Source organism: Pongo pygmaeus, chromosome 21 (assembly GCF_028885625.2).
Source record: "Pongo pygmaeus isolate AG05252 chromosome 21, NHGRI_mPonPyg2-v2.0_pri, whole genome shotgun sequence".
Classification (NCBI taxonomy): Eukaryota; Metazoa; Chordata; class Mammalia; order Primates; family Hominidae; genus Pongo; species Pongo pygmaeus.
Genome location: NC_072394.2, coordinates 61,831,430 through 61,975,608, shown reverse-complemented (window position 1 = coordinate 61,975,608; position 144,179 = coordinate 61,831,430). Strand labels below are relative to the sequence as shown.

General features: G+C 44.2%; 1 protein-coding gene across 1 annotated transcript; it reads right to left on the bottom strand.

The window, feature by feature from the left end:
• Positions 1-30,981: 30,981 nt before the first annotated feature.
• ZNF831 (zinc finger protein 831) lies at positions 30,982-125,616 on the bottom strand. The gene is made up of 6 exons (XM_054468243.1): positions 125,230-125,616; positions 95,051-98,821; positions 93,804-93,940; positions 82,757-82,908; positions 36,964-37,124; positions 30,982-36,197 (listed from the first exon to the last, which is right to left on the bottom strand). Exons 2-6 carry the CDS (start codon positions 98,783-98,785, stop codon positions 35,352-35,354), a joined length of 5,031 nt encoding a protein of 1,676 aa, XP_054324218.1. The 5' UTR covers positions 98,786-98,821; positions 125,230-125,616; the 3' UTR covers positions 30,982-35,351.
• Between the last annotated feature and the right edge of the window lie 18,563 nt (positions 125,617-144,179).

Here is a 144,179-nt window from a genome sequence, read left to right as displayed (position 1 = left end):
TCCAAAGGGCTGCCTGAGTGCTGCCTGTCTGCTGCCACAGTGAAGTGGCGAAGTGCTGCCACCACCCCTCTGTTCCCATCGCCCAAAGAAGCTTCCTTCCCCCAGCAAGAGCTCCTTGCTCACTACAGAGCAACAGAAGCTGTCAGGCACTACTGGAGGTTGACTCTAAAGCAACCCTAGTTTGCAAAAAATCACTCCTTTTGCAAAGTAGAGGAATTATTTGTAAAGTGAAAAACTTTGTATCATGTCTGCTGCAAGGAGACAGAGAGACAGTCTGGAGGCAGCTCTAGCAACAGTCCGTCTCCCAGCCGAGAATTCTACTTTGGCTCTTGAAGGACGTATTAGGAGGAGCTTTCCACTGCAGTGATTCCTGAGTGTGACGCAAACACAGGCAGGATGCAGTTTACCTTCCACATGGCCAGATAGAAAACACAGGAGGTGGGTTTCTGCAAATCTGTAGATGAACCATAACCCATTATTGTGTTTAAAAGCCACAGTTTCTTGAGTCTCCACTATGTGCCAGGCACCACACTAAGCTCTTCCATATCTGATCTCCTTTTATCTTCACGTCAACCATTGGATAGGTACTCTTACAATCCCTTGTCACCATCTGGGGAACTGAGGTCTGGACAAATTAAGTACCCGGACTCGGGTCATAAAGCTACTTAAATGGGGGTGTGAGGGCCAGAATTGAGGTCTATCTGATGCTAATTCCAGGCATTTCATTGCTGTCTTGCACTCCCTCCTCTGTGGTAGCCTGTCCTTGCCCTGGCACATCCCCCTGATGACAGGGGAGCCCCTCGATTTCAAGGTACATGCCATCAACACCCTCATGTCCTCAGCTTCTTGCAGTACCTAGCAGGTGTTGGCACCCAACTGAAGCTCATCGAATGAGTTTGCTGAACTGAGCAAACATCTGCAAGCACGTGAACAAGGAGTGGTTGGCGTCAAGATGTCCTCTAACAGATGGGGTTTCTTTCAAATAGAAGTGAACCCAGCCCCTTCTCTAGAGGAGAAAGCAGAATCCCCTGCCTTGGGGATCTGTGTGCCTGTCACCACCTGAAGCCAACTTAACTAGGGCACCACCTTGGGAGCAGAGGCTGGGAGCATGCGGATGGGATCAAAGGACCTTGTGGCAATGCTGCCTCATGTTATGAGGCTTTCTCCGGCCACCACTCCCCTCCATTGCCTCTGGGTCTTTGTTCAGAAGCAAGGCACATCACCTGTAAGGCAGCTACAAGCCCGTGGAGCTACTGGGGCCAGCCAAAATGTCTCTGGTTTCTGTAGAGGCCTGAGGGCTCCCCAACCTCCTGGCTAGACTGGGGATTCCCCAGGAGATGGAAGGTCAATGGGTCATGATTTTACGTGACTTCCAAGCATCACACATGCTTTGTAAATAGCTGTGCTATTTGCAGGTTTGGTCCTGTTGACTCATTCACTCATTTACCTGTGGGTCCCACACAGGGGCCTGGCAATGGCCCACCCAACACAGAGCTACACAGACCTGGAGAGAACACAGGCCCTTGATACCATGACTTTGTGAAGCTGACAAAGATGATCTGGACCCTGAGGGAGCCTGCCTCTGGAGAGGAGGAAAGAAGGAAGAACAAGACTGAGGCCAGAACTGGGGGAGGGGCAAATAACACCTGCAGGACCTCATTGGACCCTACAGTCAAGAGTCTAGGGCAGTGGTGGGTGACAGGGGCACAGGAGAGCCAGGGACCAAGCAAGATGGGACCCTGGGTCCCTAGAAAAAAGTCCACAGCCAGAAAAGGAAAGAATAGAGCCCAGTGATGGAGCAGGGGCCCTACAAGAACCCAGGGGCCCCCAGGGTGGTGGGGGGGAGAGTGTGAGCTTTGTCCCAGTCTTGCTGATGGTTTTCAGCCCACTTCTTCTTCTGTACACAAAATTAAGGCAAGATGCGCTCGGCAAAGAAGGTCTTCCCTGCTTTCATTCCATCAGCAAATTTACTAAAGACCATCTGTGAGTCAGGTACTGTTTTTGGCACCAGGGAACAAGATCCCAGCCCTTGAGATGCTTATAGTTCTGGTTGGGGAATAGAGGTAATAAACAGGTAAATAACATGGTAGAACAAAATGACAGACTCTGAAAGTTTCCATAAAGGGATTGGACAGGGTGGGGCCACATCGAGTAACTAGGGGAGGCAGTTTACAATGGGTGGTCTGTGAAGGCCTCAAAGGTGGTTGAGGTTTGAGTAGGTCCCAAGAATGGGAGGGAGCCAGGCATTTACATCCCTGAGGGAAAGGTATTCCAGGCAAAGGAGACGGCAAGTGCGAAGCCCCAGGCAGGGCTGGAATCAAGCTTGACATTTGACAGCCCTTTCTAGGCTGACGGGGAGTGTGTTAGCATGGCTGCTATAACATACTGTCACAAAATTGCTGCATTCAAACAGAAAAGTATTCTCTCACAGTTAATATGAAATCAGGGTGTCGGCAGGGCTGCACCTGCTCTAGAGACTCCAGGGGAGAAGGCTTCCTGGCCTCTTTCAGGTTCTAGTGGTTCCAGGTTGAGGGCAGCAGAACTCCAATCTCTGCCCCCATCCTCACGTGGCCTGCTCCTCCCCATCCTTTCTCTTTCTCTTTTCTTCTAAGAACATTTTTCATTGGATTTAGGTCCCACTCCTACCCAGAATGATCTCATTGCTTAGTGTAATTACATCCACAAAGATCCTTTCTTTCAAATATGCTCACATTCACAGATTCCAGGTGGAACCTGTGGATATCTTGTGGGAGACCACACTGCAGTCCACTAGAGTCTGCTCTCTGGCTCCCAAAAATGCATGTTTGTCCCACGTGCAAAACATCCCATCCCCACCAGCTCAACCTATTACAGCATCAACTCTATGTCCAAAATCTCATCTAAATATCATCAGGTCAAAAGTGCCAAATCTCTTCATCTAAATCAGTATGGGTGAGACATTGGGTACAATCCATCCTCAGACAAAATTCCTCTTCATCTGTGCCTCTGTGAACCTAGAAAACAAGCTACCTGCTTCCAAAATACTGTGGTAGGACAGGCAAAATACAATGATAGGATAGGGTAGACATTTCCAATCCACAAGGGAGAAATTGTACTGAGTAAAGGGGTCACTTACCCCAACCAAATTAGAGATGCAGCGGGACAAATTTCAAGAAGTTGCAGGGACTTGGGAACAGCACTCTGTGGTTTTCCACTCCCTTGTCTAGGCCAGGTTCTGCCTCTTCGGTTCTTAGCTCCATCCTCCAGGCCCAGGCCCCACCCACTGTGACTCTCAGCTCTGCCCTCTGGGCCCTCTAGCTGCATACAGAGAATGGGCTGTACTGATCTAGGATAAAAGCCAGGAAACCAGGTGGGATGCTTGTGTAGGCCAATAGGAGATGGCTTAACCTGGGGTTAACAGTGATAGGGAATAAAGCATTGTGGTCAGCTGAGATTCAGAAAATATTTTGGGGGCAGAACCAACTGGATTTTGCAACAAATTGAAGTTTGGAGGCAGGAGAATAGTGATGAAAAGGAATCAAAATGCCTTCTAGGATTTTGGTGGGCAACTTGGTAAGAGGGAAAGATGTGGAAGTGCTTTAAAACGTAAGAAGTTCTGTGTGAGTGAAGAGAATTCTTCATACCCCATAGTCCTTGCAGCTAGAGAGTAGGCAGCCCCTACATGCAAGATAAGGTCATATCTCAAAAGACTTTCCTTTAGTGCTCAACTAGTTTCTATTCCAACCTTCATCTCTACTTCAAACTCAAAGTGCATTTCCCATAGAAGAGTTCTGGGGATAAAAAGAGGAAAAGAGTTATTCTTGGAGGCCTTCCCCACAACCCAGCATGCTGAGAGGGCCTTCCCCCAGCTGCTGGGCCCTCTGCCCCATCCCACCTTCATTCTTTAGACACACTTTTCTTGGCTGGACCACCCCAACACACTACCACCAGCCCAGCAAATGGACTCTGGGCATTGGTTACATAACCCACTCATTTTCACTGAGGTAGGAGATGGGACTCGACTGTGGAGGTGGGGCTTGGACACCAGACCAAATTGAGAACTAACTAAAACAGGGACAGGGTAGAAGCTGCTTTCCGTAAGACATGCCCAGCAATGTGCCATGTCAGTTTACCATTGCCTTGGCAACACCTGAAAGTTATCGCCCTTTCTGTGACAGCAACCCAATGATCTAGAAGTTGCCACCCTTTCCTAGAAATTTCTACATAATCTACCCCTTAATTTGCATATAATTAAAAGTGAGTATAACAATGACCACAGAACTCTGAGCTGTTGCTCTAAGCTCACTGCCTATGGGGGAGCCCTGCTCTGCAAGGTGTGGTCCCTCTGCCACTGCTGTGCACGGCCCCTTCAATCAAAGCTGCTGTTGAACACCACTGGCTCACCCTTAAAGTCTTTCCCGTGCTAAGCCAAGAACCCTCCAGGACTAAGCCCCAATTTTGGGGCTCTCCTGCCCTGCAGCATCACCAGGCCTAGATCTCAACACCACAGTCATTTTCAGTTTGAAATCACCCTGGCCTCTGTTGATATTGCTGCTCTCAACTGCTTGAAGACAAAAGGAATTGACAAACAAAAACCCTTTGGGAGGACCAGGCGCAGTGGCTGACACCTGTAATCCCAGCACTTTGGGAGGCTGAGGCAGGCGGATCACCTGAGGTCAGGAGTTCAAGACCAGCCTGACCCACATGGAGAAACCCCATCTCTACTAAAAATACAAAAATTAGCCATGCATGGTGGTGCATGCCTGTAATCCCAGGTACTCGGGAAGCTGAGGCAGGAGAATCGCTTGAACCCAGGAGGTGGAGGTTGTGGTGAGCCAAGATCGTGCCATTGCACTCCAGCCTGGGCAACAAGAGTGAAACTCTGCCTCAAAACAAAACAAAACAAACCCTTTGGGAAAACAGATTAACATGGAAAAGTACAAACAGTATACACCCTCCACACTTTGAGGAGTCTAGGGTGGCTTTCAGCTGCCTGCCATGCATGCAGATTTCCACATTTTAACTCTTGTTTTAATTTTTTCCAAATGTTCTTTAATGTGGAATATCTGATAATATAAGTAGTCTTTAGGGGCTTCCTACAGCTGACTCTTAATAAGATAAACTGAAATAATGCTGACCACTTCCTAGGTGCCCAGCATTGGCACACAGTATCTATAATACACAGCAGCAAGGAAGATCATAGTATCCCTTGTTTACCGATGAGGAAACTCTGGCTCAGAAGGGCTCAGTGGCTTCACTAGTCTTACGAGAGAGGGTGGGTCTGGAGATTTGGACTCAGCAGTTGTCAGCAAATGGATTGCATTTAAAGCTTCAGGATAAGCTTAGCCTGGAAATAAATGTGGATGGAGAAGAGATCTGAGGCTGAGACCTGAGGTGATCCAAAATTTAGATCCAGAAAGAGAAAGAAGATCCAGAAAAGGGGACTGAAAAGGAGAATCCACCTGTGATTCAACCCCTCTGGGCCACGCTCCCCCGATGAGCGTAGCAGACTCCAGTGGCTACTCCATATTCTCAACAGCTATTTATCCGTGGGCTTATCTGTTTGCTCAAAACACTTATTAAGAAGTGAGCAATGGGCCAGGCACTGCCAAGATGCTCACTGGCTAGAGAAGGAGGCTGGTAGAGCAAAATCATTAGAATACTCATAATCGTCCTACAACGTGCTCAGGATGGGCAAGCTTCAAATGGGGATCAATGCAAACCCACTTGCCAGGTCATTTATGCCAATATAGCCGGCCTGACTACATTGATCAGATTAGCCCCAGTAAATAAATAAAGCCACTAGGCAATGGCAACACACAAACTAGTGAAAACAATCTAGAAACCATTCTCAAGAAGTCTGTAATCTGGTGGAACAGTGAGATAGGCACAGAGAACATGGATAACATAAAAATATGGCAAATTCAAGGAAAGAATGCATGAATACAGTAAAAGTTCCTGATGGCATGCCCAAGAATAAACCATCAAATATATGTGAAAATGATTTTCAACAAGGATGCCAACCCATTCAATAGAGGAGAAGACAATCTTTTCAACAAATGGTCCTGGAAAAACAGGATATCCACATGCAAAAGAATAAAAGTGGACCCTTAGCTAACACCACATACAAACATTAGCTCAAAATTGACCAAAGACCTAAATGTAGGAGCTACAATTCTGAAACTCTTAGAAGACAATATATGGAGAAAGCTTTTTCCATGCTAAATCCATGACAAAGGATTTAGCAATGATTTATTGACACCAAAGGCACAGACAACAAAAGAAAAAATAGACAAATTGGACTTCATCAAAATTAAAAACCTGTGCATCAAAGGACCCATCAACAGAGTAATAAGGCAGCCCACAGAATGGAAGAAAGTATTTGCAAATTGCTTATCTCTTAAGGGATTAACATCCAGAATATGTGAAAAAAAAACAAAATGCAACAACAAAAAAGCAAACTCAATTAAAATATGGCAAAGGATTTGAAGACTTTTCTCCAAAGAATATGTACTAATAGCCAATAAGCACAGGACAAGATGTTCAACATCACTCCTCATTAGGGAAAAACAGATCAAAACCACAATGAAATACCACTTCACACCCATTAGGATGGCTATTATAAAAGTAACAGAAAGTAACCAGTGTTGGTGAGGATATGGAGAAATCGGAACACTTGAGCACCACTGGTGAAAATGCAAATGGTACAGCTGCTGTGAAAAACAGTATGGCAGCTCCTTAGAAGACTGAAAATAGAATAATGACAGCCGGGCGTGGTGGCTCATGCCTGTAATCCCAGCACTTTGGGAGGCCAAGACGGGCAGATCACGAGGTCAGGAGTTCAAGACCAGTCTGGCCAACATAGTGAAACCCTGTATTTACTAAAAATATAAAAAAATAGCTGGGTGTGGTGGTGCATCCCTGTAATCCCAGCTACCCAGGAGGCTGGCTTCCCGCCCGGCTTCCACAATTTAAAAAATACTTTTCTTTAAAAAAAGGGTAGAGGGGAAGCTTCCTGTCTTCCCCAAGAAAAGTTACTAAGGGCAATATAGCCAAGCAAGTTGATTTTTCAGAGCACTTTAGTTCAAAGCCAGAAAGGCATCCAGGGAAATCCTGAGTCTTTGAAAAAGTCATTAAGGAAAAGCATTTCTTCCTTCTCTTTGCTCCCCTACAGAGCATAACCGTCTTCGGTGACCCTGCTCAAAATCTTTCTCCCACCAGCTCTTGAAAGGGGAAGTGCGGCCAAGCCTGTGACCCTGGATAGGGCCTCCTGACGTTCGATCTTTGCTCATTTTGCCACTTGATGCCCAAGACACAGCGAGGCACTTGGAAGGTGACCAGTAGATGCTGTGTGAGTCATGTGCTGGGATCAGCTGCAGCTTTTCTGAAGGCAGTCTTAGGGAGAATGGAGGCAGGAGTTTTACAGGTCATAAAAATTTCAAGCGAAAGAGATGCTCCAAATCTCTTAGAAAAAATTGTCAGCAGAAAAGAAAGGAAATAAAGGTCACATGATTATGAAATGGAAGGGCACAAACCCCAATGTGGCATTCATTTTGCATTTAAGTCCTGTATCAGATTGCCAGCATCCTCTCTGCGCAAATGGGAAGCCAAGGTGCCGCAGTGGGGCTATGACCCCAAGGATCAAACTACGCCATTTTGTTACAGACTAAACCCTTTCTTTCTCTGGGAGGAACACTGCAAACTTGGGTCATGTTAGTTCAATACATGCATAGAGGCTGATGTCCTGGGGGGAATGGTCTCTGCACAAAAGTAAGCGGATACTACCATTCCATTTCACACCTGCAGCAGAAGAAAAAACATCTGTGCCAATTTCTGACTGCGAGTCCTCTAGCAGGTCCTCTCCTTTCCTTTGGGGTCACCTGAATTATAATGTTTAAACTTATCTTGTCTTTGGACAGAACCAACCTCTTTTGACCAGTTCTTTTCTCTTGAGGGAATCCTAACCTTAATTAACCAATAGGTATATGTGTGAGGGTTTCCATTCCAGCTTGGGTTTTGTTTGGAAGAAATATGTTATTTAATGACTTTTTGGAAAATATTTCAAGTTAAGGGATTCTTTTGATGTTCAGATACATTAAATAGTAAACTGTTCCAGAGAGCTGTGAGCGACAGGAAACAAAATTATTTACTATTTACACAGTTTTGGGTTTAACTTAAATATTTATTGTGTAACAGCCCCTTAGATTTCCTTGAAAAATCTGTTTTGTAATGTATGTTTACATGGGTTCATCTAAGCAGGACCTCAGATCAACCACTGATTTGACCAAATCAGTTTAAAAACATGGCATATTGAGCAATTGATCTTGCTGGGGATTTTGTTGTTGTTGTTTTCCTGCATTGGCTAATTAATTTAAAATCAATCTTTGTATGTGGCACTGAGGGATAGATGATCACCTCCTCTTGTTGCCTGACATTTTCTCTTGATACAGCCCTCCTTCCCTTATCCCCAAAGTTTGTGTGTTCGGGGTAGGAAGGAGGGAGGAGAGATTGGAAACTTACCTCAAGAGATTAAAAAAATTCTGGGCAAAGCAGGGTTAATAAAATTTAAGACAAAACAGAACAAGCGCAGTCAGTTATGCGATTTTTAGATTTGTTTTTTGCCATAGGTACATTTCCCCAATGGAGTCAAGAATGCCGACACTTCTGGCAAACAGAAAAGCCTTGTGGGAAAGGTTGGGTAAGGATAGAGTTGCTTTTTACCTCTGGTGAGGTTATGTAGACTGGGTGCCTTTGTTCTGTCTCACAATAGAGGTATGAATAAGATTTCATGGTTAGCAGTAGCCTTAGACACGTGGGGAAGCAAGTTATGGGCTGCATGAGAAAATAATTACATAACCCAGAAAGGAGGCCAGAGGTTGTCTAAGTAAGCTTGGAGAAACAATAATTCCAAAATAAGCTGAGACCAATTCTGTGGCGTAATGAACGTTCGAAGCTTGCAGATTCAACAGAGAAGATGGTTGTGTCATTAAGAAACTATGTCCAACGTCAAAAGCCAATTAAAAAACTAAGGTGATGAAGGTCTGGTCCCCTCTGGCTAATGTGGCTAGAAGCTACAACCTTGCAAGGCCATTTCTGAGATTTTCACACCTGCAAAGCAAAGGAGAAAAAGCATGCATTCTAGTAACAAAATCCAATTAATTACAGGATCTGTTATAAACAGTCAGCTGCATAACTTTGGCAGAAAGCAAATTCGTCATCTCGAGAGGATTTTGCTGTTCTAAATAAATAAGTGCGATTAGGGTGATGAGCAAACTTCTACCTACTTCAACCTCCTTCATTTTGAAGAGAGAGAAGGACAGAGACAGGGTGCAAATTTGAGCAAGATGGGAAGCATTCAAGAAGAAATTAAATAACTCCAAACAGAAAAGTGGGTGAATGGTGACTGGTGGCTTTGGATGAATGAAACCAATTTATCTCCCAGAAGCCCCTGGAATGCACATGGCTTGGCTCCACTTCAGCATTTGAGGATGGAAAATCTCGTCTAAATCATAAGTAGCTCAGGGAGCAAAATCTTGACTTTCATTTCATCTTATTTTATGTTTTGGTGTTCTCATCCAATCCAATCTTTTTTATAGAAGATGGTCAATAAATTATTCAAAATTAGATATTGTAGATTTATGTACATCAGTGGTACTCAGCTGGGGGTGATTTGACCCCCAGGGAACACTTTCCAATGTCTGCAAACATTTTTGATGGTCACAACTAATATGGAGGGAGTGTTGCTGGCTGCTGCAATCTAAGGGGTAGAGCCCAGGGACCCTGCTCACCATCCTGCAACACACAGGACAGCCCCTATAAAGAAAGATCTGGCCCTGATGTCAATGTGCCAAGGTTGGAAAACCCTTGTCCAGTGGACTGTGCATTTTAGAGCATTCAGCGGATCAGACAACAAACCTTCCTGAGCAACCCTTTGTACGCCAAGCACTATGTATAATAGAGGAGACCGTGGCTTACAAAGGACAAAACCCAACTCATAAGCTCAGACAGAACAGGGAATCCATTGGCCCTAGTAACTAATACGCATGGCAGGAACCTTTAATGAGTTAAGTATACCTGGTTCCACACATGGATTCTGTTCAGATGCACCAACATGTCTACAAATGAAAGCTCAGGTTTGCACCTTTTTATGTGTGTTATCCTTTTGAGGCCATCTGCCTTCTCCAAGCAGAACTTGTGTTTCTCATCAATGGAGGAGGAGGAAAAAAGAGTGTAGAGCCCTCTGATTTTCTATTGTCTTGTAGATTTGCTCTAGGACTGTTTAATATTCCTCTGGGGTTTGAACTTTTATATGGAAAACAGTGGCTAACATAAACGCAATTTATAAACAGCATAAATTTAAAACTTCTGGAGCTTGAGCACAGGCACTGTGCAATATGGTGCCACTTGGAGATGTTGCATACAGCCCTGCTGGGCAGCACAGTGCTGAGAGGCTCTTTGGTAAGATTTGGAGCATCTATAAGTCCTAAGAGATCAGGCCAAGCATAGTACTAAGCTAGCATCTTCCACTTTTCCTCAAAAGTAAAAAAAACAAAATTGGTTTTCCCTAGTCTCCATGGTTCACCTACAGCCCTAAATGTGCTGTAGGCTCTTTACTGATTAGAAGGGTGTGACTAAATATGTTCCAATAATTGAAAAGAGCAAAAGGCAATGTGCACACATACACATCACTGCTTCTTCCTCAGCCACAAAAACCATTTGACTTCAACCAGACATTCATTGGAGCAAAAGAACCCAATAAAACAAGTATCAGGAATTTTTTAGATGCCTTCTTTGAAACCATAAAGTTTGCAGAATTGAAGCAAATTGCTGAGTTGTTTCCTAAGAGATTTCAATGGAAAAGCATGAGGACATGATTCATAGGAGTTCTGAGGAGGCACGCTGACCATGTTGTTGGCTTGGTTGGAGGCTTGTCCTTTAAAAAGCAACTATTTCTTGTAAAAAATGAAGGAGGTTTTTCCTCGTTCTGCACGGCCAGCCACTCAGTGGCAGTGGGAATTCCATGGCCATACACTGGGCCTTTGGAGCCTTACAATATTCTGAGACTGTGAGCTTCTTGAGGGCTGGGGCTTTGGCTTTGCACCTGTGTGTACCCATAGGTCTTGGACATCAACTTAGGTTGAGTAGAACTTTCTGAGAAAAGCCAGTCAAATGTCACTGTCCTCATTGTCCATACAAGAAAACCAAGAATTAGCGTTTGGAGGGATCCTGCCACATTACATAGGAAGGTCTTAAAAGATCCACAGCAGATGTCTGTTTGGGCCACATTGCTCCCCTGAGAATCTCCTCCCTTCTTGTGGTTCACTTTCCCCGCCACATGCTGAGCCATCACTCTCTGAAAGACTCTGTCCCTTTGTTTACTGGGCTTTTCATCCCCAGCCAGAAATTGCCACGGTTCTTCACTATCTGGTTTTCTACACACCCCAGTTGCCAACAGCTATAGCCCTAACTCCAAGCAGGAAGTGACCGCTGGAAAGCAGCTGAACAAAGCAAAGCGGATCAAGGTCACTGGATGGGAGATGAAGGATGCATCGACACCTCAGGCCGAAGGGTCCTTGAGGACAGGAATCAGGTCTGATTCTTCTTTGTCTGAAATCGACACATTACCTGACAAAGTCAAAATCCTCAATAACCACTTACTCAATTAACCCATTTGTCTAACCGTGGGTTTGCTATGTGCCCTAAGCACCTTACATGGGTGATGTCACTGAATTCTCAATATAGTCCTATACGATCAAGGCCAACATTACCATTGACAGCCTGGACCTCTGACAGGCTAATGAGAAGCACGCTTCCCTTCTGACATCTTCCTCCCCAAAATCAATAAGCTCAGTCTAATACGAGGAAAACATCTGGCAAAAACCCAAATTGAGGGACATTCCACAAAACACCTGACTATACCTTTTAAAACTGTCAATGTCGGCCAGGCACAGTGGCTAACGTCTGTAATCCCGGCACTTTGGGAGGCCAAAGCAGGTAGATCACACTTGAGGTCAGGAGTTCGAGACCAGCCTGGCCAACATGGAGAAACCCTGTCTCTACTAAAAATACAAAAATTAGCCAGGCGTGGTGGCAGGTGCCTGTAATGCCAGTTACTAGGGAGGCTGAGCCAGGAGAATAGCTTGAGCCCGGGAGGCAGAAGTTGCAGTGAGCCAAGATCATACCACTGCACTCCAGCCCAAGCAACAGAGCAACACTCCACCTCAAAAAAAAAAAAAACAAAAAAACAACTGTCAATGTCGTCAAGACCAAGACAAGTCTGAGAAAATTGTCACAGATCAAAGAGGCCTAAGGAGACAACTAAATGTAAGGTGGTGTCCTGGATGGGACCCTGGACCAGAGAGGGACATTAGGAAAAAATGAGTGCAGTTTGAATCAGCCATGGAGTTCAGTTAATTGCAATGTGCCAGTGTTAGCTCTGCAGCTGTGGCAGACGCACTACAGAAATGTAAGATGACATATATACAACAAGAGAAGAACCTGTGTGAGAGGCTTACAGGAACTCCCTGTACTTTCTTTGCAACTTTTCTATAACTCTAAAGTGACTTTAAAAATGTATTTAAGTAAAAACATTTGTTAAAAAAAAGAAAAATAACCTTCTAAGGCAGCTACTATTGTTTTTCCCAATTGACAGGTAAGGAAACGGTCCAGGTGAGTTCAGAATCATTGTCTCCTAAGCTGATGATCATTCTAGTAACTTCTGGGACCCTGCTGTAAGGCTCCTGTTTACACCAGGGCCCCTGAGAATTAGATCATGAAAGATCTCCAAGGGATAGTTTCTCTGCTCAGAATCATGAGTGACCCACATCGCTGGGAGGGGAGAGAGGGAAGGAGCTTGTGAGGTCTGGCTATGAAAGTTTCACACCATAATTGAATCGTTTGAACACTCCCAGGGAGAAAACGTCTGGAGATTGATTTAGAGGGGCATTCGGGGACCTCTTTAGAACCCCTGTAAGTCTTGGATGTCTGAGTGGGATGAAAAATGGTTCCAATTCAGTGGGGCCCAGAAGGCAGGAAATCTTCGGGCATAACCTCTAACACCATAAAGACACCAAACTTTCTGTCCCTCTCAAAAGTCAAAGGCCCACAGCTGCTTCCAATCAAGGAAAGCAAACTATCCAGGGCACCACATGCTCACACATTCCCACTGCTGGCCCTTCAAGCACAGTTCCTTCGCACACCCAGTGCAGGGAAAAAACCACATCCTTTCAAGATCCCTGGCCCATCTTCCTCCCTTTCTTCTCCTCTCTTCAATAATGCTGTTGCATTTCTCATAGTGGGCAGGGGGAAGGTTCCCCAAGTCCTCAGATGCCTCTGGCATCCCACACAGGGACTTCACGAAAGGTCCCCTTTGTCCCAGTGCTCACCTCTGCCAGCTGGATTTCCCCATAACATTCAGCCTTATAAATTCGCGTGCTATCCAGATATGCAGTGGACTGCAAGGCAGACGTCTCTGTGTTTGACCTTCCCAGCATCTGTTCTCCCTGCCTCCCACAGCAACTTGGTCAACACTGCATCCCCCATGAGCTGGCTCTCATCTCTGAGGTTCTCATAGAAAAGGTCCCACCTCCCCTGTCCAGTCCCAGCTTATTCACAGTCCCAGTGAATGCTGGACTCAGGGAAAGGGAATATGAACCAAGCATATTTGACTTGGATTTGCCACTAACAAACAAGAGTCCTGAGTGCTCTGCGACCAAAGGGTAAGTCCCCTATGATGTCTCCCAGATTGCCTGAGTGGCTGCAGGTCAGTACCCATCGCACAGCTTTAGCAAAGTGCCTGCCTCTTTCATTTCCCAAAGTACCCCATATGGACCAATTACATGACCATGTTACTTAGGATACCACCTTCTTCCCAGAAAATCACCACCAGCTGTTTGATAAACATTCTTCTCACTATGTTCTTCTATACTCAACTTAAACACAGTATTGTTTCTTCCTTATTTCTACAAAAATGCAAATATCTGGGCTGGGCACAGTGGCTCACACCTGTAATCCCAACAATTTGGGAGGATGAGGTGGAAGGATCACTTGAGCCTAGGAGTTTGAGACCAGCCTGGGTAACATTGCAAGACTCCATCCCTACAAAAAAAATTTTTTTAATTAGCTGGGCATGGTGGTGCACACCTGTGGTCCCAGCCACTCAGGAGGCTGAGGTGGGAGGATCACTTGAGCCTAGGAGGTGGAGGCTGCAGTGAGCTGTGATGGTGCCACTGCACTCCAGCCTCTGGGCAATAGAGCGAGACTTTGTCCCCCCCAAAAAATGCAGACATCTTATTAATACTTGTATACACTTTTCTTTTTGGACCCAGTCACCCTTCCGTGCCATACTTATAGGTTTACTTGTTCTTTTGGACGCTGCAGAGTATCCATTGAATGAACATACCATGGCTTATCTAACATTGACCTTTGGATGGACGTTTAGGTTATTCCCACTCAGTCACTGTTACAAACAGTGCTGCATCCTCCTACAAAAGTCTCCGCACACTTGTTTCTGTAGGATAAGTGTCTAGAAGTGGATGGGCATATTACCTGAAAGGGAAAATGTGCAGTACCTCCCTGGGGACAGACCTCAAGTGGCTCCAGCATCACTCACCTTGACCCAGGGTTTCCGTGGTCACTCCCCACTGGGACTTTGTAGCTTGTCCTGTGAACACAGAGCTCACATTCAGTGGGCAACTCAGCGTGTCAGGCTCTCTGATGCCTCTTTGCTTCTAGAACTTCCTGTGTGTTTAACTCTGTGAAGGATGTGCAATTATAACCCCATTTTACAGATGTGGAATTGAAGGTCTGGGAAGGTAGGTAATTTTCCCAAAATCACGTAGATGATACATGGAAAAATACAGACTCGGCTCCCTTCCTGCCTAACTCTGGAGCCTGGGCCCATCACCCCCACTGTCCCTCCTAGCAGCTGTGTGCCTTGGAGCTGGTTCCACTGTCACAGTCCCCTCCAACTCCATGAACTCTGTAAATGCCACCTCCACAAAAATTGATTAGAAATCAGAGGAATTGGCCAGGCATGGTGGCTCGCACCTGTAATCCCAAGCACTTTGGGAGGCTGACATGGGTGGATCACTTGAGGTCAGGAGCTAGAGACCAGCCTAGCCAACATGGCGAAACCCTGTCTCTACTAAACATACAAAAATTAGCTGGGCATGGTGGCAGGTGCCTGTAATCCCAGCTACTTGGGAGGCTGAAGCAGGAGAATTCTTGAACTCGGGAAGTGGAGGTTGCAGTGAGCCGAGACATGCCACTGCGCTCCAGCCTGGGAGACAGAGTAAGACTCTGTCTCGAGAAAACAAAAAAAAGAAAGAAATCAGAGGAATTGGTATGGGGTTTGGTGTGAAGTTTTTTTTTCATCTGGTTTGAGTTATGAAATCAGGGTCATGTTGATATTTTTCATGCTGTTCTCAGATGACAGTGATTATTTTCTTTCATTCATTTATTTTCTTTTTGTATAAGCTTCAGCTATGAAATCCTCCTCAGTACAGCCTTCCTGATCTTCCTAAAATTGCACAGGATGAGAAGGATTTTCTGTTTCCTAAGCAAGTCGGCTCCATCGGGGTGGGTCAGACACTTCCACGGTCTTTGTCTTTTGGTCTATTTTGTCCACAAACTTTTGGCTCCACAGAGAAAACACATTTCTGCAACACTCCTATAAACTTTCACAAACTGGATGCCTCTGAAACCAAATAAAAACAAGTTGTGCCCTCCTGGGCTGTGAGAACCATGTTCCCAGCCAGATGACACATAATGAGAAAACATGAAAGATTTTACAGGCAAACTTGGCTTTACTCTCCCTCACTTTTGTTTCCTCTCTGTGGCTTTCTTTAAAGACTTTTCTTAGGATTTCTAAGCTGCTTAGTGTCAGGAAGGATGAGCAGCCCCTCACAGGAAGGACCAGTGAACACACTTGACCTTCTTGTGGCTCACTAGTGTCATCCTGCAGCACGTCTAAGAGGAAGCGGCAGGCGCCATGCATCAGATTGAAGGCTGGGAGGAGCATTCTATATCCAGAACGTGGCCACACCACCCTTGTCTGGGAGGTACTGAAGATTCAGCAAAAACATCAAGGACATAATACAAAAAAAGGCTCACCCATTAATCTCCCTCCCCCACATCCCCCAGGTTTAAAACTTGACCTTCTGGAGTGTCCGCAAACTGAGAAATCCAGCAGACTCCCACGCATGAGGACTCCAGAGATGACCACAATGCCGTGACCGGCAGTGGAGGCAGATTGGGGGATGGACGAGGCTAAGCAGGTGAAGCCTGCCTGCTGAGTAGTACACATGAGTTAGAAGTCAGGAGTTGCCAAGGTGAAACCCTAGCAACACATTGGGTTTTAACAACATACGGCTTGAAAAATATGAAGAAACAGGCAAGATACATAACAAGACCATGTATGTACATTAAAAATACATGCCCAAAATTTAGCTATGGTGATAGACGTCAGAAAGTGGTTACTTCTGGATGGGGGAGATAGTAATGGACTGATGGGGCACGAGAGACCTTTCTGGGTGCTGGATGTCTTCTGTATCCTGATCGTGTTGGTGGCTGTGAGTATAGACATATGTGAGGTCCATCAAGAGATACACTTAATATTTGTATATCTATGTGTATATGCATACAAAGCAATAATACACATTTTGCAAAAATGAAAACAAATGGATTAACGCATCTGTACGGTGGTCAGTGGGGCAGAGGGGAAAGGGACTGGAGTAGGATACTAATGGGGATAGAAGGATGGATGACTGGATGGATGGATAGATGGGTGGATGGATAAATGGATAGATAAAACTAGTTGGTGGAGATGGATAATGTTACCATTCTTGACCCAGCATAGCTGGGTTCTAAGTTGCAGCCATCAGAACTGACTCCAGCTAGCTTAAGCATTGAAGGGATGGATCAGCAGGACATCAATGAGCTCACAGAACTGACAAAAATGTTGGTGCATCGGACTCAGAAAGCAAAAGCCGGTTCTAGGGAAGCCAAGTCGCCACAGAGACGATGAATCTGGACACCGCAGCTGGCTCTTCTGCTGCACACTCAGAACTCCACTGCCATGTCATGAGCAGGCTCCAGTGGTCACTCCTAAGATTCCAAGTCCTCACTGAGAGTATAAGATTGGCCAAGCAAAGACAGGTGGTTGAGCCATTGCCACAGGGAGGCAGAGAAGGAACAAGAGCCTCTACTGCCCCTTGGCTCTGGTAGGGACTGACACACTAAGGGGATATCCCCCAAAGAGGATGAGTGTGCCCCACTGCTCTGACAGAGCTGGGAAAGGAAGACTGGAGGTGCACGGGTCCTGGGTTAGGCTGTAAGGCCAGCCCTGGCCAGCAAAACCAAATGCACTTGTCAAATGTGAAGCTCCAAGCAACTCTGCCAGGAGAAAAACCATGGAGATGAAGAAAAGAGGGGTGTGGACTCGGAGTATGTGATGCTTTCAGGCATTTGTCACACGTAGGATGACCAATCATCCTGGTTTGCCTGGGACTTGGAAGTGGGGGATCCCAGGACACTGGACTTTCAGTGCTAAAAGTGGGGAAGTCCTAAGCAAATCAGAACAGATGGGTCACCTCACCATAGTGAATAGCTCCAACCAATTAAGGAAAAGAATGAAGCTCACAGAAGACCCTGCTTGGATCACTCCCCAGAGCTGGGCCTGCACCTCTTGATTCTTCAAGTGAATTCTCAAAAAGTTTGACATAGTTTGGGAATGCAATTTTAAAAATTGTTGAATATTAATGACTTCTTGTCCCAGGCACTTCTGATTAAATCTGGAGTGTTTCTCCATAATTTGGGGCGTGATGGTGAGGAAGTAAAATCTCTGTGCTGTCCTGCTGGCTCCAGCCAGAGCAAAAATTCCGTTCCACACAGTTAGCAGAGTTAAATCTGTGAAGTACAGAACGGGGCCTTGTAAATTGCAAAGCACTGTGCAAATATAAGTAAGTTATCATCATCCTGGCTTGTGACGGTCTCTTGCGGTATTGATGATTTTTTATATGACAAAGAGCTATGCTTTTTTGCACTGAATTAATAATTCACTGATGCTAATTAAACAAAGAAATCCAGCTGCCTGTGTCTTAAAAACAATCTCATTTCTTCCCATGAATTCTGAAGTGGCTTTCCCCCACTTCTCCTTTTTTATTTTGTTTCCCCTTTTTAACGGGCAAATGGGAAGAGGTAAGCTGCAAAGTCTGTGGAGTATTTTGAGCTGAAAAGAGTAAATGGTATATGGATTTTTTTTTTTAAGAGTGAGAAACACTCCTGTGTCTGCTCGGCCTCCTGGTGTAGTCCCAGATGCAAGTCATTTCAATCAACTCCCAACCTTTTTGGTCACATGAGATAAAGCAGGAGAGGTCTACGCTGAAGTTATATTTTCCACATTCTCCCTTCAATGTACCTGCTTTCTTTGTTGTCTGCAAACGTGCATGATGGTTCGGCCTCACCACAAGGTGAGGAGAGCTGCCCTGATAGCCGGGGGATTCTAATGGTTTCTAAGTGATCAGACATAGTCTTCCTCTGTGAGTGGCTTCAGGCCCTGTAGATGCTTTAGAATGAACACTCAGGCAATCGAAGAAATGTTCAGATTATAAGTGGCTATTTCCAAAGCCCTGTACATGGATTTCAAAGAGCTATGCCAGTGCCTTCAGTAGGAAGTGAACTGACCGTTGGAGAATGGGGTGATATCACCTTCATCACAGAAGGACGTCCAGCTGCTCACGTTTGCCCAGAGCCTCCTGCGGCCGGCACTGTTCTGGGTTCTCTGCGTGAACGATGGTGTGGTGGTGGGGACACAGACCCTGAGGACAACCAGCTGGGTCTCAATGCCAGCTCTGCTACTCTTAATTGCATAGCCTTGGGCAAGCTCCTTAAACGTTTGTGCCTTTATTTCCTCATCTATAAAATGGGAATGAAAATAGCACTTACCCTGGAGGGTTGTGTTGAGGAGCAAGTGACTTAATACAGGGGTGCTCAAGGTGTGACCTGAGGTCCCCCAGACCCTGTCAGGGAGTTTGGCTCATGATCGTCACAATAATGCTAAGATACTGGCCTTTTATACTCAGATTCTCTTAGAAGCTCACAGCAGAGTTTTTGAGAGACTACTTGAAATGTGATTTACAACAGACATGAAAGAAGATATGCAGAACATGGAAAACAATGCCCTGTTTTTACTAAATCCTTGTTCTGAAAAATGTTTTTTATTTTAAAACATGTAATGGGTTTATTATTGTTATATTTTAATGAATTAACAAGTGGTTTCAAATGCTTTCCGTTTTAATTTATAATACAATAAATATGGGTAGCTATTTTGTAATAGAGACTGTGTAACAGGAACTCTTTGGGGTTCTCAATCACTTTTAAGGTATCAAAGAACAGTACTGCCCCCAAATCATGAATAAACACTCCAGGTTCAATCAGAAGCAGCTGAGGAAATAAGTCATTAATATTTAACAGTAGATGCAAAGCACTCAGAACAGTACTAAACAGTAGGCATTAGTATTTCATTTAATGCAATAAACCTGGGAGATGGTTCTTCCTGTCCCCATTGTATAGAAGGAAAAACTGAGGCATGGAGAAATTGCAAAGCCAGACAGATTCATAGCAGAGCCAGACTCAAGTCCAGGTCTGTCTGAGTAAAAAGCCTGCGTGTTTAGTCAGAGATAGAATTGATTCTAATTCAATCCTTTTTTTAATCCGGTGATAGAATTGATTCTAATTCAATGCTTTTTTTTTTTTTTTAATCTGGTGGCTAGTTGACTATTAGTCTGCATATATGAGGCCTTAGAAAGGCTTGTTGAATGAATCAATGAACGTGCGAGAGTTCCAGCTTAGGCAATATAATTCAGCAGACCTTATTTTGTGCCGACACTGGGACTGAAATACACTTTCTGAGACCGGGACATGTCTTTATTGACCTCTAGAACTCCGATGTCCAGCACGGGCTGGACTCACAGTAGCTACTCAATATGCAAATAAGCAAGACAAAGTGTTTTTTTTTTAATTTTGGGGGGTGGGGGGGTCTCTTCTTCGTGACAGTAAAAGTATTTCTTGTTAAAGAGAAACCTCAATAATTCTTATATCAACCCCAACACAAAAATCTTGTCTTTTGTTTGAACACTAGAGGAAAAAACTCTGGAAGCTTAACAAAGGAGGATCTTGCAACACTGTATGCTAAAGAATTCCCATTAATTAGGAGAATTCCCTTCCTAGGCTATCCCTAATCTTATCTTGACATTTAGTGAACTCCTGAAATATCATTTAAGGCCACACACAATCCACCTTTTGTCCCTCTGACTTTCAGGGTAGAAAATGGTTGAATGCATCCAGAGGTATTTCATATTCAAGGCAGATCTGAAATCCATTCAGGCCAGGGCTATTGCAAGCACTTTGCAGGAAGAAAAAGAACATGTGCTTCAAAGAGAACAGACAAGGTGGGGCCCTCACAGATTACGGCTTTACCCCCCACCCATGGCACTCACCTCCCGTTCTCTAATTGCATTTTTTACAGGGTGGTGTGGTTCTGCTCAAGTGCATACACACATGGGGTACAGCTCCTAGTCTGCACGCTTTCTCCTCTCTGGTACACCAGGTAGTCATTTGAAATTCATATGTATGTAATTGAAAGCTACATTTCCTCTCACTGCACATGAAACCACCAGGCGTGACCACAGTGCTGATTAATAATATAGCTTCCCCTACCCCCTAGCTCCTAGGTTTAGGATAGAAGTCAATTAAATTTCCACCTTTATGTTCCCTGCTGCTCCAAAGCATATTATTTTATTCAATCTGTCAGTAATTTCCAACAATCTGGTTATAAAATCAGAGCACAATCTGTAGGGGTTTTTTTCCTGCTCCATCCTCCTTATAGGCTCTTTTTCCCCCAGATGAAATAGTAATGAAATCTGCACAATGACATTCTGATTCTTCAGCATTCCTTGCATGTCCCCATGTCTAGGGGTCTCTCTTGACAGAGGACTGCTTCTTCTCCAGCTCTGTTATTATGGCAGGTGTGTCCCATGGGAGGGGACAGCAGCTTGACTTTCTTTGCCACATGTGAAAATTGAGTTGTCACAGCCCAGGGAGTCCAAGATCACTTATAATCTCCCCTGCTGGGAAGCATTTAGCTGTAGGTCAGCTGTATAGGCCAATGCAGGTACCAGGACAGCTGGGACAACAAATGCATCTTTGTTACCCACGGGCTTCATGCTGCCTTTGAGCCACTGGTGGTTTAAGATGTTAAATGCCCTTCATTTGCAACAGTTTCCTTAATTAAAGACCAATAGGCACCTTCTGTTCCCAGGCTCCAAGCCTGAAGTGTTATCTTCTGAAGACACTTTCAGGACAGGATATTTTGAGGTGCTTTTCCCTGATGTGCTCCTTCTTGGATATGGACCTTTTTCATAAGAACCAAATAAAAGACAACTCGTAGACACCAACCCAGGAATTGGGTTTTTAACTGGATGATCTCTATGGAGGAGAGCTCAGCTACTAATTGAAAAGGTTAAGCTTTTCAAACTTTATGTTAAATAAGGACTGCAACTGATGAACAAAATAAAGCAGCCCAAGCAGGTGAGGAGTTCCGAGTGAAGCCCAAGCAAGATTGCAAAGTTGTTACAGCCTGTTCTTCCTCAAGACAGAAGAGGTGTATTTTTCAAATGCTCCTCCACCATTCTCTCGGAATGAAGAGCGAATGAGAGACAACAAGGTGGGGGTAGAGAGTGGTGGGGAGAAACACCAAATATGAATCAAAAGTTTCTAAAATTGTATCAGATCCCAAGCCCTTTAAATTCTCTTCCTCAAACAGTCTGGAAATTTCTCAAAGAACTTAAAACAAAACTACCACTTGACCCAGCAATCCCATTACTGGGTGTATACCCAAAGGAATATAAATCATTCCACCATAAAGACACATGCATGCATATGTTCATCACAGCATGAATCACAGTAGCAAAGACATGGAATCAACATAGATGCCCATCAACAGTAGACTGGATAAAAAATATGTGGTACATATACACCATGGAATACTACGCAGCTGTAGAAAAGAATGAAATAATGTCCTTTGTAGCAATACATATGGAGCTGGAGGCCATTACCCTAAGCAAATTAACACAGGAACAGAAAACCAAATACCACATGCTCTCACTTATAAGTGGGAGCTAAACACTGAGTCCGCATGGACACAAAAAAAAGAACAATAGACACCAGGGTTTACTTGAGAGTGGAGAGTGGAAGGAGTGTAAGAATCAAAAAACTACCTATCAAGTACTCTGCTCATTACCTGGGTGACAAAATAATCTGTACACCAAACCCCCATGACACACAATTTACTCATGTAACAAACCTGCACATGTATCCCCTGAATCTGAAGTAAAAGTTGGAAACAGAAATTTAAAAAGAAAAAAATAGAAAATAAGAAGGTAATTAAAACATTTTACTGCAAAAAACCAACACAGGTGGGGTGCAGTGGGTCCAGCCTGTAATCCCAGCACTTTGAGGCCAAGGCAAGAAGAGCTCGAGACCAGCCTGGGCAACACAGGGAGACACTTTCAGTACAAAAAAAAAATTAAATAAAAAGATAGGTGGGTGTGGTGGTACATGCCTGGGGTACCAGCTACTCAGGAGGCTGAGGTGAGAAGATAGCTTGAGCCCAGGAGATTGAGGCTGTAATGAGTTATGATTGCACCACTGCATTCTAGCCTGGGCAACAGAGGGAGACCCTCTCTATAAAATACATGTATATATATCAACACAAAAGAGATAGTAATGCAGGAAATCAGGGACAAAAAAAGCTATAAGGCATATAGAAAACAAATCACAAAATGGTAGATTTTACTGGTAATTACTTTAAATGTAAATGGATAAACACTTCAATCAAAGAGATTGACAAAGTGCATTAAAAACATGATCTATCTATATGTTGTCTACAAGAGACTCACTTTAGATCCAAAGATACAAATAGATTGAAAACCAAGGGATGTTTGTACATCCATGTTCACAGCATTACTCACAATCATGAAAATGAAGATCAACCCAATTGTCCATCAACAGATGAATGGTAAAATGCAGCATATACACACAATGGTATATTATTCAATTTTTAAAAGAAAGGAAGTTGTCACATATGCTATAACATGGATGAACCTTGAGAACATTATGCTAAGTGAAATAATCCAGTCATAAAAAGACAAATTCTATATGATGCCATTTACATGAGGGAAGTAGAGTTGTCAAATTCTTAGTGACAGAAAGTAGAATGGGGGTTTCCAGGGAAATAATTTAAACAACTCCCCAACCCCTCCTTCCTGAAAGGAGAGGGAGGTCAACCCTTCCTGAAAGGAGGGATTGGGGAGTTGTTTAAATGATTACAAAGCTTCAGTTTCACAGGATGAAAAGAGTTCTGGAGATGGATGGTTTTGCCATGATATGAATATACTTAATATCACTGAACTATATGCTTAAAAGTGGATAAAATGGTAATATATATATTATATATATGTTCATATATATTCACATATATTCATATAACATAAAATTTACCATCTTATCTATTAAAAAAAACAAGAAAAAATAAAATTCTGTTTCTAAAGTCAGAAGAGAAACTTCTTTCTCTGTAAATTCCATAGACACAACAGTTTCCAGCAGATATTTGGACTCATCTGGATGTGGTCTTGAGACTTTTTTATCTTTTCACCTACAGGAAGGCAAAAATTACAAGATGATTCAAGTAATCTACTCCTTTATCCAAGGGTTAATGGACTGCAGTTCTCAAATCTTGTGGTTGACTGGCCCTTTAAGTGTTTCATTTCACAGTTTGGATTATTCCATGGAGATGAGGTTTGAGAACTACAAAGCTCAGGAAAATGGGATGCTGAGACAAAAACCCAATGAGTCTGTGTGGAATATTGTGCAGCTCACACTGAATGAAGCTATTTTAATTTTAGTTAGCTCCCATTTTCAAGAATAATATAAACCTTGTAGGTAGGAGAGTACATTTAAATTTTAAACTAACTTCTAGCTTTGTGGTCCCAGCAGAACCTCATTCCTACATCTCCAGACACAGTACAGATTTTTTGGTCCCAGTGTTTAGGATAAAACTCCTGAGCTCTGCCTGTGCAATCCTCAGATCTTGTCTCATCTCTTCCTTCTCTCCCCTCCCCACTATCCCTGGGCCACCCCTATTGTGCTGCCAATTCCTCCAACTCAAAGCTCCCTCCACCTGGAAAACCCATTTCTCTTTCATCCTAATTCATTCCTCAGAGTTCAGCCTAAACATTCCCTGATTCTGTTGGTTCCTGGTTCCCCCAATTATCTTCTTTCATCTCACTTGGCGTGGTCTCTTTCTAGTATGTATCAAGTTGTAAATAAATAATGTATAATATTTTGTTTAATGACATCTTCTCCATCAGGTTGTGCCTGGCAGATGGCAGACACAAAATAAATACATGCTGGATGCATGGATGGAACAAAAGAAGGAAGGAAGGAAGAAAGAAGGAGGGAAGGGAGGAAGGAAGGAAGGAGAAGGGAAGGAAGGAAGATAGGAAGGAAGGAAAGAAGGAGAGAAGGAATGAAGGGAGGAAGGAAGGAAGAAAGGAAGAATGGAGGAAAGAAAGGAAGAAAATAAGGAAGAAAAGGAGGGAGGGAGAATGGAAGGAAGGAAAGAAGGAGGGAAGGAATGAAGGGAGGAAGGAAGAAAAGAAGGAAGGAAAAGAGGGAGGGAGGGAGGAAGAAAGGAAGGAGGAAAGGAAGGAAGGAAAAGACGGAGGGAGGGAGAAAGGAAGGAGGAAAGGAAGGAAGGAAGGAAGGAAGGAAAGAAGGAAGGGTCAGTCCTCAATGGAGCCTCACAGTAGTGAATGCTGTGATATGCCACCCAGAGCCCCTTTAGTGAAAGATTGTCAGCAAGCAGCCTTCAGCAATCTGTCCCTTCAGAGATTGCTTCAGTTGCAGAGAGCTGCCTCCCCCAAGGTCACAACTTTCTCAGATAGCCCCAGGCAGCACACATCCAGCGACTGATGAATGCAGGAGTCTGAAGTCCTGGTCTAGCCAACTTTAAAGGCCCATTCTAGCTGCAGAGCATCCCATGGGTTGGCCAAGGCTGCTGTTGCCTGTATCCATTTCCTCCTCCTCTACACAGATGTGGATGTCCATGGTAACTCCCTAATAAACCCCTGGCACACCGAGCTCCATTTCAGAGCCTACTTCCCAGATAACTCAACCTGAAATATTCATAATCTCTAGTAATCTAAGGCCTTCTCCTTGCAAAATGGGTGTCCCCCAAACCTTAGGATAAACTAATCGCAGAGAACTCAGGCTCCCAGGGGGAAAAACACCAAGTGATATTCCCAGCTGCACTTCTAAGTTGAGCCAAAACAGGTTTTGGAAAAACCTCAGAAAAAAAATGGCCTTTCTAGAGCCACTGTTGGAATCAGTAATGAGACATCTAGAAGTTTCTTTCACATGATTGAAAGTAATTTTAAGAGTAGAAAAAGTCACAGAAAATGTAGCCTGGTGCCTGGCAACATACTAAATATCCAATAAACGTTTGTTGCAACAATGAAAGCTTCTTTTTTCTTCTTCTCTGTTTCTCCCCTAAGAATTTAAAACTAGAAGAAGATTATAAGACTAACACATTCAGCCCCATGCAGTTATTTTCTCCAAATCACTTGTTTTTATCACAAAAGGGATAACTACTTGTGATGTATTTTTCCATTATTTTTTTTGTGCAGGAGGTTTTTAAATTAATTTATTCTCTTTCTGCATCAGGTTGTCTTATAATTGAAGATGTGAAGTGTTTGTCTTCCAAAGGCTTTCTGGTGATGTCTTTTTTGCTGTTAACATCTTCTTTGTCTATGCCTGTGATCCCTGCCAAATTGCCCACAGAACAGCAACTCAAGTGCATAAATTATGAGACCACATAGGCACCGGGCACATCTATTTGAGTCTAAATGTCTTAGGAGATAAGTTTTCTTTTTGCAAAACAAATACAATCAAACCTTGATTAACTAGAACATTTGGGGGATGAGCAGTCTAGATAATTTGATTTTCTGGGTAATTTTCTGTTAACCAAAAAGTCATCAAAATTTTCAAACCCTGATGCAGAAAATCTTGATAAAAATGTTCTTCTTTCCACTTCTAGCAAAGACGGTAGAGCATAATGGAAAATTTTGGAAGCAGAAGGTGGTAGTGTCATGGCAAAAATGTTGGAGTTTAGGGGTGAAGTCCTGGTGTCAGTCACCACTTTGCCTCTGACTCAAGCTTGGGCAAAACCCTCTGGTCCTTCATTTCCCCTAAAAGGAAGAAGGTGCAAACCAATGCTCTCAATTTTCTCAACTTGATGCCCAGCACTGATGTTCATTCTTTTTCATTCCAGTTGGCTATAGAAGTTTGTAGAGCATTTGGGTTGCATCTACTTTCACAGCAAAATCCTGTCCTTCCCTATGTAAATATTTCCTTAGTGTCTACTCAGTGTTCAAGTGTGCTTGGGGATGGTAAAGCAATAAACAGCATCTATTCCCATAGACGTGTCATCTTTTCTCCCAGCTTTCTCCTCGAGGTGGAATGGAGCAGGGCAGGGGGATGATTTTGGGGTTTAATTAAATTTTCACCAATTAATGTCCTGCTGTGTGTAGGCTCTAGAAACATGTCCTAATGCAGCTGTGAAGAAATACCGGACTGTGGGCCCTGGACTCTGCCTCTGGTCCTGCCAGGGTACGTCTTTCTCTTCACTCCAGTCTCATCATCAGCATGAGGGCTGAGCTGTTTCTGGGGCCGGCACTACACCGTCACCCTAATTCCCGAGACCAGAGCTTCTCAACCTCAGCACCACTGGCACTATAGACTGGATACATCTTTGTTATGGGAACTGCCTTGTGTTATGCACTGCAGGATGTTGAGCAGAATCCCTGCCCTCTGCATACAGATGCCTGGGAAATAAAATTGCCCCCTCTGAGAACCACTGCCTTAAAGCATGATATCTTAATCTTTCTTAAGAAAAAGAATTTGGGAATGACAACATCAGGCATCAAATATTTGATGGTTCCTCCCAAGGAAGTTAGGTCTGAAATAGTGTCGACATGGGTTTCTTTGCTATGTGGGATCGAAGATGCATTCATTTCCTTTATGCTGAGGTGCCTGGAAATTACCTTTTAGCAAAAGTAGTCTCACGTTACCATGCTCAGGTAGAGAAGACACTGACACGGATTGAAGCTACCAGGAGGATAATAAAAACCATAAGCACAAGACTAGTGGGAAGCATCTTTCAAGCTTCTGTGCTCTGTTTCAGGCTGCTGGCATGAAACAGAGGAGGAACCGCATCTTAAGGTACAGAATGATTTCTTCTTCTCTACTGAGGACAATTTTTAAACATTTTATTTGCATTGTTTTGAATTAGGGTCAAGATACACTTTCTAACATTCCCTTCACGTTCTTCACCCTTAGCACCATCTGATATTATGTAGTTTACATATGTGCCTGCGTGACTCCTGAAATGACACTTCCTCCTCCGCCCCCAAATAAAAGCTCCATGGATCCTGTATGTCTCTTTCACTCCTATATCCTCATGTGCCTGCCACAGACTTAAGCACTCAACAAATATTGGCTGAACTAACTAGATGGAATAAGTAATGGGAAATAGTTGCTAAATTCTGAAGTGGATGAATAATGCCATTGTTCATCTCTGATAATGAGATGGATCTTCACAAAGAAAGGGGTTGCGGCCAGGTGTGGTGGCTCACGCCTGTAATCCCAGCACCTTGGGAGGCCGAGGTGGATGCATCACTTCAGGTCAGGAGTTCAAGACCAGCCTGGCCAAAACATTATGTGATTATTCCTTTGAGACCAAAATCCTTTGATTTGAAATGTCAATTATTTGACTGTACAGTTTGACCAAAGAAACTTATCCAAGAAACCCACAATTCTATCTGTGGTCATCAGTTCTATTGTCTTGGAGAAAAAATGGAGACAGAGCTCTGCTTAACAGAAGCTAGAATAACTAGGGAACCTAACAGGAAATATACTGTTTAGGTTAGCTTGATGTTTCCCCAAGTGCACTGGGTACACCACTGGTAATATGAAGATGATATTTAACAGGCACATGAACAATTTTTAATAGTTTTACATTTTAATGCATATTTGAAAATAACTAGAAAATTCAACAAGTTTTCATAGACATTATTGGTTAGAGAAATAATTGCTTCTTTAACAGAGATAACTTAAATAAAAGTATTAAGTAAATAACATACCCACATGTGGCATCTTGATGCATAGGGCAAAAAGCATTAAGATGGTTCTCAAATGACTGAAGTTTGGAACAAATAGATTAATTATAACAATGGCGATTACAGTTTGATGAGTTTGGAAAAAAGCTATTAACAGCCATCAATTAGTATATCTGTTCCTTCCATATCCTCAATCCCACTTTTCCCTCCAATGAATTGTGCCCCACTGACTTCAAGTGTCTTCAAGAGGTATGTAAATAGACTAATAATATTGTGTTGGGCTGTAAGTCTACCTATTCCTGCAAGAAGTACATAAATCACCTTCATAAGAAGCTATGATTTTGGTTTAAGGACATGGTGAAACCCTGTCTCTACTGAAAATACAAAAATTAGCCTGGTGTGGTGGCGTGTACCTGTAATCTCAGCTACTCGGGAGGTTGAGGCAGAAGAATTGCTTGAACCGGGGAGGTGGAGGTTGCAGTGAGCCGAGATCACACCACTGCACTCCAGCCTGGGGCAACAGAGTGAGACTCCATCTAAAAAAAAAAAAAAAAAGGAAGGGGTTGGGCTATATTATTTATATTTATCTTAGACTCTTTCTTTCTTCCCTGTATACTCTCGGTGAGCCATTTTCATTTGTTACTCAGCAAAAGTGCACTAATGCCTGCTATGAGCCAGGCACTCTTCCAGCAGCTAAGAAAACCAAGATAAAGACACCATGGGCTCTGCCTCCAGGGAGCTCCCTTTTGGGCCATATACATAGTCATCTCATTTCCTAACTCATTGGCCCTAGTCCACCCAGTTATTTTAACAAGGGGAGGACTTTTGAGGAAGTTTTCAATATGTTCTCTGTGTGTGTGTGTGTGTGTGCGTGTGTGTGTGTGTAAGGAGGGTTCCTTCAGGCAAATATGTCCAACTAGAGTATTCGCATTTGTGGTTTACACATCACGTAGAAAAAGCAAGGCTAGATATCTGGCCTTTCATGTATGATGGAGCCAAGAAGCCTCAATCATGCTGCGTTAATACCCCATTGCACACAATATACACACAGAAAGCAACCAGATCTCTGTGGCCACAGACAGAACTGGGCCACTCTTTCCCAGGTGCTGCAGGTACAAAACCTCTCATTCCCAATAGGAATGAGATATCCATTCACTCATACCTTACACAGAAAAATAATTCACCTATTTCTGGGCTAAAATAACCATGGACTAATCCCAAGATGCTCAATGGTAGAGGCTGTTGAATTTGCCTCTGGCAGAAACTGAAGGAAACTGAAGGCAGACTGTGTCTGTCACCGCTGGAAGCAAAGGTCCCAGACGCCACTGAGCAATTCTTTCTGCGTACACAGCCCAAAGATCAACAAGCTGACACTAAGGAGACTTGAAAATTGCTCTCTGTGGTTCTTAGTACAGCCGAATCCATTTCCCTCACATTTAGAAGTATGGAAGCAGTTATTTCAGCAGAACTTATGTCAGTGCTTCTCGTTGGGCATGAATTCCTAACTATACATTCCTATACATTATTCTGCACTCACCAACTAATCAGCCAACACTCAAAACACCAAAACAAACAAACAAACAAAAAAACATATTTATGCAACAAAACATTATGTGATTATTCCTTTGAGACCAAAATCCTTTGATTTGAAATGTCAGTTATTTAACTCTACAGTTTGACCAGAGAAACTTGCCCAATAATCCCACAATTCTATTTGTGGTCACCAGTTCTATTGTCTTGGAGAAAAAATGGAGACAAAGGTCTGCTTAATAGAAGCTAGAATAACTAGAAAACCTAACAGCAAACATACTGTTTAGGTTAGCTCGACGTTTACCCAAGTGCACTGGGTAGACCACTGGTAATATGAAGATGATATTTAACTGGCACACGAACAATTTTTAATAGTTTTACTACATTTTAATGCATATTTGAAAATATACTTAACTAGAAAATTCAACAAGTTTTCATAGACATTATTGCTTAGGGCAATAATTGCTTCTTCAACACAGAGATAATTTAAATAAAAGTATTAAGTAAAAAATATACCCACATGTGGCATCTTGATACATATGGCAAAAAGCATTAAGATGGTTCTCAAATGACTGAAGTTTGGAACAAATAGATTAATTATAATAATGGCGACTACAGTTTGATGAGTTTGGAAAAAAGCTATTAAGAGCCATCAATTAGTATATCTGTTCCTTCCATGTCCTCAATCCCACTTTTCCCTCGAATGAACTGTGCCCCACTGACTTCAAGTGTCTTCAAGAGGTATGCAAATAGACTAATAATGTTGTGTTGGGCTGTGAAAGTAAGTCTACTTATTCTTGCAAGGAGTACATAAATCACCTTCATAAGAAGCTATGATTTTGATTTAAGGACGTTTTCTCTGTTAATGAATAATGCTAAACGTGCTAAATGTCCAGAAAGCATCAAATCCAAGGGAAAAAGATTCTGGATTGTTTCGCTGTGGCTCGTGCCCTCCTGTGGCTTCAAAGTTTCACTACATTTAAGAATCTACAACCAGATTCCTAAGTTACAGACCATAAAATATGGCAGATAATGACAAACAAGCTATGCGTGAAAAGGAAGCACCACAAGGAAGTGAGATCATTTGACATGACCTAATCCCTTTGTTGAGTGGAATGGGATACCAACGTGGCCAACGAGGCATTGGGTCAATGATTAGGAATAATCAGATGTCCAATTCGTAAAGGATATGATTTGCAGGGGTTTTGGTTAAAATGCTAACAAATCACTTGAGACATTTGCATTTTAAGTTTTATTTTTATCAAAACAAAATAATTTAACCATATAAAGAAAGTTCAACAAACAACCAAGAAGCCAATCATTTCCCTGATTGTGAACAACCAATTGAGTAGTAAATCCTGAACAGTTGACTGCATGTACAAGACATTCCGTAATCCTCTAGTGCTCCAAGTGGCAGAGGCTGATGTTTTTCCCTGGTTCCTATTCTTCCAATGGTGAAGTAATGTGCTCAACTGTTCCTATACTTCTTCAGACCAAATTATGTATATTCCTACATAAGTGCAAAGCATGGATGAAAAGAATCATACAGGGAAGAAATTCAGCACATAAGATTTTCTAGGTTCTGACCCTTATATTTAATGGGTTCTGAAAAATAAGGGCAATAAATTGTGCTTAAGTATTGAGAAATGTAGTGTTTCAAAAGCCAAAGTGCCTCCCTACATGAACTATGGGAATAACAACTGAAGTGAGGAAAAATACACAAGTCCAGCTTGCTGCAGTAGTAGAAATATGATCACCCATAGAGCCAGGCAGGTCATATTCTCCTCACCATATTAAATTATGTCTGGGGAGTTGAACAGCAGCACATTCCGATAATGATGACAGTTTCCATAACTATAAAGATCTGCTGCACCAGGCAAATTTTGTGCAAAATGCAAATTTCTGTGCTGGGGAAAAAAATGAATAATGTGATCATTCTAAGTAATGAATGTAAATGCAAGGAAATACTTTTTGGCATGCGACTGCAAATTGTTTACCTTTCATGCTAAGAACTGTGGTCACAGTGCACTTCTGCAAGGTTCCTCTTCCGGTCTCAGCTTTAGAAGAGTGATTTCAGGAAGAAAAAGTCTGACTTGCCCTAGGTTACCCACCATGCTATTGGCAGTGTTTTCATTAAAATTCAGAGACACCCTCCTCCATCTTTTTTTTTAATCACTTGGCAAACGAACCATAGGTTCTCCTGGTTACTGTGAGATGTGAACCAAAGGGGTTATTAGCTTTGTCTCAAATTTCAAGGGTTAAGCCTAACAGGAGAGATGAGCTGTTTTTCAATGTGTTTTACAAGAAGGAGGATTCCAGTTGTCCACAAAAAATCACATGACTTTGAGTCACTTAACGATGTAGGCTGCCAAGGAGGGAAGGATTGAAAGCTCTTCCCTCCATGCATCTTTAACGACAAGATCTAGCTGGGTGTAGGTACAGGTGGAGAGAGAAACCTGGTGAGTCTTTAAAATCATGGGGAAATGTCACTTTTGAGATTGGCAAAAAAAAGTTCAGTGCCCTTTTCCTTAGTTCATGACAGCATCCCTCTAACTATTCTCTGTGGAAGAAACTGAGGCATCAGTTGGTTAAGACCCTTACCTAAAGATAGAATAAAATTAACACTGGGAAAATTAGCACTGGGGAAAGAAGGAAATCCCTGATCTTTAAACTCTGGTTTGCTTTGTTCTAAAATAAATTTGGTTTTCCTTAACCATCATGCAGTACACACTTGCAGAGTAGAAACCTGTGGTAGTTATCAATTGATAATACTGACATTTTATTCTTAGTAACCCAAACTGGGTTCTAGGCTGTTGATGTTACCCTTAAAATGTATTCTTATAATTGTATTTCACTTTAAGAAGACCCATAGGAAAATTAAGATTTATAAACTCAGAGATTGTTCATTGCTTTATAAAAAGATTGTTCATTTTAAAAAAATCTTTACCTTAGGATGCTTTTTAAGAGCCAGATCCCTTAGGGTCATTCAAAACACATTTTTAATTTTTAAAAAATCCATTGACATACAGCTTTTTCACAAATTCATGTTGCTATAAAGTAAGGTACACTTGTAAACATTGCCAGCCACTAGGCAAAGCCCAGGGAAGCAAGGTGGTTTGGCTACCTGCTTTACGTTTGTAAGAGATACAGGGAGTTAGAGATGAAATCAATATTCTGCCATATTCGACCTAGGTTGGGATGTGACAGCTGGCAACAGTGGCTCCTAGAGGGACAGAGCTTCCACCATTATCCTGAAGTTGGTGCTGTTTGGAGCTATGACTTACTGATTTACAGCCGGTGACCCCGTTGATTCCACAGTAGCCACCCAGAAAGGAGGGGTCTGGAAGACAGTTTTTTTCCCCTGACCAGTGCCTCCTAAGACAAAGGAGCCAGTTCAGCCTACAGATAGGTTTTCTCCATTCCTACTGGAGAGTTCTGGTTTTGCTTTTAATTTTCTGAACTATGAGCCACATGTATAGGCTGGATGATTGCACCCTAAAATCTGGAACTCTGGGGAAAAAATTAGATGGAGCTTCTTCAGGCTCAGGTTCTTCACAGCAATAATTGGTGGAAGGTGTTTGTGTTTCAGTTCCTCACTGTCCCCACCCAAACTTCTTGCATGCAAGGCCTCTGTGGCAATGGTTCCCCATGGGGAATATCTTCAAGCCATTGAGTCCAAGCATTTTAAGGAGAGAGCAACTTCTCTATCAACCATTCTCAGAAAAATTGGAACCTGGAGATACATTCATCTTGTCCAACTCTCTTATTCTCACTTAGGGAAACTAAGGTACAGAAAGACTCTTAACCAAGATTTCCCAGCTACAGTCAGGACTTCAATCTCCATCCAAGGCTCAGACCATTTGCCTACACTGCCTCTCTCATTACAGTGGCATGAATCATTCGAAAAGGGAGATAATCACCACATCGCTTTTGTTGGGTTTAAAAAGTACACTAAGTGAATGTCCAACATCCTTTTTACCTCCCTTCTTATGTTTTTCTTGGCTGGGCCTGAAATCCTTGGATATTTATGAGTGCATATGAAATGGTCACAAATATATGCTAAGTAACCAGGGAAGCTGGTCTGGCATTGAAGTTTTCTATGAAAAACACCAAAATTGGAAAATTCACATGAAGATACTTGAAATTTGACCATACTTAGTCACAGGCACAGACTGACTAAAGTGTATTCATATGTGTGAGATGCTCTGCATTGCTGCTGTGTCTCTGAAGTACAAGATGTCATATGAACATCATTACATCAAAGTTAAACCAAAAGAGCTCAGCTACAAATTTCAAATTGTACAAAATCATACCAAAAGCAAGTATAAAATTTTATTGAAATGCAGCAATGTAAACCTCTTTAAGTTTCTCCTCTCCCATGCAAGGAGGGGGAGAGGAAGGCAGTGGAGCTGAGGCTTTGCCCCCTGGGCTGGCTGACGTAGATCTGCTGTTTTCTTCTGCACAGGGGTGCACCGGCTTGGAATATTGGGGAATTTTATCTGTGCAGTTCTGATGTGCACAATACAGAGGCTGATTTAATTTGACAGCAAAGTAACACTAAGCCCCGAAAATAAAATTACTGAGATGTAAAACAGCGTCAAAACTCCAATTAGTTTTGTACCTTGAAGCTTCTGAAGGAAATCTAAAAGGCTCCCGTCACGATGAGCAGGCATCAGTTTAAGCTGTACAGATTACTAAAATGTAACCCTCTAATTGAAATTGCTCAGAGCACAATATGACAAAAAGAATCAGAGGAAAATAAGTGAATTTTTCCCTCTCAAAAAATGACTCATTACAGAGAGACAGTTCTATTAACTTTTAACACAATGTTCCTTTGCAAGAACTAGAAAAACCAACAGTCTCAGAGATCTCCACAGCAAAGGCACCAGGCACAAGAGCATGTACTTGCATCATCTGACCATAAATAAGCATTGACCATTTGTGCAACATTTAAAAGTAATCAGCATATCACCGGATCATAGGCATTTTGAAGTGTATTTACAACTCCACTAAGGACATGAATTACTCTGAACAAGCTTCGGTTTTTTAATGTATCTGAATTTTGTCTCCAAAATGAACAGAAGTATCTTTGTGCCCAGTTCACACCCCCGTCTCTTTGTCAAGCTACTCCAATTATCCCAAGTATTCTCTCCACCTTGGAAGCAAACCCTCAGTTTACTAATGGAGAAAGCCAGTTGCCTTGACTGTGTGGGGCCCACTTGTACAGAAATGTGTTGATTGTGGCTTTCTTGGTTAGTGCCATTTGATTGCAGAGAGGCAGTGGGGGACAGGTGCAGAAGTCGAGGCTGGGAGTCAAGGCCCAGTCACTGTGCACGTTGACCATTTGCAGAGTTTGCTTCCTTGCCATGTCTGCCCTGCCTGGCACCATTTGAAGATGAGTAGAGCACTCCCAAGGGGAGCTGGGGAATGCTGCAGCTGAGTTGGGGGTCAGAAGTTGGTTGAAGTTGGCTTGTAAATAACTCAAAATGGCTTTCCTCATCTGTAGGTGTTTCACAGATAGAGTTTAGTTCTTCCGCCAGCCTAACAACATTTACTTGTGAAGCGTCAACAGTCTTTGACCAAAGACACCATGTTTCTCTGGAAGCTTCATATTTCTATAACTAATCGGTCTTCATCGTCGCTGCTGGTGTCACTGAACTCTACTCGAGTTTGCTTTCTCATTCCTTCCAGACTCCTCTTCTTGAGGGATTTAGAAGGGGCTTCAGGAATTTCTATGGGCTGCTCTGGCTTAGAAGGAACCACAGAATCTTTCTGAATGATTAATTCAGATACCTGATGTTTCCTACCGTCACTTCCTAAAGAGGGGCAGAGGACAGTCATTTCCCCACACCCATACTGGCCTCTGGAAGGACAAAACGTCTTGTGTCTCCCTTCCTTGTGGTGTGAACTAGCTGAACTTGGTCCTGAAGCTTGTATTTCAAGATGAGTTTTTTCAGTTGACCCCAGTGGAACCGAATCTGAAATTCTTTGTCCAGATGAAGGTCTCCCTGGCAAGAGGGTCTGTGCTCTGCCTTCTTCTGTGGCTTTGCTGTCTGGGGAGCTTGATGTCAGAGTCCTCCCTGCAGTCTGGCTGTGGTCTCGTGGTTCAGCACTGTGAATTTCCTGGGCTATGTGATCTGTTCTCACTGGCAGAGAAATACGAATGGCAGCCGCAGAGGTAGAAATGTCATGGCGGGGAAAAGTTCCTTTGGACCCAAAGGAAGATGGCCTTTGAGCATCTGAGAAAATGCATGGTTTGGGATCTGTTGAGACTGGATCCTGGGAGGCCAGCAGCTGAGTCTCCAGCAACCCAAGGTCAAGACCTTTGCCAGGGGGTAGAGGCGCGTCATTAACCACTGCCAGGCAGGTGTCAGATTGCAGAGATAATCCTGATGTGGCAGCAGTGCTGTGGGTAATACAGTCACCGTGCTCACCAGCAGATGGAGAAATATCCTGCAACAAAGTGCAAAGGAAAAAAATGGGGGGGGGGGAGGGTTAATTGGTACAAAGAAAAATGTGGTCAGAAATGTGGTCCTCAATGAAAACAGGTCTTGAGGTCTTAATGATTCTTTACCAAGCGTGAACTTCAATATGACGCCCTCAATAAGTTTCCATTAATAACTAATTGGTGCATTAACTCGAATAAAGCTCCTGATTCATACAAAATAGGTTGCTGAGATCCTGTGCTTTTATCTGGCTTTGTGAAAAACAAAACCGCTCAATTATCTGAACAGTTCTCAGCTTCCTTTTTTAAGTCACTACCGCTCATGAAGCGGATGTACTATTTTATAGGACTGTGTATTGAAGGGTTTTGTTTTAGTTTTTTTTTGTTTTTTTTTCCAGATGAGTGTTTTTCCAAGTGTGGTCTGGATACGTATTTTAGTGGTTTTCAACACGCAGCCCCACAATCTGTCTGGGGGGGCTTCATGTTGCAGTGGCATCTGTCAGCCATCTCTCTATTCAGGTGTGCAGTAATAACATACTTGGGTTTTTTTAAAGAAACCACCAGAAATCATCCCAATGTTTGCACTACCAAAGCTGCTCACTCAATACAGAATGTTTTGAGTTATTTGTTTGCCTTAATGGGCTTTCTGTGCCGTGAATCTTCATAAGGTGATCCGAGCAAGTTCTGCCACGCTGAACATGAGCAGCAAGAACAAGCAGGGCTATAAATCTAGACCAGGAATAGGTAGAGGCAGCTCAAAATCATCAGGCCCACCTTCACAGTGCGTTTGTCCATTTCCCTGACAGTTCTTGAACTTGTACCAAGAGAGAGGGTTCCTGAGGTTTGTCTGCAGTCACCTTCCTTCTTCTCTTCCTTCCCACAACAAGGAGGTGATTCTGAGTTGGCACAAGATGGCTCCTCTTGTAGATTCAGACCTGAAAGGGGAGAGGCACATTTACATATGACCGGAATTATAAAATTAGCAAAGCGTAATTTCCTGGGAGGTTGTCCATGACTTCTTGATCGCCTCTGAGCTCCTTAACCCTCATCTCACAGGGTGTGCGCAAGAACTCAATTTATCTCCAACCAATTCACATTTGGTCAAATAAAATATATCCACTCTATGAAGGAAGGAAATGGCAAAACCAATTCTCAAAGTAGAAAAATCCCTGAATGATACATATCATAAAATATATATATATTTCATGTTGCTTCTTCTCATCAGAGTTGTATTCCTGGTCACGTCTGTTTAGGTAAATTTTAGATCAGCTTGAATTCTCTGGCATACTACCAAGCAATCAGAATAGACGTTTCACTCAATGCATGGTGGAAACCTAGAAATATAAACCATGTCTTAATTCCCACTAGAGTGCTGGGCAGCAAGGGATGAGGTTGGCTTTTGTGATGCTGTTGTTTTGTTGTGGTGGTTATTGTTGTGATTGTGGAAGGAAAGAAGGGCCCTGACAATATCCACAAAACAGCACTTCTCGTACCTGTCTTTCCCTCATCCTTCACCCGCACTGATGACCTGGCATACCAGTCAAGAGGATCACCAAATTTCAGAGAGGGCAGGTTCCATCATGACACGAGATCAAAGAAATATCTTAAAACGACTGTGTCACTAGAGAGGAAGCACTAGACCCACTTTTAAATTTGCTTTTATTTTGATGAAAGGTACACATGTGCAGTCTGAAAAGTCAAGCCTAACTGTGTATTAAGAAAAACAGCAACCCCTGCCAACCCATCCATCTTTTCCCATTCAGGAGTCTTTTGACTTTTATCTCCTTCATGTCTAATAACATTGTTATAGAACTACATCTTGTGGAAGCAGTAGCTGTGACTTCTCATGGGGAGAGAGGAGGGTTTCCCTCTTCTTTCAGCTCTCCTTGTCTTCAAACTTCATGACCCCCCACATAAGCACACATTCCACCTCTCTATCTTCTCAACAGTTCTCTAACCCCTATGGCCTGTTTTCATTTAGGTGAATATCCCATGTTTATATTATTATGTTTAGGAGAATACCTGTCAGCACTGAATCTTGTAGTATACATGATTATTTTGCCTTTCTCGCAAAAACTGCTTTCCCTGGAATTAATGATGATTTTGCTTTTTAAAAATTTTGCTGAGTTTTCTATGGACTTATTTCTAAAATCATTTTCCATCCACCTCTCCAACTGTCTGAGATTTCATTTCATTCTGTGAGAAATGTTTCCTTGAAACTTTCTGATTTGCTCCAAGTGGACCATGTTTCTCTACAGCATGGCTGTGCCCCTGGGGTCTCCCTTCATCCCTCTGTGCTGATTCTTTTCACCTCTTTCCTGGTTCCTGAACCTCTACAACTTCTTTTTTCTTGGTTTACACTCCTGCTTTCCTAACACAAAACTTCTAGTAGTTTCATGAGAAAGGGTACATGAAGTATAACTCTTTAGATGTAATTGGTAGCTTGGCTGGGTATGACATTTGAAATCAGAAATCATTTCCCTTTGGGGTTGCAGACATGGCTCTATTGTGTTCTAGTTGTTGAAAAGTCTGGAGACAATATGATTTATGACTCATGATGCCTTGGATGAAATCTTTTTGTATGTCACTCTCTGGAATCCCAAGGCTCTTCTTTATTTCTGGTGTCACCACAGCCTGAGTCTATCTTCATTCATTGTCTGGGCACTCAATCAATTCTTTCAATCTGAATCATGTCCTCAGGTTTTAGAAAAATGTGGTTCTGTTTTTCTTTATTTCCTTTTCCTTCCTCATGTACAATGCATTGTTTTGAAATATATACACATTGTAGGTTAGCCAAATTAGCTTATTATTAATAACGTATGAATTAGCCCATAGGCTTATCTTTTTTTGGCAAGAACACTTATACTCTGAGCAATTTTTAAGAATACAAAACATTGTTATTAACTATAGTTACCACATTGTACAATATAACTCTTGAACTTACCTGTTATTTCTGATTGTTTTCCCGTCTATTTTGTCTTCTCTCTCTTTCTAGAACTGCCCTTATTGGGTTATTGGATCTCCTGGTATAATCTTCTATTTTTGTTATCTTTTCGCTCTGATGTTCTATTTCTTGGTCTTTTTGTTTCACTTTTGGGGGAATTTCCTCAACTTTATATTCCAATGAGTTTCTATTTCTGCTATTATGCTTTTAATTTCTAAGAGTTCTTTCCCATGTTCTTTTTTTATAGCATCCTGTTCTTACTTCATGGCTCTAACATCCTCTCTTTTACCCCCGGCAATGTTAATAATGGGTTGTTGTTGTTGTTGTCGTTGTTGAAGTTTGCCTCCCCCTACATAGTCCCTCTTCCAAGTTCCTTTGTTTCCATTGGTTTGTTTTTATTTCTGTCTTTAGGTTAGTGGCTTTCCTGAGAAATACAGCAATCTTAGCTGCTTATGTTTAGGAAATGGGCACAAAAAAGCTGACTTGGTGTTCTTTACAAGTGCAATCTGTCAACCATGGGCCCTACTGCTAGGTTATGTGGTTGCCCTGTTTAAGTGGGAACCCTCAAGTAGTTATCTGCAGGTCTCCACGTGTACTGGTCAGCTTCTACAAGAAGAGTCCTCGGGTCTCCTGACTGGAAAATAGAAGCCAGGCTGCCGGCATTCTGGAGTCAAAATTAGAAAAGAGATTCTGGGGGCTCATATGCAGTATTCACATTTGCTCAAACCCCATTTTCAGTCTAGTCCCCTCACTCCCCTGCTGAAATAATTATGCCAAGTGTCCCCCAGCATTTTGTATGCTGTCCAGAGACTAAGCCCCTAGTCTTCTCCAAGGGTGAGGGAAGTTACCAAGCTCTGAGAAGTAGAAACGGGGTGGGAATGAAGTCTGATTGCTTCTTAGTCTTTCAATCAATCTTGTTTTCAGCCACACCTGGTACCATGAATGTCTGAGTTGTGGGGAGTCTTCCCACTGTTAAATCAGGATTCCATTCCTTGGGGTCAGCTACATCAGTTCCCGTTCAGACTCTGCACTCCAGTTTTCAAACTGGTGGCATCATTTATTCTCCAAGTCGTTTCTCCTTGTGAGCTTATACATTACAAACACCTTTAATTACTAACCTCTTGTGGGTTGTTAGAGAAAAGTCGAGGTAAATAAATGTGTTCCATCCTCCATCTTAAACCAAAAGAACAGTTCCACTTCTTATATCTCAAGGGGTAAGTTACTAGATTACCAAGTGTGCTAATCCTGAGCAAATCAACTTTGAAAATCCGTAGAGAAGTGCACAGTTTGGGAAAGATAGCAATGCTTTTTTCTTCCACACAATCTTTCCTTGACCCTCCTGTGTACTCGGGTAATCTAATGGCACAGAACCAAGCTTTTGGTACTCCATTCACCTGTTCAACAACCACATCCTGGGCCCCTTCAATGACCCAGGCACCATGCTCCACCTTGAAGAGTCCGAGAAGAACAAAACAAAGGTGGCGCTGGCCCTCAAGAGCTTCTACTGTAATGGGGAGAGAGAAGCAAAGACAAGGAAGCAGATGCCTATTGTGATGGGGTCGCAAAGGAAATAAATCGAGGACAGGGATATTACCGAGAGTGAAAATGAGAGTATTACAGGCAGTAACGATTAACAGGAGGCTATTCCAGGCACTAATGAGAAATGGAGGGGAGCATACTATAGACTCACGATAAGCAGGGGGTAGTAAAGAGAGTATCGAGGGGGCTTAATCCAAACAGTAGCTGGGGATGACTGTTTTATATAGTCAAGGAAGACTTCTCAGAAAGGCGACATCAGAAATGAGACCTTCAGAGTGAGAAAGAACAAGTCCACGAAGGATGTTCTAGACGAAAGAAGGAACAATACAGAGACCTTAAAGGGGAAAGCAGCTTGCGGGAGCAAGAGACCCATGGGGGGCCAATGTGGAAGGACAGTCGTGGATGAAGGCGCAGGGGCAAGATGACAGCGGGGAAGTCAACAGGGACTCAGATCTTGTGGGATACAAGTGACTGTGGTAAGAAGTTTAAATTTTGAAGCCAAACTCAGGAGAGAGGTGAGGAGAGGTGGGAAAAACAGTTACAAGCTTACTAGGATAATCTAGGGGCCAGATGAGATGGCTTGACTAGGGCACCAGAATTAGAAAGGGAAAAAAGGGGTGGATTCAAGATACGTTTTCATTCTCACCCATGAAAAATTACCAAAAATTAATGGTGATGATATGCATTTCCTTAGCCTCATCGTTCACCAAGCACAAGTGCTCACTCTAAGTGAATTAAGCTCTGTCCCCACAGTGACAAAACAACCATGCAATTCATTCAATTCAATGAAGAAGTAAAACCAATTAGTGTAGAGAAAATAATCAGATTGGCCAAATGTCTTCCCAACAGGTTGTTTTGGTTTTTAAGCTTAAGCAGAAAGGTCATGTGCACATTTGACCAATAACTTCTGACTCATCTATGAAAGTAAAGGAAGAAAATCCACTGATCTAATTTGTTTTTGACCCTACAGTCTACAGAGAAAAGTGAATTATCTTTAATAATTGTGAAAAATGCTCAAATAATGTCACTGAAGTGTGTTAAACTGATTTGGATTATTGAGGAAGGACACTAACTTGCTTTTAAATGAATGACCCTTTTCAAAAAGTAAGTAGTTCCCTGGCCAAATTTTAAATCACAGAATGTGATTCCATTGAGGCTTCAGCATCACACTATATGAATCACTTCCTACATCTTCAGAAATTACAGACTCCACTGTCTTAATGCAATCTTCAGAAATTCAATCGCTCTTACACAGTTATATGACTCTTATTAGAGAGACCATCTCTCATCACAGCTCTCTGTGCCGTGCTGTTCTTTCTCTGATTAAAGGCTGTGTTTTTAATAATTTCCCTCAGGAATAATTGCCAGACCACATTTAGAGGAAGAGGCCACTTAAAGTGTTACAGCAATTTTAAGTGTGGCCATCTTGAAAACGCTACAGGAAACTATAAAATACTTAGAAAGAAAATTAAATAAATGAACAACATGATGAAACTTACAACATAACTGTAGACATCTTTAATGCCAAACCTTCTTCCAGCTGCCTAATGTCTAGGCCTTATTAAAATGCTATAAATGCATTGCTCAAATATCATTAACTAAAAATGTAAGTAATTTGATATATTTCTTTTGGTTTGTCCCAATACACCAAAACTCCATGAATGTGGATTCCAAAGACTGAATTATTATTTTTAAAAAGGGCTGAAAATGAGTCTACAAAATCAACCTCCTAAGCAAGCCGCAAATATAAACAAGAATACAGGAGTAATTTCCTAGACTATTAATTGATCCATGATTAAATTGTTTAGAAGCATCCCTGGAATGAAAAGATCCACAATGTGCTAGCAATTACTTAAAGAAAGCTGGGCAGATCTCTAAAAGTAACCACTTTGTGGACAGTTATTTATTCAAATATTTTTAAGCCTGTTTTCGAGCCTATGTTATTGAGCCTAAATATTTACTGAGCACCAAGCACAACCAACAACCGTGCCAAGAACTATGCTAAACACAGGGCATTTGTTCCCTGGAAAACGAGGCAGACACACCCACATGATAATTATAGTTCAGTGGGGGAGAAATTCAGTAAGCAAATAATTATATAAAAAATTCACCAAGCAAATGTAGTAAATAGCATGAAAGAAAAAGCACGAAGGTGCTAGGTGGCCATGAAATAGGACCCCAACCCCACCTGTATCTATGGAAAAGAGCAAAACTGCGCACAGTAAATTATCTGACATCGCCCCTGTCCTGGATGGCTTTCTAAGTCTGAATCATCTATTCATGTAATTATTCAACCAATTTTCCTTAAGTCTCTGTTGCATACCTGACGTTATGCTAAAGTTTCTTTGACAGTAAATTCATTTGTTTCTGCAATCCTATTACATTTTTTGTTTATGAAGCCTCTTTACCAAAAAAATGGCTAAAAATGATGGAAGAAAGAGGTTTTATTCCTCTCAGGCAGAGAGAATGGGAGACTTTGGATGTCAATGCCAATCAAAAAATAATCAGAAGTCAGTGGGCGGTGTGCAGTGAGAAGCAGCCCCGACTTCAGCTGCACAGGCAGGGAGGGTTGTGGGAGAGGACCAGAAAGATGGATTTATCAAGTACAGCCTCGGGTATTTCTGCACTATCCTAATGCAATCTTTTGAAAGTTTGCCTCTAAGTAATCATAAACAAATCTTTTATTTCAACAACCATTTTTCTTAGTAATTCTCATCTCTTTTCTATTTCTTTGATGAAAGGCAATCAAGATAACCACCCTCCCCTCGCAGAAATCCTGAATTCAGTGCAAAGCGGTGTTTAAAATTTTGCTTTAAAAATTCTGTCATGTCCAGACATCAAGAGTGTGCCCCTAAAATACAGAGTGAAAATAGGATTATGAAATTGGAGAAGGAAAAAAGACGATAAAAGAGAAAATGCCATTTGAAAGATTGAAAGCCAAAACAGAAACTGGCTGATCTGCTTTGTGTATCATTCTTTTAAAAGTTTCTTGTTGCTAAATGAAAATTGTCTATGCGGGTCTCTTCCCTGGGACATTATCGATATACCTGAAACAGCTTCTCATCTTTCCTCAAGATTTACACCCTAGAATGAAGGAGAAATTATTCTGTTTCAGCAATTTCAGAGCACTATGACTTAATAGCTTTGGGGAAAGAATGTTTCTCCATTAATTCTAAAGAGAAAATATGTCGGAAGTCCTGTCAGAGAAGGAGAGTGAAGGCACAGAGAAAGAGGGCTCTGGAAAGACCCCCAGACCCATCCCCAGCCTCTTGCTGGCTCCAAATACCTCAGAAATCCCTTCAGAGGAGGATTATGTGAGCCCAAGGAGAGAGACTGCAGAGGGAGAGGTGAGCTCGCTCAGGCCCGTGATGAACAAACAAAAGAAACCACTGAAGAAAACCAAAGTGAACAAAGCCAATGTCTACTTTGTGCCAGAGATGTATTCAACCCTCTTCATACAGTATTTAGAAATTGTATCTTTCATGTGTGTGTAATTAGGTAACGGTTTTACTTCAGAAACCATCTGTAATCGCCGTCGTCTCTCCATTTCTGTTCCTGAGATGAAAGGAACATGTTTTGATCACTTTTTCCTCTCAGATACTTTCTCCAAACTCAGTGAATGGGACTGATATGAAACATTTCAGTGACTTTAAATCTTGGTCGTGTACAGAATTCAACAGTGTTCCTTAATCAAATGAAATAATGAAAACTGCCCAGGAACAGTCTTTGAAAAGTTTATTTCAAAATTGACTGAGGAAAATGCATTTTGTGGGTTTGTTAAAAACCAGTGGTTCCGAAGCAAGGGTGATGTCTGGAGAAATTTTGGGTGGTCCTGACTTGGAGTGGAGGGGATGCTCCTGGCATGTTGTGGGTGGAGACCAGTGACCCTGCTACACATCCCACACTGCAACAAAGAATGGAGTGTCGCCAAATGTCAGCAGTGCCCAGGTTGAGAAACCCTAGTTTAAACCAAAGATCACAAACTCAAATGCTACAGGAGCCAGACAAATTGCTAATTCGGGTGCCTGCCTGGGGATGGCCAAACAGCAAGCCCAGGCCCCAGGGGCGGCTAACCCCTAACTCCAGCCAACTGAAACAATGAAGTCTGGAGGGTCCAGCTCACCAGATCTGTTTTTCAGGAGAAAAATCGAAATCTGTATTTCACATGCTTTCAAACATTCATAACTAATTAGTTTTCAAAATGACAGTAGCATTGTGCTACCCAATACATCTGTGGCCTGAATTTGCTAATGAGAGGCCGGTTGGTGGTGACCTCTTGTTATTTAAGAAACTCACATGCGCTGCCCACTCTGATAGCAAAGCTTCACCATGGCTTTGTTTGCTCTCTTGCTGAAGCAAAGTTTCTTTTTAAAAATACTGTTAAAAATATTGATGGGAGAGTAAATCTGTTTTTGAAAAGTAATTTGGTGGTATCTTATAAGGTGAAATAAATAAGTATAAAACCATTGATCCAGCAGTCGCTCTGTGGGAAATCAGGCAAGAATGTGTACTGCAGCAATAGCTGTGGTAGGAAAAACAATAGGCATCAACATAAACATCCATCAGTAAAGGAAGGGATGAATAGATAATAGTAGTACATCCAAACTAGGAGATTGTATGCCACTATTAAAACAATCTATATACATATCGGCCTAGAGTTATGTACAAAACATATTAAGAAGAAAAGAATTGCCGATTACTACATCTGGTATGAGCCTTTGTGTAAAAAACAACAACAAAAGGTGTCTGTATTTGTTTGTGAGTGGAGAAAGATGTAGAAGGATGTGTGCCAACCTACCTCTGGTGGCCTCAGGGGCAGTGTGGCTGGAAGTTGTCAGGCTTTCCTTGGATAAGTCAATGCTGCTTTCTTTTTTGCAACAAACATGATATTGCGTTATCAGTTGGAAAGAAAAATAAGAGACACATAATCATATTGGTTCTAAAATTCAGACTCAAAATAATGAGGAAAACCCCCAAAGTGTATTATACCTGAATATGCTCAGGCAAAACTAAAAGTCAAGTCAGTCCTCTTACCAGAAGATCAGAACAGGTTGCTGAAAGACAGAGATAAATCCTCACACACCAGTAACTAAAATTTAGTTTTTCAGGCACAGAAAAACTGAGAGATTCATGAAAGGAAGAGAAAAGTATATTTTTTCCACCTCTAGCCAAATCTAGAGTATTTCTGTACTATCCTATTTTTTTTGAAACTTTGCCTCTCTGAGTAATAATTTTAAATCTCTTTTTTTTTTTCCCAGAAACCACTTTTCTCTATGGTTCTCATTCGTCTTCTCTTTGATGAAAGGCAATCAGTTGAAGAACACTTCACTTACCATTTTCTCCAAAAAAACATTTTTAGTGGGAAAAGTATGCTTAAAATCTTTTGGTAAGTCAAAACTTTAATCATACCGAGACAAGAAGAGAATGCTCTAAAATAAAGAAAGGATAAATTGCGAGGAAGAAAGAAAACTAAATGAAGGGAAAAAATTGTTAATATTATTTGCATTCTTCAGTGCCAAAATTGAATCAGGAGAATCTACTTTATGGATCATTAATTTCAAACTTTCTTAACTCTAAATGAAAATTGTAGAGAGAAAAGTTCAGGCTTTGGGATATAATTTATGTGATTAAGCAATTGCCTCATCATTTCTTAAGATTTACACCCTGGGGAAGGAGATGTTATCCTGTTTCAGCAATTCTGTAAGCAATATTACTTAACTAATGGCTTTAGGAAAAGAATATCTCCCTATTAATTCTTACAGGAAAAATCATGGTACAGAGCCATTAGTTCTAGTCAGAGAAACAAGGAGGGAGTGAGTGGATGAGGGAGTCCTAAAGTTCAGGCTGCCATTTTGTTTCTCCTTGGGAAAACATTTTCAGGTGATTTGTGACAGAGAGATGGGGCACAAGAAACACCAAGGGCGCCTCTTCCCACCTCCCTCCGTCTACTCATGGCAGAGTAACACAAGTGCAAAGGGTAAAAAGAAGAAATAACTCTCATCTACTTGATTTCAGAGAATTACATCACCATCCTCACATAATACTTAGCTATTTGACCTCTTCAACGTGATTAGGTAAACCTTTTACCTCGAAAAGTACCTGTCTGAACAGTTTTCTTTGCTTTTCTATTTTTTCAATGAAAGGCAGCTGCGTTGATAACTTCAGCCTCAGAGGAATTTTCCTAAACTATGTTAGTGAGGGAAAAGATCCAGTTAAAATATTTCAATCACTTAAAACCTTAGTTATGTGCTGAATTCAAAAGAAGAGATTCCAGTAAGAGGGAAAGTAAATAAGACAAGGAGAAAGAATAGAGGTCTCCCTCATCCCCTGCCCTGCCTTGCCCTGGAGTTAAATACAGGTTTATTGCTAATAATTAAGAAGCTCTATTCTATGTACTTGTTGTAGTACACATGTAGCTGAAGATAAAAAAAAAAATAGGACAGAATTACACAATGATTGGTATTGTGGTAAATGCCACAGAGGAGATGGGTTATGAATCATCCCATCTCCACACCACCAGGGCGCTTCATCTGCTTTGAGAGTCTGAGGTGACCAGCCTGAGGAATCACTAAAATGCCACCTCACAAAACCGTCTAAGGAGGGTTGACTTGGTGATGAAGCCTCAGCCCTGGTTCCTCAGAGAGATGTGGCTGAAGGACTCATCCAAAGAGCAGAAAAATACATTTATCAAAATCTAGCAACCCATACCAGGGTATTTCTCTTTCCTAGTGCAATTTTTTGAAAGTTTGTCTCTTCTAAAGTAATCATACATTTTATTTCAGAAATTACTTTTCTTAGTGGTACTCATTTATCTTATTTCTTTGATAAAAGGTAATCAATTTAAGATTTCACATTTAGAGATTTGTTTTTCTTTTTCCACACAATATTTAGTAGAAAGTCATATTTAAAATCAATCGTTAATATTTGTGCCCAGACCACAAGTGTGTATCTAAACTTTAGACAGCAAAAGGGTATACGAGGAGAAAAAAATATAATTAGTGAAAATACCTTCTGAAATATATAATGCCAAAATTGAAATCAAGAGTATCTACTGTTTGAATGATTATTTTCAATGTTTCTCAATACTGGATGAGTTCATAAACAACAGCCCATTTCTTGAAATATAATTAAGGTATTCGAGAGAGCTCATTTTTCCTCAAGATTTGCATCCTTAAAAAGGAGAAATTGATCCATTTCAATGATAATAGCTGGGAAGAAAGATCTCCCCTTCTCTCCTTTATTAATCCTGGGGGGGGTGGGGGGGGAATGGGCTCTTGTCAAACTAGAAACAGAAACAAGAAAGAAAATATTAGAGTTGGCGTCATCAATTTTGGTTTTCTAATCACCTTAGGAAAGAAAACATTCTAAGTCCAGCCTTTGTGAAGCAACAAATATTGAAGGAGCATTTAGGGCTTCGCTCAAACCAAGACTTCAGACGAGTAAAACTTAATTCGACAAGAAAACCAGCAAAAGACGATGGGGGAATACTGTTCTGTTTTCATAACATGTTTAAATATTCTATCTCATGGAGTACTTAGGCGATTGTACTTTTCTTCTCTTTCAGTTCTCTTATTTTTTGTGGCGTAAAGGAAAGCGAAGCATTTGGAAAGTAGAAAACTTCCTATCACCCAGATATTTCTTCTAAACAATACTAGAGGAACAGTCAATTTGAATATTTCAGTAATATAAAATCCTATTCAGGTACCAAATTCAACAGCATTTCTTAAATATTGTTTAAGACAAGAGGATTGAGATAAAGAGGAAAGAAATAAACATTGCCCAAAATACTCTTTAAAAACTTTCACATACAGAAATTTACTCAAGAATCTATGCTTTCTGGCTTACTTTACAAGTGTCATTTTCTTAGAAACGTTTCTTACAAAAGTTTTCTTATATATGTTTCTTATAAATGTATAAAAGTTTCTAATAAAAGAAACTCAACTAGGTGGACTGTGAGGTCACTGAAATACTTTCAACTTGGCTTCTTTTCTCAAGATTTCCACCTCAAAAGAAAGAGTACTTCGGGAACTGCAATCCTTTGCAATGCAGCTCAAGTGGCATTTATTTTTTTTTTCAGCAAAAGCCTCTCAATGGTTTCTGTGGGTTCTGATAAAAAAAATAAATAAATAAAGGGGGCCGGTTATGAGTTCTTTTAGACCAAAGCAAGGAATAAAATATCACGAGTTAGATCTGCTCTGCTATGAAGAGGTCATGGAGACTTGAACCTCAAGGTCGCATATAACTTGGAAGCTGAGACGTGGGGTAACAAAGAGGAATGGAGGAACAATAGGAAGAGAGGGGCCAAATTCTTACAGAATTCTAAGAAGTCTCTCTTTTGTCCTCACACCAGCTGTAGAAATTATTTTATAATATAAAACTTAAATTATAGGACTTTTTTTCTTTTTTACCTCAGAAACTATCTCCTAGACGCACAGTAGCATCTCTATCTTCCTGTAAATTTCATCAGTGTGGTTAAAATGCATTAAAAATTTACAAGCTGAGTTACACACAAACCCAAAAGCTTACCTGAAAATACAGGTAGGACGACAAAAGCAACATTTAGGAAAGAGAGGGAATAAAAAAGGAAGAGTATTTCCCTAGAAATATTTTTATTATTTATTATTATTATTATTTTTTTTTTTTTTTTTTGAGACGGAGTCTCTCTCTGTCGACCAGGCTGGAGTGCAGTGGCGCGATCTGGGCTCACTGCAAGCTCTGCCTCCCGGGTTCACGTCATTCTCCTGCCTCAGCCTCCGGAGTAGCTGGGACTACAGGCGCCCGCCACCACGCCCAGCTAATTTTTTTGTATTTTTAGTAGAGACGGGGTTTCACTGTGTTAGCCAGGATGGTCTCCATCTCCTGACCTCGTGATCCGCCCGCCTCAGTCTCCCAAAGTGCTGGGATTACAGGCGTCAGCCACCGCGCCCGGCCCCTAGAAATAATTTTCAAACCAATCAAATCAATCAGTAAATCTGATTTCTAGATGTTTTTAAAAGAGCAGCAATTGATGTATTATTAGAACTGCCTAGAAAGTCCATTTTTGAGGTGTAGAAAAAGCCTTTACATCTTCCCTGAAGAACTCTATTCTACCACTCACGAAAGGAGTCTCTCCGGCAATTCTAAAGCAATATAGGAAAGGACGTCTATGATCCCACAGAAAATGGAAGGTAGCCTTTAACTCTTGTCCGGAGAAGAGTGTAAACAATGTCAAGCATCCAGAAAATTCCAACTGGAGAAGGGGTGGAGAATGCCGCAGGAGGGGAATCTTGTGGCAGGCACACAATTCCGCACAGAGGATAGACAGCGGCTGGGGGGCTGGGGGGGGTGGGTGGGGGTGGTGGTGAGAAGAACAGAATAAAAAATACACAAACCTTCCCCAAGGAGAGAGAAAGTAATCTTTAGAGTCTTCCACGCTTCCACTTCCCTGAATCCTCCCCTGGGGGTGGTCTTGGGCAGGGGTGGGGGCTGGAGGAACCGGTTCACCACAGCATAGGGCTGTCTACCTGGGTATTTTCTTGAGTGAGACAAAACTAGAGAAGTAAGACTGTGCTGCCCCAGAATCTTCTCTCAATAGAAGTCACAAGGTCTGCTTAAAATGCTTACAGATGCCCGGGCGCGATGGCTCACGCCTGTAATCCCAGCACTCTGGGAGGCCAAGGCAGGCAGATCGCCTGAGGTCAGGAGTTCAAGACCAGCCTGGCCAACGTGGTGAAACGCTGTCTCTACTAAAAATACAAAAACTAGCCAGGTGTGGTGGTGCATGCCTGTAATCCCAGCTACTCAGGAGGCTGAGGCAGGAGAATCGCTTGAACCCAGGAGGAAGAGGTTGCAGTGAGCCAAGGTCATGCCACTATACTCCAGCCTGGGCGACAGAGCAAGACTCCATCTCAAAAAAAAAAAAAAAAAAAAAAAATGCCTACAGAAAGAAAGAATAACTAAATCAAGGATGTAAAATGAAAGTCAAATAAGAAAAGATGAAAGGAGGGGGAAAATTTGAACCGTAAGCAGTTGTCATCAAAAATGTATTCGAGAAATCTTCTTGGCTTGTCTTTTAAAATATGTTATGACTAAATTCAAATCACAAAAGAATACAAAGCTTAAATGATCATGCAGTAAACTAACATAATGGTTTTGAAATCAAGTAGTTTACACTGTTTCTATGAACACTGACAGAAAAATAATGAGAAAATTGCATGAACATCCAACAAAACCTGAGGGCTGGAAGCGCTGGGAGTGGGTTTGGTTTGGTTTTCTCGCTCAGGCCATCATAAAAATTTATTAAAGAAAAAAAAAGTCAATGTGGAGAAAGGGGAAGAAAAATGGGAAGTGGGCCTGTACCCCAAAGATGCTGGGTGAGGGGAGCAAAAGAAAAATAATTGTCATATCCACATGCTTTCTATCACTTCATGGAGTCTTCAACCTCTCTATGCAAAAGCAACCTTCAAAACTTCTATTTGGGGAAATGTAGTCATCCATTTTACCTCCAATATTCCAATATTTCTCTCATAGAGAGGAAAACAAAGCTACCATTTTCCTTGCTGAATCTCTTCCGGCCCTGTGTCTGCTGTGTGTGACTATCAAGTATGCTTCATGATTATGAAACTTATCTCAGGGAAAGAAATCCATACCCAGGCTCTAATAGATACAAGGGAGAGAGGACGAGAGGAGATGAAATAGCATGAGGTGGATAATAAAATTTAAAATAGTTTTAGCGTAGAAATGTACCCTGTATATAAGATCTTGTCTCGGTGCTCATTATAGCTTCTGGGTGTATTTTCTAAGCCAGAAGGGCGCAGCTTTGATGCTGTCTCCCTCACAAATTTCAAAGAGAAAAGAAAGTTAACCCTTCTTCTTCCATGTATTAGCTTTGAAAACAAAGAAAGCAAATATGGCCTTTCCTTTGTGGCGAAGTCAAGGTTGGACAGTCTAGGCGACTGGCTGCTCCTCTTCTCTGGTCAGGGTGTTTGGCTAAAGTGCCCCAGGTCTTGAAAAGGCCAGGCCTTACCTAAGCCAAGCAGCCCCAGGTGGAGGGGTGGGCAGAGACCACATGAGAAGTAGAGAGGAAGAGAGAGAGAAATCGAGATGCACTGATTCCAGAGGAAACTGGGGGGTCAGGACACTTGGCGGATGGAAACCAGCTTCCCAGCTCTTCAGAGGTAACCAGTTTAGTGTTTGAAAAACAGAAGGCCCAGAAATCAACCCAGCTGTGAGAAGGGCCCCAGGCCGACTGAGCAGGGATGAACAGGAATGCCCAAACTGATCAGGATTAAGAAGAAAAAATCAGATTTGGGAAATTTTCAAGCAGATGAAGTCCCCCAGAAAGGAATATGCCAGAAAGGATGAGGGTCCAAGGTCTCTACCACTTTGCCTTAGGGACACGTTGGCAGATAAAATATGGATGCCTGGTTCCATATGAGTTTCAGGTGAACAACAAATCATTTTTAGCATAAATATGTCTTATGCAATGTTCAGGGCATACTTATGCTAAAAAAAATTATGTATTCTGGGAGTTCTGTATTTTTATTTGCAAAATCTGGCCATCCAACTTTAGGGAGGTGGAAGAGGAAGCAGGGCAGGGACTGGCCGAGCTTAGACAAATCAGTCTGAAGACGTCAGGCCTGGCAGTCATCACCTCCTCCCAGCTCTGGGCACTATAGCACTACAAGCTGTACATCCAAGGATGGCTGTGGGCTGTGGTTTGGGATGAGTAATTATCATCAATAAAGACATCTTCATGGGGGGAGCACCTCACAAATATCACAAGCATGGAGATGGGCCTGACAGCCCTCAAAGGAGAATAACTTCCATGAGCTCCCGAAACTCAGCAGACAAAGCTCACAGCGGCTCACGCCCATAATCCCAACACTTGGGATGCAACACCTGAGGTCAAGAGCTCGAGACCAGCCTGGCCAACATGGTGAAACCCCGTCTCTACTAAAAATAGAAAAATTAGCTGGGCGTGGTGGAGGGCACCTGTAATTCCAGCTACTTGGGAGGCTGAGGCAGGAGAATCGCTTGAACCTGGGAGGCAGAGGTTGTAGTGAGCCGAGATCACACCACTGCACTCCAGCCTGGGTGACAGAGCGAGACCCTGTCTCAAAATAAAAAGCTCACAAGCAAAAGGTAAGACAGGGACAGGTCTGTGGAGAAAACCAGCATCCCACAGCCCTGCTATCCTCTTAGGAAGTTTTTAGGACCACCATGAAAAATAACCTTCTAAAAATCTACTTTGAAAAATCATTAGTCTATCTCACCTCAAAAGTACTTCTCCGACTCTATCCATTTTCTTCCCCGAATGGTCCCCTAACTAGGAAAGGCTTTTAGGTATAGTTCATTATTATGAAGGTTCTTTCTGGGTGAGAAACCTTAGGTAGCCTCTAAGAAATGAGAGTGGGAAAAGATGAGGGGAACAGAAATGGCATGATGTAGATAATAACCTTTAAAAGGGACATTATGTGGAAATGCGTCCTGGAGTTCCGGATGAGGTGGCCACACTCCAGTAATTGCAGGTTTGGGAACATTTTCTAGATGAGAGTTTTGTTATGCTCATAACTTCACCCTCAATTTTAAAAGGAAGAAAAAAAGAGGGAAAAAAAATCTTTTTCTTCTTGTCTTAAGCTGGGATGGGGAAGAAAAAGAGCATAAACTTCGGCTTTTATTATTAAAGTTATCAGTAGCATGGACTTCAGGGAAGGGCAGGAGTTGACTTTTTTCCACCAAAAACATCTCTGTCATCCACTTGAAGGCAAAGGGCTCATAAGAAAATGGCCCTAAGCCAGGCATGGTGGGTGGTTTATGCCTGCAATCCCAGCACTTTAGGAAGGGGGATCACTTGAGCCCAAGAGTTAGAGACCAGACTGGACAACATGGTGCAACCCCACCTCTGAAAAAAAAAAAAAAAGCAAAAAACTAGCCAAGCGTGGTGATGCATGCCTATAGATTGCACCACTGCACTCCAGAGTGGGCAACACAGTGAGACTCTGTCTCAAAAAACAAAAAAACAAAAACAAAAAAGGATAAAAGAAAATGGCCCATCATGCAGAGGAGAGGAATTGGCCCTCAAGGCGAAAGCTCTTCAAACAGAAAAATCAAGCAAGCCAGGAAGACCCTTCTATATTCATTTGTCCTCTGTACCTGGGAGAGGAGAGAGATGAAATATAAGAGGACAAAAGGGCATGTTTGGCCCAAGAGACTCGTTGGCTAGGCAGGGATGGACAGACACCCTGCACTTTTTGTTCCTCACCTGGCTGCACAGAGGCAGAGAAAGATGCAGCCACATCACCAGTGTCTCCTGACTTTGGAGGGATCTCAAACAGAACAGGAAGGAAGAATGAATTTACAAGGATGTCAAACACACTTGGGAGGCCACAGTACATCAACAGAAGGCAAGGGACTGACAGAGGTCCAGGGTGAAAAATTGGTATCCTCTATCCTTCTTGTCTGTTTGAGACATTTTTAACCTCACTATGCAAAAGCAACCTTCAAAAATTCTATCTTAAAAATTATTAGTCTATTTACCTTGGAAATATTTCTCCCCTACATGTGAGGACCCAAAGCTATCTGTCTTTCAGCACTGAGCATCCGCTGGCCTTCTGCTCACTGGGAGAGAATCTGCCATGTGCTTCACTCTTTCGAAGTTTCTCTGAGGGGGAGAAAGCTATGCCCATCTGTTAATAAATACCAGGAGAGGAGATGGAAGTTGACAAAATAGTACAGGGCAAATAATAAAATATAAAATAGGTGTCAGTGCAAAAGTCTACCCTACGGTTCTTTTTTGTTTGTTTGTTTGTTTGTTTATAGGTAGCACCTCTCCTCTGATTATAGGTCCAGGGTATATTTTCTTAGTGAGGATTCTAATATAGTTCATCTCAAATATTTTCAATGAAAATAAAAGTAATTTACGTCTCCAATAAAGTTCTGGTTTGTGTAAAGACTATAATGAACTTGGTCTCACACAGCAGCTCTGATACGGGCCTAGGTTAACTCTGCTCTGGAAACACTCATTGCATCCTGTATCACAGGAAACGTAAGTGGGGTGAGTGGGGAAACTCCTGGGGGCAGGGGGCAGAGATTACAATGAAAGGAAACACATGCAGCAGCAGAGAGATGAGGCAGGTACCAGATACTTTTGGCAGAGAAAAGCAGAACCCCTGTGGGTCAAAAGTCTCCCAAGAGAAGCAGAAAATGACTGTGGCCGGGTGCTCGAGGTCAGCATCACAACAGGAAAACATCATGTTGGCAGCGGGGACCCTGGCTGTGGCACGATGAAAATGGCACTTCATCCCTGTGGTCTTCCTCCTCAACACCCACAGCCCCAGACTCATGATGAGGAAAATATCAGACCTACCCCAGTAGAGGGACATCCTACAAGGCACCTGACCAGTCCTCCAAAGTGCCATAAAAATAAGGACAGTGACTGAGAGCTGGGGCTGAGAGGAGCCTTAGGAGCCACGATGACTAAATGTCATGTGGGACCCTGAATGGCAAGAAGAGGGCATTAGGGAAAAACCAGGGGAATCTGAACAAACGGTGAATTTAGGTAACAATAATGGGTCAATAGTGAATGGGTCATTAATTGTAAAAAATGTGCCATACGAATGTAAGACGTTAATAATAGGGGAAACTAGGCGCAGAGTTTATGGGACTTCCCTGTAGTATCTTTACAACTTTTCTGTACATTTAAAACTGTTATAAAATTAAAAGTTTATTAAAAACAAAAACAAGTGCCCAATTCCTTAGGTGCTCTTCAAAAGATCATGAAAACTCCTTTCTCTTGGGGAAGGGATTTGTGTTTGCAGGGGGGATCTTTCACTTCTGTTGCTTTGAGTGTCTCAAAACTTAGCCTGTCTCTAAAACCCTTCTGGAAGTCTACACTTTCTCCCTTATTCTCTGGGACTTGGACAATACAGCTTTTCTTCTAGGATGTTACCATCAGGGTATCATTCCTTCCCTGATAGGCCGTGAAATAAACACATTATTTTTTCAGTTCTCTCATTTCAAGCCACTTTCTTTAACAGTATTTGGGGTATTGTACTGTCAGGACAAACTATCTAATGGGCAGAGCCCAATGCAAATGAAAATGGAGGGCCTTTACTCAACATTATTAAGAATTTCAAGCCCACAACAGGGGAGCATCAAACTGAGCATGGGACCTTGGTCACACACCCATCAAGATGGCCTTGGGTATTGTTCTAAACTCTAGTTTGGAAGATGTTTATTGCTTATTATGAAGCAGTTCTTAATACCAACCATGACAACCAGTCCAACAACTCTGCAAAGACAGGAAGAACCAAGGAATGAAACTCTCGTGAAAGCATGTGCAGCAAGGTGAGGCTGCTCCTTAAAGACAAGCCCCGCCTGCCAACAGCACTGCACCCCTCTACGTTCTGTGGCTACCCCAAGGTGGCCCACCATGAGCCCTGGCTGACTTCTCTTCTTAGAAAGGAACCCAAAAGCCCATAGCAGAAAAAGCTTCTCATCATCAGAAGTAGAAGAAGCAGACAGGAGGGGATGGCCCATTGGGGTTGTTTTCTCTTCTATTCCTTTCGAGTAGGTGGGAATGAGGGTGGCTGGATGCATGTGTGTGCATGCATGCGTGACCCACCCTAGGATCAACTCCTCAACAGCGGGCATGCAATTGTCAGATCAGAGTTGTCAGCTCTGATCCCCAAGAAAATTAGAGACAGCTTGAGAAAATTCTTTAGGGTTCGTGTCCTGATTCCTGTCAGGTGTTTGAGATAAAGCAGAGGAGTGATGTAGGTCTGAAAAATAAAACTTTCAAATGGCCACGTCCCCTAAAGGGGACATGATACTTCCATATTTATTGAATGCAAGGTATTTTGGATGGAGAAGAGGTTGGATGGCCACTTGTTTACTCTCCTTCCACTGAAATAATCATTTATGGAGGCTTTGGCTTTCACAGAATCTCAATTCTTTGCTGTTTCCCGATAAGACTGAGGTTTGTTTCATGTGTGTGTTTGTTGGTCTGTCATTTGCTTTGCATTTTGGCTTTACTATTGTCCAGTGGGTAAACAGACCCTATTGAGTTCCCCTTCATTCTCAGGCCACCTGTGTTCTTGCTACTCAGATTTTTTTCACCCTACTGCACCAGGAGGGACTCAAAGGCAAATGTTGGGAGAAGAACCTTGGCCAAAATGGTGCACCTTGGCCATCATTTGGGTGAGCTCACTGTGCCAGCCACTGTCCTGTGCCCAGTACTGAATGTGAAGGGAAGAGACAACAGCTCCTGTGCCTCTGGGTTGTAAAGACAATGGTGACTCTCACCTTCATGCAGAGGCAGGTAACAATGCAACCACTAAGAACTTGGACCTCAGAGCCAGTTGCCAGGTTTAAATCCTGCCTCTGCCAACACCAAGCCATGTAACCTGGGGCAAGTCTATCTGTCTGCCTCTGTCTCTCTCTCTCTCTCTCTGTATGTGTGTGTGTGTGTGTGTGAGTGTGTGTGTGTGTGTGTGCGCGCGCCTCAGGGTCCTCACCTATAAAATGAGAGGAATCCTAGAACTTCCTGCAAGGAAGGTGGAGAAAGTTAAATGAGTTGATACTACAAGCACCAAGTTTAGGATCTGAAACACAGTGCTCCAAAAATGTGGGGCTGTTATTCCTGTTAGTGCCGTCTTTATGACATCATTGTATGTTGTTATCTGAGTCACTCATTTGTGGTCCGTGGCTCATCTCCCACTAGCTGGGATATCAGCTCCAAGAGTAATCTGCCATGATCATCAGTTTTTCCAATACCTAAAACACTGTGTGGGGCACATAATAGATGCTCATGAGATACCTACTGAAATTAATGAATGAAAACTAGTCTGACTCCAAAACTTATACCATTGACTACTTTTCCACTTCAAAATCTCAAATACAATCCCTGCACAGAGATGTTTTCTCCTTTAACATGATTGTAGATCCTGTTGGAAGGTTTATCAAAGGGTTAACTAAGTGCCCAGTGTCTCGGGGGTCCCAGGGCTGAGGTGGACTCTGGGGAGAATTCACAGATGGACAGGCTTTACAGAAAATATCCTTTTCTGATTAATTCACAGCAGTTCTTTCCTCCAACCCCCATGAGCAAGATCAATAATGATTTGACTCTGCTCCACTATTCTCACTGATTATAATCATATTTTAAAACCCTGATCATTTTTTAAACTCCATTTAATGTCAATTTGCACTTATCAAGTAGTTGTTTTCTTCTTTAAAACGGTAGTTCTCTTTAAAGCTAAATATGAATTTTGAAGGTATTTCCAAGAAGAAATGGATTAAAGGTGTCCATACATTTCAGCCCTGTTTCAGCAGGGAGTGTTGCTGTAACAGAAAGTGAGAGCCAACCCAGGTTTGTGTATTCCTTGTGCCAGAGTTTCTCTTCTCTCGTTACATACAGTATTAACTTTCTGGAAGGGTGTATAGGTCTATCCATAAGCTCTCCCTCAGTGATCAGTGGGGTCCACTGGGAAGGAACAGCAAAATATATACAAATAATGGGACACTTTCATGCACTGGTGACAATCTCTCACGACTTGTTCTGTGTAAATCACAGCAAGGTGTTTTTACTTCTGTTATTACTGTAGCTCACCATATAATTTGAGAATTCTTCTGTAGGCAATAGTGGAAAAGCAGCAATAACTGACTGGAAGTGACAAGGAAGAAAACTAACCTCCCCAGGTGCAGCACCCATAGCTGCCTTGACAAAGGGGAGACTTTGTTCCTTCTTTTACAAATGGCAAGGGGCGGACGGTGGGGAGAATGTGCAGACAGGTTTCAAACAGAAGTGTTTGAAAGCGGAAGAAATTGAGAGCGATGTGCATCTCCAGGCTCATAAACATGAACATGGAACATGGGTGCTTAGGCATAAGACTCTTGACACAGTATCACTTGCTTTCTTCAGACAAACAAGCAAAAACACGTTTTTCTCTAACTAGAATTTAAAATTCTGTCATTTTTTTTTTAACTTGACTTTTTACACCGTGCTGGGGAGCACAATAATGAATAAGATTTTACTACTGCCTTGAGAGACTAATGATCGAAGCATAAGGGAAATCTTAGCCTGAAAATGGTGCCTGGAAAATGTCATTCTGGCATGAAGACTAACTGAAATTATTCTTTATAAGGAAAAAAAATGTGGACTTTCACCTTATCTAGATCTCTAGCTCATGTGGCAGAGCATGCAAGTTGCCTATTTCTGATCCTTTTCCTCAGTAATAAGAACCTACTTTCCAGCTACAGCACATTGTTGTTCTGCTAAAAACTACATTTCCCAGGTTTCCTTACAGCTAAGTATGACCGGGTAACTCATTTCTGGCTAAAGAGATATGAGAGGCAGTGATACGTGCAATATCCACCGCATGTCCTTACAGGGAAGTAGGTACTCTCTCCTTCCTCTTTTCTTCTTTCTTTCAGCTGGAATGCTGATCTAATGGCAGGAGCTGGAGCACCCATCCTTGACCACAAAAAAATAAGGGGAAAACCTATGGTGAAGAGAGTAGAGGAATAGGACAGAAGAAACCTGGCCTCCAGCACACCATGGAGCCTCCATAATAGACCCAGACTGCTCTCACCCGGTGGTTATTTGTGAGAGAAACAAACTTTATGTATCTTTTTAAATTCATTGGCATTTTCAGTCTTCATGAGAGTGCCAAAACTATATTGTACTTAATACCATGGTAATGTGAAAGGTTACAGTGTGAGCTCTAAACTTTAGCCTAGTTCCTAAACTTTGGCTATCCCCATATATCCTTGGTAAATTTGCTATGTCTGTCAACCACCAAATATTAAGCCTTCATTGTTTTGTTATATCTGCAAATTATCTGGACCAGGCATCAGCAAACTATAGGCTACAGGCCAAATCTCTTTTGTGTTCTGTTTATGTAAATAAAGTTTTATTGAAACACAGCCATGTCCATTTATCTTTAAAGAAAGTTTTTTTTGAAACACAGCCATGTCCATTTCTTTATTTCTATTTATTTATTTATTTATTTATTTATTTATTTATTTATTTATTTTTGTGAGACAGAGTCTCACTCTGTTGTTCTGTCATCCAGGCTGGAGTGTACTGGCTTGATATCAGCTCACTGCAACCTCCACCTCCTGGGTTCAAGCGATTCTCCTACCTCAGCCTGCTAAGTAGCTGGGATTACAGGCACCTGCCACCATGCCCAGCTAATTTTTGTATTTTGAGTAGAGGTGGGGTTCCATTTGTTAACATTTTTGTCTGTAGCTGTTTTCTCCCCACAATGGTATTGAATAGTTGCAACAGGACGGCATGGCTAGCAGAGACAAAAAAAAAATTAATTATCTGGTCTTTTACAGCAAAAGTTTGCCAACGTATGATTTAGACTAGTAATTACATTCAACTGTTTAATGAATTCCTTTTTTCACTTAAATAAGATTATTTTAAAAATAAATTTTATATTATTGTCTCAGATGGAAAACTAGTATTACATGCTGGGGGAGACACTGTGAGATGTCAACCTACTCTCATTCTCCCCTTTCTTTCTCACCAGTAAGACTCCAGTGATGTTTAGTGCCCCTCTAGAATACTCCTTCTCCAGGATTCCCCAAAGCCAGGGTAGTCTTGTGACCCAGTTCTAGATAATGAGCTGTACAGAGGAATTGCTGGAAGCCCTCCAGAGAGCTTTTGAAAGGCATACCCCATAGGGCTTCAGGTTCTTTCTTTCCCCCCTGCCTGAAACACAGCATGGTGCCTCACTTTGCTGCTGTGATCATGCTACCCAAAAAATTAAATGAAGAGAGTAGGGGTGGGTGGGGCAGGAACAGAGAAAGATCCCAGATCAATGATAATATCCTGGACCAGCTATAGCAACCAGACCACCTATACCCAGATGCCTTGTTATATGGAAAAATAAATCACTTGTTTATTAAAAGTTTCTAGCAAATGTGTTCTAAATTGCTACACATGCCTAAAGTAGAAGGTATGGTTGACTGCTTGGGGAGAAAGAGCTTCCATTCTTCACCACTCCCTGTATTCATGCCCTTTGCAATGTGATTTTCAGGGTCTCCCATCAGGACCATCAGGAGGTGGGGCTGATTTTCCCATGCCTCAGATCTCAGCTGGTCTTGTGACTCTCCTTGGCCAGCAGAATGCAACAGAGGTGATGCCACGCCAGTTCCCAATCTAAGTCTCAAGAGCCTTGCACTGCTAGGTGTTTAGCCAAAAGGAGGGAAATCGTTATACCAAAGAGATAGTTGCACTCCCATGTTTACTGCCACGCTATTCACAACAGCCAAGATGTGGAATCAACCTAAGAGCCCATACCTGGATGAACAGATAAAGAAAATGTGGTATGTATACACAATGGAGTATTATTCAGCCATAAAAAGGAATACAGTTCTATCATTTGCAGCCACATGGATAGAACTGGACATCATTATGTTAAGTGAAATAAGTCAGGCACAGAAAGAAAAACATCACATGTTCTCACTCACGTGAGACTAAAGAAGTAGATCTCGCAGAGGTAGAGAGTAGAACGGTGGTTAACAGAGGCTGGGAAGGGAAGGAGAGGGGCAGGTAAAGAAAAACTGGTGAAGGTGTACAAAAATATAGTCAGAAAGAATAAAATCTAGTATTTGATGGTACAGTAATGAAATTCGAATTACATGACAATTTACTGTATATTTCAAAATAGCTAGAAGATTTATAATGTTCCCAACGCAAAGAAAAGATAAACATTTGAGGTGATGGAAATCCCAATTTCCCTGACTTGGTCATTACATATTGTATGCAGGCATCAAAATATCACATGGACTGCAAAAAATGTGCAACTAATATATATCACTTTTTAAAGAGCCCTTTGTGCTCCTGTGCTCACTCGCTTGCCCTCTCTCTCTCCTCTCTCTGTCACCATGCCCAGCCTTCATGGGAGGATGGAAGACATAAAGTTCTTTCACCCCCACTGGCTGGTCTAGGATGGCCTCACTAGGCCTAGGATGTTCCCATTGGCTGGTCTTCTACACCCACTGGCTGGTCTAGAATGGCCTCACTCACAAGCATGGAAGTTGGTTGGCAGCATGGAAGTTGGTTGGCTGCATGGAAGTTGGCTGGCTGTCAGCAGCAAACTAACTTCCATGTCTGTGAGTGAGGCCATCCTAGACCAGCCAATTTCCCATCAACCTGCCAGCATTTCCCCCAGCTGGCTCCACAGACGAATGAGCAAACCCAGCAAGATCAGCCGAGCCTGGCTCAAACCAGCACAATACCTAGCTGACTCAGAGATCCATGAGCAGTAATAAACACATGTTGTCATGAGACACTGAGTTTTAGGGTGGTTTGCTACACAACAATATCTAACTTACATAACAGGTAAACATACATTTGATAGAAAGTAGATACTGCTGTGTTACAAATATACCTATGGTACCTTTGATATACAACATGCATACGTTATATATTTATGATGATTAATATACATATTTTTATTAAAAGTTTTTCTGAATATTTATTTGCAATTATCACTATAACCTATGAGGTTGAAATGGAAAGCCCAGCATTTCCTAACATCTTAACAAGGGTCTGGAGTCAGACTTCCTAGATTCATAGCTCTTGCTTTTCCTGTAACCTCCAGTAAAGTCACTTAACTTCTCTATGCATGTTTTCTCAACTTTAAAGTGACTATCATTATGGTGCTTATATTTTTTTCAAAAAGAGAAAAAAAAATGGGCCCATAATAGTGACTGATCCATCAGAAACATAAACCCCACTGAGGTGTTTATGATGGTGTTAGCTAAGATTATTCCTACTACTATTCTTATTACATAATATAAGACAATGGAAACCAATTATAATATGGATGAGGAATCAATATAACTGAAGTTTGAGGGTATTCAAAACAATGAAAGTTAAAACGAATGATTGTTTAAAATAATGCATGAGAAGATAGAGTTGCTCCCAAATATCCCTGTATGACTGGATCCTCCAATTACATACTAGGTCTTTTTCTACTTCTGTTTGTATTAAAATAAAGAAGGCATTTCTCCATATCCAGCCAAATGTTATTTTACTTTCCAAATGTTACATCTGAGTCAAGCAAGTGGAGCTGATCCCATTTCAACCCCTCTAATGAGATCTCAGAGCACCTATGACACTAAGGAGCAGATATGTCTCAGTGTAAGAGATTTTTCCTCCAAAATTTATCTCAGAAAATAGTTACCTTAAAAATCGGATTCATACAAAGGCTCCCATTTTACAGAGAACGCTCTCAATTACTTCATTTTGAATTACAAAATACTGTTTGGGAAGATACATTAGCCTGAAATGACGCCATTCAGTGCTGGTCTGGGTCACTTATAGACATCATCTGAGAAAATTGGTTTAGAAAAAGGTGACGGAAGGGGAACCTTTAACACAAATGTAGTCATTATTCTTGAGCATTTGGGATCCAATTATAAGCGAGCACTGGATGCTATTGTAAACAAGTCTCTTAAAGACTGATTTAAAAAGTAAAAGAGAACATGTTTATTTGCTGGAAATTGCAAATAGGCACCTACGGGAGAAATGAAAGTGACTGTCCTAATGTCAGGTGAACGGGTGCTTATGGCTGTGGATAGATTTCTATTATGGCATTGTACTTCGATTCTAAAAGGACTAAATCTCAAAGAGCTGGGATGAAAGTGAAATGCTACGCTCTGAAAACTCCATTAGATGACTCAAACAAGTGGCTCTGGTGATGACAAAGACATTATCAAAGATGCATGCTACAAGTTCAGCTAGAATTGCTTTGCAAAATGTGAGCAGAAAACATAATGTCCCCAAACTAAGATTTTATGTAATGCATGATTTAAAGGGACAGAGGCAACTAGATTAATAAACTACAGTAGAAATTTGCCTTTTTCTTCTACATCTTTATATATTTCGGGTTGGCCCCAAAATTTTCAGTCTTTGTGTTGAGAAAATAGGTGATAGCCTTATATCAGGCATGAATGAGAAAGAGCTGCATTTCATGATTTACATATAACTTGGGCTCTTGTGAAAGTGCTTTATTAAGGGGGTACTCCCAAGAAAAATGTGGAGGGAATAAGAGAAGCAGGAAGGGGTAAGAAAAAGATGGGAATGGGTGGAGGCCTGGCCTGGTGGAGAGGGGTTCTAGACAGGACACCAACAGCATCCACTACCAATATCACTTGTAGCACAAAACATGGAGAAGGCAGCTTGCTGGCCGAGCAACTCACTGAGCACCTCTACCTATTAGGAAGCAGATCAGGCTGTGATCGGCATCTGTGCCATGTGTTCAGCAGCCATGCCCCACCTCAGTTCTCCTTTAGAGAATATCCCTCCTCAATATAAGCTGGGTGACTTATGACCACTCCTTTTCATCTCTTGGAGTGAGCATATTCCACCCACCTGGCCAAGTAGAAGGTTCGGGGCCAGGCATAAGACCTACACTGATGCTGGGATTTTGAACAGAAAGTAGGTAGGATATAAGCCAGGGCCATGGGGCCACCACGTGCCCAGGGATGAAGGCAACCCAGAGGAACGTCTACTCTGATTTGAAGAGGGATCAACAGAGCCCTGGTGACATTGTTTACATCCCTGGATCCAGCTGGAACTACCTTGGGCTCTTTCATCACATGAGCAAACAAATTCCCTTTTGTGCTTAAACCTTTTTGAGCTGGGTTTTAGTCTCTTTCTACCAAGAATGGTAACACATACCAAAACATTCTCCTAACTCTTACAGACATTGCACGATTTCCCTGATGCCCCAGAGAATCAGATGGGTGAACTCCATGGAGGCCTGCTGGCCCCCACCACCCCCCTAACCGTAATAAAGGTGGACTAAAGTTTACCTCATGTCATCTAATGACAGACTTAAAATTCAGAGTTTGATTGTCTGCTCCTGTCCCCTGGAAAACCATCTAATGTGTCTGCATATGAGCCACAAATCATGACTCTGATGAAAGAAGCCAGTCTTTTCTATAAAGAGGCATTTCCAACAGACATTGATTAATCTAGTTTCTCATCCTTCTAAGCAAAATAATAGAGAAATCATCATTTTCTGCCTTATCAAACTACACAGATGACTTCTTGGTGACTCCACAAATTTATTGAGTGGTGAAACTAGAAGCAAAGAAGAAATATGCCCTGCGTCCTCAGAAGCACCAAAAGACTTGAGCTGTCAGGACCAACGCAAGTCTTGCTAAACCAGCCATGGAAAATCCAAGGCGAGACTGGGAAAGGTAAACACAAAACCTAACAAAATAAAAAAGAACAACTTCTTCTTCAAGGAGACTTCCAGAGTAAACCACGTTAAGTGGGTTTTCCTAGCTTTAATGCACAGTTACTTAAAATTGACCAAAAAATATTCCCCATTTCTTAAGTTAAAAAAAAAATACATGCATTGAACCTATAATGGAATATTACTTAAATGAATCCAGATTAATTGAAATTAAACACAACGGAACACAACAGATATAGACTAATGAAAAGACTAATAAAGAGCTTTTCCCCCACCAGTTAAAAGCATGCAGTATTCTACTCTACCGAATGAAAAAGGAAAAAAAAAATCACAAAATTTAAAAACCCTACAAATCCAGGAAGCAATTTTTAAAAATATTGTTTTCATATTAAAACATACAAAACCAATTACTTTTCAACCATTAATGTAGGGACTTTTAAAAATCAATAACATATTTAATTTGTTTGGACAAAGATGAATGAGAATACATGTCTTTGGTTCTCAGTATTCTCTCTGGGCTGCCCTTTTGGAATCACTGTAGCAAGTAATTCCTGTTGTTGTTTTCTCTATTAGATTGAACGACTATTAAACCTTCTCTGTTCAACTGTAAAGCCTCAACATTTTAAGAAACAATCGAAAGTCAGAGAAATGTGCTTGATCTTCCCCTCAAGAAACAATGTCTAACACCTAGTAGTTGCCCAGCAAACAGCTACTGAATGCGTGGATGCTTGAAGGAGTGAAGCTACCAGGGCTGGATGATGTGCAAAGAACAGTCGGATTCGTCAAGGCAGTGGGGCAATTAGAGTCTATTAGATGATCAGGGCATCAGGGTAAGCCATCAGGAGGGAACAAAAGAAGGCTGGGATGGGACGAGGCAGAAAAGGCGCCCCCCACCCAGTGCTCTCCTGCCCTAGGGTGCAGGAGAGTGTTGGCCTCCTGGAACACATGAGAAGTCAGCTTGGAAGAGGATGCTACCAAACCACGGATGAGAAGCCCATGGGCACCTCAAAGCACCCAGGTGGCGAGGTACCTGGGCTGGTGAGAAGCCGGGCGTGCAGAGCACACACTTGTTGGGAGGGGAAGCAGGTCTCCAGGAACAAGAGGAAGTCCCCCCAACCGCCACGCACCATCACATCCTGGTGCGAGGGTACTCAAAGTGGGTGCCCTCCTATATTCTCCCAGGGGGAACGGAAAAGAAGGACATGTTTCCCCGTAATCCATCCACCCCCAAAAGAGCGCTGGCCACACTGGTTTCAGTGTTTGGCTCAAGTGGCCTGGAGGTGGGGGTGGTGGATGACAGGGAGAGATGACTCCTTCCTTCCTCCCTCCTGTCCCGTGGCCTCCTGGCAGCCTTTGAAGTAAAGGTCTCAAACTAGCTGACTGTATTTGGGCCCAGATGGGGTATGTGTGCAAGTGCACATCCGTGCGTGTGTGTATGTGTTTAAATTAGCACCCTGTAAAAATTGAGAGATTTTACTTAATGTAAAATCTGGGTTCTGCCTTCCCCGTAGAGCTAGATGAATACCAGCCAGCTGGCCTTCTCACCACACAACAGCCAAGGTTATACGATTCAAAGCACTCTTTCAAATTCTAGATATATCTTGTGTAGTGTTACTATCACCCCCGTTTTACAGATGGGGAAACCGAGGCAGAGAAGAGCTGAGACACGTCCCTAGGATGACATGACTACAGGTGTTGAAACTCGACCGCGAGCCTGAGTGCTTTCCTCCGAGGCCCGTTCCAATAGCCGCTGGAGCACCGCTGCCTCTGCTGGGAGGCTGCTGCCGGCTCTCTCCTCCTGCATCTCTCTGTTAAAACGTTTGCTTATTAACATTTTCCCATGTGCTTTTAAAAAACATGGCTAGTTCTGAAAGAGAACCAGTGTGTCTGCAAGCTGGAGAGGAAGGAACCATCGCACACACTTGGCAAGCGAAGGGTCCGGGACTCCTGGTCACCGTGCAGCGATTGGGAGCCTGCATTTTGCGGCAGAATCCTGTATTCTGCTTTACATCCCTGCGGACAGAGAGCACCCAATAGAGCCTTCGGCACCCCGTTTTGTCCTTTTTCTTCTTTCACCCCCATCTCTCACCCTGGTCCTGGGAAACTGAAATAATGTCCCCCCTCCGACCTCCTCCAAGGCCCCCTTCCTGCCTCCTCCTGTTCTCAGCTGGGGCTCCTGCCTCCCCTCTTCGTGAACATTCTTATTCTTGCATTTCTGGGTGGCGTTTATGTGAGGGCAGTGAAACATTATCCACAGGCTGGGGTCGTCTGGTGCGGGGGCCGTGAGGACAGTCGCTTGCTCAACGGGGGGTCCCAGCCGATTTCCAGAAGCCAAGGAACTAGGACCAAAACCCTGCTCTCCCTTCCTTCGGCTTCAGCCTGCTCCCTTGGTTCTACCACGGAAACCCCTACGAACATAAAATAAATTTGTACCGCCGGGTCCCTGGTGTTCAGAGCAGGTGCCCCTGATTGCACGGGTCTGGGGTCTGCCCGCCTCCCTCCCAGACCGACCCCAGGCCGTGCTGCGCGGCGGAGCGAGGAGCGAGCCTGGCGTCGGTGGCGCCCGCGATGGGCGCTAGGGGGCCCCCGCGGAGCTTGGAAAGCGGCTTTGCTGTAAACCCCAGCCCACTGCGCTTTTTTCCGGGTAATAAATTCACAAGGCTTGTTTTTTAACCCCCACCAGAGGTTAAAATAGTTTCATAAAAAGTTTTGGTAAATTCATGGGTAACTTTGGAGGTTATGTGAGGTTGTTGTCAAAAAAAAAAAAAAGAGAGAGAGAAAAACAGAGCCTTTTTTCTCTGCTCCTGCAAGATTGAGGCTCGGCGCCGGCGGGGGCGGAGGGGGCCCGGGCTTTGTGTTCTTCCAGAAGCATCCACGTGGCTAGGCGGCTCTCCAGGCCCCCGGGCGCCCACCCACCGGGGTAGGGGGGTCTCGGGAGCGCCCAGCCAGGGGTCCGCACCCACCCCGCCGCCCGCCCGGGCGCCCTGCAGCCTTCTCGAGGCTTCGCTGAGCTCGACCCCCAGCCCAGCCCAGCCCAGCCCAGCCCGGGGGGCGAGTGGGGTTCGGGGCTCTGCGTTGATCGCTTCCTGCCATGCCCGTGGGAATAAAGCAAAAGTTACAGCCCCTGAGTAGGGGTTTAAAAGAACTTTATCAGATTGATAAGCCGGGAGACAGGAGGAGGCAGAAAGAAAACAGCGCAGTTAAGGGAGGGGGCGTCGCACATTAACTATGATTCAGACTCCAATGCACTGACTTCATTTTTCAATCTGCCTTTAGCTAGGGGAAAAAAAAATAAGGAAATTATGGAAAATTGAGAAATAAACATCTCTGAGAGTGCTTTGCACCCGGGGGTGCTTAATGAACACTTAATAATTTCAAACGCTAGTACTTAGAAAAATGGCTTTTGTCCGTTCCCGGCACGCCAGGTGCCTCCTAGCAAAACCGGAAAGCTGAAAATGACTGAAAATGATCGCTAATGTCTATGTGGAGGGTGGTACAAAAATCACTTTTTCATGTCCTTTGGAAGTTAAGGAAATAAGCAAGCCAAAATTTTAAGAGTTTTAGCAAGGGAAAAACCTTGGAACTGAGCTTGCATTTCTTTTCCTCAACGTATGAACTTGGGCAAGACTCCTAATTAGGACAGGGCTGGCCACACATCACCTCCTGACCCCACGGGGCCATACTGAAAATTAGATGAGGAAAAACATTTGGAGGAAACTCTCAAAATGCTACTGCAGGAAGCAATGGTTGTTTTTGGAGCAGATTCCCCATGCTCCCTGCCAGCAGCCAGCGGTGGGGTGAGGGCCAGTGTGAACCATTTACCTAGAGGACGATGGGGTCCCTACAAGAGCACAATATTGCCAGGGAGGCCTCTGGAACGAGTTGGAGCTTGGAGGATTATTCCAGTTTCATCATTTTCTCAACCTGGAGGGCGAGTCTCACCCCCGCAGGAAGAGCACCATAGGCATGCATGTAGCACAAACTCAAGGGCCCAGAATGTACTCCCGAATCCCCACGAGCTCCCTGCTGGGGGAAGTATGGACCTGTACCGTTCACTGACTCCCTCCTTTGGCTTGAAGACGTCTTGTCCAGACCTGGGGTGAAAATTCAGTGCATGCTTACCCCTGCCACCTCCCACCACCTCCCAGCCATGATAACCACACACTGTAAAGTCCTTTGTAGTTCACACAGCACTTTCACAGTCACTGTCTCATGTAACTTGAGCCTCTCCTCAATCTCAAGGGCAAATGAGTCAGGTATTCCTAGACAGGCTTCATGTGGTTCTTGGGCACCAGATTAAATGAATTATGGACTCAGAAACTCCAGCCCCATTCTACAAATGAGGACCTGAGACAATGAGAAGGAACAAATCTTGCCCAAAGAACTAGTAAAAGTCAAGACTCAAACCAATTCCTCTAAATCCAGAAAGCAAAATTATTTATCCTGTACCAGCCTTGGCCTCAAAGGAGGCTGAGAGAGAGAAAGGGAAACATTAGGCTTTCCAAGGTTAATGGAGTAACATGGTTGAGGAGACTTTGGAGTGTCTGGCATCAGAAGGAGCAGATTCTTCTTTAAAAATAACAATAAAAACAGAATTGTGTTCTCAAACTCTAGCTAGATGTTGAAACCTAACCTCTTTCTCTCTGATTAAAAGGGAGGTTAGGAAGGGGTTTAGGCAAGTGTTAAAGGTGGAATCAAAACAAGACTTTCTCCATGGCATGATCAAGAGGCTTGAGGGGGAGCTGAGAAGAGAATCACCTTCCCAGTGTCAGTGTCACTGAAGGTTTCTCTCTGTAGCCCCTAAAGTTACTTCTCCCCTAGGTTCCACTCACACCGTAGTTAGAATTAATCCTACAGGCTCATCTGCCTCCAAAACCAAAAGGGCCTGGACCCTTGTGAAGACCAGGCAGCAGGTGGGTGTCGGGGAAACAGACCCCGCAAGGTGCGCCTAGTGCCTCCGTGATTTTGTTGAGGGTGACTCTTGCCCTTTGTGTCCCATTTGTAGCCTGTTGAGTTCCATCCCTGAGATCCTCATTTTTCTTCCTGCCTCATCCGCTGATTCTATTTGGCTACTGGTTCCAGCACGTTGCATAGGAATATTCCAGAACATAACTCAGGATTCATTTGTGGCCCTCTGCTGAGAAGGGGGTCTTGCAACTCAAATATGAGAACGGTTTTCAGAAAGTCTTTCAAAAGCAGAACCGTCCCCATTTCGGCTATGGGATTGAAGGTATGAGAGTTTCTCTCTCTCCCTCTCCTCTCTCTCAACTTTTAACATAAACACATATTTATCTTTAAAATGCCCATATTTCAACCTTCTCCTTCAACGACTATATCGTCCTACCCACCCACCTCCCCACTGAACCCATCATTAGTGCACTACCTATTGTTGCCTTCCCACCTTCTGTCGGCACAGACATCAGAATTCTAATCATGGCACTCCGTTTCTACAGGAATCTATTAGTGATTGCTAAGGGAAACACTTAGCATTTTAGATAAATAAGTACATAGTAGTTAAGTGCTCCATTCCCAGCAGTTTAGAGTATATGGCAAAAATTCTTTATGATCGAGGGTTGAAAGAAGGCATGATAAAGAGTGACAGCCTTCGGTTCTCCCACATGCCCTGCTGACATTCCTTTCTGCAGTGGGGGGCCAAATGGAGAGGCCTTTGGGGTGAGCGTCGGAAGCGTGCCCCACCCCCTGCTGTGCTCTTGTTTATGCTAGCACACTCTCCCCTCTCCGCTCCAGCAGGCCTTGTCAGGATCCCTCATTTGGAAGCTTAATCATATCAGCGAGCTCACCGCACTGCATTTGTAATGACTTGTTTATCAGTCTGTGCCGGCTCCCCTTGCCACACTGGGCTCTCCCTAAGGACAAGGGCCATGTCATGTTCTCGTTTGCCTCTCTTCCTGCTCCCACACATTGCCTGGCACAGAACAGGCCCCAGTAATTGCCTGGGACCCTCAGGCTACGTGACTGTCATCTGTGTCACAAAGGTGTCCTGGTCCACCAACCGGTTCCTAAGCTCCTTGAGGTGAGGGCTCAAGCCATCTTCTGTTCCTCTCCTCTCATGGGGCTTCAGAAGACACTCAGTGGCTCACAAATGCATACCTAATTGCATTAAGCCATGAGTAAGATGGTTTCCCCATGTCTGCATGGAGGAAGAGGGGACATCTGCTGTGATTACTTGCCTGACCCCCTGTTCTTTAGGGGGAACCATCTCTCATTTACTCTTTTTATGTTGTATTATTTTGAGACAGAGTCTCACTCTGTCACCCAGGCTGGAGTGCAGTAGCACGATCTTGGCTCACTGCAACCTCCGCCTCCTGGGTTCAAGCAATTTTCTTACCTCAGCCTCCCAAGTAGCTGGGATTACAGGTGCATGCCACCACACCCGGCTAATTTTTATATTTTTAGTAGAGAGGGGGTTTCACCATGTTGCCCAGGCTGGTCTTGAACTCGTGACCTCAAGTGATCTGCCCTCCTCGGCCTCCTCTTTATGGCTGTAGCAGAGATGGCCCCAACCCAACCCTCAGTACGAGGACAGGTGCAGGACCCATACCTGGCCACTGAACATCCCCAGTGACAGGGTCAAGGACAGCCACATGACCAAACCAGGCCAGTTAGATTGAGCTTGGGGACTCAGTAATAAAAAAAAAAAATGGTCACGCTAACGCAAGCATAGAACAGCTGGTCAGAATGAGAGCTGCCCAGAGATGGAGAGAGATGAACACACCCACCTACAGAGCCTCTGAACCCAGCTGAGCTTGAAGCAATTCTCTCTGTTCCGTGAGATAATGAATTGGGTTCTGTTTGTTTGTCTAAGCCAATTTGAATCAAGCCTCTTTTCCTCACACCGCAAAGAGTCCCTCCTAATACAGGCATGCAGAGTTTAAAGCTCTGCCTCCAGTAGCAACATTTCAAAATAAGATAACCAGGGAATAATAAAAGCTTGAAAACAGAAACACTGCTCTCATATTGGGAGCCCCAGCTTTGTGAGCCTTCTCATTTTATCCCGGGAGTCTGGACTGTGGCCCCAAATCCCACCCTAACCCAGGAAGGGCAGAGAAATTCATCTCTCCGGCTTCTGTTTATAATGAGGAATGACGACTCTGCTCAGCCTCTGCCTAAAGCCTCGCATATTACTATTTGCTCTCTCAGGCTCCTGGGAGGCCAGGGCTTCTCTGAGCTTTCTGGGAGGTAGCTGAGTAACACTGGGGCTAGGCAGCCTGCAGATCAACTCATCTCTTTTGCAAATTGCTAACCGGGTCTAATGAATTGGCTGGGCACAGAGGAAGGCCTTGGTGTCCTTTGCAGTGACAGAGTCCCCCCAGAGCAGGCTGATCCATCGTGCCTCTGCTGAGGAACAAATCTATTAATATTTGGTGAGAACATCAAATTGTGCCCAGTGGACATAACGTCTGGTCAAGAGAAACTTACTTCTCTGTGATTAAAAAAAAAAAAAAAAAGTCTTATCGTCCCTCCATGTTCTTTTTTCTACTAGAGAATGCCAGCCTTCCACGGACGGAATGGATAACAGACCCCTAGTGAGAAGCAAGGAGGGCTGGAAAGGCCCTCCCGTCCACAGGCATAGAAGGTAGCATCTTTTACTCATCCAAGGGGAAAAGAAGAAAAAGTTTTATAAGCTGGAGGAAAAGAGAGGTATTTAATATGCTACTGGTAGGGGTATAAACTGGGAAGCAATTTGAAAATGGCTATTAAAAATGTGCAACACAACACTCAAAGACCCAGCAATTTCTCTTCTTGGTTATTCCCTAGAGCAAACCCTGCCTGGGCTAAGGAGATATAAACAGTGTGTCCAAGGAGCATCATGCAAGTGTGAAACACTGGTGATGACCAAACTCTTCGTTAATAGGAGAATGGCTTCATCAAGAAGAGTACTCCCACCCAGAGGGACTCTGTCCCTGCTCAGGAAGTTGAGATAGATCTACATGTTTTCACAGTGTGGAACCACAAAACATTTTTGAGTAAAAAGAGCAAGTTGTGCAATGAGATGTGCAGTGTGCTGCTGCTGTGTTACACACACACACACACACACACACACGGAGAGAGAGATGAAGATCTGTCAGATGCACTCCAGACTCCAAACTGTCATTTTACCTGAGGATGGTATTGGGATGGGGTAGTGGTGAAACTGAACATCAGCCTTATCTATTGCATTTTAATGTGTTAAGATAAGTATCATTCATGATTACACATGTAATTAAAAACTAATAATTAACTTTTCTGCCCCTCTAGGTGGAGCATCACTTTTGCCAAGTTTTTTTTTTTTTTAAGAACAAAGGTGCCCCACCTGTCAGTGGTTTTCTAATCAGTCACCTCATACCCACTCTATTTACCCCAATTCTTGCTCCACTCTGTGTCTAGAGTGATCTTTAGAAAACCTAAATGGGATTATCTGCATAATCCTGTTGTTCTCAGGAAAAAAATTTCAGGCCCCAACTGAGGCCTGAGAAGTCCTGCCGGTGATGCCCTGTCCTGTGAGCCTCCACTGCGCCTGCACCCGTCCCCCATGCACCTGGCACACTGGCCATCTATCATGTGTGTACCACCTCCTCCTGCCACAGGCAGCATGCCCACCATGGGCTCCCAATCAGTGACCATGGGCTCCCAATCAGTGTCCTAGAATCTTAGAAATGCAGGGTTTCCAGGAGCCAGAGGTTGCAGTAAGCCGAGATCATGCCACTGCACTCCAGCCTAGGCGACAGAGTGAAACTCCATCTCAATCAATCAATCAATAAGAAATGCAGGGATTCAGGCTGCCTCCGAAACTCTTGGCGAGTGCCTCTCACCCTAGCCCAGTGAAGCAGAGAAAGGAAGGCTTTTCCAGGAGGGTCTTTGCAGAATGTTGCCCATGGCCTCTGCAGTCAATTCTGCTGAATTGGTTCAGTGGTTTAAATCCATACAGGTCCAGGCCTTACAAAAGTTGAGGAAATTCTAGATGAGGCAATGCAAGCCGATGAGGATCCTACTGACAGAAAAAAAGGCGGTATGGCCCTCCAAGAGAGGGGCCCAGGGAAGGGTGTGGGAGTTGGTGGTTATTTTAGGTGATTGATAAGCAAAAAGTTAAATAAAACCGAATTGCACAATGATGAAGCTGTTCTCTCTTCTATTCTCTTTTAATCTTCTGATTAAGGAAAGAAGAAAGTCTCGACTAGGTGCTAATGCATCTTGAATGCCTCCCTAACACTTCCAAATCTCTTTTTAGCAGAAGGGGTATTCCTAGGGCTCATGGACTTCAGCTTACAACAGATTCTGGCTAGAACTTATTTACCAAAAACATTGTAGGGTTTATATTTTTGCCACGTTCCCTTAATGGCACATAATATTAACTTTTCATTTTCAGTATCGATAAACAGCTTCTCTTGAAATAATTGGACTTAAGTTTTTTTGTAAGTGCACCTAGGGGAAAAAATAAGTAAAGAATCACATAGGTGACATGTAGATGCAACAAAAGTTCTGAAGGTGGCACCTAGATGATTTCAATTTAGGAATCAGTGCTGATCCCCAGATCAATCATCTGGGTGCCTCTGGGCAAGTCACTGGACAACTCTCTAAGCCTCAGTTTCTCCATCTGCCAAAAGAGGATAAGTCACTCATCACAAGTGTGTCCAAGGGAGTAAATGCGTATGAGCTTCCTAAATTGAAAGTGCCTCCTGAGTTTAGTTATTGAGAGAGTTTCCTAAAATCTCCATTGGAAATATAGCCCTGAACCTTGCTGTGTTTACTGTTATAAACCATGCCAGCTGCAGGAAATTGCAAAACCATAAACTCAATGTAGTTCTTATCGTTCAATAAAACATCTCTCTCAATCAATAAGACTTCAGATGTGTCATCTGGGCACAGGGCCACGCTCAGCTCCTCTTCACTGTTCCAATTTTAGTCTGTGTACCAGGAGAAGCGGCACGACTTCCAATGTGCCCAGCAAAAGCCCAAATAATTAACCTCAACCACATCAATGTTCTCCATTCAGTTCCGTAAAATGTGTTTCTAAGGAAATATATAAGAGCACTCTTTATACCACGGAATGTTTTAATGTACCCAAGCATTCGAGTAAATAGAACAGGTCTCAGTTAATGGAACTTTTAGCACAGAGGTTTTCAATAATAATAATTTTTTACAAAGCTGATATGTCATCGGCTAGAAAGAGATGTGCACATAAATATAAAAACAGGGAAAATCTATTTATGAGATTACTTTTTGCAGCCCAAGGGTCAATAACTGTCATATTAGGAGAATGCTAATAAGGCTGTATGTTGATGGGCATTAGGATCACAGAGAACAGGATGTCCCAGTTGAAATACAAACAAAATCAATGATGTTGCCTTCATCCCCCTACCTCCCCACATTCTGAATAATAATCATTTCAGATCAGTGACCTCATCAGAAATTGTGTAACCACAACAACAGAGAATCTTCGGCAGCTTTTGCTTAGGTGGTGTCACCCTTCGTATGGATGTGTAATTTTCAATTGCTTTTTCTAACGGAAAACTGACACAAGAGCATGTGAGCACATGTGCAGACACACACACATACATGCGAAGCTTGTCTTCCTAAGTGAGACTGTAACTGGGAAAATAGTGGGAAGAGCATTTTCAAGACAAGATTTGCTGTGAATTTCTCCTTGGGCTAGAAGGGATGGTCTTTGACTGAGTGGCACCAGCTGACTCAAGATGACATGGAGTAGCTGTCCAGTGGAAAACTGCCCCCCAGCTCCTATGCTAGAGTAAGAAAGGCATTCCAAGTGAGAAATGAAACGGCAGCACAGTCCCATCACACATGCATTTAACCTACACCCTGACTGTTGAAGCTCACCCTTCCCTGACCCAAGAAGACACAACTCCACTATCTTGCTTAATCCTCACCACAACAACTCAATCCATTAAGATGTCATAGCAGTTTTAGAGGCTTAATGCTAAAACCAAATGGCAAACACCACGCAGTGAAGCAGGGACACGTGGGAATTTTTCTAACCTCTCTTCAGTGGGAGGATTTGCTGTTTATCTTCAAAGCTGCCTGCATGGATGGATGGCCTTTTTTCTTTCCTTCTTTCATCTCAGCAGTCCTCAAGCATATTGTGTATGAGAATTTCTGTTCAGAGTTGTATACACAAATCGTACCCTTATGATAGATTTGCAGGATTCTCGAAGATAATTTTGACAATAGGGATTGTGCCTTGGGGACCAGCTTTGGAAACAAACCTCACCACCCTTTACAACATGGCCCCACTGCAGTGTGGGAGGGGACGTCAGGTTAAAAGGCATGGAAAGGACATTCACAGTTCGGTTACTACTTTTACCTCCCCAGAGCTTCCATCCATAAAACGGAGGTGATATAAGATGACCCCTAAGGTTGAAAATGGTGATTCCATAGAGTTGAATTTTGCGGTTACTCCACTGCCATCCCACTGGTAACCCACTGGATTTTTCCATTATTGACACAACACACAATCAGAAACCAAGACTCCAAGTGGCATGCTCGCTCTTGTTCATGCTCAAAGAAGATTTGGGGGCTGGTCTTTGTTCGTGCTTTCACCTGAAACTAAGCTTCAGGAACCTCAAGGTAAAGAAACCTATGTTTGTTAAATTGTTCATTCAACAAACATTTATTGAGGACCTGCTACAATGCTAGGCCCCCGGATGCAAACATGGAGATGACCTAGCAGCTTGGTAAACAAGGTCTTCTTTAGTTGAGATCATTGCTACAGGGGAAAGACCACCTAAAATGAATTCATTCACAATTCATTCACAATACCACAATTTCACAGTGAATAGTATTAAGGACTTTGAGAATTTATCTGGAAAAACGATAAAACCAACAGTTGTGAAAATAAGCTAATATGCCCACAACGATAAAATAAAAATGAACCTCCATTTTGGAGGTTATAATGGCAAACTATGAGCTAATTGTTAAAAATCAACAAAACTTAGTCAAGTATTGATGAGGACACACATTTTTACATAAAATTGTAGGGTAGACCAATGGACTATTTACCTCGCATTTACTTTAATTGCTAGGTCATCAAGAAGGACTCCCACTCCCCAAAAAAATATTATAGAGCTTTATCAATCTTTCCAAAGACTTCTCTTAAGCCTCTAATATTCAAGTCACTCTCCTGGAGTTATCATCTTTGCCACTTTTCTCTTGTTCATTTGTCACCTAGTCTGATTCTGCCAATGGGTGTGAATCGGCAGGCTGCCAATGGTCTTTTCTATCAGTTTCACAAAATGCAACATCTTGAGCACAATTTGCAATTTCACTTAGCAATCAATTTCCATGATATTGTGAAAATGAATCTGAAGGGCATGGATAGATGTGATGGTAAGCAGGGAGAGAGAGAACTGAATGGGGTCTAAATTTACCAGCAGTCAGTCTATTAGGGAAAGTTCTCATGTTCCCACCTAACCAGCCAACATTATGACTGGAGTGTTCCATAAAGAACATCTGGATTATAAGGTAGATGCCTGTTTTCCCTGGCACATCAATGACTTCATATCTAAGAACTTTCTTACCAATCCCTTCAATGAGACAGCCTTAGTCTATGAGATTAAATGCACCCCTCAGCCCTGATCCTAAAGCGAATGTGTTGAGGAAGGATGTTCTTTAAAATAGCAAAACTTCTGTCCATTCTTAGTCACACTCAGCCTGGGGTGCCTGGGAAATACACCTTAGTTGATACTTCAAAAGAAATTTCAAGTTTCCTGCACCCACTAGCTGGAAACTTGGATGGAATGGACTACTGGATTTAGGATGAGGGAAAAAAGACTCAGTTGTCCGGGGAGTCTCGCAGACTCCAATCAATGTACAATCTTACACAGTAGGTCTTTATCCTTCATAACTCCTCTGGCCTTCTGCTTGCAGATGACTTCACTGCCAAGCCATCTGTTAATTCAAATGATTAGAACCATGCTTTTGGAATAGTTTAGGAGAGAGAGAAATTAAACATCTTTTTTAAAAATTTTTTTTAAAAAAATCTCTCTCCATCATCCTCCTAAGTTATTGACAGGAAGTGTCTCCAAAAAATAAAGAAGACAAAATTATCAGTTATCACATCTTATTTCAGTCCCTGGACACAAGTATTCATGACTTCTTATTTCTGAATGTTTTACTTATTCAAGCTGGCCTATAAGGATTAGGATCTAAGGTTTTTCTCTGCCTTTAAATTGAGAAATCCCACCCACCCCCACCTACACAAAGGTCATTCTCAATTTCTTTGTTGGATTCTACCAAGTTTCCCCAAGTTACAGCCCCTTGGGTCACCCAAAACAGATTACCCCATCATTGTCCTGCCATGGAAAACAGGTCATCTCTCCTCAGAAAGAAAAGAACACAGGCACACTCACAAGCAGACACACACACACACACACACACACACACACACACACACACACACGCAAAGTCAGCTCCCTCACCGAGGACCCAGCTCTGATCTCTCCATCCAGGACGTGCCAGGTCAAAGGAGACTCGAGAAAGTTGTTTGTAAGCGGTGGACTGCCAGGCTCAGCTCTGGGTTCCTTTGAAGTGACAGTGCTTTGTCTTCAAACACCCAGTGCCCTCAGAGTGCCTGTCACTCTACTGTGAAATATCGGTATTGGCAAGTGCTGGTAATAAAACCCCTTGCCCCTTTGATTTCCAGTGGTATTTATTTTAAAGCATTCTTCCACCCTCCAACTCCATGGTGTCCATCATGATCTGTCAACCCCAGCTTGCTGGTTTGCCCTACTAGCCTTCCCGGTTCCCTCTCTGACACTTCAATAAGGAGCAGGCAGTGATTGATATTCTCTGGGCTAGGGCTTCTACCACATCCCGCAGCTCACAGCTGCCCTGCAGTGGACATCCTCCATGTCCCTCCTAATTGCTGGAGAGGAGGGCCTTTGAAAATGGGAGTCAGGGACCTAGGCCCCTGGTTCAACTTGATGCTGAAATAACAAACATGAAAGTACAGACATTTGTCACCATTCCAGGCTGTTGTTGGGGCCCTATTACCTATGTAAGGGGATGGGGTGGTGGGGGTGGTGGAGCTGTGTTCCCAGCAGGAATCTGAGCTATGGAAAGCCACTTGTTTCTTAGATCTATATTCAGGTTTTGTTTCTCAACTTTTTTTTTCTCCTTGGATTTGGTTTTATTCACCATTCATTGGTGCCCCCAGTTTGCTCTTGGGATTTAGGTGTGAAGAAAGCAATGAAATGCTGATGTTGAAACAGGATGTTTATGGAAGTGGGATTTCCCCCACATGGAGGGAGCTCAGGATCTCTGGGACTCCTCCATTAGTCCACGGGGTGAGTGTGCAGGACCCTTCCCTGAGGCTGAAGGGAAGAAGGGGTGAAAGGGCTTTTCATTCTGGGCTCTCTGCTCACACTGAGGCCCCCAGGGTCACCATGAGCACGCAGGATAAGCTGCAGATGAGGCAGGAGTGCCAACTTCCATGGAACACGTTAGGAACTGTGTCCCCTGTGGAGGGGGAGAGAGGAGCAGGTGTCCCTGCTGCAGCTGACACAGCCTCATGCTCAGGGCCAGCGTGTGAGTCGGACAAGTCAGGCCACAGCTGGATTTCAGCTCCAACAAACACAATCCACACACATGGTGGCCCCGTGGAGCCCCATCCTGCCGGCCACTGGGCTTTCTTCCTGAAGGGAAGCCAGTGGGCCCCATAGCTATCATCATCGAGGCTACCCATGGTCACTTGGACAACTGTTCCCCTAAGTGTGGAGCATGTCCTGCTGGCAGTGGCTGGGGCAATTCTGTTTTAATTGTATTAGGTTTATAATACAACTTTCCTGCAAAAATGGTTTACAAACAATGAGAGCCCAGATGATGTACATTCTTGTGCACTGAGTGTCCATGTGTGTCCCTGCCTTTTTTGTTTACAAACACATTTTAAGGTTACTTCTGTTGGTTCACAGATAGGATAAAACCTGTAAGGATGGTTGAATAGTGGCCCTGAGGTCCTAGTCCATGGAACCTGTGGATGGATATGACCTGAGTTAGAAAAAGGGTCTCAGAAGCAGTAATCAAATTAAGGATCTTGAAATGAGATAAGCCCACGTTTAGTGAGGCTCCTAAATCCAATGACAAGTGTCCTTATAAGAGAAAGACAGAAGAAGATATGACCCACAGTGACACAGGGAGAAGTCCACATGAAGATTTAGGCAGAGGCCACAAGATGTAGATGAGGCCACAAACCAAGGAAATAGCTGGAGGCCCCAGAAGCCAAAAGAGGTCAGGAAGGATCATCCCCTCGAAAGTCCAGAGGGAGCATCAGCCTCTCTTGGCCTCCAAAACTGGGAGAGAATCCAGTTTTACTGTTCAAAGCCACCACGTTTGTGACAATTTCTTACAACAACCCTAGGAAACTGATACAGGTGACACCCAAGTGGAGACACTGTCATCAATGGCTGTCCCACATCTTCTGGGGGCCCAGCATGTGCCCAGCCCACCTACACTCTATCTGACCTCCCCATGTTCCCTCTTCTTGACCCTGAGCCTTTATCCACTCAATGCCCAGTCCAGAAAGCCTCTGTCTGTTCTCCCTACATCCAGATTTCCAAAAGAACCCCCATCTTTCCAGAAAGAGCCTCCTTTTTGTGTTCCTCCCCCAACACTAATGAGATGACCTTGTCTTCTGCTGAACAACAAGAAAACACTCATTACCCGCATGCACACTCATTACCTGCATGCACACTCATGGGCACTCAACATGTGCTAACTGTCATGCACGTGTGTTTATAATGCTGAGCATATGATGATACTTGGTCATCTGTGCTGGAGTCTGCAAGGCATTGCTGCACCTTGAATCTCACACTGACAGACCATTGACATCCTAGACAGACAGACATGAGATGTCCTGGGGAAGCAAACAGATCAGCCAATGTCGTTCCCGGTGGCATCTGAGCTAAGGGGTGGACAGTGGGTCAGTCTGTCTGTCTTTGTCCTGTATCACATTTATTGAGAGCAGGGGTCACCTTAGTTCCCCTCCCTGTCACAGTGCCGAGTCCAATGCCTGGGGAGCTAAGCAGGGAGGCTGACGGGGAGTTCCAGGAGCAGCTCCATTTGGCTGTCCTTAAGGTGCTGGGAAGAGAGCTGGTGGTAAGCTCCTTCATGGGGGCAACTGGTAGAGCTCTGGCTGATTCTGTTGGGTTCCACCAATGACCATCAGAACCTCCTAGGTAGCGGGGGCTACCAGCTCTCTGCCAGCGTCTCAGCAGGGGTTCTATCCAAGCTCTACCGCATAAAGGAAAATTCGAGAACTGGAGCTGATGAGGGCAAAAGTGAGGGAAGAGTCCATGGGAACAGGGAATGAGGAGTCAGCCAGCAAGTACCATGACCCCTGAGGCTTACTTCATACTTGGAGTTCCCATGCCTCTGGAAGTCACCCACACACACACAATTCTGTGCACAATTCCCAGGTGCCCTGAGTTGGCACTTCAGAGGGTGCTGGGCTGGACCTGGATTCCCAGCTGTGGGTTATACATTGGAAAACTCTTAAGGAGAGAGGAGGGGCATCCACAGGCACCTGGAGAGCACAGAGGTGACATCGATGGCACCTGTGGCTATCACAGGAAGGCCCAATGAGAAGGCAGAGAGTTGCATGGTCCCCTGGCCTTTACATGGGGGAGAACACCCTCTTGTCCTGGTGGTACAGACCAGCATTTAGCCCTGAGATGCCCTCCATGGGGCGTGACAGTATCAAGCACAGCCCAATGGGCAATTTTGCTGGATACAGAGGAGGGAGATGAAGGTGAGGTTGAGAACCCACCCCCTGCATCCCAGCCTCTCCCACATGGGGCTTGACCCTTGACCTTCCTTAACAAAAACAACCTTTCTTCTTCAACAACTGGCCCCAACTGTAAGATGAATTCTTGCCTGGATTTAAATTCTCTCTGGGAAACAAGACTAGTCCATGTCCTTGCCTACCCTGGAAGGCTTTGGGGGTTGGGGAGCAGAGGTGTGGGGAGAGCACTCAAGTGCCATCTGCCTGTAGCGGGCACTGGAGCTACACAAAGGTGGAGGCAGAGTTGCCCCAGCAAAGGATCCCCCAGGGCCAAAGACCTCAGGCATGAGACAGAGCCCAGGGTTAGCCCTTGAGCCAAACAGACGACAATGAACCACAGAAGGATGGTAATTCATGCACTGCTGGCCAGATGGGACCCTGCAGCCTTTCCCACAGGGTATTCATTTTCCCCAATCAACAATCAAGCAAGGCTAAGGCTGAGCTCTTTAATGCTGGGGAGAGGGGAGAAAGGGAGAGGAAACTGAGGTCCAGAGAAGTTGACCCATTTTCCCCGGTTGCCCAGTGATTGCAGCTTAAAATAGCCATTTTTCCAGGAAGCAGCCCCACTTAGTTCACCCTTTATTTATTTCCAAGCATGGTGAAGAGTATGCCTCTTACCGCTTCACATGTAAGCAATGTACCCTGCAGCCTCACATAATTACTCATCTTTCTACTTCACGTGGGCTCTCAAGCCCATCCCACTTTAGCTTTACAATGACCCTGCAGAGAGAACTGAGTGAGCTTTCTTTTTAGAGATAGTGAAAGTAGAGGCACCAAGAGCTGTGATTCATGTTCTCCTGGGTCCCGGAGGGAACCTGCACCTGGTTCAGAGCTTGGCACAGGTGGCCGGTACTCAAGTATATTGGTGACTTCTCATAATTGAATTCTCCGTCTTCTACCGCATGCCCTCCCCACTAGTTTAGGGTCACTTTGATTGTCTCATAGACGTCATGCCTCTGTTACTCTCCCCTTTGGGCCTGACCCCTGCGGCACTTGGGGCTGACTCCTGCCCATCCCGAATCCCCAGTGTCTATGCCTTGGGCGGGTGCCTTCAAGTGCCCAGTCTGGATGCACCTCCAAAGAGAGCATTACCTGCTGTTTCTGAAGAGGTCTGCCCAGGGGTCCTGCATGGCTTCAGTCCCTCGAGTGTGGGAGGGTGGCGGCTTCTTCTTCGCACCCAGGTTGGTGTGCGAAGTCTACTGGCTCTCAGCTGAACACAGCTCTGCAAGAAATTCCCTTTGTACCTGTAGAAGAGAGAAGCACGCTTGCAGTAACCAGCCTGGAGAGCACATGCCTGGAAAAATCTGGAAAGTCACTGTGGGGTGCCCAGGAGAACACGGGGCTCAACCTCTAACTAGCTGGTCAGCTCTGAGCAACTCCCGATCCCTCCATACCTCATCCCCCACCTCCCCAGGATAATGCGCCTAGCTTCAGAGGTTGTTGTAGGAACTAAATGAGGTGGTCACAAAATGCTTCCCAGGATGCTTAGTCATAGCAAGGGCTTAGTCAAGGATAGTTGCTGCAATTAGGTTTTAAGCTACGTGGTCTTAACTACTTGCTTCACAGACTGTCCAACAGATTATTCTTCAATGATGGAAATGTTCTGTAATCTGCATTGTCAAATACAGTAGCCATTAGGCCCATGTAGCTATTGTACATTTGAAATGTAGTTAGTGTGTCTGAGAAACTGAGTCTTAAATTGTATTTCACTTTAATGAATTTAAATAGCCACGTGTGGCTAGTGACCACCGTACTGGACAGCATTCTTCGTAGACCTTCCATCTGGAGGAGCCCTACCAGATCATCTGATTTATTTGTCTTCAAATAAATTTTCTTCAAATAAAATGTATTTGTCTTCAAAACAAAGTATTCACATCTCAGAGGGATGTGATGAGGGTAGAGAAAGAAAAACACTAGAGCTTCTATTTACATTTATTTTCATCTAGTCTTTCTTATTTGTGACCACCATATTGGACAGCATTCTTCATAGACCTTCCTTCTGGAGGAGCCCTACCAGATCATCTGATTTATTTGTCTTCAACACGAAGTATTCACATCTCAGAGGGAAGGCATGATGACAGTAGAGAAAGAAAAATACTAGAGCTTCTATTTACATTGATTTTCATCTAGTCTTTCTTGTTTCTATTGTTTCATGTCCTTTCTTGTTTCTATTGTTTCATGTCATAGAGTAGAATATATGTATAATTTGTAAATGAACAAATACACATTTAATAGAGTGCAGGCTACAAATTATTTTACTAACAGGAAAGTGCAACCACAAACAGGCCATCAACCTAGTATAGCACCCCCATTATTCAGGCAAAACAATGAGACGAAGAGCCAGGCCTGCAGTATGCCTTAAGCTCTTTTAGAAGATCTTTGCACTGCTTCTAACTGCCTGGTCAAGCCACAAGTAATCCCTTCCCTTTACAAGCCTCAGTTTACAATATTTCTACTCCACAGTGCTCCTCAGAACCAGCTATTTTCCTTTCTCATTTATCTGAGCCACTGCCAAGATCCAGCCGCAGTCCCCTAATCACCAGGGCCGCTCACAGAATTTTAAATAAGATCTGCAGAATGCAGTATCCTCTTGGGCACTGGTTTTTCCTGGCAGCAACAACGAGAAAGTGACATTTTGTTCATCTTTTCTGGCCTCTGTGTTTGGGAGAAGCTCCCCTCAACTGGGCACGATTGCCTCCCCTGCCTGGGGCAGGAGCTGTCATTCCCCGGGCGGGGTGGGGGGGGAAGGTTAGTTTGGTGGGGGAGGCAGTGGTGGCTGGTTTGTTCTTTGAAGCAGTTGTCAAGAACAGAGGTTCCTGAAAGAGCTGTCTGAGCCAGGGTGGGGAGCGACAAACCCCTGAACCAAATCCTGCAGGGCCTGGGTGGAGAGAGATTTCAAAGTGCAGAGACAAAGGGAGGAAGGAAGGGGTGGCACATGGAGAGAATTCTTCTTCAACCTGCTGCTGGGTCACCTTTGCACAAGTCAGTGGGTGGCTGCCACACACTTGCAGGTGTTAAGAATGGCACAGTTTGAACTGCAGGGAGGTTTTACTTTCAGAAAATTAGCAAGCCGGGGTCTTTCTACTCAAGCAAAATAACAAGGAGAGAGCTAGGAAAGGCCCAGCCTCTGAATTCGCACTTCATTAAGGTGGAATTTCAAACTTTTTGCCTTCGAGAAGAGCCCAAGTGGACCTTCGCAATGTCTTCAAAGGACTGTTTAGTTTAGTCATGGGCAGGGTACGTTTCTCTCTCTCCTGGTTCTCCCAAAACGTTCTGTGTGCAGCCCCTCCTGGAGAAGCAGCATCCTAGCTTAGGAAGGTTTTGCAAGCTCATCTCCATCACCAGCCATGCAAGTCCCCTCAAGGTGTGGCCAGTGCTGTTGGGGCCCCATCCAGGACACTTTTGTCAGGCTGCACCTCCGCACCCAGCTGTGAGGGTGACATGCTCGTCACCCCCTTGCCACCTTTGTCAGGTTCTCTCAGGGAGGGACAGTAGACCCAAGGAGTGGGTCTTGCAGTTGTACACAGCCCACTGCACACACATTCCTTTCTGGAGTGAAACTATGAGATCTGACATGCTATTTCCCTCACGTTCCTCTCTTGGCCCCACAGAGAAGAACAAAGCAAAGAGAAGTGCAGTGGAGGTGTGGATGGCAGAGCCTCTGTATCCTGCTAAGCAGGACCTGGGACTGCCGTCAAAGCTCTGGGGCTGTGGCCAACGTGACAAAGAGTCTCAGCCACGTGTGGTGGGGGCCACATGCAGCAGAGGCCACGTGGACTCAGGGCCACATCTGTAAGTCTTTGTCTTTACCTCACTGCAGAGATTGTGCTCTCATTACTGAGAGTGCTATCTCATTGAATAAGTAAATTGTGTGATGACTAAAGTGGATAGACACATGGCTTAGACAGATAAACATCCGCTCCATAAGGAAAAGCACTATCTACTAATAGAATTGCATTCTCAAAGCCCAGGATTTTTTTCTTCTCCACTCTCCCCTTCAATGACTAATGTATATTTTAGGGTTTTATAGAGTGCCCTTCTCCCATACAACCTGCAATCTTCTCCTCGCTCATTTCCATTCACTTGGGGCTTCACAGTTCATTGTTCCATTTGTTGGAAGCTTCCTAGGAACAAGTCTCTGAATGTTTCATGCTTCATACAGCACAGTACACAGTTATAAATTAATCAATAAAATCTAATTCCATGATCCCGCACTTGCTTTGGGCAAGGCGGGGAGGTATTTTGTGAGCACTCTGGATCTTTATGCCTCTAGTTAATGTCAGGGCAATTAGGCTTCTGAGTATGAATTTTCTGCATTTCTCCATTTCCACTCTGAAAGTGGATCCTGCATTTTCTAATCTCTCTTCTTTAACTCATGTAGTTTTGTTAATGAAAACAACCATTTTCATTACAGTGTGGTATTTGTAGTTGGCAAAAAACACAGAGATGAATGAAAGCAGAATGAAAGGCCCTGAAAAAAACTTCAAGTATAAACGGGAAGATAAAATTTAACATGTAAGTGGGCAAAAGCAGATTAATGCAGGGGTCTGCTTGATTCTTATGCAAAGTTCCAGCTAATAAATATTTTAGACTTTGTATGCCACAGACAATCTGTGCCACATATTCTTCTTCTGTTTTTATATGGATAAGCTTTTAAAAATATAAAAACCAAGCCAGGCATGGTGGTACATGCCTGTACTCCCAGCTACTCCAGAATCTGAGGCAGGAAGACTACTGAGGCCAGGAGTGTGAGGCTGTGGTGTGCTATGATCACACCTGTGAATAGCCACTGCCCTGCAGCCTGGGCAACATAGTGAGACCCTGTTGATCAAATATATATGTATGTATAAATAATGCATTGCTCATGGTTAAAATAAGTTAAAAACCATGGTCCATAGTTGTCTTTATAAACAAAAATAAAAATAAATCCTTCTATATATATGAATTCATATAAGAAGAAAACATAAGATAACATAATCTGCATATTTTTGAAAGTAGGAAATTGAGAGTAAAGAAAGATTTCTTAGATATACCAAAAAGCAATAACCATAAAGGAAAAGACAGCCCCATTTGACTATATCAAAATTTACAAATTCTTAATGAAAAAACCATCATTATCAAGGTTAAAAAATAAGAACTCCATTTCCAACAGCACAGTGGACTCAATACTCTGCCTGATTACCACCAAACTTATCCTTATACTGAAAACAATTAAAAATGCAGCATAAAATGTAAAAATTTTTTAAACTTATATTTAAATTTATGTATGTTCTGATTAAAAGATAAGAAATAGTTCAAAGGCAAAAACCAAGTGAGAGCTGCACCCTGGAGCAGTGAGATTGCTTTTGCTTTGAGGAATCTGCCAAACCAGATGAGGATGACCTTCCCATTTTCACGGTCTGGTGCAGTTGAGGGTACAGGACTCAAAGCCCATAATGTTCTTCAGTGAGAGGCAAGTGGAAGACCCAACCTCCTTTCCTGCATAAAGCTGAGACCTCTGAAAGGCATACTCTCAGTATGTGGGTGAATTAGAAATAAATACTCCCTACCCCCACCACCTGCCTGGGGAACATAACAACAAACAAACAAGCACCCCCAGGCACCCAGTGGAAGCAAAACCAATATTTATTGGAGGAATCCACCTTCAACCCACATCTCAACGTCCCAAAAATATCAACTCACAGTCAAAAATTTTAACACAAACAAGGAAATAAGTTAACATATGTGAGAGCAAATATATAAAACAGAGTCAGATGTGCCAAGACTTCATATGTTGTCATTGTCAGATGCAAAACATTAGATGTGTTTTTTTAAAAAAAAAAAAAAGGTTGAAAATAAGAGTCAAGTGCAAGAGACTATAAAATGATCCAGCAAATTAGAAAAATAATTAAATAAAACTTTTTGGAAATAAAATATACTTCACATCAACAATTAAACTTAAAATTTAGCAGACCAATAAAAGTAGGGGAGGTCAACTAAGAGGCACTGCAATAGGCCAGGGACTTCTGACCAAGACTTTGCAAAAATAACCAGATTTACCATCCCAAGTAAAAAACTGAATAAAGATACAAAACAATAGTGTTCAGGGCATTGGACATTAAGCAATAAAGGCAGTGATCCATGAAAGAAGAGAAACAGATGAGGTAAGCCTGATGACACCTCAACTTATGATGGAGAAATTTTCCAGGTCTGGAACCATTTGTTGAAAAGACTATACTTTTTCCACTGAATTTCCTTTGAGCCTGTATGAAAAATCAATTGACCACAGCATGGTCTATTTCTGTATTCTCTATTTTGCTCCATTGATCTATGTATCCATTTTGATGCAAATACCACACTCTTTGGAATACTTTAGCTTTATAATAAGTCTTAGAGTCAAGTGGCATAATCAAGTCAGTGTGGTATTTGCATTGAAATAGACAAACAAATGATGCTGGAACAACTAGATAAGATATCCACATACAAAAATAAGAACTTCGATCCATACATCACACCATATGTAAACACTAAGTGCAAATGAATTATAAACCTAAATATAAAACTTAAAAGTATGAAACTTTAGAGAAAAATTTAGAAGAAAAGCTTTGAAGCTCTGTTTAGGCACCCTTTTTAAAGCTATGACACTAAAAACATAACAAAAAAAGGTAAATTAAATTTCATCAAAGTGAAAGACAGTTGCTTTTTAAAAGATGCTACTAAAAGAATAGAAAGATAAGCCATAGATTGAAAGAAAATATTTACAAATCACATCTCCGATAAGGAACTTATAATCAGAGTATATTAAAAATATTCTCAAAACTCAATAAGAAAACAATCCATTTTTGATGCGCAAAAGATTTGAAGAGACACTTCGCCAAAGAAGATATACAAATGCTAAATAAGCACATAAAAAAAGACGCTGAATATCATCACTTGTTAGGGAAATGTAAATTCAAACTATAAAGAGATACCACTACATAACTATTCAAATGACTAAAACTAAAAAGAATTACTATACCAAGTGTTGGCAATAATGTAGAGAAATGGAACTCTCATACTCTGATAGTAGAGATGTAAAATAATACAACCGCTTTGGAAAACAATTTGGCGGCTTCTTTAAAAGTTAATAATACAACTACCATATGATCCAGGCTTTTCACCTCTAGGTATTTTCCCAAGATAATTCAAAGCATATGTCCATACAAAGGTTTGCATATGAATATTTATAGTCATTTTATTTGTAATAGCCCCAAACTGAAACAAACCAAATGTCTATCAACAAGTGAATATGTATACAAATTGTGACATACTCACTCAATGGCATACCAGTTAGCAATAAAAAGGAATGTGTTCTTGATAAACACAACATGGATGAACCTCAAAATAGTAATACTGAGTGAATAAAGCCAGGCAAAAAAAAGAGAGCATATATTGTATGATTCTGTTTCTATAAAATTCTAGAAAAAGCAAACTATCCTATGTGACAGAAAGCACATCAGCGGTTACCTGGGGATGGAAGGACTTCAGGACGGGCAGAAGGGAGGAATTACAAAAAGATAGGAGGAAACTTTTGGGCTTGACAGATATGCTCATGATCCTGGTTATATTGTTTCACAGGTATATACATATGTCAAAATTTATTTAATTGCATGTTTTAAATATGTGCAATTTATTAAAATTTAATTATACTTTAAAAAAGCTTTACAAAAAATAGTAGATTAAAAAACTGGTAAAATTTTAAAGACAGATTTGAACAAAGTGTCTAGATTATAGCACATAGAAACAAGGTTATTAAAAGTATTAAGAGACATGAAAGATAGAAAAGGACTAATATATATTATTTCAGTATTTCAGAAAGGAAGGAGAGGGAACAGGACAGAGGCAATATTTGAAGAATGATGGCTAGGAATTTTTTACAGAGAGACACCAATCCACAAATCAAAATAGCCCTGTGGATTCCTAATGGAACAAATAAAAAGCAACATACATCTACATACATCAAAGTAAAACTATGGAACACCAAAGGATAAAAGAAGATCTTAAAGGTAGCCAGAGATAAAAGACTTTCAAAAGACAGATGAGTAGTCTAACAGCTGGCTTCTTTACCACAAAATGGAAGCTGACAGATAGTGCAATGATAGCTTTGATGTGCTGAGAAAATAACAGTCAACCTGGAATTGTGTACCCAGCAAACTGTTTTTCGACAACACTGATGAAATAAATATATTTACAGAGTAATAAAAACTAAGAGAATTTTCTTTTCTAATAAAGGAAATTCTAAAGAATATGATTTAGGTAGAAGAAAATAATCCCAGAAAGAAGATCTGACATGCAGAAACAAATGAAAAGACAAGAGATGGGCAATTATGTGGGTACATATAAATAAATGGACTTAAAAAGACAAGTAATAGACTTGGAAACATATTTGCAGTATATATAACAGGCAAATAATACATACAAATCTAGGATATATATAGAATCCTATAAATTATATTCATCACTTAAAAAATCTGATAACAACAAATATTAGGAAGCATATGAATGAAGGGCAAACTCTCACTCATGGATGAGACACTGTACAGCAATCAGAATGAATGAATTTGATCAGTATGTCCTGACATGATTAGATCTTCAAAAACACCATGTTGACCTTCAAAATCAAGCTGAAGAATGATACTTTTATATGTACTGTAAAGACACCAAACAATATTATATATTATTGGTGATTTGCAAAGAATGAAAACACAGATTGATACAATTTGTGCCAAATACATAAAACAACATAATCATCTTTTAAATTTTTCTTTTCTACATATTGTTATATAACATTTAAGGTAATATTTTACTTAGAAGAGAACTGTATCATTCTCTGTGAGCTAAGGACTATAGAGCAATCTCTGCTACGGTATTTCATTTTCTGTAGAACATTGAAACAACTGAAATGAAAGTGGGAAAATGAATCAAGAAATAGGCTTCCTTCTTGAGGAGAGAACACAAGGGTTACATGATAGATAGAAGATAGATAGATAGATAGATAGATAGATAGATAGATAGATAGATAGATGATAGATATGTAAGTGGATGGGTGGGTGGGTGGGTGGGCAGATGGACGGATAAATATCTACAAACATATGTGTGTGGGTGTTTGGATAAACAGTGTGGTAGGCAGAGTAATACCTCCCCTCAAAGATGTCCATGCCTAGATATCCATGCCCTTATGGTGCTGATGCTTTTTCTGAGACAGGGGAGCCAGCCATGTGAGGAACAAGAGGAGGAGTGTGCAGGTGGAGGTAGAGGGACTAGCAGGTGCAAAGGCCTTGAAGCTGGAATTAACTCAAAAGACAGTCATGAGCCAACAAAAGGATCAATGATAAACAAATCATAATCAACCAATAAATGTTTGTGGAAATAAAAAGCTCAACAGCTTCCTCCTCATTTGACCCAGCCAAGAGTTCTTGGTTAGAGCTCTAAGTCCTTGTTCAGACTTCTCCCTGTTCTGCAATGCCCCTGCCCCGTCCTGTGGCCATCCATGGGCTCTTGCTGTGATTTGTTGAGTGGAGAGGCCATCTAGTCCCACAAGGCCAGCTATTAAGGCCAAAATTTGCAAACTCCAATGCTATGGGGGCCAGGCGGATAGCATAACTGAGAAAGGCTGGCCGAGGGTAAGACATTAGGGAGAGGTGAGCTAGAGAGCACAGCAGAGAGCACAGCTCTTACTCACAAGGCGTGGCCACTGCTCATCTCCATCTGGCTGTTGCCATGTAAGGAGGCAGGCCCAGTGTCTTCAGAGCTTCCCATATTTCAAGAAAAGTTAGAAATCCAGATTTTTATGAGAAATCTTTACATCTAATTATGTGGCTGCTAAGTGCCAAAAGTTTTAGAGCACTGGCCTAACAAGGGTCTTACATGCACTGTGTTTGGCCCAAGAGCTGCTAGTGGGTTTGCAAGGTGTCCTGGAGTGATATCTCCAAGCCTCCTGGGCTCCAGTCTGGGACCCTCAGCCTGGATTAAGAAAGTTTCCTCGGCCACCTCCAGGTGTGGGCACCAAGCGCACAGCAGGTACATGGTAAATATTTTCGAATTAGTCAAGCTGAAGTCTTGGGAAAGTGGGAGCTGTTAATGAGGCAACTCATCCTCTTCCCTCTCCCCACATCTTTCCAATGATGACTGGAGGCTTCAGGCTCATCATTTGTCAGTCAGATGTAACTGAGCGTTTCCTCCTTATTGGTGAGATACTGAGGAGGACCACAACCACTAGCCGATGTCCCTTGTTTCCCAGAGCCCCGCATGCAGCTCCTCCGTCTAGATGGCATGCATTCCCCTTTCCTCCAAAAGCAGCACTCGAATTTTCCTTTGGAAGACTGTCCTTCCCACACCACCAAGTTTGGGCCAGGGCTGATGATGAGGCTTGGAGGCCCCATTACACAGGCAGGGAGGCCTTGTTTTGTTCAGACTACCTTGAGTCAGTCTTCTGTCTCAGGACCCTGAGTGATCCATGAGAAAGCAGGAATGCTGGAAAGGAAAGCCCCACTCCTCCAAGCCTGCTCTGGGGGCCACGCCAGCACCATCACCTGGCTGTGTTAGAAATGCAAAATCTCAAGCACTGCAAGAAAAATCTAGAAAATGCCAGGCCATTAGCATGCCCAGGACAGGCTGGGGTGCACCAAGACAAGCGACTAGTTGGCACACAGGCTATGGAAGGAGACTGGCTGGTTCAAATCTCGGTCCTTGGGGAGGTTATCTAAGCTCTCTCTGTCTCCATTTCCTCATGAGAAAAATGGGGCTAATAATACCATCCACATCGTGGGCAGTACCTTGTGGGATCTCATGAAACAATGCATGCCAGAAAGCGATTAGGGAAAGCCTGGCACACAGCAAGTGCCCCATAATGTTAGCTCTGGACACATGGTCCCGGCAGACCATTGATAGAGGCAGGAGGGGGAACCAAAAGAGAAGAGGTCGTCTCTAGCCACTGAGGGTCTGAGCAGCCAAGGGGAGAGTTAGGAATTTGGATCGCCCCTTGAAGAATATCCAGGCTTTGGATAAATTACTGACAGGCCAGGTGCAGTGGCTCACGCCTATAATCCCAGCACTTTGGGAGGCCAATGCGAGAGGATCACTTGAGGCCAGGAGTTTGAGACCAGCCTGAGCAACACGGCAAAACCCCGTCTCTACTAAAAATACAAAAAAAAAAAAAAAAAAATAGCTGGGTGTGGTGGCCCATGCCTGTAATCCCAGCTACTCAGGAGGCTGAGCAGGCAAATCGCTTGAACCCCCAAGGCAGAGGTTACAGTGAGCCGAGATCACACCACTGCACTCCAGCCTGGGCAACAGAGTGAGACTCAGTCTCAAAAAAGAAAAAAAATGAAAAAAAAAAGGACTGACAGTCTAGGGGGAGAACGTTGACAGGTTGCCGGCTGAGGTGTGGAGTATAAATGCATCAGGGATCTGGGATTAGAACGTGGATTAGAGAATGGGATGAGGGTGGGGGGCGAGCACGAGAGGAGATCACTGGGAAAATGAGGGCAGAAAGAGGGCAAAGGTTAGAGAATTTGCTTTTTAATTTGTATGCAATGGGCAGCCTGAAGGGTGTTAAGCAAAGGAGAAAGACAATCCAAGAAAGACACAAAGAAGGAGTGGCAGGAAAATCCGCAGGGCCTCCCGTTTGTTGGGGGTGGATATGTGCATACGCATACCGCAAAGAAAAGTCTAGAAGGGCACACTCCTGAATGTTCACGGTGATTATCTCTGTGTGGCGAGATTACCAGGATGTTTTATTGTCTTCTCTTTGCTCATCTGTATTGTCTAATTTTTCTGCAAAGGACATTCATTGCTTGCATAATTAAAAACACAATAAAAGCTGTAAATAATTAACAGGCTGTCTCTTCCGGACTTAAGTTGAATGGATGTGTTTTCAACCCAGTTATTTCAAAGATTTGCTGGATTCCTGGCCTTAGAAAGGTGTCATCGAAAAATACACAGGCGGTGAGTTGTAAGGGATGGGGGACTAACGGGGAAACAAATTCAGTCCTTTCATCATGAAACTCTAAACCCTAGGAAACAGGAACTCTTTCTCGGGAGCACACGGATACCTTTCAAATCCCATAGTAAATTCTTCTTGGGGTTTTGTGGAAATGACAGAGGCGGCCACTCACCCTACCTTTTAGGGTTGATCCTCAGTTTTCTCTGCTTGCTGTTCCCACGAGACATCTTTGCCCTCCGAGGCAGGCCTTTCTTCCATTCTGGCTCAGACACCTGGTGCTGGGGCATCACCCCTGGGACTGTTGGGTAGGAGAACTGAAAACACCAAGCATGTTGGCATCACATTACTCAAAGCCCTCATGATGAGGAAAACTCCAAAGGGTTCTTGCTCTGCAGATAAGATGCCTCTCTTCAGAAATCAAAACGGAAATACTGCATCACTAAATGGCCTGAGTCCCTGAAAAGTTCAACCAGGCAACGGCAGAGTGTTCCTGGACACAGCCTCCTGAAACCCTGCCTGGACTCCATCCACAGAGGAAAGCCTATGCCATCGGTTAACTGGAGGCCAAAGAAACACGGTGACCAGCCCCTTTACTCTCCCCTAAAGCCACCTCCCCGGGAGCCCCCACACCCCTGGGGCCCTCCTGACTAACCCGCTACTCTCAAGATGAAAACAGCACTCCCCACAACTTTGGGTTCCACCTAGGGAAAGCCGAACAGCCTGCAAGACTCTGGTCTCCGGACCTTTGTCACTGTCCACAGGGTTAAATGACTGCTGAGCCTCCAGGACCATCCTCAGTGGCCATGGCCCAAGCCACCCCAGAGCAGGAGACTAAGCCCTCAGTCATCACAACCAGGTGTGTGAACCCCCTCTCAAGGCGGAGCTCTGCATTATCATTTCATCACCAAGTGAGAACACCTGTGAGCATCCACCACATTCCCCCTTTTATCTCTGCTCCCGGGAACCTCAGAGAGAGGGCTGAGTCCAATCAACAGTAATTCCTTCTCCAGAATCCCCAGTATAATGACTCTCTCAATTATTGGGAGTCTCTGGTTTATAATCTTAGAATGGTCCAGAGAGCTCACCTCTCTGATGGAGTGTTTCATTTTACTTTTTGCTTCTGTTACCAGGAAGCTCAGTTAAATTTTACATTTGGTTATGAAGACTATCTTACCTAATGTCTTAAGTACAGTAATTCTTTCCTTTGGAATGTATGTTTTCCACAATTCTGTTTTGGTGTGCATTTGGTCCTTTATTCCCTCCTGCTGTCTGTGTGGCATCCCCAGGCTCCCTCAGGAACAAGCAAGCAGTGAACAGCAGATGCTACATGGGACGGCTTCAGACTTCCTTGCCTCACGAGAGGTCTTAACAGGATAACGACACGCTCTCTCAACCCCGGGCCCTGGGGCAAAGCCCAGCTTTACCTTGGACATCTGCGCCGGCCCTCCTTCTCCAGAGCTTGTCCAGGTCCATCCTCCATTGTTCCCAGGAGGGCCACTGGGACCCTCATCTCGGAGGCTGCTACCAGGAAAGTACACCGCCAAGTACACAGACGCCGCCTTTGCCTTCTGCTCCGCGGGCAGAGGGACACTGCGGCTCAGGCAACACCACGTGAGCCGCGGCTCAGCCTTCAGTGAGGGAAAGGGGTTGTGGGTGCTGTGGAGACTGTGGGTGCTGTGGCTCCGGGACGTCCCTGAGTGGGAAGACAGGGCCAGCTCTGGCCAGCCTGGGGGCACACCCTGAGGCCGAGTGAGGGCAGTGAGGAAGGAGCCAGGCTGGAGGGGGAAACACGGGTCGGGGCCCACCAGGGCCCCTGAAGAAGGATCTTCTAGGGCATTCCCAGGAGGCTCCCCCAGCTCCCAGTTGGGTACCCAGGGATTCGGGACATCCCCAGAGAGCCTGGCCCTTGCCAAAGTGCTGCCCATGCAGAGGCGATAGATACGGTGGCTGTCACCCTCCATGTCCTGAACTAAGTGTGCCTCACACGTTGGAGTGGGCGGGGAGGAGGTGGCCTCCCTGGTAGTCCCTGGTGCTGAGATGGGCAACTCCCTGGCTGCTGGCCTGCTAGTGGCCATCCTGTCCCCCTTGTCCCCCCCCAGCTGTGCCCCTTTTCTCCCATCCCATGGCCTGGAACAGCTGGGGTCCTCCAAGATGCTGTCCACCTCACCTGGGGAGAGGCCTGAGGCTGGGCTGGGAGAAAGAGGGGTCCCCAGTCCTGACCCAATAAATGATGCCCGTTTTTCAGGCCACCCGCTGCTGCAGAGAGAGTCTTGGCTGTGCCTGGGTCCCCAGGGAATGGGGAGTGGTAAGGGGGTCTCTGCCTGAGGTAACCTGAGGAGGTACTTAGGGGAAAAGGCATTGTCTGCCAGGGCAGAGAGCACTCTAGGAGCCTGAGGTGGGGTGGCCAGTCGGGGGTGCTCCCCGGGGGCTAGGGCTGCAGGATGCAGTGGGGTAGCCTTGTCCCTTGGCCCCACCCTCTTCAGGGCAACAGAAGCAGCAGCCAAGGAGGCTCCAGAGGACTCTAGAGGCTCGCCCACCTGCCTGGCACTCTCCTTTGAGCCCCCTGGCACCTCCCCAGGATCAGCATCCTGCTTCTGGGATGACAAAGAGGCAGGCTGCGTGGGCCCACCTGGGGTCTCTGCGCCCACAGGCTCTGGTTGCTTCTGGCTGTGCAGGTCCTCCACTTTGAGCTTCTTCCTCTCTGAGGGGAGCTTGTCCTCCCCAGAGCCACTGCTGGGCCATCTCAGGACAGTCTGGGCCCACAGGCAGGTCTCCTGAACATCCCCCGCACCTCGGGCACCTCCTTCCAGCTTAGGGTCTGGCAAAATTGGCCTGGGGGCCTCTATGTCACCCCCTTTGAGGGGGCCAGGTGCTGGGGGCATCTGCCACCCCAGTTCCATCCTCCCATTTGGAGAGACCAGGGGGCTCCTACTGCCTGAACAGGGACTGTCTCTGCCACCCAGTGCAGGGGATGACACAGCCTCTTCCACCCTGGGTCGGTCACTGTCTCCTGTCCTGGCTACCGTCTCTCCATGCTTAGTGGGCTCAGTCACCAAGGAGGCCTCCGGGGCTGGTGGATTTCCCCAAGGCTCTGGCGTTGCCCCCGTGGATGTGTCCTCATGGACAGGGGTCCTCCTGTCTTGGGTGGGGACTGTGCCTGAGCTCCCTGCTGCCTCTTTCTGCAGAGGAAGGCCCAGTTCTGCCCCACTGCCCACTCCCACCTCCCTGGTTTTCTTGCCTCCGTGGGGACTGGCTTTCATCTTCTGGTAGATCCTTTTGAACGTCTCATCCCCGTACACCTGCCACTTCTCCTGGGAGAACATCTTCAGCCTTCTCTGGCCGCACTTCCTGCCGCCCGCTCTGCCCTTGCCGGCCATGGCCTCCCGTGCAGCAGTTCTCTTTGCATCTGTGTCCTCTGCGGGCACCAGGGCATCGCCAATGGGGGTGCCTGGCAGGTCCTCCACTGCGGCCTGTCTGACCAGGGCCCGGGGATGCCCACTGGGAACGTCAGTCGAGCTTAGTCCCGAGCGGCAGCCCAGGCGGGCTGGGCCAGGCCTGGGGCTCAGAGGCTTCTGCATCCTGGACCAGGGGTCCCGGGGCTCCCTGGGCTCCAGCCACGTCCTGGAGCCCTCGACGAAGGGCAGCGAGTTGCTCCTGGTGACGGGGACACATTCCACGGTGGTGGAGAGCTGAGTGGGGACGGAGTGGAAGAAGAGGGGCCGAGACTTGTCTGGGGGCGTCCAGGTGGAGCGCACGGGGCCCGGGGCCCTCCTACGGCCCGGCTCCAGCGCGCGGATGTCAAAGTGGAAGGAGTCCTTGTAGGTGTAGGGCGTGGGCAGGTCGATGCTGCCCTGTTTGGACAGCCCGGTCTTCCGGGGCCGTACGTTGTCCAGCTGGGCATCGTCCACCACCGCCTGGTTGTGGGAGATGAGCTGGGCGATGCGCTCCTCCAGCCGCTTCTTCTCCAGCTCCAGGCCGGCTTCTCGCGCCCGGGGCTCGGCCCCTGCGCCCCCTGGCCCCGGGCCCGGGCCGCCCTCCCCCTCGGACTCGGCGCTGTGCTCCGAAAGGCTGTGCAGGGGGCTGCAGGGCGCAGGCGGCTGCTCCGCGCTGTCGGAGCGCGACAGGTACCCCGAGTCGGTGCTCTCACACTTCCGCAGCCGGCCCTCGGGGGCCTTGGCATCCCAGGGCTTCTCGGCTGCCGTCGCCTGCTGCCGCTGCAGGGCGCACGGCTTCCCGCCGGTCGGCGACTTCTGCTCTGGCAACTTTCGCCAGGGCTGTGTGCTGGCCGCGGCGAGCCCAGGTGACGCCATGGGGGCAGAGTCCCAAGGAGCCTCTCTGTCGGCAAATGTGGACCCTGGACAGGGAGCAGCTTCGGTCCTCACATCCAGGTTCTTGGCAAGTAGGGGCACGTGGGCACCCGGAGAAAGGGGTCTCTCCGAGGCCCCTGCGTGCATCCCTTGGTTCCTGCTCTCGCCCCTGCCGTCTGGTCTGGGGGGCTCTCCGGCCTTGTCCCCTTCCTCCAGGAGGCCGCCCCCGGCCCCCTCGGACTCCGAGGACAGCCGGGAGTTGTTGAGGTGTGTCTGCGTCCGCCTGTGCTTGTAGAGATTGCTCTGGGTCTTAAAGGCGATGCCGCAGGTGGCGCACGGGAAGGGCCTCTCGCCAGTGTGGGACCGGATGTGCTTCTCTAGAACACTGGGCTTCAGGCAGTCGCGACCACAGTGCGGACACAGGTACTTGCCCGCATTCCGCACCTTGCCTGGGCTGCCCAGCGTGGGGCCCAGGCCCGGCGACAGGACAGGCAGAGTGCCCACGATGTTCACCGTCAGCGTAGGGGCCGCCGGCTTCCCCACCTGGGTGGGGCCAGGCCCTTCAGGCTGCAGCACAGGGCTGAGTATGAAGGGCACGTTGCCCCCATCTAGGCTGCCCGTTACTAGCGGGGCACGCGGCTGGAGGCCCCCGGGAGGCACCGTGTGGTACAGTGGGATGGGCAGGGCCTTCAGGAACACAGTGGGGGCCAGGCCCTGCTCTGGTGGCAGAAGGACAGGGCCCAGGGTCAAGTGAGGTGAGGCCTGGCCACCTGGGGCCCCTGGAGGGCCACGAGTGGGAGCTGGCTGGTCCCTCGCAGGAGGGGCAGGGCAGGTGGGTTCTGGAACCTCCATTCCGCATCATCTGGATGGCCCACAATGCTGGACAACCTGCAGACAACAACCAAACTTTACCATGGGCACCTCTCCTCTCTCCTCATGCAGTAAATCTTCCCTAGCCTGCACGAAGCACTTCATCACCCAACGGAAGCCTGACAATCCCCTAAGGAATGTACTTTCATCCCAAGTGAGAGGAAGGTACTCTCATCCAAAAGGGAAAGCTGAGGCTCAGACAGCAGAAGTAACTTGTCATGCAAGCTGACACGTGGCAAAGCAGGATTTGGACCCAGATCTGTTTGAATCCTGCCTCTTATTTAACATGCCATCTGCACAGGTCCATGGCAGGTTTGCCACCATCATCCCCTGGCACCAGCCCAGTGCCACATGCAGAGACACTCAGAAAATGTGCTGACTTCATGAAAAAGTCATGCAGCTTGTCAAGGTCCTCGAAGTTCACAGTGATTCCTTCACTTGCACAAATCCCTTTTCTTCTCTGGGACTGTTTCCAGATCCGCAAAATGGGCAAGGAATCAGGGCCTTCCCACTCTGAGGTTCTGAGTCTGTGCTGCAGGATGACGACAGTAAGAAAAAAAATTGACCCAAGGAAAGGCTTGCCAGATTTAGCAAACAAAAATCCAAGACTCCCAGTTAAATTTGATAAACAACGCATAGTTCTTTAGTGGGAGTATGTCCCAAATATTGCATGAGAATTACTTTTGGTATAAGTATGTCCCAGATCTCATATGTGCCATGCTTATATGGAAACACTGAGCGCTGCTTATCTGAAATTCAAATGTGGCTGGGCATCCTGTATTTGATCTGGTGACACCACCAGGAAAAGGAGCACTTCCCTCAGCCTCAAGACAAGACTTAGGTCTCTGCTCAAAGGAGGGGCTTCCAAAGCCCCTAGCTACTAGGGAGGCTGAGGCAGGAGAATTGCTTGAACCCTGGAGGTGGAGGTTGCAGTGAGCCAAGATCACACCACTGAACTCCAGCCTGGGTGACAGAGTGAAAGTCTGTCTCAAAAAATATATAAATACAAATTTAAAAATAATAAAAAACATAGAAGTAGCGGCACATTGAGTTGGCTCATACCACTGACACTGGCTCAAGAGAGCTGATTGTTAAATTTTCGAAAATTGCACAAGCCAGTTGTGAAACACAGCCATAACTAAAAGATACATTACATAAACTTACAATCAAATAATGTTAAAAACAAATAAATGACAACTGGATAATTTAAAATTGATTACAGTCTTAAATGTAAGCACTAAAGTTATAAAACTCATAGAAGACAAAGGATTAAAACTTCATGACCTTTCTGGATTTAGCAATGGATTTTTTTCTTTTTTTTTCTTTTTTTTTTTTGGTTTTTTTTTTTTGAGATGGAGTCCTGCTCTGTTGCCCAGGCTGGAGTGCAATGGCACGATCTCGGCTCACTGCAACCTCTGCCTCCTGGATTCAAGCTATTCTCCTGCCTCAGCCTCCCGAGTAGCTGGGATTACAGGTGTGCGCCACCACGCCCAGCTAATTTTTGTATTTTTAGTAGAGACCAGGTTTCACCATGTTGACCCAGCTGGTCTCGAACTCCTGACCTTGGGTGATCCACCCGCCTCGGCCTCCCAAAGTGCTGGGATTATAGGCGTGAGCCACCACACCCAGCCGCAGTGGATTTTAAAATATGACACCAAAAGTACATGCAGCAAAAGAAAAATAAATTTGACTTCAAAACCTAAAACTTTGGTTCATCAAAGGATACTTTCAAGAAAGTGAAAAAACAATCCACAGAATGGAAGAAAATATTTGCAAATCATATGCATGATATATCCAGAATATATAAAGAACTCTTACAGTGCAACAACAAAAGACAACCCAATTTATTTTTTTATTTTTTATTTTTTTGAGATGGAGTCTCACTCCGTCGCCCAGGCTGGAATGCAGTGGCATGATCTCAACTCACTGCAACCTCCGCCTCCCGTGTTCAAGAGATTCTTATGCCTCAGCCGCCTGAGTAGCTGGGACTACAGGCGTGTGCCACCATACCCAGATAATTTTTGTAACAACCCAGTTTAAAAATGAGCAGAGGACTTGAATAGATTTTTTTTTCTCCAAACGCCCAAAAAGCACATTAAAAAGATGCTTCATACCATCAGCTGTTAGGGAAATGTAAATCAAAACCACAATGAGATAGGACTTCACACCAACCATGGCTATAGTAAATAATAATAATAAACTAATAAGCAATAAAATAACAAGTGTTGGTGAGGATGTGGAGAATTTAGAACCCATAAACACGACTGGTGGGGATATAAAATGATGCAGCCACTTTAAAAACAATTGGGTAGTTCCTCACAAAGTTAAACATGTATTACCATATGATCCAGCAACTCTACGCCTAGGTATATACCCCAAAGAATTGAAAACAGATATTCAAACAAAAACTGGTACATGCATGTTCATAGTAGCTTTATTCAAAATAGCCAAAAGAGAGAATGACAGAAATGTCCATCAGCTGATGAGTGGATAGACAAACGGCAATATACAGTACCATAGAATCGTAATCAGCCATAAAAAGCAATGAAGTGCTTGCCTATGGTACAACATGGATGCACCTTGAAGACGTCATGCTACATGAAAGAAGCCAGACACAAAATATCACGTTTTATAACTGCATTTGTATGAAGAAACTGGAATAGACAAACTCATGGAAACAGAAAACAAATCATAGCGGTCGCCAGAGGAGGAGGAGAATGGGGAATGAGGCTTTAACTGGGAACAACGTTTCCTTCTGGGGTGATGAAAATGTTTTGGAACCAGACAGAGGTGGTAGTTCGTAAAACTATGAATGTACTAAATGCCATAGAATTGTACACGTTCAAATAGTTAAAACGGTGAATTTAATGTTATGTGACTTTTACCTCAATTGTAAACAGGTACTGTCCCAATTTTTTTTTAAGTATCGTCTTCATTGAGCAAATGTACTCAATTTTTTAAAAGTACTTTGGGCTACTATAACAAAAATACCCTAGATTGGGTGGTTGAAATGACAAATATTTATTTCACACAGCTCTGGAGACAGGAAGTCCAAGATCAAGTTCAAGTCCAAGACAGGCTGAGTGCCTGATGAGGGTCTGCATCCTGGTTCCTAGATGGCCATCTTCTTGCTGCACCCTCACGTCATGGAAAGGCCAGTAGAGCTCTCTGGGGTCCCCTTTATAAGGTACTCGTTCCACTCATGAGGGCTCCACGTCATGACCTGACCGCCTCCCAAAGGACCCACCTCCTAATACCGTCACATGGAGAGTGAGGATTTTACATGTAGATTTGGAGCTGGGGGGAAGAAACATCCAGTTCACACCAGCTCCTACATACTCAGAGCTCACCACCTGCTAAGGATTCTATGGCATCTTCCATTCTCAGGGATCTTGGGGCCATTTATGTGGGAGGTGCTGGTGTGGTGGGAATGCTCCCTGGCAGTGTGGAACGTCGCACCTCTGGCTCTTCCCAACCTCAGCATCAGTAGCATCATGTTCACAGCTCGAACTGGCCACAGTGGAAGCACTGACACCACAAAAATCAGCAAATGCTACAAGTCAGTCCTTTTTGTTTTTTTTCATCCTGAAAGCCAGTTTCAACATTTACCAGCACACCACTGAGCAGAAGGGAGGACCCAGAAGACCATTGCACCCACTCTCTTTCCCTCTCCTAAACCTCTGGTCTCATTATGAATCTCACCACACCACGCCATCTGCAAGAGCCCCTGGCTTCAAAACAATCTGAGACGTTCTAATTGTTTAAGGAAAAATGTAAAGGCAGGAATCTTTAGAGATTAACAGGTGGCTACTAGAATGGATAAGAGCTAATAGGAATGGAAGATAAAGGCTTACCTCAAGATGCTGCAACCTTTCTACTAGCTGAGAATTTCAGGAACCTCCCCAGGAGACCAGTAGGCCTGAATTCCTGTCTCTGCTTAACCATCTTGCTAGAGGGTGGCCCTGAGACTGTTTCCTCATCTCTAAGAACAGTGGCATTGGGGCAGAGCTACCAGGAGGATCAGATGAAATAAGTTATGTGAAAACACCAAGTGCTGTGCCCAGCACAGAATAAGCGCTCCATTTATTTCAGTTTTCAATTATATGCCATAATATTTTGAACTATTAACTACCGGTTCCTCCCCCACCCTGTCTTCCTCCTACCCTTGTCTCTTCCCCCATCCGTCAGCTCAGCAGTCTCCATGCATCGCCTCTAGCAAGGGATGCTGTCTCGGGTGGGTTCCTGAGAAAAGGATTCCGTTCCAAGTATTTTATTTGGGAGGTGATCCCAGGAAACACTTGTAAGGAAATGGGAAGGCTGGGGGTGAAGGAGGCTACAAAATGTCCAGCAAGTCCCCACTGTGGGTGACTGGAGCTTAATCCCACTGGCGGACACCAGGAGATCGTGTAGAACATGCACCCCAGGCGCAAGTGAGCTGCCTGCATCGGGGCTGCCTCTGGGAGCAGCCATGTCCTGGCATTTCCAGCTGCGTGCGTGAATGCACAGGGCAGGCTCTGTGGCCACAGGGAGCCATCAGACACAGAAGCACTGCCTGCAGTTGGCTCTTAAATGCTGAGTCGGAGAATAGGTGGGCAGGGCTTCTGTCTGTTCCTGTGGCAGAAACTCAGTAAAGGCGTTTTAATTCCAAAAGCCCTAAACCCTAAGGAAACTGATGAGTATGAGCCTGTTGTCCTGATCCCTTGGTTGTAACGGTTGTGGGTGGGGAGGTCCTGGAAGGGAAGAAGGGAGAAATAAGTCCGTCCAGCTCCTGCCTCAGTGGCAATTCCTGCTCCATTCCCCAGGGCAGTCTGGAAAGAGGGGTGCCAGGACACAGGGCATCAACAGCCCAGAGTGCACGTCCAGGCAGGAGGACGAGGCACACACAGAGCTCTCGCTGCAGGACGAATTTCAGAGCACCCAGAAAGGCCCTGAAGTGACTGGGAAAATGAGGCCAAATTGAGGGGGTTGTCACCCGAGGGGTGTCTCAGTGGGGGCCTGCCTGGGGAGCTGAGGGCTGAGCATCACGTGCCCCCCAGAAACTTTAGCCCAACCTGGGGGTAGGGGGAGGAGGAAAAGGAGCCCAGAACTGACTCTCATAGGGTGGGAGGCTTGGGGCTTCAAAATAGAAATGCCAGGAAAAGAGCACTACGTTTCTGACACACCTGCCACGATGATCATTTTGTGCTCTCTGCAGCCTGTTCTGTGATCACTGCGAAATTGACGCCTTTGAGTAACAGCTGATCCCTGCTGGCAAGATGACAGCTGACTAACACCTTCCTCCAGGGAGATGACGCTTTTCTTAGGAAAACCTCAAAAGGCTGCAGATAATTTTGCTCACTCTGAATCAAGGAGATGGCAAGTCCTATTGTCCCCATTGGACTGGTGGGGAAGCTGGGGGCCAGGGCTGGGAAGGCAGCTCGCTAGAAGGCTTACCTCTTTGTATGAGTGAGGGAAGGGTGCGGGACAGTCCCTTGGTCACCTGGACTGAATGCCAAGTCCTCATCCTGTTGCCATCCCCAGGCTCCCGCACACAGGGAACTTGGCGCAGCCCTCATCTGCCGCGTGTGCAGCTCCCCACCTCCTCCCAATTCCCCCCCCCCCAACAAACAGTCATATCTTTCAGCGCAAATGTGCAGCTTTATGGAGGAGAGGGGAACAAAGAGGTGGGAGAAACTTGAAGAGAAGAAGTGACAATTTCCCAAGCCCTCCTTTGCAAAAGCAAACCATAAATGAGCCTGGCCAAAGAGAGAACATGAAAATGCCATAAGTAGGTTTTTAGAATTTACATTTAGGGCCCCGAAAGAGAAGGCCATGGAGAAGCATATTGGACACATTAAGCAGATAGAACTTGGGTACTAAGATGGCTGGTGTAGTTACAAGTTTCCCAAACTTCCATTCATCCTGCACCACCATCACCCACTCCACCACGTATGGGGACCACTTATACTATTACTCAGTCCCCACCCTACCTTTATAGAGCCTCATGGCTGGAACACCATTGCTTTAAAAGGGATACATGCAGTGTGAATGTACTTCATGCCACTGAACTGTATGCTTCACAATGGTGAAAGTGTTATATTTTATGTATATTGTATCGCAATTTTCAGAAAGTAAAAAAAAAAAAAAAAAAAAAAGGGAGGAAGGGGAACTATATCATTGCCCAGTGAGTTGAAAACTGACATTCACACAAAAACCTGCACACTGATGTAAACGTCAGCAATTGTATTTGTAATAGCAAAAACCTGGACATAAGCAAGATGTCCTTCAGTAAACATCAGTAACCACACATCCAGACAATGGAATATTATTCATCGATAAAAAGAAATAAGCCAGCAAATAAGCTAGCAAGCCACAGAAAGACACAAAGGAACCTTAAATGCATGTTCCTAAGTGAAAGAAGCCAATCTGAAAAGACTTTGTATTGTGTGGTTCCAACTGTATGACCTTCTGGAAAAGGCAAAACTATGGAGACAGTGAAAAGGTCAGGGGTTGCCAGGGGTTGGGGGAGGAGGGGATGAAGAGGTGGGTGGAGTGAAAGGGATTGTTCTGATCCTGTAACACCAAACACTTGCCACTATACATTTGTCAAAACTCATGGAACATGCAATACCAAGACAGAACCCTAGTGTAGACTATGGACTTTGGTGTCTATCAATGGGTTCACCAGTTGCAACCAATGCACCACCCTCATTTGCAAGATGCTCATAGCAGGGAAAACAGTGGGGGCACAGGCTGAAAGTGGCGGATGGGAGCTCTCTGTACTTTCTCCTCATTTTTCTACAAACCTAAAACTACTCTTAAAAATTGTCTATTAACTTCGAAAATTGTTTTAAATCAAAACAGTTTTTTAAAAGAGATGTGAAAAGATATTTACCCTCACCAGCCCAGAAATGCAAGGCATAAACCATGATGTCATGTTTTGCCTATTGCAGGAACGAGGGGGCCAAAAGAAATAAATACTTGTAATAATTGGGCATAAACGCGGGGGGTGGGGATACTAAATCAATCATCACCAAAAAGAGAAGATCAATTTTCCCTACGAACCATTAACATAAATACCTATTAAATTTTTAAAAATATGTATCTGTAGGCCACCATGTATGCTCTCGCACACCTGAGTGGTATGGTCCTCTACTTTGAGAAGCACCTCCCTAACTTACAATCTTCACCTGATACACACTTGGTGTAGACCCTGTACCTGCAAGGCTGTAGCAACATGCTCCCTAGTCCACTGGCACCCAGCTAGGCTTGCCCAAAGGGAGGTGCTGGCAAGTCGGGGCAGGAGGGTAAGGTCAGGCCTGGCTCCAAGGTGGCCTTTGTCCCTCTACTCCGGGACACACTTTCGTTAGGTGGCCCTCTCTAGGTCCAAGCACGGTTCCCACGTTGGCCTCTCATGCCCGGAGTGGGTAACACTCCCCCACTGCTACCAGCCCTCAGGTGCCCCAACTTCCCAGAACCAGGCCCACACTTTGTAAATAGCCCCGCATTTAAACCCCTCTCAGTCGCCCCCGCCACTTGAATGTGCATCTAGGCCAGCCAGGACCCAGAGTGAAATTACAACTTACCTTATGTGTGCAGCTGAATGTTCCCAGAGAGCAGGAGCAGCCCTAACTTTTGTCAGATTCTAGAAGGGTCTGGAAGGGTCTCTGAGGGTGAGAGTAGCTGGTTAGAAGCAACACCTCCCTAAAAGCAGGGGAGGCTGCCCGCTTCCTGTCAGGGCCAAAGACATGTTAGTTCCCACTACGACTTCACCCAAATTCATTCTGTTTAGTGACAAAATACGTTTTGCCTAAACAATTATGATAAAGGAGCAGGCCAGAAGAGAGTTTACAAACAAACACACAGTGTGCAGAAAGCTTAGGCAAGTTGGAGGAGAGGAGTGTCTCCTGCAATTGCCTAATTTTCATACACAAATTACGTGGTTTCCCTGTAGATGGTCAATTGGTTGCAGATGTGTGGAAGGAGAAGCTTGATGTCAGGCTGGCTTTGGCAAGAGGGAGGGCCTGCCAGCTGCGCTCAGCCATCCCCGTCCCCTGTCTTCTTGGTGGAAGAAGAAAAAAGCCTGGGTTTGAGTTCTGGTTTTGCCACTTACCCCCTCCCTGTGAGGCTCAGCAAGTTCCTTAACTTCAGGATTTGCATTTGTAAAATGTGGATAACGAGGATTAAACAGATGCTACCTACAAGCACTGATCACAGCATAATGCAAAATGGGAAAAATCTGCTGAAAATTATTCAGATAATTTTCTCTTTTTCTTTTTCCCAAGCCCATCAGTGTTACCTTGATCTGCCTGAGACATCTTCTGCCTAAGCTTTGCAGGTTCACAGCACAGGGAGCTGACCTTTATGCGACACCATGTCCCGGCCACAGGCCCAAGGTCTACACATGCCCTAAGCCATCTAATCCACACAGCAGGGAGGTGCTGCTATTATTCTAACAAGAGGAATAAGGCACTGAGAGATGGAGGGATTCACCCAAGATCAAGGAGTTGAGAAGTATATTCCTTCCAGTGAAGAAAGACAGAGAGAACAGGGAAGCGTGGGCTGGCATGAAGAATAAGATTGGCATAAAGGACCTCTTCAAGGAGAACTACAAACCACTGCTCAAGGAAATAGGAGAGGACACAAACAAATGGAAAAACATTCCATGCTCATGGAAAGGAAGAATCAATATCATTAAGATGGCCATACTGCCCAAAGTAATTTATGGATTCAATGCTATTCTCATCAAGCTACCAGTGACTTTCTTCACAGAATTAGAAAAAACTACTTTAAATTTCATGTGGAACCAAAAAAAAAAGCCTGTATAGCCAAGACAATCCTAAGCAAAAAGAACAAAGCTGGAGGCATCACGCTACCTGACTTCAAACTATACTACAAGGCTACAGTAACCAAAACAGCATGGTACTGGTACCAAAACAGATATATAGACCAAGGGAACAGAACAGAGACCTCAGAAATAACACCACACATCTACAACTATCTGACCTTCAACAAACCTGACAAAAACAAGCAATGGGGAAAGGATTCCCTATTTATTAAATGGTGCTGGGAAAACTGGCTAGCCATATGCAAAAAACAGAAACTGGACCCCTTCCTTACACATTATACAAAAATTAAGATGGATTAAAGACTTAAATGTAAAACCCAAAACCATAAAAACCCTAGAAGAAAACCTAGGCAATACCATTCAGGACACAGGCATGGGCAAAGACTTTATGACTAAAACACCAAAAGCAATTGCAAAAAAGGCCAAAATTGACAAATGGGATCTAATCAAACTAAAGAGCTTCTGCACAACAACAGAAACTATCACCAGGGTGAACAGGCAACCTACAGAATGGGAGAAAATTTTTGCAAGCTACTTATCTAACAAAGGTCTAATATCCAGAATCTACAAGGAACTTAGACAAATTTATAAGAGAAAAACAACCCCATCAAAAAGTGGGCGAAGGATATGAACAGATACTTCTCAAAAGAAAACATTTATGCAGCCAAGAAACATATGAAAAAAAGATCATCATCACTGGTCATTAGAGAAATGCAAATCAAAACCACAGTGAGATACCATCTCATGCCAGTTAGAATGGCAATTATTAAAAAGTCAGGAAACAACAGATGCTGACAAGGCTGTGGAGAAACAGGAATGTTTTTACACTGTTGGTGGGAGTGTAAATTAGTTCAACCATTGTGGAAGACAATGTGGTGATTCCTCAAGGATCTGGAACCAGAAATACCATTTGACCCAGCAATCCCATGACTCGGTATATACCCAAAGGATTATAAATCATTCTACTATAAAGATACATTCACACATATGTTTATTGCAGCACTATTTACAATAGCAAAGACTTGGAACCAACCCAAATGCCCATCAGTGATAGACTGGATAAAGAAAATGTGGCACATATACACCATGGAATAGTATGCAGCCATAAAAAAGAATGAGTTCATGTCCTTTGCAGGGACATGGATGAAGCTGGAAGCCATCATTCTCAGCAAACTATCACAGGAACAGAAAACCAAACACTGCATGTTCTCAGTCATAAGTGGGAGTTGAACAATGAGAACACATGTACACAGGGAGGGGAACATCACACACCAGAGCCTGTCAGGGGGTTGTTGGAGGGGAAGGGGAGGGAGACCATTAGGACAAATATCTAATGCATGCTGGGCTTAAAACCTAGATGACAAGTTGATAGGTGTAGCAAACCACCATGGTACATGTATACCTATGTAACAAGCCTGCACATTCTGCACATGTATCCCAGAACTTTTAAAGTAAAATAAAAAATAAAAAAGATTTCTCATAAGATGATCATCTGTGCTTGAGCCGGGGAGCTTGAGACCAGCCTGGGCAACATAGTGAGACCCCCATCTCTACAAAAAATAAATAATTAGGTGGGCATGGTGGTACACGCCTGTGGTCCCAGCTACTCAGGAGGCTGAGGTGGGAAAACCGCTTGAACTGAGGAGGTTGAGGCTACAGTGAGCCAGATCGCACCACTGCACTCCAGCCTGGGTGAGAGTGATACTCTGTCTCAAAATAAAATAAAATAAAATGATCATCTAGAAAGCCAGGTATTGTTTATGAGAGTGAAGAGTTTTTCAAAATTACCTTCGCTCTTTGTTTAATATTTCACGCTCCAAGGAGGGAGGACCTGTGCCCAGAACTCTCCTGTAGAGAAGATGCCCCTCTAACAGTGGCACAGCAAAGATATGGGCCTAGCTGCCTGATAGGTGAGGGCAGCTTTATGTAAGGGAAGCATGGTGGGTTGAATTGTATTCTCCAAAACAGCATCCGAGTCCTGTCCCTACTACCTGTGAATGAGACCTTATTTGGAAATGGGGTCTTTGCAGATATCATTAAGGATCTCAAAATGGTATCACACTGCATTTAGTGGGGGCCCTAAATCCAGTGACTGATGGTGTCCTTATAAGAAGAGGAGAGGATGCAGGGACCCAGGGAGTAGGCCATGCGAAGACCCACACGAGGACAGAGGCAGAGATGGGGCACAATCCAGCCACAAGCCAGGGAATGCCTGGAGCCACCAGGAACTGAAAGAGGCCAGGAAGGACCCCCCCCAGCCCCCCCACCCAGAGCTTTAGAGGGAGGGTGGCCCTGTGGATGCCTTGATTTCAGGCCGCTGGTCTCCTGCAATGTGAGAAAATCCATTCTGTTGCTGTGAGCCCCACAGTGTGTGTGGTCATTTGTTACTGCAGGCTCAGGAAACAAATCCAGGATGTGAAAGGAAGCTCTGCCCTTTGCTGGACTGTAGTGAGAAGCGGATGGGTGCGGAGGAGGAAGACAAATGGGAGGGTCAGGCTTCAACCAGAGAGGAGCAGGTACAAGTGGGGGTAACACCAGGGCTGTCTCCCAACTTCCCATTGATGGACTCTGTAAAGAGTCATCTTCACAGGCTGTCCATGTGTGACCTGGTGTGAGGCACGGTCGGGCAGTGGGGGCCCCAGGGCTGCACTGTCCTGAGCCACCGTGGTCCTCCCATGATATGAACAGAGTCTGTCGTGGAGCTCACAGGGTGCCAGGGCGGGGACAACTAGTGGGAAGAGGTGCTCTGTAATGAGGGCTCCAGGGTGGACCCCCCGCCCTTCAAGTCCTTTGTGCTGGGGGTGGAGGATGGGTAAAAGGACATGACATATGGGGACATAAGGAGACTGGGTGTTTATTTCATAGAATGTTTCAGAGAGCGGGCTCTGAAGGACGACCCAAATCCCACCATGCATTTCCAAGTCCTGTGACTCAGATGAGCTGCACAGCCTCCCTGGGACTCAGTTTTCTTGTTTGTAAAATGGAAAAATATTGACACCTCCCCCATGGCATCATGTGATACTCAAATGAACTGTAAACATGCCTGGCCCAAAGTAAAAGCCTAATGGAATCAACAAATACACGTTTTTTCTTCCACTCCCACTGATCTTAGAGAAGATCCGATCAGCTATGGAAAAGTAAAGGAATATTTTCTTTTAGTATATCCAAGTTGTAGAGTGAGTTATTAATACATTTTTTTTAAGGCATGAGATTCTTTCTGAACCATTATACTGAATGACTGCATAATATCAATCATTGACCCAGGATGGCCCACGGCCCTGTATACTACCTGGCACATAGCAGGTGTTCAATAAATATTGGTTGAGTGAATGAATTATGGCCTTAGATAAGACTATAAAAAAATGGCCTGACTTAAATTATCACATTTGAGAAACAGGGAAGACATTTTTATGTGAAACTCCTCTGAAGAGGTTCCTCACTTATTTGAGCCGAGCCATGCTGTTCTAGTCTACGATTTCTCAGAAATTCCCAAAGGTTTATACAGCAGAGTCCCTTAACATGCAAATTTAATTCACTTGAATTCAACCTCACAGCCTGCACAAGAAAATAACAATTTCCACCACTTGGTAATGCTCCTAGCTGTCAACTCATAATGCCCAAGTGAAAGGAGGGGGCTTGAAGCCTTGGTTCCCTCAAGCAGGCTCAGCCCCACATGGCCCTCACAGCTACTGCTAAACACGATTCCAGTGTTTAGCAAGCTTCTCACCGCATCTGTTGATCAAACAAGGAAATAAGACAAAATTCAAAACCAAAAGAAAAACTGGCTGAGTTGGAGGTACTGAGAAGTACTGTGAGCAGATGGGAAAAACAGCCTCGCTTCTTCGCACCTCTGTTTCTGTGGCCTCTGCAAGGGCACTTGCCACTCCTCCCATAAGATCTGGAGACTTCTTCTCCACTCCTCAACTCCAGGCAACATTGCGTCGCATTAGGGAGGGTGTGCCTGGGTCCCAAGAAGCTTGCACGCTTCTGCTCTGCTTCTGCCATGAGAATAAGCCCAGATGAGCTCCCAGGAGGATGAGCGACCACGTGGAGCTGAGCCGAGCAATCCCAGGAGAGACCTTCCTTGTCCAGCCAGTGAGGGAAGAGTGCAATTTTAGATGAGATGGGCCAGGTGAGCATCCCTAACAAGAATGTCAGCTCCATAACACATGCTCTTTCATTTACTGGTGTACTGTATACCAACTCGTGCTAGTTTGTCGTAGACTTGCCTGGTTTTAACATGGGAACCTAGTGGTGGAATGAGCCATGCTGGTACCTGGGGTAAGAGTGTTTCCTGCAATGCAAAGGCCAATGGATGCAAACAGCCAGTGCAAAGGCCCTGAGGTGGGAATGTGCCTGGCATGTTTGCGGCATGACACACTGAATCAGAGGAACTGCACCCACAGACGCTAGCCTGCTCAACAACATTTGTTTTAATTCTTTCTGGGCAAGTATACTATTTCCCTGGGCTTCTGTTTCCTCATCTGCAAAATGGAGAGAACAATGTCTGGGTACCTAATGACCTGAAATTATGGATACTAGGGATGCCATGCTTAATTAAATGACAAGAGGCCTGTCTTGATTACTGCTGTGACTGTTACTGTCCTCCACGGCAAACGGAGAAAGCAAAGCCTAAAGCTTTATTGCTGGATGGAAGACAAGGCCAGCACAAGGATGAGAACTGCCATCCAGAACTGCTCTCCTTCCACCACTGACGGCCACTTGGAAGGTGACCTCTGCTGGCTGTCGTGTGTGCCAAGGGCAGATCTTTCTAGTATGGGCCTGGCTGTGTTGGAGGTTTATCTTGATTCCTTGTGGCTTAGAACACAAAATAAAATGCTACATAGCACCACGATTCGTGATTGCCTAGCAGGCTATCAACAGATTTGTTTATGATGTGAAATAATGAATTCAGAATATTGTATTGGTGATGGTTATTCTTTTATATAATTACAATAATTATCCAGGAAAATAGCAAACAGATGCAATGCTGAATTCAAAGAAAGGGTAGGAAGAAGCGTCCCAAATACTGACGTGATTCAGAATATTATATGAGTTAACCCTACCTCTTAAACTGCCCATGTCGGAACTACAAGGTATGGATAGGCACTCTTTATAAATGGACACAGTGTATGCACTAAAGTGAAATACACATGTGTATTACAGCGGGTCTGGGGGGTTACTCAGAAAAGGTGTGGCAGTTAGGACCTAACACGATTCTATGGCTGCAGACTGAGAGGTGGCAAGAGATCATGTTCCTCAAATTTCTCCCTCTCTCAACAGGATGTATTTTTTTTAATTAAGGTACAATTTACATACAGTAAAATGCACCCTCTTTAGTGTACAGTTCTGTGAATTTTGACAAATATATACAGTCGTGTAACAACCAACATAATCAAAATGAAGAAGGCCATCACAACCCCAAATCATGCCTCCCCTCTCTGGTCAATCTCTTCCTCCACCTCCAGCCTCTGGCAACCACAGATCTGTTTTCTGTCCCTATAAGTTTGTCTTTTCCAGAATGTCCTATAAATGCAACCACATATTATGTGGCTTTTTTGGTCCAGCTTCTTTCATTCAGGACAATACCTTTGAGAGCCATCCAAGTTGTTGTGTGCTCCAATCATTCATTCCTTTTCCTTGCCAAGTCCTATTTCACGGTGTGGGTGTGCCACAGTGTGTTAATCCACTCCCTCTTTCTGTGGGAGGCAATAACAAGGCATTCCTAGCTCTTCCAGACAGGGAAATGTCAGTGAAGGCCTGGCAGAAAGCCAGCACTACTATCCTTCCCAGGAGGTAACAGGGCCTTCCCAACGGGTACCAACAGAGGCTGAGTGGGGAACCTCGACTTCCACTCATCTCTTCCCCAGCCAGAGCAGTAGCAAAGGAAGCCAGCTAACACAGAAGGGTCACTAAACCCAGACTCTCATAACATAATGCCCAAAATGTCCAAGTCTCAATTAAAAATCACTTGTCATACCACGAACAAGAAGACCTCAAACTGAAAGAAAAAAGACAATGCACAGATGCCAACACCAAGACGCAAGAGGTGCTGGGATTCCCTGACAGCCGTGAAGCAGCCATCATGAAAATATTTCCATGAACACTTACAAATATGCTTGAAACAAAGGAAACATAGAAAGCCCCAGCAAAGACACAGAAGATAAAAGAAGAACCACATGGAAATAATAGAAATGAAAAATACTATAATCAAAAATTTAAAAACTCAGTGGATGCTCTCAACAGAAAAATGGACAGGACAGAAAAAAAGAATCAGTGAACTTGAAGATAGGTCAATAGAAATTACCCAATCTGAGCAACAGAGAGAAAACAGGATGAAAATTAAAAAAAAAAAAAAATGAACAGCCTCAGGGACCTATGGCACTAACAAAAGGTCTAATATTGCTATCATCAGAGTCTGGGAAGGAGAAGAGAAAGAAGATGGGCCTAAAAAGTGCTCAAATAATGTTCAGGAGCTTCGATTTGGCAGAAGACATAAAGCTACAGGTTCGGGAAGCTGAGAGAACCACCCACCCCACCCCCACCACCAGGATAAACCCAAAGAAATCCACACCAAAGCACGTCATAGTCAAACTCCTGAACTCTAAAGATAAAAAATATTGAAAGAAGCAAGTGAGAAACAATGCCTTAGCTACAGAAAAAACAATTCTGATGAAAGCAGGTTCTCATCAGAAACTTGGAGGCAAGTAGAAAAGGGTATCATATTTTTCAAGAGCTGATGGAAAGGAAGTGTCAGCCTAAAATTTTATATCCAGTGAAAATATGTAAATATCCTCCTGGAATGAAGGGGAAATCAAGACATTCTCAAATAAATGAAAACAAATAGAATCTGTCACCAGCAGGCCCACCCTCAAAGAATGGAAGTTCTCTAAACAGAAAGGAAGTAACAAAAAGAGAAACTTGGAACATCAGGAAGGAAAAAAGAACAATGGAAAGAGTAAAAAAGTGGGTAAAAACATTTCCTTTTGAGTTTTTCTTTTTTGTTTTGGGGGTTTTTTTGTTTGTTTTGTTTCTTGTTTTTTTTTTTTGTTTTTGAGACAGGGTCTTGCTTTGTCACCCAGGCTGGAGTGCACATACATTGATCAGTGGCGCGTACATGAATCACTGCAGCCTCAACCTCCTGGGCTCAAGCAATCCTCCCGCCTTGGCCTCCCAAAGTCCTGGGATTACAGGCGTGAGCCAACACTCCCAAGCAAGTTTTCTTAATCATGTTTGGTGGCTGAAACAAAAATTATAACACTGTTTGATATGGTTCTAAATGTATGTAAAGGAAATATTTAAGATAATTCTAAATGTGAGGGCATAAATGGAGGTGAGATTTCTACTCTTCACTCCAACAGGTAAAATAACGACACCAGCAGACTATGATAAGTTCCATATATATAAAATGTAATACCTAGAGCAACCATTATGCGGGGGTATCTGAGAGAACCAGCCTGAACCGCAGGCTGCAAAAGTGCTCCCTGTGCAGCCTACAGCCTTGGATCGGGGATAATCCATCTGCAGCCTTCCAGACAGCGAAACTAAAGCCACGTAAAGCCAGCTAGCCTCCCGTGGCCAGGAGTCCACACACAGTGGCCATTTCCTCTGCAAGCCCCACTTCCTCTATGCATGCCACAAGCTCCAAAGCCTTCTATCCTGCTGTGCCCAGGCTCCCAGATGCACGCCCACATCTCTGCTTGTGCATGGTCTGCTCTCCAGCAGCACCCCAGAGGGTTGTCAGCTGTTTGCCTAGCAACTCCACATAATCTCAAGTCTAGCTGAATCAGCCAACTTCTCTGCTTTCTGGTGGCTAAAATCACAGCTTCTCCAATGAGACCTGAATGCCTTCCAAGTGTGTTGTTCCTTGAGTACTCTCCCTCAATCTTAGGGTACCCTATAGTTTCCTTGCACCTAATAGTCACTCTTTCATTGTAACTAATCATTCCTACGCTAAGTTTCCCCTGCATAACCCACTGGGTGGTTTCTGTCTTCTGACTGGGCACAGAAGTCTACAGAATTGTCTCTGGGAATGGTCCCAAGAGATCCCTAATGATGGGATTTAGGGACTAGTATGGTTGTGCTTTTGGATGTGAGCACAGTGCTGAGCTCCTTGACGATGAGAAATGTGACTCTTGTAACCCGTGAGATACAAAAGCATCACAATTAATAAAGCCATCACCTGTGGTCAATTGTGGCAAAGTGCCAATTTAGAACATGTGCCTTGGAAGCTCAAGTGGCTTCTGCTCCTGCTGTATGGCAGGAATGATGACCATAAGGGATGTGGTATGAAATGGATTTCTTTTGGTGTCCTTGAGCACTTACAGAGAGAAAATGACAAGCTCAGGTCCATTAATTCCCACCTCGAGTCATGATCTGAGGATCATACAGCCTTCACGACAGCCCTAAAAGAATCTCTCATTTTTGTAGCCACAGGGCTGATGTTGCTGAAAATCAAACAAAAAATTTAATGGTGCAAGTTACTGAATTAAAATGGCAGTTGAATTCACAGTCATGCCAAGCTTCTCATGTGAAAATCTGGGCACTAATCAGGAAAAAATGGGATCCTAAAACTCGAGGTGAGGACATCTTGTTGGACCTAGAGAAACTGACAACATTGACCTCCAGGTCATTCTGAGCCTCCCGTACAAGTGGCAGCAGCTTCCCCTCCACTGTCCACAGAGGCCAGACTTCCTGAGCTGGAAAACCTTATGATGCCTTCACTTAGGGTAGATGCCTTGAAAGGGGATACTGATCCTTCTCAGAACCCACCACAACAAGCCCCTGCTCCCTCTAGACTTAACTAGATTTAACTAGAGTCAAATCTCAGCATGGCCCAAGGAGACAGGTGCTCACTATGACCCGGAAGGAAATGGCTCACACACCAGAAGAGCTGAACGCCCTGGCTAATATGTCAGCAGAAACCTAGGGAACATGTGTGTGCAAATGGATTCCGTGGGTTTATACCAAGGAGAGCAGAAAACACCACTGGCCATTGGACCAAATTCATTGACAGGAGTGCACTTACCAGAGAGTCTCAATTTAATGTATTAGTTGTGCAGCTGGATGTGGCTTTAAAAGCTTCCTAGGTTGGTTGACTGAAATCTGGTAATGATGGTGACCTGCATTTAGTGAGGCTGGAATGCTGGAGCTTCCCTGGCATGACACAGAGGAGGGGATCTAAAGACTATGGTAAATATGCCTGCTGGGCCAGGTGTGTCACAGGCAACCTTCAACTCTCCCAACAGCATGCCTCAAGAAGACCCAGAAGGCCCCTCTTCAGGAGGGCACTGAGAAATGCATTAATGAGGGGAGCACCCGCATCCCCGAAAAGATCTGTGGTTGCTCTTTTTCCAGGCCAGGAAGAGCTGTAGGGGACACCACTATTGAGACAGGCTCCCTCATTTCACTGTGGTTGTGGGGGGTCCCAGAATAGCAGAGGACCAAGTGGCATCACTTCATTGCCAAAGACAAGGTGAGCGTGCCACAGAAGCAATAGGGAATGGCAGGAATCCGAATTCTTTGGCTCGCAGAGATCTTAGCGGTAACTAACTGATCACGTTGTCCCTCGGAGGGAAAGACCAGTCAGTCTACTAAGATATCACCTGGTATCATAGGAAATCATAGGAAAAGTTCTAAGTGTGGTGGCAAGTAACGTGACTCAGTCATCAAATGGAAACTCACAGCCCTTTACCCAGTTTTCAGAACTAAGGCAGTTTGCAGACCTACAGGCCCTTGATTGAAGGGAAACCCAGGTCCCCTTGAAAAGGACACTCTACTATTGCCAAAAGGACATATTGTAAATCTTTCTTTATGCCTTCTCAAATGGACCTATTGCCACATACTGGAACAACTGCAATTTGGGAGAAAAGTACATGTTCAAACTTTTCAGGAGTTAGTAGATATTCTAAGAGGTAAAGAACCCAGGGCAGCTGAGGTCAAGGAAGATGTGGAATGGGTGGTGGAAGAAGAAAGTCACAGATATGAACTACAACTTCATGATCAATTATATAAATGAGGACCGGAGGGGGTTTGTGTATGGTCTGTATGTGTGTTATACGAATGAGTTTTATTTTATCTTTACTAATCATTCTCTACTTCTTTCTCCTACTTCATGTTTGAAATTTTAATACATGAGTTATTGGAAGTTAACTTTACAATTTAGGCTTTAGGGAACAGAATATTCAGTGAGATCTTGACTGAATTTGAAGAGCAATTGATACAGCCTGTGCTGAGTACAATGACTGCATCTGCTCATTTCGAACAAGTGAGAACCTCTTCACTTGCTAGAAGCATGGATGTATCTTGTTAGGTGGAAATATAGAGCCATTCTGTTGTAAGAAAGTTCAAATGAATGTAAAGGGTACACATGGGGCTGCATAGGCAAAGGGATAGACTGTGCCAGATAGAAATTTATTGCCTCTCAGCTCCAAAAAATGCCATTCAATACATGCTGTATGATAAAGGATGCAAACTTTTAAAGATTTTCTCCTTTAAAGTGGGCACAGTGCTAGGTTTTTCCAACAGAGGATGTTGGAGGGTCATTGCAGGAGGAAGAGGCTTCCTGCAGTTTCCAGAAAGGGCCCAGGAGAGGGCCAGTGGTGTGGGTATGAGGACATGCCATGGAGCGCCCCCTCCCAGCCACAGGCCCCAGGACTCACTCCCTCTGCAATCTTGCAGCCTCAGCCCAGCAGTAATCTGTCTGCAGCCCCCACAACGTAAAAACCAAAGCTGTTACACAGCCTGCCTGTGGCTGGGGGGTTCACATGGATCTGCTCCTTCTGCAACCACACAGCCGGCACACTGTCTTTCTGGGCGCTCTGGAGACTTCTGTCCCACTAGTGCCAGACTCCCATAACACACCCACGTCTCTGGTTGTAGATTGCCTGCCACCTCCCACCTGTACTCCAGAAAGTTGCCCATTGTTTGCCCAGCAACTCCAGATAAGCTTCAGTCTTGCTAAGCCAGCCAACTCCTCTGCTATCCAGTGAGCAAATCACATCTCCTCCAAGGAGGTCTGACTCCTTCCACGTGTGTCCTTGCTGGGAGAAATGGAAGCTGTCTCTCTCAGCTGAGAAGCTGAATCTCAATCCTAGGGTGCCACATGGAGTTCCCTTATGTCTTATGGTCCCTCTTCATTATAGTTAATAATTCTTATCATCAGCTTCTCTCATTTAGCCTATTGTATGGCTCCTGCTTCCTGATTGGACCCAGACTGCTACATCAAGATAGACCACATTCCAGGCCATAAAATCAACCTCAACAAATTTAAAGAATTAAAATCATATAAAGCATGTTCTCTGACCACAACGGAATCAAACTATGAATCAACAACAGAAAGATAACAGGACAGCTTCATATACTTGAAAACGAAATGGCACACAGTTCTAAATAATCCATGGGTCAAAGAGGAAGCCCCCATGGTAATCAAAAAATACACTGATGTGTGAAAACAAAAATACATCTCAAAATTTGTGGCACACAGCTAAAGCAGTGCTGGGAGGGAAATTTATAGCACTAAATGTTTACATTAGAAAAGAGGAGCATTTCCCACAATGTGATGATTTCACACTGCATGCCTGTATCAAAACATTTCATGTACCCCACAAATATATACACCTACTATGTACCCACAAAAATGTTTTAAAATAAACTGCTATTAATTGTTTAAAAAGAAAAAGAAAAAGAAGGAGGGTTTCAAATCAAGACTCTAGACTCCCACTTCACTGTAGTAAAAGGAAAGCATAATAAATCCAGAGCAAGTGGAAGAAAGGAGATAATAAAGGTAGGGGAAGAAATTGGTCAAATCGAAACAGAAAAATAATAGAGAAAATCAATGAAAGAAAGAGCTTTTTCTTAGGCAAGATTAATAAAATTCACCTTTTCTTTTGAGACAGAGTCTCACTCTATTGCCCAGGCTAGAGTGAAGTGGCATGATCTTGGCTCACTGCAACCTCCGCCTCCTGGGTTCAAGAGATTCTCCTGCCTCAGCCTCCCGAGTAGCTGGGATTACAGGTGTCTGCCATCACGCCCGGCTAATTTTTGTATTTTTAGTAGAGATAGGGTTTCACCATGTTGGTCAGGCTGGTCTCAAACTCCTGACTTCAACTGATCCTCCTGCCTCAGCTTGCAACATGCTGGGATTACAGGTGCGCACCACCACACCAGGCTAATTTTTGTATTTTTAGTAGAGACAGGATTTCACCACGTTGGCCAGGCTGGTTTCGAACTTCTGGCCTCAAGTGATCCACCCGTCTCAGCCTCCCAAAGTGCTGGGATTATAGGCATGAGCCACTGTGCCCAGCTTAAAATTCGTCTTTAGAATCTCTACAAAAACTGACAAAGGACAAATGAGAGAAAACACAAACTATCAATGTCAGGAAGGAAAAAGGGCTATCACTACAGACCCTGCAGACATTAAAAGGACCTTAAGGGAATACTGTAAATAACACAGCTCACATTAATTTGATGACTTAGATGAAGTGGAACAATTCCTCAAAAAGCACAAACTACCATGATCCACCTAATGGGAAACAGATCATTTGAATCACGTGAGAATCACACTATAACTATTTATCAGATTGAATTTGCAATTTTGAAGCTCCCTATTAAGAAGTCTCCAGGCCCTGATGTGAAGAATTCTAACTTTAAAAGAAGAATTAACACAAATTCTACACAACTTTATCCAGAAAACAGAAAAGGAAATAACACTTCCCAGTTAATTTTAAGCACCTAGGTATTACCCTGCGACCAAACTAGACAAAGACAGCATGAAAAGACAACTACAGACGAATATCCCTCATGAACACAGAGTCAAAACCTCTCCCAAAATATCAGCAAATAGAATTCTGTGATAAGAAAAAAATTATACACCTTGAACAAGGATTCCAGGAATGCATTCAGTATAATCCACCATATTAACAGGGTAAAAAGAAAAATCACATAATTATATCAATTGATGTAGAAAACGCTTTTGACAAAATTCAACACCCATTCATAATAAAATCTCGTTGGAAAATAGAAATAGAGGGAAATCTCTTAATGTGATTAAAAGCATCTGCAAAACACCAAAGTTTATATTATACTTAACGGTGAAAAACTGAATGTTTTCTCCCTAAGATCAGGAAAAAGAAAGATGTCCACTCCCATCACTCTCATTCAGAAGATGACTGAAAGTTTTAGCCAGTACAGTAAAGCAAGAAAGAAATACAAAATACATACAGGGAAAGGAAAGACTTGCAGCAGGAAATGAAAAAATAAAACTATCCCTATTTGCAGATGAGATTATTGTCTACGTACAAATTCTCAAAGAATCTACAAAAAAAAAAAAAAAAAAAAAACCTCCTCACACTAATAAGTGAATGCAGCAAGGATACAGGATACAAGATCAACACACAAAAGTCAATTACATTTCTATATACTAGCTATGAATGGTTGAAAACCAAAATTAAATGAAAAACGAAATATGTAGTTGTAAATCTAATAAAACATGTACAAGACATACACTGAAAACTACAAAACACTGATGAACTAACTCAAACAAAATCTAAATAATAAAGAGGCATATTGTGTTCACACATTGGAAGATTCAACATAGTAAAAATGTCAATTCTCCCTAAATTGATATATAGGCTTAATGCAATTCCTATCAAAATCCTAGTAAGATATTTTTGTGGGCATAGATGAGATTATTCTAAAATTTATATAGAAAGGCAAAAGAACTGGAATAACTCAAACAAGTTTGAAGAAAGATAATAAAGTGTAAAGAATCAGTCTACCTAACTTGATAACTTATTATACAGCCAAAGTAATCAAGACTGTATTGTCAGAATAGACACAGACATGAGTAGAACAGAATAATTAAAAAAAAAAAACATAAATCAATCTGCACAAATATACCCAACTGATTTTTTTTTCTTTTGAGATGGAGTCTTGCTCTGTCACCCAGGCTGGAGTGCAGTGGCACGATCTCAGCTCAGTGCAACCTCTGCCTCCTGGGTTCAAACAATTCTCTTGCCTCAGCCAACTGATTTTTGACCAAAGTTGAAAGCAATTCTGTAGAGAGAGTGTAGCTGTTTCAACAAATGATGCTGAAACAATTGACATTCATAGGCAAAAGAAAAAAGAAAAAAAAAAAAACCTTGACCTAAACCTCACATCTTACTTATATAGAAATTAACTCAAAATATTTAAAACGGTCTTAAATGTGAAATATAAAACTGTAAAAGCTTAGGGGGAAAAAAGCATAGGAGAAAATCTTTAGGATCTCTAAAGTAGGAAAGAGTTCCTGGACTTGAAACAAAAAGTATGAACCATAAAAGGAAAATATAATAAAATGGACCTCATCAAAGTTAATTTTTTTTTTTTTTTTGCTCTGTGCAAACCCCTGCTTATAAGAGAATAAAAAACTAGCTACAGATCTGGAGAAAGTATTCACAAACAACATATCTGACAAGGGACTTATATTTAGAATCTATACAGAACTACAAAAATTTTAAAAATTTTGTTTGTTAAAAAAAACCAACAACAATCCAATTAGAAAGTACACAAACACATGGAGAAAGTTACCACCAAAAAAGGTATACAGACAGCAGATAAGCACATGAAAAGGTGTTCAAAATCTTTAGCCACCTGGGAAATATAAATTAAAGCCACAATAAAATATCACTTCACACCTGTCAGAATGGCTAGAATAAAAAATAGTGAAACAGCAAATGCTGGGGAGGATCTGGAAACACTGCCCACGTTGCCAGGATCCATTTCGGTGTGGATGTGAAGTGGCACAGCCATTCTGGAAAAAAGGGTGGCCGTTTCTTAACAAATCAAACATGGAACTATTATTCAACCCAGCAATTGCACTCTTGGGCATTTATTTCAAACAAACGAAAACTTACATTCACACAAAAGCTTGTACATGAATGTTTCTAAAGCCTTATTTGTAATAGTCAAAAATTGGCATCAGCCCAGATGCCCTTCAACGATGAATATTTAAACCAACTGTGGTACATCCATATCACAGAACATTACTGAACAATAAAAAGGAGCACACCGTTGACACATGAAACATTTGGATGAATCTCTAGAGAATTACGCTGAATGAAAAAAGTCAGTCCCCAAAGGCTACACACCACACTGAATGATTCCATTCATATAACATTCTTGAAATGACAAATTATAAAACTGGAGGACAGACTAGTGATTGCTTGGGGTTAAGGGGTGGGGGGGTAGAGAGAGAGGGGGAGAGCAGGAGGGAGTTGCGGTGTCCACGAGGAATCCTTGCAGTGACAGAAATGTTCCATATCTTGACTATATCACTGTCAATATTTTGATTGTGATTTGCAAGATGTTGCTATTGGAGGAAACTGGGTAAAAAACACATGGGATCTCTGTGTATTTTTTTCTTACAACTGCAGGTGAATCTGCAACGATCTCAAAACAAAGAGGCTAATTTATAAAAATAATAAATACATAAATAGAATCAAAACAGGAACAACCTTCCCAGTGTGTGAGTCAATGTTATTTACTGCAGCATCCATAGTGTATCTAGAACCAACCCTAGCCATGAGTACCACAGCCTACCCTTGGAGAAACACTGACTCTGCACAGACCATTTTCCTTTCATTTTCTTTATATCAACTCACTTTTCCTTATGTACCGTTATATATTCAAAGGAAAATTGACATCACTACCATTTACCATATCTGGAAAAGCTCCAACATTGCTATGAATACAAAGTGATCATAAAGAAACTACAAGGGGCTGGGCGCGGTAGCTCACACCTGTAATCTCAGCACTTTGGGAGTCCGAGGCAGGTAGATCACCTGAGGTCAAGAATTAGAGACCAGCCTAGCCAACATGGCGAAACCCCATCTCTACTAAAAATACAAAAAAATTAGCCAGCTGTGGTGGTGAGCACCTCTAATCCCAGCTACTCAGGAGGCTGAGGCAGAAGAATCGCTTTAACCCAGAAGGCAGAGGTTGTAGTGAGCCGATCATGCCACTGCACTCTAACCTGGGTGACAGAGCGAGACAACAGCTCCAAAAAAGAAGAAAAGAAGAAAAAAAAAAGGAACTACAAGGAAAGCAATGAAAACCTACAAAGATCTCTCACTTGGTAAGAAGCCAGTACTGAGAACAAGCTTCCTACCTATGCCCCAAAGTCGCTCTGCAGAAATCCCCGAGTGTGACCTTCCAGCACAACTCAGCCTTCCCTGCCATGCCACACCCAGACAGGCAGCATGGTGGGCAAAGTTCCCAGACCCTGGAGATAAGGCCTGTCTTTGAACCTTTGCTCTGCTACCTATAAACCCTGTAACCTGGAATAAGTCACTTAAACTCTCCATGCTGTGTTTTCCTTATCTGAAAAGTGGGGCTCATGTTCATTTGTTCAAAGGATTGGATAAAACCATAGATGTGATTTGTCCAGACATGGTAGACTCTCCCTGTGTCTGTTCCTGCCCCACTCCCCTAACCAAACAGCCTACCCTACCTCCCTCTTACAGTCTTGGTTCTCTGCGTACATGATGTTCATGGTCTCTACCAGGAGAAAAGTCTCTCTAGCTGGTAACTCCATGGCCCCTGATAGTGAGCCCATTTCCCCTAGGCAGATGCTTTTGGGTAATCATACTCACATGGCACTCGTTCATGACCAACCCTCCCCAGCTTCCCAGCGGAAGCTCAGCTAAGGAAGCAAATCTCACAGACGCCAACATTGCCATAGAACCTAAACGTTCTCTCTGATTAATATTAGCCTATGGTCCTAAATACTTGCTCTTAGCTGGGGCAATAAAGCGAGGGTGGTTAAAAAGCATATTATTTTAAACTGGCCCTGACGTTGATTCTGTTTTTCCCAGTCAGCTAATGTTATCATTTTTCTAATTTGCATCCTGTCCCTCGTTGCATTTTGGTAGATAACATCTCTGGTTTCATTCTTACAGAAAGATTTGCTACGGGAAAGGAGAAACACGTTACCTCTCAGAGCATGGCTTCCATGGCTGATCTGAGATAGCCTCCAGCTCTTTGCTATTTTGGACACTGGGAAGTCAGATATGTGTATAAATACATGGACTATTGGCCCTTGTAAATCTCATTGAAAAATGCTACCCTTGGGTGGCTGATCAGTAGAATTGCTATAAATAGTAGCTCTATCAAATACCTTGATATTTTAATTATATTATATATAAATAAAAAACTTGGCCTAATAAAACATATATATATATGTATATATATACACACACATACTTGGGCTAATATGTTTCTAACCAATTTACACTTTCAGTTTAATTAGGTTCATCATTGGGAAAAAAAACAGTTTATAAAGCAATAAATTTTCTTATAAATGTTTTTCTGTTTAGTAGAACATGGATTGTGGACCTGGTTTCTGACAGCCATTATGAATTGTAGTAAATATTTTGACAAAAGCAACAGCGGTATTAAGCACATGAGAGAATTACTTGAACTGGGTCACACACAGTTTTACGTAGCATTTTCCCTTTAACTGCGTGCTTGAAGATAAATATATCATTAAGAACATAGAGTAAAAGAGTTTTTTTTTAACTGACATTTTATATATGCTTATGTCATGGAGCATGTTACATACCTTTATAAACAGTGGAGTGTTTTCAGCCAATGATGCTCTGATTCAAACACAATGATCTGGTTGCCCAGAGAAGACACCCACAGGTCCAGAAAGGACCACTGGGCTGGCCCCACAGAGAAGAGATGAGCTCAAGAGCCCCTGCTCACACTCTCTGTAGGGAGCTCGCTACTCTTTGCTGAGAGGGCATTTTAGTGTTCTCTCCCAGTTCCTACTCTGCAGGCAGCATCTCAGAAAACAGAAAGATGCTCCCTGAGCCTTAAAAGATAAAATAAAATAAAAGAGGGCAGCCTCCTGTGGCTTGGCCTTTATGTCAAGTCCACGTTTAACTGAGAAAAGCACCATTTCAAGCAACCTGGAAGAGACTCAAGCAGAGATAAAACTTGGTATGGCCAAGAAATAGGAAGTAAATTATTTCCTATACATTACTTAACGTCACAGTAGCAACCCTTAGAAAACAGGAAGAGATAGAAGCAGACAGAAAAAAAAAAAAAAGAGCCACCGCTCAGCTCTTTAGTAATTGTTACTATTGACCTAACAACCTAAAAACAGAGCCTGCTGCCCAGAAATGTAGGTGTGCAAAAAAACATTGCATTAGAGATGAGGTTGTTCTATGCAGGCAAGTAAGAATTAGAGCCTGGGTGGTTGTTTTCCTGGAGATGTGGATGGAACAAGTGCTTGCAGAACCTCCACATGTAACCCCAGAGGTTCCTGAGGGCCCAGAATGAGCATTTCCACTGCAATTGACTACGGTGGGAGGTCCCAGTGGAAGATCTCTGCGATGCTATCTTTATGTAAAATGGTGATATTTTGTTCAACATGGATTTGTTTGAATTAGTTTTTATTTTTAAGATATGGCACTGATCACTCTATTCAACATAGTACTGGAAATCCTAGCCAGAGTAATCAGGCAAGAGAAAGAAATAAAAGGCATCCAAATAGGAAAAGAGGAAGCCAAGTTATCTCTCTTCACTGATGATATGATTATATATCTAGAAAACCCTAAAGATGCCACCAAAAGACTCCTAGACCCAATGAATGACTTCGGTAGTTTAAGGATACAAAAATCAATGTACAAAAATCAGTAGCATTTCTATACACCAGTAACGTTCAAGCCGAGAGCCAAATCAAGAACACAATCCCATTTACAATAGCCACACACACACATACACACACAAAAACCTAGGAATACATCTAACCAAGGAGATGAAAGATCTCTACAAGGAGAACTACAAAATACTACTGAAAGAAAACAAACAAATGAAAAAACATTCCATGCTCATGGATTATAAGACTCAATATCATTAAAATGTCCATACTGCCCAAAGCAATTCAACACTATTCCTATCAAATTACCAATGTCATTTTTCACAGAATTAGAAAAAAACTATTCCAAAATTGATATGGAACCAAAAAGGAGCCCGAATAGCCAAAGCAATCCTAAGCAAAAATAACAAAGCCAGAGGCATCACATTATCTGACTTCAAACTATACTACAAGGCTACAATAACCAACACAGCATGGTATTGGTATAAAAATAGAGACACAGACCAATGGAACAGAATAGAGAACCCAGAGATAAAGCTGCACACCTAAAACCAACTGATTTTCAACAAAGTCAATAAAAATAAACAGTGAAAGAAAGGACCCCCATTCAATAAATGGTGCTGGGGAAACTAGCTAACCATATGCAGAAGAATGTTGAATAGAGTGATTAGTGCCACTCTAATTCCGGAACGAAACTGGACTCTTACCTCTCAATATGAACAAAAATTAACCCAAAATGAATTAAATACTTAAATTTAAGACCTCAAACTATAAAAATCCTACAAGAAAACCAAGGAAATACTCTTCTGAATGTTAGCCTAGACAAAGAATTTAAGACTAAGTCCTCAAAAGCAAATGCAACAAAAACAAATATTGACAACTGGTACCTAATTAACCCAAAGTGTTTCTATGTAGCAAAAGAAACAATCAACAATGTAAACAGACAACCTATGGAATGGGAGAAATGATTTGCAAACTATGCAGCCAACAAAGGTCTAATATCCAGAATCTATAAGGAACTTAAACAAACCAACAACAACAAAAAAAACCCATTAAAAAGTGGGCAAAGGGCATGAAGAGACACTTCTCAAAAGAAGACATGCAAGCAGCCAACAAGCATATTTAAAAAATGCTCATCATCTCTGATTATCAGAGAAATGCAAATCAAAACCACAATGAGATACCATCTCACAGCAGTCAGTACAGCTATGACTAAAAAGTCAAAAAATAACAGATGTTGGTGAGGTTGCAGAAAAAAAAGGGAACACTTATACACTGTTGGTGGGAATGTAAATTAGTTCAACCGCTGTGGAAAACAGTTTGGATATTTCTTAAGGGACTAAAAGTAGAACTACCATTCGACCCAGCAATCTCATTACTGGGTATCTACCCAAAGGAAGATAAATCATTCTACCAAAAAGACACCTGCACTCGTATGTTTATCACAGCACTATTCACAATAGCAAAGGCATGGAATCAACCTGGGTGCCTGTCAACGGTAGACTGGATGAAGAAAAAGTGGCATATATACACCATGGAATATACAGACCCATAAAAATAATAAAATCATGTATCCATGCAGCAACATGTAATCCCATGCCTGTAATCCCAGCACTTTGGGAGGCCAAGGCGGGCGGATCACTTGAGGCCAGGAGTTTGAGACTAGCCTGGCCAACATGGCGAAACCCCATTTCTACTAAAAATACAAAAAATTAGCCGGGTGGTGCACACCTGTAGTCCTAGGTACTCAGGAGGCTGAGGCAGGAGAATCACTTGAACCCAGGAGCCAGAGGTTGCAGTAAGCTGAGATCATGCCACTGCACTCCAGCCTGGGCTACAGAGCGGGACTCCACCTCAAAAAAAAAAAAAAAAAAAAAAGTGAGAGTGACTGTAATGTATGGGGTTTCTTTGGGGGTGTTGAAAATGTTCTGGAATTAGATCACAGTGATGGTTGCACAACCTTGTGAATATACTAAAAGCCACTGAATCCGACACCTTAAAAGGGTGAATTGCATGATATGTGAGTTATATCAATTCAATATAACAAATAAATCCATCACTCCCATTCTAATTTTTCTAAGCACCATGGTACAGATAGACTCCCCAGGGCACGTAACCAATAACCAATAAACTAAGCAAGTGGCAATAGTCACCAAAGAAAAAGAAAAATAATTTCCAAAGAATTGTCAACTTGCTTTCTCAGGCCCTTTTTTCCGAAGGAAACAAACAAACAAAAAGATATCTCACTCACTTGCCAAGAGCAAGCCTCATTCGGAAAACTGCAGTCTGCATTGACTATTCTTTCAAACAAAACTACCTCATGCAGCTAGAAAAAAACAAAAGCAGCAAAACCAGGAGGAGACACGAGATATCCCGTGTGTCCGAGGGAGACTCACGAGTAGAAAGAATAACTCTCTCATCGGCCATGCCCCTCTGGTCTTGCATCACCAGACATACATGCCTGTCCAGAAGCTGTGGTCAGGAGGAGCAGGGACATCCTTCGCCTTTGCAGTTCAGTCCCTGGGCCCTTCTCCAGACCCCAAATGTGCAGTCACATGGCAGGAAGCCCCAGGGAGAGGGGCCGGAGCAGCACTCTGAGTGGAGCCACCTGGTACACTCAGGGCTAAGTGTGTGGCTGGGTCTCAGCAGGAAACTGGGGCTTGGGGAGCCGACGCAGACTCACAAGCAAGCTGGGGATGAAGGAGCACTTCCGGGGCCTCAGAGGAGTTCGATCAAGAGTGGCCATAAGACAAGCCCCCTGGGCTCCTACACGGCCCCTCGCCACATCCTTCCTCCCCCACCATCCTGATCCTCTTCTGGGGATTGAACTCATGTCATGGCCCCAAGAGTATGTGTCAAATAACTGAATGGGAATAGATGGATATTTCTTGTGTCTATTTTAACCCTCTTATATATACCAAGGAACACAATTTGTGAAGACCCAGGTCCTCCCAAGGTCAGCCATGATGGGTGGTCCTCTCTCCTCTTCCGGAGGCTCCCCAGGGCTGGGCACCCGGCAGCCTGTCTTTCGTTCCTGTGGATCCGTCCATTCTCTGGTCTGTGGAGCTCGGTGTCGTGAGTGACTGTAGGAATGTTTGTCTCTGCCTTGGCTGTGCCTGGCCTCACAATGGAACCCAGCATCCAGCACGGGGCCTGGCACAGAGCCAGCCCTCAGTCCACACCTGCTGAACGACAGAGAACTGTGACTCTCTCACTTCCCTGAACTTGCTGGAGAGACCACAAACTTACACACCAGGTGGGAGCTGATGCCAAAGGCTCCAAAGCACAGTCTATATTCCAATGCAGGTGCTGTCATGCCTTGTCCTGTGGGGGAGGCAGCGGAACCCAGGGCTCCTCTCTGGGACTCAGCAATGCCCTGCCTTGGGAAGGCACGCGCTCCGCTTTCCACTGAAGCTGGTTCCCTCTTGGGGTTTGGTTCCCCTAACATCCTCTGCATGCTCTCTCCATTGTCAGAAGAGGTTGATCATCACCAGCCCCGTGCGAGGGAACAGGAAGCTGTACCTGAGGAGCCCCCTCAGGAAGGAACACTCCTCAGATGTGTGACCTTGTGCTGAGGACCACTGCTCTCATCTCCGTGCATATAGGAAAGTACCTCCCCCTGGAGTGTCATTGGATGAACACCCCATGCAATTATCTGCTTTCACATCCTCAGGGCCACCTCAGCGATGTTTTTATTTAAGGCATGATGCATCCACCCAGTTTTTGATTATCCATGGTAATGGGGGTCAAGGATCAGCTGAATAATTGAAAAGGAAACTTTATTCTCACTGAGAGTTCCTCTCCTCTCCACCTCCTTCCTCCCTTCCGCAGCATCCGAACAGGGAGAGCGGCGCTGTTGGACCACGGAAGGGGTACTGGGTTGCTAGTCCTTATCTCAGCCCCGCCAGGACTTTGTTAGGGATTTGCTTGGTGTTAAGCAAGCCTGAGCTTCTTGGTGGGTCTGTGAAGTAAAGGGCTGTACCACATGTCATCTTTATTTATTTTCATAACACGCTTCTTCAAATTGACTTGCTCTTATCATTTAATTTGTCCCAAGCTATAATAATTGATGTGACATTTTTTGTAATATTCATTAAAATAACTCCATAATTATGGCACTTAAAAAAAGTTATATGAAAAATCACCACCCACCCTGGCTTGGATCCTAGAACAGAAAGAGACATCACTTGACAGACCGGTGACGTGCACATAAAGTCTGGAGTTTAGTTCATAGGAATGTACCCACATGCGTTTCTTAGTCATGACAAATGCCCCGTGCTAATGTAAGATGCTACGGGGTGGGGGTTCACTGGCTGAAGGGATGTGGGAATTTCTGTGCTAACTGTGCAGGTTTTCTGTACATCTAAAACGATTCCAAAATAAAAAGTTTATTAAAAAGAAAAAGTCCCTCCTAATGTCAAATAAATGAGGTAAAAGTTAAAAACCAAACAAAAGTGCCCCCAGGGGGTGCATGCCAGCCTTTGGGAAATGGGCTGACTGCAGGTCTAAATGGTCTGATACTTTGAACAACAGGGATGGCCTGGGTTTGGGTTGATTTCTCCAGCCCAAACTCCTCCAGGGAAGGCTAAGTGAGAAAGAGAAAACGGACAATCCACGTCACCATCACCTGTGGCTCAGTGGGCACAGAGCGGGTAGAACTTTGCCAAGACAATGTCCTCCTGACCCACAAACAAGTTCCCTGCATCCTGTCCTCCCCTCACCTCTGCTGACCTGTTGCCTCGTCCCCTCTCCCTGTGCAGCACAGACTGTTTGGAAATAAATGCCCCCTGGACCCTTTCTGGAAATGCTCCCGTCACGTTGGCGGAGATGGCTCCATCAAGCTGGCTTCCTGCGCACGCCAGGCTGTGACTGTGGGGTCCTAGGGGAAACGCACACAGCCTCTCAGTGCCCAGTGCTCCCCCGGAGTAATCGCCTTTTGCAGCTCCCTGTCACCGCGGGCCAGTCTTACCGCATCACAGATAACGAAAGCGCCTGAGGAACAGAAGCAAAGCCAGAGGAGGGCAGGGTGTGGTATATTCCTACTTAGGAAGATGTGATGTGGCTCTGAGCACTTGGCTACCGACTTTTAATCATAGAGTGCGAAAATAAAATGATTTCCAGCACCTGAAGTGATTTCTTTGGCGTCACCCACTGTTTTTGCAGATTAATTTTTCAGGACCAGAAAGAAAAAATGTTTATATTTCAGCTACAACAAGAAAAGCTGGTTCCCCCTCCTTGCAGCCCCAAAAGTTTCTTATGTAAGGAGTTTGCTTTCTTATTTGTTTTTTTAAAGGGAAGAGTTTACTGGCCCAGATGGGGAACAAAATGGCAGGGCTGGGACCCTGCCACACCCATCACTTGGGGGGCTGGCTAATCAGCGTCTGTTGGATGTATTTACAAAAACAATATGTTTCAATAAACAGATTCAAACACAGATTTGTATATTAGCCTCTGCCAACTCTTCTCCAAGCCAAGAATCCTTTGTCCTTATGAAACCAAACGATGACTGTTGCTTGAATCCAAGTCCTGGCCTGAGAGACCCTGGCCCTTCCTAGGGTTTGATTTTCTCTTCCTTTTGGTGGCCTATGACCTTTCACTCTGGTTTTATTTCTCATTGTCTATCCTCTGAGTATATTCTCACTGTAAGTCCCCTCAAATCCTTTTTGGAAGGAGGCAGGGCTCAAATGATAAGCCACCCAATTCGCCTCCCAAGCCAGAGTTCAGAATCCCATCCACAGCCGGAGGAAAGAGTGAGCCTAGCCTCATTTCCCTCTTCCCTTAGCACAGGGATCCGCCCCCATACTTTCAGTAGGACTTGTTTTCATTTTAGTTTTTAATTTTGTTTTCTTCTTTCTCGCTCATTTGTGGGAGGTAAAAATTAAAACAATTGAACTCACAGAGATAAGAGGGTAGGGGAGTGGGGGGAAAAGTGGGGATGGTTAATGGGTACAAAACTATAGTTAGAATGAACAAGCTAGAATTTGATAGCACAACAGGATGACTATAGTCAACAATAATTTATAGTACATTTAAAAATTAAAAGAGTATAATCAGAATGTTTATAACACAAAGAAATGATACATGCTTGAGGTGATGGATGCATCATTTACCCTGATGTGGTTATTAAACACTGTGTGCCTGTATCCAAATATCCCACGTATCCCATAAATATATACACCTACCATGTGCCCATAAAAAGTAAAAATAAAAATAAAATGTTAAAGAATTGTTTTAAAGTTCTTTCTTCTTTTTAAAAAAATATTTAGTTGAGATGTTTATTCCGCCTTTTAAGAATTCTGCCTTTGCAACAACATAGAGGGACCCAGAGGACGTTATTCTCAGTGAAATAAGCCAGGCAGAGAAAGAAAAATACTATTTGATGTCACTTCTATGTGGAATCTAAAACAGTCAAACTTACAGAAGCGGAGAGTCCAGTGGTGATCACCAGGGAGTAGGGGAGGAGAAATGGGGAAGGTGGGGGTCAAAGGGTACAAAGTTTCAGTTATGTGAGATGGCTAAGTTCTGGAGGCCTAGTATACAGCAGAGTGTCTGTTTTGCACACTTAACATTTTCTTTCTTTTCTATTTATTTATTTATTATTTATTTATTTATTTATTTATTTTTGAGACACAGTCTCACCCTGTCGCCCAGGCTGGAGTGCAGTGGTGCAATCTCGGCTTACTGCAACCTCCACCTCCTGGGTTCAAGCGATTCTCCTGCCTCAGCCTCCCGAGTAGCTGGGTTTACAGGCGCCCACACCTATGTCTGGCTAATTTTTTCTATTTTAGTAGAGACAAGGTTTCACCATGTTGGCCAGGCTGGTCTCAGACTCCTGACCTCAGGTGATCCGCTCGCCTCAGCCTCCCTGGGATTACAGGCGGGAGCCATTGCACTCAGCCCACGTGCTTAAAATTTTCTAAGAGAGTAGAACATATGTTATGTTTTCTGGCCACAGATAATAATAAAGGAGGCAAGAGGAAACTTTGGGAGGTGAATATGTCTATGGCCTTAATGGTGCTGATGGTCTCACAGGTGCATACTTATCCCTAAAGTCATACAGTGTATGTTAAATACATACAGCTTTTTACGGGACTTGCTTTTAAGCACTGGGAATTTCAGTCTTCGGTTGAGCATGAGGGGAAGCACCCAACTCATCATGTACCCTTTAGGTGGACCCTACTTCTTCCTCTCTAGGAGGGGTTTTGGCACATGTCTCAAGGCCAGACTCTGAAGATGAAGTCTTCCCAGAGGAGGAGAATTGTTCCTTACACTCAGGGTCTCCAACCCATCTCTTACCGTTCCCAAAGGAGGGGAGACTTTCGGAATTTTAGAGCCAACAGTGCTTCAGGGATTATCTAACGCAGCCACATCACAATACGGTGCCCCTTCTCTTCTCTCCTTCCTACACTCAGGGTGGACAGTGCAGCCTGGCCTCAGCACTCCTCCCCGCTGTGCTGGGCAGCGGAAGCCAGCTTTACCTGGACTTCCAAGGCAATCATTCCCAGTAAGATTTAGCACCTGAGCTAAAACCAGTTTGCTACCCCCTCATTCTAAAGATCACAGAGCAAGAAAAGTTGACCAGCTAATGAGCAAGATGGGAAAAAACCCACCTCTCATCAGAGCCCAGCCAGTCACCCAAAACACCAAATCCCAGCTGCTCCCATTCACATCAGGGTGCTCTAGGCATGTAAGTGCAGACACAGACACAGCTGCACACAGACAAAAATATTAGTGCATTCATGTGTCCAGCCTTGCCTGCTTTCCCGCCTGCTAACAAGTGTTCTGGCTTTGTCCAATCTCTTCCTTCCCTTCCTCCTACTTCTGAGAGGTTTTGCCTTTACTAGACCGTTCTATAGTCTTTTGTAAGACACATAATCAAGATAATTGGGAAACAATGACAAAAGCCAAACAGGCAGATTGTAATGAAAAAAAGCTATGAAAGAGGAAGACATTATACCTCCCAGGTGTCAGGGAAACTGTATTCAACAGTTACTTGTCCAGAAATACTGACGGACTCCCCAGCACATCCCAAGTTTCATTCACAGCTGTAAGATCGGGGAGAATAAGACAGCAGCCCCCTTGCCGTCATGGGACTGACACTTCAGTGTGAGAGACAGTTATAAATAGGAAAATACGTACATGAGTGAAGTGATTTTAGAGAAAATCGCAATGAAGGAAAAGGAATAGAGTGGTATGATGAGTCACAGGGGAGGGATAGGAGGCTGTCTATGAAGACAGACCTGGGAGATAAGAAAGATTCAGCCCCAGGCACATCTGAGGGCAAAGGGCAAAAGACAGAGGGTGCGGTGAGTGCCAAGGCGCTAAGTGGGCACTCTTCCCTGCGATGCAGAAACCAGCAGAAGGCTCATGAGTTGTCAGGGTCACCACAAAGTGGGCAGAGCGAGGACAGAAGCCAGGCAGCATGCCGGGTACAGATGACACAGAGGTTAGGCCACAGGAGAAGTTTTGTTCCAAGTGGCATAGGACTTGTCTCCGAGAGAAAGTCATCAAGAGAAGCAGCAAGGGCAGTGCAAAAGGAGGAACTTCTCACGGACTCTGAAGAAGAGGGACACGGGAGTTGCTGCAGGATGGGAGGAAAGTGGAAGGAAAAGGAGGTACCAATCGCAGGGGATTGGGGTAGAGCCCGCTTCGGCTTCACAGGGTTCGAGCAGAGAGCTTGAGTTCTCATGGTGCTTTCTGCTTGCTGCTCTGGGACTGCACCACCTGGGTCCTGTCCCAACACGGTTATGTGTACCTTTTACGTGGGTTACTAACATGTGTGAATGAGCATGTGTGCATTCTTGGAGAAGCACTCAGTCTCTGCATGTATGTCTTTCTCCAATCCTACATAGGAAAACCAAATCTGGATCTCCCAACCCGCTGCGAGAAGTGATCTCCCCACTGCCGAACCTCAGCAGCAGGGTCCCTGTAACACTTTTAGGTGAATCTTGGCTCGTCTCACATTGTAGTGGATTTAGCTTAGCTCTCTGGACTCTAAGATCTTCAAAAGTGAGAGCTGCAATTTTTTTTTTTTATGACTAGCTCTTTCTAGCATCCTCTGTGAAGCATGACCAACCCACCAGGCTGCAGGAGTCTCCACCACCTCTAGGGTCCTGTGCCACCATAGTCACTTCTCACCACCTTAACAGGACAGTGTCCTGTAATGACTGGTTAATACGTCAGGCTTTCTCACCAGACCATGTGCTCCTTGAAGGAGTAGATGAAAATTTCTCTTTCTTAGCCCAGCTCCAAGTAGGTACTCGGTAAGCAATTGTCCAATGGAATCTCTCAGCTATTTTGGGAGAGCAAAAATTGCTTGTGGCTTTTTCAAAGAGTTTGCTACAGTACGAAGTAGCAGGACAGTAATTCCCTCTCCAAGACTATGCTGGCCAAAGCCTCCTCCTGCCCTGTCCTTGACCTCCTGGAGTTCAGCTTGACGGGGTCGCCAGCCCCCAACCGCATTTGCCCTTCATAGGGTGTGCTGGTGAGCCCCCGGAACCATTGAACATGTCCGTCCAGCCTTCCAATCAGCTCTTGGCAGCGGGGCACCCAGGCTGCCAGGGCAGCTTCCAGCACGAATAAGCGCTTGGCCCTGTGTGCCTTGGCACACACTCCCTCAGTGAGGCAATCCACTGCTCCTGCCAAGCCTTCCGCTCCCAGGGGGAGGCTGTCCAGGAAGATGCGCCCAGCCCAGGGAGGAGGGCCAAACAGAAATCGAGCCCTGACCTTCTCAAAAGTCAGGCAAGGGGTCTGGAGCAGGCTTAAGATCTTGTTGACTCCCTCCTGTTCTCTCCGGGTCCAGTTCCACAGGATTTGGCTCCGCTGGGAAGAACACAGAGCATGCGGGCTGGGGGCCAATGCACGTGTGCTCGGCAGCAAGGGTGGTGGGAAAATCAGGTGGGTGCTGAGCTCAGGAACAGGGACTGTATGATGAGCTCAGGAACAGGGACTGTATGAGACACTGCTCAGGTGGGAAAGAGTGAGTTGTTGAGTGTGTCGGACTAAGGATGGTGGCGATGGCAAAGTGGGATTTTGGTCAAGTTGTACAGTCCACAGCTGGCCAAAGTCCAGTTTCCTCCCTTCACCTTCACCCCTGCTGCAGGCAAAGCCTTCTCCGCCACCACCAGACACAGAAGTCCACCCGCACATCCCCACTCTAGCTAAAACCTGTAGTAGCCTCGTCGCTCTTGGAACAAAGTAATGTCCTCCACCTAGCAGGGCCCATGTAGGCCGGCCTCTGCCCACCTCCTCAGCCACTTCCCAAGCCCCACTTCTGGTTGCCTGCAGCACAGCCACACACTGGCCTTTTGGCTCCCTGGATGCTGGCCCATGTCAGGGGCCCCAAGGGAGCTGTACTCATGGCCTGAAGTGCTCTTTCCATTCCCTACTGCCTCCTACTCAAGCTTCACTTATGTCCTCAGGGAAGCCTCGGGCACCTGCTCCCTGACCAGCTCAGATTCCCTGGTGCTCATCACAACTGCAATTAAAAAATTAAATGTACCATTACTTGCTTAACGTTGCAATCCCCATAACAGCAGGGACTTTGTACCCTATTCCCCAGCTCCAAGCCCACTGCCCCGGCATGCACGGATGGATGCGTGCACCCTCCAATCAAACCAAAGGCCCCCAGGCTCTCCTCCACACTTTGCTTATGCTGTTCCTCCGCCAGGAATTCCCTTCCTTCTCTTAATCCACAAACCCAAAATCCACCTGTCCACCTACTCGCTGCCTCCTCAACAAAGGCCTCTGGAACCCCCCCAACCCCCTGTGAGTGGTGATCTCCCCGCTCCCGAACCTCAGCAGCAGGGTCCCTATGACACTTTTAGGTGAATATCTGCCTGTCTCACATTGTAGTGGATTTAGCTTAGCTCTCTGGACTCCTAAGATCTTCAAAAGTGAGCGCTGTACTTCTTTTTCTCATTACTAGCTCTTTCTAGCACCGAAGCTGGTACCTGGCAAACAGCAATGACTAATAACTATTATGATTGATCAGGCAACAGACTAGTGAAACCTCCAAGCTGGGGTGTGAGGGAGGTGCTGTCATTACAAATATTACTTAACAGATGAGGAAAGGAGGTTGATAGTGGTGAGGCAGCTCGCCCCAAACCACTCAGCCAGAGACTGGCAAAGACAACCTGTGGCTGAGGCTATATGGCCCCCACACCAGCATGTTCAACCATTCAATCAAGCCCCGCCTTTGGTGTACACCTTCCCCTTGCAGCATTGCTAGACAGAGGGGCTGGGCAGCCACCTCCTGTGGGTCTCCCGAAGGTTCAGCGTTCCCTCGTGGAGAACATCTCCTATACATGGGGCTCAGTCGGCACCAGTATTTGAGGCCAACCCTACTAACTCTAAGAGCGCAAATACAAAACAATCTTAGCTAAAACTACTACAGTTCTCCATAAAGGACTTTTCAAAACAGTTCTCTCTTCAGAAAGTCCACACCCAGGAGCTGGTGTTGAAAGCCATCCCTCATTCACCTGGCAGCGATTCATCTGACCGGCCTGCAGAACTCAGGTGGAATCTTGGCTCGGTATCTCATCAGTTGTGGCCAAGTTATTTTACCTTTCTAAGCCTCAAGGTTTTCATCTGTCAAGTCAGGGCAACAAGAACCCCAGGCATGTGGGAGAATTAAGCACAAGATGCTCAGCACAGGGTCAGGTGTATCATAAACATCCGGTCAACGCTCACAGTAGCATCACTGTGGTTAGGATTATTCTCCTCAAAGGTCTGCACGCCTGTGGCATCTCAGCAGGAGGGTGCCCAGGGAAAGGGCCACTTCCTTCTGTCCAGAGGTGGGTGCTGGAGCCTCAGGAAGGGTTATCCCAGGAGACAGAAGCCATGTGGCTTGCTGGGAATACACAGATCAGGGTGGCAGGTCATGCACGCATCAACACACCCCCTCCAGCCTTAGGCATCCACCGCCACACTAGCCCCCTCGCATCTTCATCCACGCCAGGAAAGTAAGTGTGTGCATGTGTCCCAGCCCACATGCACCGGGAACATGGGCCTCTCCGGAGACCCAGCCGCTATCAGCCTGGTACCCCTGCCCTACCGGAAACCCATGGACGGCTGGAGGCTGTGCTCATGGGTCTCCCATCTGGGCAGGCAGGCCAAGTGTATTTGCATATAATTTGCATGGTTGACACAGCCGTTCCCATCTCTGCAAGGAGAACTTCCAAGCTAACCTGTTATTACTGCTCCTCTGAAGCTGGCACTGCCTGCCCGCCCACAGCCAGCGAGTACTATGCAGAGAGACAGGCCAGGAGCTGACTGAGCGCTCGGGCGTGTCACACCAACCTCCCTGAGCCTCTGTTTCTCTCCTGGACAACAAATAACTACACACCTCCGTTGGGCAGACTCAAGGAGAGCTCCTTGCCCACAAAATGACAGCGTGTGCTGGCGCGGAGTACTGGCCACAGCATAGTGGGCTGTTTGTTATTCTCAGAAGGTCAGGAATTAATCTGGATGGAGAAGTTTGCCTCAATGTTCTTCCCAGATGATGGTTCTGAGTCTCACACGGTGGGTCCCCTATGCTATGGTTACTATTCATCGATGATATATAAAAATACAGGATTGCCTAGTTAAATTTGAATTTCAAAGAAACAATAAATATTTTAGTTTAAGTATATCCTGTGCAGTCTTTGGGACACGCTTATACTAACAAAGTATTCATTGTTCACCTGAAATTCCCATTTTAACTGGGCATCCTGTATTTTATCTGACAACCCTACCTGTGACCCGAGGTCCACCGGTTTCCATTACGACTTATATCCTGTTTTCTCACAGTTTTTACCTAAACTCAAAGGAACACAGTCTCTATTTCCTAAATGTGCAGCTTCCCAATCTAGGATAGGGAGGGCAGAGGTTACATGTGAGGAAAATTGAGACTTGCTGAGAGGAGAGAGGGAGGGAAGGAGAGAGAGAGAACATGTGTTTCCTAATTGAGGTAAAAATCTAAAATCTGTTCCTCTTTGGTTTCTGTGAGGAGCCTGGTGGTTACCATTGTGAACGTGAGGCCACGTTTCCTGTGGCAAAGGGTATGTGTGTTTTTATCAACAGAGCCCGTTTCTAGGGCTCCTCTCAGGATGTGAGGCCCGTAGCAGGTCACAAAGGAAAAGGCGGGCCATGGCGGGGCAAAGGGGGCTGGGCGCTGGCGTTGGATGGGGGTCCAGCCATTGAGGCTCCCTGGAGAGCCTTAGCCCTGTGTGGGACGAGAGCCCCCCTCAAGCCCTCGGCTCAGATTTCCCTGTGCACACCGGCCAGCTGGAACATTCCACAGAAAAAGGCAGTGGAGCCTGGGCCTTGCCGGATTCCCTGGGGCCCTCAGGGCAAGTTCCAGCCCCGCCATCCGCACAGTGTCAACATCACAGGGACAAGGCTCAGGCATGAAACGTGTGTTGGGGGCCCTGTGGAGGGTGCCTGCTCTCCATACAGGGGCTCTGCAGCCTCTCTCTCCGACAGGCCAAGCCCAGGCTTTTGGCGCTCACTCAGGAGGGAACCATTTTCCTTCACGATTTTTTTTGGAGGAGGGAGATCTTATTTTATAGTAAGATCAATAGATATATTATGGAGTATAAGGTTAAAGTTTTATATCTTTAAGATACAATGCAAAAAGTAAAATGAAATGTATAAGACTCCGTTTCTTTCTCCGTAAAATGGTATTGGGGAAGGCGTCAACTACACGGGGCCATTACAGAGATTAGACAAAGAGACATAAGCAAAGCCCTTCTTCGGCACAGCCCCAGGCCACAGTCACATCTTCTTTAATTGGAACTTTGCCATTGAGACTGGGCCCAAGGATTAACATCCCTTCATCTCGTCTGGCTTATCAGACCTCCACACACAGAAAGAAATCGCAAAGCAGCAAAGGGAGTCTAGGTTTTGAGCACCAGAGGAAGCTGGTTAATCTTCAGTCAATTTTCTGATGGCACCTCTGGTCTGATCTCAAACAGAGGATGGGGTCTGAGAGCCCTTACCTTGTCTGACCCATCAAGATGGGCACCCATCCTATTCATCTGTGGCCACAGACATGGCCAGCCTGGAAGGGATGGAGACCCTCGTTACCAATGGAGACACCATACCCTGGCTCTGCCCCTCACGGCCTCTGGCCAGGGCTGAACTCGAGTGCCCGCAGCCCAGAACGCTGCAACTGCACCTGCTCTCCAAGGCACAAGATGCTCTGGGGAAGGATGTGGTAAGCTGTGTCCAAGGTGCAGGGGTGTTGTGGTCAGGAGGGCAGAACTCACACCAGGTATGTGGGTCTGAGGTAGGAGGCTGCAGGACCTCTGAATCTCCTGGCTGGGTGAGAGGATGGAATTGAGCCTCAAGACATGAGACCCAAGGTCAGCACCCTGCTTACTCTCATGCTCTGTTCTAACCCATCTTCAGAACATCAGAAATGTAGCAGTGGTGATGCTTCCCAAGGACTGAACGGGGACTTTGCCACCGGTCCTCAGAGCTCATGTGCACCCCTTGGATATCCCCCCTCAACAGAGAGGCCAGCCCCATTCCGTCATGGAAACCCTCCCAGCCTACTCTGATGAGATTGTCCATGCCCCTGTCTTGGATGGGCCGACCACAAATGACTTAGGAACTAAATGAAGACTATGCATTGGCCTTGACCAATGGCACTTAACAATTAGCATCAATGGCCCCATCAGGTTAGTAGCAGAATATTCTCAAAAATTTCAGAGAATATAAGGGACGTCTCTTCTAAATAGGGTGCATGATGTAGTCATACTTTCTTATTGATCTAATAATTGGTGCAAATGTACAAAAACAGCTGTCCCAACAGTGTGCTGCCATGTGGCCTTGGGTTTTTCGTTCTCGCCCATAATCCCCCCTTACCACCTCAGAAAGCAAGGCTTCATGAGTACAATCATGCCTGCATTTCAGCTGCTCTTCAGATTTACAGCCTCGCCTCTGAAATATGAACAGGTTTTTTGGAGATAATTAGTCTCACACACAACTTCAGCCAACATCTGATCAACCCCAGTCATATCATTAGTTCTTGCTAACATATTACACTTTGCCTAAACTATATTGGAAGATGTTCTCCAGTTATGATACCTGATTTGTCAAAATCGGCCTTGTTTGGAGATGAGGGGGGCCTCATTCTTCCTTGTGGTAGGAGAGCTGCCCTCAAAGCCTTTTCTTTAAATTCTAAGCCATGATCCAACATCTTTGTCTTTTCCCAATTTCAGCTTGTACAGCCTTTCCTTTTAAAAAACAAAGTATAACAATTGTAGTTCTCCCTTGGCCAGTGGCCAGACATCCAAGGGCCAGAGTGAGGAGATTAACGGATACACCCAGAGGGGACAAGGTCAGGGAGCAGAACATTCTGGACACACGTTTGTGTCAGAGACCAGACCCCAAAGGACTGGAGAGCTCCCATTAAGAAGGGCTGGTACCTCCAGCTAGAGTGACACGCGAGGGCCCTTCAGAGCCAGTGCATGGAACATGCCTGTGACATTAATTAATGCCAGGCAAAATGTAACAGCAGATCTTGGAAACTAAAAATAGATCTTTACTAACTGATTCATCCCCTGACTGCACAGAATTTGGAGCTTTTTATCTGCTTCTCTTCTACATGTACATTACGTTACGGCCTTTTTTCCCCCTTTTCTCCATCTTTGTTGTTCTTCCTTTTTCCTCTCCTTCTTGGTGAAAGGTCTAAACCTTCCAGAAGCGATGTCCCCACTCAGCTCCCCTCCGACCCAGAGACATGCTCGATAAGCAAGGAGATCACTCCTTCTCCTGCTCCCGTGGTTGTCAGCCATGTAATCTGCACTTAGTATTTTCCATGCCGAGGTCCCTGCCTGTTGCATTCCACACAGAACTCTGCAGCTTCATTTCCTATTAGAGTCCCTTCTATTTTAGACTTTGTTGATTTCTACTAGGAAGGAAGCCTATTTTAAAAAAATTAGCTGGACAGCTGGGTCTGATTGCTTTTGATTACTGGGCTTGGGGCCACTAGGGAAACAGGCTTCCCAAAGCCCCTTGGATGGAGGACCATTTCATAGGGCCCCAAAAGTGTGAGTCACTACTCACTCTAGAGAGGAAGGGCCAGCAGCCCCGGGTGGAAATCAACAGGTCAAGTCAAAGGCAGGACAGCACCTTCATCCATATCTGAGGTTTACAAGGCTGTGCTGAAAGGTGAGGAGGAGGGGCTAGAAGCCCCTTGGTTCAAGAGATCTCACGGGGACCTGAGTGGGGCTCGTGTCAGAGATAACTGCGTGTGCTTGGAAGGAATCATCCATCATGCTTGCCTGATAGAATCACTCGGGAGGCAACAGACCAGGCTCAATGATTAAGATCCCTTCATCTGGCCTTGCATCCCAGACCTCCAGGTGCACAAAGAAATCACAAAGTCCTCTCTCACCTTTAAATGCTCAGTCCACAGGCAGGTGGGGGCTGCCGCTCTCTCCCGAAAACCGGTGGCTCCGATGAGGCAGGAGCATTCTCCCTGCTCGTCCCATCTCTGCCTCTGCTTCTCTTTATGCCTTCTCTAGAGAAAAACCGACTGCTGGAAATTTAAAAAAAGAAAAATTGTGTGTGTGGAGGGTGGTGGGTGTCGGGGGTGCTGGGGCGGTGGGGGTGGCAGAGGGACACCGGGGAGTAGGTGTGCAGCCTGCCCTGGTGTGGGCTCAGGTTTAATGGCCGACGCTGGTGATATGGTTTGCCTGCTGAAGCTCAGTGCCACGGCAGCTCTGTGTGTGGGCGGCGGCAGCTACACGGCTGGGTTTCAAACCATTACACTGAACATTTGCAAACAGATAAAAAAACAAAACCATCCGGTACAAATGGAAACTTCTGTTCTCCTTTCTCTTCCTGCACTCTTTCCCCTTGCACCTCTCCTCTTCGGTTGAGGAGGAGGAGGGGTGAGGCTGGGCATTTCTCTCTCTGGGCTCCCTTGGTCCCCTCTTTTCCGACCATACCACTCCCACGGCCAGTCACATGGACAGGGAAACCGACTCCCCCAGCTTTGGGAATGTCCAGTCATGTGAGATGGATTTTCTCTCCTCCAGGGTCTTGCTCAGAATCCAGCCACTGAGAGCCACCAAACCAAAAGAGGGTGTGGGCTTCCATATCTGACAATCTTCCATCCTTCCTAGTTTCAAAGCCACCTTAGAAATGGCCAAACACAAAGTGGGGTGAGGTGTACTTTCATATCCAGGTAACACTTTTCCCGCAGAACATTATGCACACAGTGGAATGTGATACTCCATGAAAAGAAAAGAGGTCTTGTGGTCAAATTACTTTGGGAAATGTCACATCCTGTATTGCTCTGGAATAATCATAGAGCACATTACCAGGTAAAGGCTCTGAGAAGTCCTGCAATAAAGAATCTTGTTTTACTTTGTTTAATCCAACATTTTCAAAATGTGTAAGACCTTAAAGGACCGACCCCTCCTCTCCCTTAACAAAGACAATGACACACACAAACACACACACAATCTTCCATCCCTCAGCCCAATGGTAACATGACCCAAGTCAATTATTTTAGCCAGAGAGCAAGACTGGACCAGAAAGGATACATGTGGGGAAGGAGTCAGGTCAAAGTTCACCATCTAAGGACACTATCAGCTTGGAATTAACCAAGGTGCCACAAATGGTTATCAATGAACATGAGACTGTGGCTGTGGTTCATGAACAGAGTGTGAACCGGACCATCCACAGATGATTTCTCAGAACTGTGGGTCACTGTCAGTACATCTTCCCTCCCACCCCAGCAGGTCTACTCCTCACTGCTCCTGCCCACGCATGGGGGCAGCCTGTGGCCAGGCAACAGCAACAAACACTGTGGGACAAATTAATAGGCCCTCACTGCCCAAGAGCCCTCCAGACAGTCTTCTGGACACTATAAAAATCAAATGAGATGTCCTCTAGGACATGAAACTTAG

Excerpts from the sequence above, each read along its gene's own strand:
- ZNF831 (XM_054468243.1), bottom strand. The coding sequence starts at position 98,785 with ATGGAGGTTCCAGAACCCACCTGCCCTGCCCCTCCTGCGAGGGACCAG. Across the intron at positions 37,125-82,756 it reads GACCTCTTCAGAAACAGCAG|GTCTGAATCTACAAGAGGAG; the intron begins GTAATGCTCTCT and ends CTCCCCTTTCAG. Across the intron at positions 36,198-36,963 it reads TGGACAAACGCACTGTGAAG|GATATTTCTCCATCTGCTGG; the intron begins GTGGGCCTGATG and ends ACTTTGTTGCAG.